This window comes from Lampetra planeri, chromosome 5 (assembly GCF_965212315.1).
Source record: "Lampetra planeri chromosome 5, kcLamPlan1.2.h2, whole genome shotgun sequence".
Lineage (NCBI taxonomy): Eukaryota > Metazoa > Chordata > Hyperoartia > Petromyzontiformes > Petromyzontidae > Lampetra > Lampetra planeri.
Window position 1 is genome coordinate 12,415,470 of NC_136111.1, and position 144,179 is coordinate 12,559,648.

Here is a 144,179-nt window from a genome sequence, read left to right on the forward strand (position 1 = left end):
CTCAGTTCAATTCGACCAAGGTCAGTGGCAAAACAAATATCCGAAGCGCTCCGGTGCACGCATTTACCCTCGCCCGGTGCGGTGTGCATGACAGATCAAGGGCGACCCGGGGCGTGGTTGCTGACCGCACAATACAAGATGCGTGTTCGCTCACGGAAACTTTGCTCCAACACACTCAACAGGCGTTTACGGGTGATGGGGAGAGAATATTTCATCCCCGTGTGGTTTGTGCTCGTTTTCGTGAGCTGCGTGCGCTCAAAGTCGCGTTGGCACCTACCTGCAGGCAAGCGGGGACGTCTGCATCCACCTCGGCTCTTCAGCAGCATCGTAGCGGCAGTGACGGCGGTTGCGAAGTGAATTGCGGTGCGTTCTGTTGGTCGCCGTGTAATTGTTGCAACGTGCCACTACTTGACTCGCTTGCTTCTCTCTGGCTTGCTGCTCTTGTGCGCGGTCCTGTGTGCTGCTCCAGCCACGCACTTTCACTTCCTCCAGAGCCACCGCTCTCTCTCTCCACGTGCGCGCCCTTACGTAGTGGAGGGTGTCACATGATAATGGGGATTTCCCCCACAATGTCCATTAACTTTCCCACTCCTCCTTTTCCGGGGATAATTCATATTTTTATTCTTGCAGTGCGAGAGTATGGCAGCTGCGGATTAAGGGCACTCGGCGTCTCTTAAGCATGCCAGGGTTGTTCAAATCCGCGGTGGGTGTGTTTTGTTGTAATACTGGGAATGTTATGAGCTTTTTGTGTGTGTGGTTTGAGTTGTGACTGCGCTGTGAATTGTGTGTGTGTGTGATTTGAGTTGTGTGCGTGTCTGTGCTGTGAAGTGTGAGTGTGTGATTTGAGTTGTGTGTGATTTGAGTTGTGTGTGTGTGTGAGAGAATGCGATTTGAGTTGTGTGAAAGGATTGTACATCTTGGGCCCCCGGGGTGACGAGATGTGAACTACCTCGTCTGGTATACAGGAGGTCGTGGGTTCGATTCAGACCCTGATGCCTCTATATTTGGAGTTTGCGGTGTTTGATAATAGGTATTTTCCCCTTTTATCTGGCAACAAAACAGGTGTTAAGATGTTAAAACACCAAACTGAAACCTTTTTCAAGGAATCATGTCTGCATTAACCACAATGCTCGTGGTCAGAATGCAAACAAAAACATACTCTGATAATAAATGCATTGTCCTTGAAACTGATTGGTCCACACCAGAGACAGCTTTCTTTTGAGCCTCGTCTCAAACGCCTTTTGGCGCTTCTGGCTAGTCCAGAGGACGCCTTTTTGAGACGAGGCTCGAAAGAAAGCTGTCTCTGGTGTGGACCAATCAGTTTCAAGGACAATGCAGATATTATCAGTGTGTTTTTTGTTTGCATTCTGACCACCAGCATTGTGGTTAATGCAGACATGATTTCTTGAAAAAGATTTCAGTTTGGTGTTTTAACATCTTAAAACCTGTTTTGTTGCCTGAAAAAAGGGGCAACCCCTATTATCATATTTTGGTACTGGGAAAGGAGGTCCCATGATGTTTGCAGTGTTTCTCTCCCTGTGGTCGCATGGACTTTTCTCCAACTGTTCCGGGTTTTCCCTCCACATTTAGTATTTGGCTGCTATACATTTCCACGTGATAAGCCACTTCGTTGCGCTATCAATTGTGACCAGGTCGCTTCTGAAAAAGAGCTATACAGCTGAGTGGGGCTTAACTGGTAAAATAAAACATAGTTTAGTAGGACTGTGAGTTGATCCTTTTTCTAGGAGTGACCCTGGATGCGTGTGCATTGGAATCAGCTGAAATTAAGGAAACAATGCACATGTGAAATAGCCTTCTCAGCGGACCTAAGTTTAGGAAACACCACTGAAACAGCGAAAGTGACCACACTCAGCGTCCTGTGGTAAGAAATGTGGTTAACTAGTTGTGTTCCCGCAGTATGCTCGTACAATTTCACTTTCCTCTTATTTCACGTTATGTAGGCGTATTCGAAGCACACTGTCTTGTTCTATCTCCCGGCGTGTCAGTTGAAACAATGGGCGCTTTTCTTCAATCATATGACCTGTTTATCCAGCGGTATAATAGGGTCCGGTAAAGAATGTACACTGCAACGTATTCAGAGACGTCCAGCTAGCGTGGAAGAGAAGACCAAATACCCACGAGAGGGGCTCTCGAGAACTCTTTCTCGTGCCAGCAGTGGCGTGAGAAGGTAATTTCAGGTCTGCTCTTTAACCTTTATAAGTAAACGCATGACTGTTTCTGATAAAGTTCATTATGCAGCGTTTAATTAGTAAATTAATAATACACGAGTGCGTGAAAAGTGCTTAGCTACAGCCTGGTCAAACCTCGAAAATTTCCACACAGGGTAAACCACATCCTTCATACGTGTCTACTCCAATCTACCAGCGACCAGGACTGTTGTGTTGTTGTCCTTCCCCCCGCACCTACAATTGTTACGGTGAAATGTTGAGTTCGAAATTGTGCCGTGCTTGCAGTTTTCAAAGTCTCGTTTCCACGTTGCACCACACTTTGAAAGGCAATTGTAGAAAATGACACGTTTTTCCATTACGTGTTTTCAAATACGTGGAACACAATATGGCACAATGATGGAATACAGAACTCATCGTATCTATGGTATGCAGGAAGTCGTGGGTTTGATACAGACTCTTGTCACATGTTTTGAGGTGTGAAACACGACACGAAGGCAGACGTTATCGGGGCTGACGCCAAGTGGTTTATTAAGGGCATTCGCCTAGCTTTTGGGAAGGGCAAACACAGGTCACTTGGCTAAGCTCAATCTCCCCAGGGGAAAGGGTACTGGGAAATCCAGACGGGGGCTCTTCCCACAGCGCTGACCAACAGTTCATCCAACTAGGCCAGCCGGGTAAAGATGCCCCCCTAGCCTCGTGCTATTTCTCCCTTACCCTGGGTCCCCACTTCCCACCACTCACGTTCCCGATTCCCGGCAAAGACCTCGTCTACGTCACAGGTCCCCCCTCAAATACCCCGAGGGGACATGACGTCACTCCTCCCGAGGCGAGTGACATCCCGTCATCACTCTACTCCTCAACACATGCATGTATTTGGATTTTGCGCGGATTTTTCTCTCGGTCCTCCAGGGTTTTCCCTCCCCGTTTATAAACGTCTGTTTCGATTATGTGGCTGCTAATATAAATTCCCACATGATATAATCCACTTCATTGAGCTATGCTGTGTGGCCAGGTCGCCTCTGAAAAAGAGCTAATAGCTCAGTGGGCTTTACCTAATAAATACAAGTTTAGTTTAGTTACTCTTCTTATAATCAGAGTAACTAAACTCAACTTTTATTGCGGATAATTGCACTACATTATCCGTGGGAGCTGTAGTGTCCGTGAAAACGCATTATCCACAACCCTATTTTTCCTCTTATGTGCAATTATCCGTAAATTTCCCGTGGATGAATGGAGTAAATTCACAGACACCACCGTGGATAAGAGGAGTTAGGTATATGCATACAGTACATGCTTTAAGATATAGATAATACATAATGGTGTTCGAATATACATTAACTATTTGTACAACAAGTAATTAAGAAAACACTACACACATTTCCTGTAATTTACGTTTGTTGAATAAATATTACGTTATCAGTTCCGCATCAAAAGCGAATAATCCACTCCTACTGCGAATGAGCCTAATCCATACCTGGAGTCACATCTGCATTTGACAGTTGCATTCTCTACAAGTCACGACGATATTGTCTCTCGTCTGACCTCTTCACACCCACCCAAAAGACCAAAAGAGTATGAATTCCTGCAGTCACGAAAGCTTTAAGTCAAGATTTCGTCCATTACATTTAAAAGAGCCCATTGAGATGACGCCATCGATGCTCTTATAGAACTTCGATCATAAACAAAGACGTTCATAGTCTATAATCTCTTTTTAGCTCCATCGTAGACAAATTCATAATTTTAAGCCAAGGCTTCTCGAAAAGGTGCTTCTCAGCTTTTTTACCGAGTAACCCCCCCCCCAACCAGGATATAAACTTTTGACCATTCGGTGTTTTTCTCAACGGCATAGTTAGCTCGGATGACTAGTGATTTCAGTTGTAGTGACGACTGAGAAACTTTATTGAATTTTAAAAGAAAACCCTATTTCTTAGGAATTCTCCTCTGTGAAATAAAAGGAAAAAACGTTGCAGCACTGCGATTCTCGCTTACCGCAGACTTGGAGGAAATGCCCCCACCATTTCATTCCACATGTGAGTGTTTAAAACAGTGACAATAGTATGAAAAGCGATGATAAATGATAGCATAATATTCTTTGGGTCGGTAAAGTCACGTAGAACAAATTTCTTTTTTTTACAAAATTTGTTCTACGTCACTTTACCGAAAGACCCAACGAATATGAACTCCTGCAGTCACGAAAGCTTTAGGTCAAGATTTATAGTAAAATAGTTTTTAATCCCAGGAATAGTTGAAGCTCTTGTTGTTTTCGAGTCTAAGCAATGTCTAAGGCTCTAAGCCATCTTAAAAAAAAATGACAGTGTGCTTCTCAGTACAGTACTGTAGTTGTTTTAGTTCATTCATATATCTAGTGATTTTTTTGTCCCATTAGCCTTTTCAAACAGCGTTATCAGGTGATTCATTCCACACCAGAACAGTACAGGGGTTATTTTGATCAGAGTTTGGGGCCTTGTTGAATGTAGTAGACACTCTTGGTGCAGTTTATGTCTATTACTATATAGTGAATTTGTTGTTGTTGATCCTTATCTTCCACTGGCATGTTTTGTTTTGGCAGGGTTGATCGTTATTTACCACCTCAAAAATAATAATACTGAATAACAATGCCATAACATGTATAAATACTAATACTTTCGCCAACATAATTCCGAATAATAATAATATTCTCAAGATAGTCAGGGTCAGCTCCCCGTCGTCAGCACGTTCTTGCCAGCACTGCATAGAACATGGCTGATTACTATGACTGTGAACAGTTAATAAGCGTGCGTATTCAGGATATTACTGCACATGACCCACACACATGACCCCAATTTGTACAGGATGTGTCCATTATGTGAAAAAATTATCAAAATAATAAACTGCAATTCAATGAGTGCTTGCTCAAATTATGATTGTCGAAATGGAGAAAAGTCGTCTGATTTGTGCTGAATAACAATACAATACAGTTTTAAGATTTTAAGAATTTGTTGTTATCATTTCTAGATTTGAAGCTTTCGTGACTGCAAGGATTCATATTCTTAGGTTTTTTCGGTAAAGTCACGTAGGTAAAACATTAAAATTAATGAAAGTAAAATAAAATAAAAATCACGACGTTTCGGAGGCAACACAAGTCTCCGTCATCAGGTGGGACCGTCACAGCCAGATTTGCTGCATCAAGTGAGGCAATGATTCAAGATGTAATCCCTTAAAAGCAAGTTGAGGGGGGGAGGAGAGGGGGACGGAGCTCATCAGAATGTGGTAGCCAATGAATGGAACGTATCGGGAGGGAGGGGGGCGGGGCTCAAAGACAGCACGACGTGCCACGTAGAACGCATCGGGAGGGGGAGGGGGGGCAGGGCCAAAAGAATGCACGACGTGGTACACGTCGACGGCGTGGACGTGGTTGTGCGCAAGCAACTACTGCTGCACACGCCAACGCATTGTTGTTATCAGTGAACTTATCCATAGCGGAGGGGTTTTGCCATGGTGTAATGGTTAGCACACTGGACTTGCAACCCGGAGGTTGCCGGTTCAATGTCATAACTTAACATAACTTAACAACTGCAACAAGTTGTGTTGTTTTTCTAACCCCCCCCCCCCACCTCTGTCGACACAACAGTATAGATTGAGTACATCACAATCTGTGGGCAGGTGATGTGTGGTGGATTCATGATCTCTTCCCAGCGTGGAAGAGTCGACCAAAATATCCTTTAGGGTGGGCTCTCCAGAGCTCCCTCTTGTGAAGGCCCTTCCGCGAGTGTTAGTGTGAGCCAACAATGCCATTATTTTATTTTTATTAATTTTAATTTCATTTTTTTACCTACGTGACTTTACCGAAAAAACTAAGAGTAACAATGCCATGGTTGCACCTTTACATTTTATTGTGGTGAGTTGATCAACGGTGAAGCAAAGCGTTTTGTTAAACACAAAAATTGGGGCTCAGCAGGCTCCAAAAATGTGTGTAAACGCTTTGCAATTAAAAAAAAATCAAAAAGGCAGCATCTGTTTATATAATAAAATTATAATATAATAACTGACTTTACCGAAAGAACCAAGAAGATGAATCCCTGCAGTCACGAAAGCTTTAAATCGAAAAATAAAAGCATCTGTTTATAATTTGACCTTGCTACTGCGGTCAAGACGCTCAATGTATGTCATGTGTTTTCCTGTTTACATAGAATATTCATGATATGATCATTCGAAGAAGTTGCTTGTTCAAAATGGTACGTTTTTATACAAGAAGTACCCGTCGCTAAGTGACGCACTTTCACCCCCACGTCACTTTCTGTCCATCACCCCTTCTAAAACTACAAAAAATGTCCCTGCCTGCCGTTCCCCTCCTCCCTGTCCCACTTTCTTCCCCTCCTTTTTCTATGTCCCCTATTTCCTCAGCCCGCAGCCTTCGTGTTACCTTCGACTCTTCCTTCTACCTCTCTGATCACATTACCGCCACCACGCGTGCCTGGCGGTTTAATTTGTTCAACATTCGTAAAAAAATCCGACCGCTTATTTCCACCTCTGCTGCAAAACTCCTCCATCCATTCTCTTATCCATACTCGTCTGGACTACTGCAACTCTCTTATGCCTGGTCTCTCCATTTCATCAGGTCCTATGTTGTAGCTGCTCACCCCGAGCTATAAATTCTCTGATAGTGGCGTTGTCTTTGTGCTGTACGCCTTTTGGCGTTCTCTGGTCTGACACTGGTGAGACGAGACCTTAAAGAAGGCTGTCTCTGGTGTAGGCCAATCAGTTTCAAAGACAATGCCATATATAATTACACTGGTCAACACACTTTTTCCGGCATAAGGTATTCCAACGGTTTTAAGGTAATTTTGGGGTGCTGATTCCAAATCTGGCAGCAGTTTTTGTCTATCCCATCAGGTTTTTGAGATATCAAATATTGCATTTTCAATGAAAACTGCAGAAGAAAAATATTAAATAAATGTGGATATCTACATAAAATTATATTATAAACACACTATCCTAAAAATACAGCACCATATTTTAACACAAAAAGCAGTAACTGATTCGCAACAACTTGCAATCATAAGTGACAGAGTTAATTTCGGGTAAAATCAATGAAAATGGGGTATACCGATCGCATAAAAATGAGATATGATAGAGCAAATCTGAAATCAGATTTGGAATCAGCACCCTGAAATTAGTCTAAAACAGCTGCAAAAGTCCAGGCCAGAAAAAAATGTTTTTTTTTATTGACCAGTGTTATCAGAGCATGTTCGTTTGCATGTTCACCACAAGTACGTGTGGTTAATGCAGACTTGAATCCTTGCAAAAGGTTTTTCTTTGGTCTCTGAACATCTTACCACCTCCTGTTTGATTGCCAGAAAGGGTAAAGCCGACTCTCCTTTTCCATATCCAACCTTCCCGACAATTCCCATACCTCGGACCCACGTGCAACTGCATTGGTTCCATGCGCATACCGTTGCCTGTTCAAATTCCTTCATGGGCTTTGCCCCACCATATCTTTCCCCTCTTGAATCTCTCCTCGCCCCCTTCACTGGAACAAATTTCCCCTCCACATTACACAGTCTCATCTTAGCTCATTATTTTCCACTCCTCAAAACTCACTCATTTCCACAAGCTCACGACCCCTTAATCTCCAGCCTCATAATCACCACCGTTACTGTTTCCCTCTTCATATTCTCAGGGCTATCATTAATTCCCCACTCATTCAATCCATGCATCATCATAATGTACTGTCATCATTCTCGCTTTCACCGAAATCACCACAAATTCCCCAATTGCTTCCCTCTCATCTCCATGATTCACCTCATTTCCACTATTACATTCATATGTTCCGTTCTTAATTCTCTGTAAAGTGCCTTGGTGAAGGCGCTCTATAAACTACGGGAAGATAAAATAAGATCGGGTGCCCTCCTCTCGTGCCCCTCATCCTTTAGCGCCCCCCCCCCCCCAGCGCCCCCTACCCGCGCTGCAGCAGACCCCCACCCCTTCTACCCCCCCTTCTCCTGCAGCCCCCCCCCCCCCATAGCCGCCCCCCAACCCTTCTACCCCCCCTTCTCCTGCAACCCCCCCCCCCCATAGCCGCCCCCAACCCTTCTACCCCCCCCTTCTCCTGCAGCCCTCCCCCATAGCCCTCCCCCGCCTCCCTCGAGCCCCCCACCCACGCGCTGGGCACCCGTACCCCCCACCTACCTCCCCACGGGGCCCCTCCCCACTGATGTCATGAGTCAATGAGAAAGCACGGTGGGCGGGGGGTGCGTAGCCTCCAGCCGATGAGAACACTGGGGGACGAATGTAAGTGAAGTGCACTGTAGATGGAGAAGATGAGACGGAGTTCTGTATTTGAGCGTGAATAATGGACTGTGTGTACTTAGGCCAGCGACTGACAGTGGACCGCAATGAAATTTGTTGAAATACAAGAGAACAATTTGGAGGTTTTTTTGTTAGCCGAACTTGATATGGAAATATGAGGTACAAATGTGCCAATACTGGATATGAAAGTGTTGAATAAGTGCATTTGTGGCCGTCCATAAATGACGTCACGCGATTTTGGACGATTTTTGACCCCCCCCCCCCCTCGTCAAACGGCGTCACAAAAAGTCAGACCCCCCCTCAAACATGACGTCACAAAGCTCTGCCCCCACCCCCAAACCATATTTCCATTTTGAAAATAAAACATGCTTCAAATCGCTTGAAACTAGGAGGTCTAATGATGTCGATGCTTACCCCGAGCCCTCATTACTTTGATAGTCCATTGTCTTTGAGCTGTACGCCTTTTGGCGTCCTCTGGTCTAGCACCAATTGAGACGAGGCTCAAAAGAAAGCCGTCTCTGGTGTGGACCAATCAGTTTCAAGGACAATGCATGTATTATCAGTGTGTTTTTGTTTGCATTATGACCACAAGTATTGTGCTCTTTGGTTCTTTCGGTAAAGTCATGTAGGTATAAAATACAATAAATTAAATCACGACGTTTCGGGCGCAACACAAGCGTCCGTCATCTGGTGGGACAACCACAGCAAGAAACAATTGCTGAAGTGGGAAAAAAGGCTGCTGTAACAAGAGGCTATATAGGTAAGCGAGGGGGGAGGAGCAAGGGGGGAGAGATAAAGAGGGGGGGGGGGTGGTAGGGGGAGGGGGTGCTGCAAGAACGTTTAGAGGACGAGCAGACAAAATGCGGGGGGGGGGGGGGGGAGATTCCAATCTGAAACCTGATTCCCACCACCATCCAGCACAGAAGAATTCCCTCATCAAAACATTACACCATAGGGCTGTGGTTGTCCCACCTGATGACAGACGCTTGTGTTGTGCCCGAAACATCGTGATTTAATTTATTTTTATTTTATACCTACGTGACTTTACCGAAAGAACCAAAGAGTATGGATCCCTGCAGTCAAGAAAACTTCAAATCTTGATTCACAAGTATTGTGGTTAATGCATACATGATTCCTTGTAAAAAGGTTTCAGTTTTGTTGCCAGAAAAAAATGGGAAAACCCCTATTATTATATTTTGGTTCTGGCAAAGGAGGTCCTGTGTAATGTTGTTTGGAACTACCGAGTCTGTCGCTCCACACGAAGCTTCGGGTCTTCTTGGCCAAAGTCATGCCTTCTCTTCTCTTTGTTTGAAAAAGGTCGAACCCTCAAATGGAATATCGACGCCAGTGTGAAATTTTCAGGTTTACCTGCTTACGATACATCCTTGGTTTTAACCAGGTTGGATTGTGTGAGGCGCTCACAAATCCTTGAAAGATCTGGACACATTTCCCATCAGTGAGCCTCTCCAGCGTGCGAGACTCCGTTGGCTGGGTCATGTAGCCCTGCATGTCCAGCCACCGCATGCCCAAGCAGCTTCTGTTTGGCCAGATTGAGGGGGATAAATTGGCGCATTACGGGCTAGAGAAGATATGGAATGAAGCGGTACAGGAGGATGTGGAGCTGAATGGACTTGCCAAACACTGGTACCAGTACTGTCAATATCGGCCTCTATGGAGAAGGCTCATTAAGGACCCAATTGGGCAGTTGAAGGCAGTCGGCTTCCAACAACAGAGGAGGGCAGAGAAGTGTCAGGTGGCTAAATGCGCAAGTTGCGGCGCACAGGTGGTGCATCTACCGGTCATCTCAGTCAATTAACCCATGGCACCTGGGTCTATCCCGTGACCTCCTGTCAGTGATCCTGTCAGTGAGCCTTCGACACAAGCACCGTGGTGACATCACTGTCACTTAGTGGCGAATGGTGCCTGTCGTTGTTGTGATTGTATTGAAAACACCATTGGACATATTGCAAATTTAAATTCTGGTGGGTGGGTGGGTGGTTGGTACAGCTCATTATTTTTTTGTGGTCGGTAAAACAAGCATAGCATCAACAATGATTGTCAAATTGTATAACTGTCTTCTGCGATAGGAATGTAGTGCTTCCGGTAATAATTGAGTAACCAACTACTGATTTGAGCTGGGCACACTTGTTGACTTTAGAGGGCCTTACACTTGCCTATTTTACGTTATGTCTGTATAGTGACCCCTACTGAGAACATTGTGTCATAAATCTTAAAGTCCACAGTTTGTATAACATGTTTCAACAAACCAAGTTGACACGGTTGGCGGTTCGATCTTTTTTATCCGTTTGAAATACAAAGTCGTTTTTGAAATAGTGAACCCTCAAAACTCCTACTCGCACATAACATATTTTAAATAATAAAGTGTCTTAAATCTAAGCCCCAAGACGACAATAAACAGATGTTCACTCTCTCCCGCCTGCACATGCGATAGTCGAGCAGCCTCCCCTGCTCACCGTGCCAACCCCACCTCTCCCTAACTGTTGGGATAAAGAATGATAAAACAAAATAACGCAGTTTTACTCGCTTGGCAGGTGTGCCGAACAGTGCACTTTTGCATTCAGCAGTGTGTGTTTTATGTCAGAAGTTAATGCCGTACATAATATCTATCAAATATCAAACACTGTTATCCACGCATAATTTGCCAGCAAAGCATCAAAGGAATGAATCCATAACACATTAAGCACAGTAATGTCTGTTAGAATTTGTATGGCAGGCTGCTTTGTCAACTTATTTCAGACGTTGCCAAATAAAGGGGTGCAGTGGTCCTGGCTGTTGTATGCAGCACTGTTTTGTAATGGCACTCTATGTTATAGGTTTCCCTCGCTTTATGCGGTAGATGCGTTCCAAAAAAATGGTGCACAAAGCGAAACCGCACGGGACAGCTGCCTGCCGAGTAGCGCATACAGTACACACAAAGTTGTTCCACGTTCGACCGTTTAGCCACAAACGAGTGAATTCAAACCGCATATAGCTAAATTTTGGTATAGTTTAGCCACATAAAGTATACGTGAAATCGCACAAACTGAACCCGAATTAAGCGAGGGAATCCTGAACCTTAATCTCAAAAGAGGATTCAGTGTTGTCAGCGTTGACTCTATAACTCACAAAAGTGTCTTACAATAAACACAAATTTTGTGCTATGAAGAAGGGCTATTGTCCAAAGCGTTGCCTATTATATACTGTACATTTTCTTTTTAATGCAGTGATACTGACAAATGTCTGGAGTGTTTTTGTTATATTTGCTTGTGCCAACGCCGCATCATAACCAAACATTTTGTTAAAATAAAAAAAAATGGAATGGCCTATTATGGGAGATATTTAGAGGTTTTCTCAATAAAGAACCAAAGATCTACAGTCCTCTGCTCAACAACACCCTGAATAACAGACCTGAATTCTTCAGCTCAAATTACCGTGTGTCCTCCCTCTCTGTAAAGAAACTCTGACTCCCCCAGTTTTTCCACTCACTTCATGATTAAAGTCCCTGACGAGACATCCCTTTTCCCTCCCCCATCCTCTTTAGAACGCTAATCTGCACCCTCTTTGCCTAGGTATTTGACTCACTCTGGCTTAAGTGTGCATTTAGAAACGTGCGTTTAGAGTACTGTATCTGGTTGCTATTAAATTTCACGTGATAAGCCACTTCGTTGAGCTACCATTTGTGGCTAGAGCTTTCTAGTTTAATCATCATCAGCCATGTCAATCCACTGCGAGACAAAGGCATTCCCAAGCCGCCACCATCCTCCGATTATGCAATGTAATATTATGATTCCCCTCGCATTTGCACACGAGATAATTCAATTGCTTAATCTCTTCGGTGGAAGTTCTCTCTGACGCGTTCCATCCCTTGGCTGCAATGCCGTTATTATTCTTGACCAGCGGCTATTATCCATCTCATCAAGCAGCGTGTCTTAACCAAGCTGACTTACTTTCTTAAAGGTTTGAATGATGTATTTAACCTACGTATGTTCTCTCATCCATATGTACCTCTGTGTTTCAATGTAAATGCAAGCACGCACTTTCTCCATGCTCCTTTACGTGCTTTCAGATTTCGTTGCATTTTATTCGTGTATTTTATTCTTGCGGATGGCAATATGTTCAGGAGCTGAATGTGAATGTCTAAATATAAGAAAGGGTAAAACCTATTATTATATTTTGAGACTGGCCAGGGAGGTCCCATGATGTACCTGCTCACCCCAAGCCCTCAATGTCCTGATAGTGACATTGTCTTTGTGCTGTTCGCCTTTTGGTGTCCTCTGGTTTACCACCGTTTGAGACGAGGCTCTAAAGAAAGCTGTCTCTGGTGTGGACCAATCAGTTTCAAAGACAATGCATCATATACATTCTTGGTTCTTTCGGTGAAGTCACGTAGATAGAAAACAAAAATCTAAATTCAAAGCAAAAAACCGACAATGTTTCGATCGCAACACGAGCGGTCTTCATCAGGCGGAGAGAAAAGAGGGGGCAAGCCTCTAAATGCAACTGCTTATAAGGGCTTCCAAAGTTGTGATTGGGCGGAGGACGAGAGTTGCGAGGCAGCAGCAAAGCGCAAGAAGTAGGAGTAAAGCGCGAGAAAGAGGTGGAGCTGATGGCGAGGGGCGCAGTCCAAGTGTGTTCGACAACGGGGGGGAGGAAGGGGGTAGAGATAGGGGGAGAGAGAGGGGAGGGGGTAGATATAGGGGGCGAGAAAGGGGGGGAGAGAGGGGAGGGGGGTAGAGATAGGGGGAGAGAGGGGGGGAGAAAGGGGAGGGGGTAGAGATAGAGGGAGAGAGGGGGGTAGAGATGATGGGGGCGGGGGGCATTGCACCTCGCTACACCCATCCACACTGCTGACGGTAGAGGTTGACAAGAAAACACAAATCATGACCCAAAGTGGTTGATGACATCTTTCCAATGATTGCTGAGTTTATAACCATCCTCTCGGTTGAAATTGTGTCTGTGTCTGTATATATGGATGGCTTCGTGAACGAATCTTTGTTGATAACCAGTAGGCTTGCAAAGTACCACCGAAAGACCCAAATAATTTGTGTTTTCCTTTTCGTGTTCGTTTCTGTTTAAAATAAACCTTCCTTAACATTACGTGTTCGAGAATCAAAACTCCCCAGCGTGCGCTGTGATGATTAATCCTACGTTTCTCTAAATTGGTAATGATTAACGGCGTTATATATTATTAAATAGGGGAATTTCACAAATTCGAGCCCTTCTATAACACGCGCTGCTGGATGAGGTCATAATCCCATGCAGAAGTTCACCGTCGTTAACATCTAACGCTCTATCATCTGATTGCGTTTCTCTTTCAACCCCTTGCTTAACATTTCGAAATCTTGCGCTGCCTTAAACAAACCAAGAAGGGGGGGGGAACTCCACCCAAGGCGTTTCCACAGCCAACAAGAGAAGACAACTGTGCTGGCACGAGCTCTAATGCCACGAGGAAGCACCAGCCAGTGCATTGGTTTCACACTTGTTCGGAATCACCAGCCGCCGCCGGGAGCAGTAGGCTGGATTGAAACATCATCATCATCAATGATAATAACATGCCATTTTATTGAGGGGGCTTACTGCGTGTTATCTTGGTGTGGTCTGGGACTGTTTTTGCTGCCTTGCCCAATCTCGATAAATCGGAATGATGAAAGGAAACAGCCAATTACTTATTTAATTTTCGTGACTTGCTTACCATTTTCTCTCTTTTGCACTCCTATCGCTTTTTTATTGTTTGCTGATGTAACCTGCTGACCTGCCGCTCGCTCCTGGACATCTGTGAAAGAAGAGCTTCGTTGTTCATCGGATTCATCCAATCTAAATAAGATTCTGATGATGAAGGTAATAATGATTCTGATGCAATGACGTCTGGGACCTTTCTTGCCAGTATCAAAATATAAGAATAGGTTGTACCCTTCCTGGCAATAAAACAGTTGTGTTAAGATATTAAAACACGAATCAGAAACCTTTTGCAAGGAATCCTGTCTGCATTAACCACACGTACTTGTGGTGAACATGCAAAAAAAAAACATGCTCTGGTGCAAGGCCAATATTCAAATATGCTCAAAATGTCCCCCCCCCCCAATATATTGCTATAAAAAATATGCTATGCTATGGAAAAAAAAATTGCTATACCTTGGCCACAATACCTGAACTTGTCTTCATAGAAATCAACGCATAGATTTTTGTTTATATGATTGTGGTTATGGTTGTACTTTATTAATCCCTAATCTCTGCCATTACATACAATGAAACAAGAAATGGTAAAAAAAAAAGTAAAAACAGAGCAATGTAATACAATACCCTATTCGACATTATTGTAAAAAAAAAATCCATCCCATGTGTTAGTGAATTTTAAAATATTTTAGGCAGGAAATTAGTTTTCAAAGTTATATATTTTTCTGCGTTGGGACCCCCAGACACCCTGGCAGATTTGGTCCCTCCCAATGTTGACACCATTGCTACGGCCTTGCTCTGGTGGTATATGCATTGTCTTTGAAACGGATCGGCCCACACCAGAGACAGCTTTCTTTAGAGCCCAGTCTCAAACAGTGTTAGACCAGAGAACGCCAATAGGTGAACAAGCAGAACATTTTAAAAATGTTTTTAGCTTGCTGTTTTAACATCTTAACACGTGTTTTTTTGCCAGGAAGGGTACAGCCTATTCGTATATGCAATTATGTCCATAATACCTGCAAATTGACGTTATAACTCCCCGTTTGTGACGCCATAATCACGCTTTGCAAATGTCATTAAAATCAAATAACGTTTTACGTCACCAAACGTCATTTTCCCACTTCGCGACGTCACAGCGAGAGCGCTCTGCTAATGACGTCACAGACTACCGCCGTCGTCTCGTTTGCACGAAACGTCCCAATCGACTTGGTGCGTGGTGCTCATTGACCGCTGCCTTGGAATATATCAGAGTCAGAATCTTTATTTAGACTGCAAGAGAAATCCGATCAGCTACAAAGCTCTTTTCTTTTCACAGATTTGACAGCAGGGGCGGGTCGGAACGTTACGACAACAAGCACTATAAAAACACGATAGAAGTTGCAGTGTATAGGAAAGGTAAACAAATCACTTAAAAAGTATACAAATAAAACTAAGCTATATATATTTTTTATATTTACCGGGTAAAGACCCATTATGCTATTAGCTTCTTTTTCAGAAGCGACCTGGCCACAAATTATAACTCAACAAAGTGGCTCATCACGTGGAAATCTAAATGGGGGTTACTTGTAAATGATGGCGAAGCATCAGAATCTTTCTTTATCCTGGAGAAATCCGATGAGCTTTCAAGCTCTTTTTCACAGAAGTCCAGTTGAGACGAGTCAGAAAGTTACATCAATAAACAATATAAAAACACGATAGGAGTACAAAGTATAGGAAATGTAAGCAAATCACTATGAATCAAAATAAATAAAATCGATCAAGTATATAAGTTGTCCTGGTGCACCGGCCAAGAAGGGTTCTTCATTAACACAAACCACTCTAAGAATGAGTGATACATTAAAAAAATCAAATCAAGATTGAATGATACATTACTTTGACGGGTCCATTTACAGTTAAAGAAACATTCCAATCTTCTCGTTTGACATGTGATTAATCATCTAAGGGTTTCTCACCTCATGATTTTCAAACAAATTTACAGGATTGTTTTGTTTTGTTTTTCAGTATCAATTATTGGCTTTAAAATTCGTGCTTAGCAATAGTAACACTAAATGTGTTTTTTTCCTCCACGGAAAAATTGTGGCGCTTCCCTTCCAATCTCGATTGTGGCATTGAAAGGTCTAATTAATGGACAGACTGATAATTACAAACAAGCATTGTCTTCCAATTCGTCGTCATATTATTGAAGCTACAACCACCCCGGTATACGTCGAGTGTGACGTCGCATATCGTGTCTTTTTATTGTTTTTACTATGTAAGTGTGGATCGTTTTGATGTCTGCCAGTCGAGTCGCCCTGGAAGAAAAAAATATCTTCTTAACTCACTGAGCCCTTTAACTTGGTAAATCAACTTCCGAGTCTGATGGTTTAAAATCACAACCCTGCGGTCGTTACGCACACAGAGGCGATTATTCCGCCAGTGCGCTTGCGCAGTGTGGCGCCCTCGCGCGCGACGCACGACGGGAGGACGATGCGAAGAATCGATTTGAGAGGGAATCGATTTGAGAGGGAATCGATTTGAGAGGGAATCGATTTGAGAGGGAATCGATTTGAGAGGGAATCGACCAGCGGCGAGTTTTTAAATCGAACCAGAACCGAAATCGGTGTGATGATTATTCCCCCTTTAAGGAATTAAAATGATCGGCGAGCAGCCGCAACGGTCATGAATAAATGAAACGCGCAATTTTGAAAGCGACCCCCGTATATTGCCTAACGATTGATAAAACGTGCGCATACGTTTTAAATTGCTACACGAGTAAGAATCGCAAAATCGTCGCATCCTAAGCCAACGGTTAATGGCGGGGGGGTCAGGGGGGTTTGTTGAAGGGGTTGTTGAGGGGGGGATTGAGGGAGGGGGGTTGAGGGGGGGGTTGAGGGGGGGGGTTGAGGGGGGGGGTTGAGGGGGGGGGGGGTTGAGGGGGGGGGCTTGAGGGGGGGATTGTTGTGGGGGGGGTTGTTGGGGGGGGATTGAGGGAGGGGTGTTGAGGTGGGGTTGTTATGGGGGGGTGGGGTTGTTATGGGGGGGGGGGGGTTGTTGGGGGGGGGGTTGAAGGGGGGGTGTTAAGGGGGTAGTTGGGGGGGTTGTTGAAGGGGGGGGATTGGGGGAGGGGTGTTGAGAGAGGGGAGGGGGGGGTAAGAGAATCTGGAATCGAACCGGCAGCGGAATCGATCGCCGTGGAGGAGTCGCCGGGCTGAGCCGCCGAGAGGCCGCGAGTGGAGAGGCCGCGCCGCTGGCGACGATGGGCGACTTGGTGAGGAGCCGATCGGGGCGAGGGGGGCGAGGGGGCGAGGGGCGAGAGGGGACGGCGGCGGAGGCAGCCGCGGCGGTGGTTGACGTTGGCGGTGATGGTGGTGGTTGTTGTGGTCCTTGTTATCGTCGGCTACGTGGGCCCGAGGCAGCGATGATCTGGCAGAATTTAGCCACTCGGCGGACGCAGTCGTCTCCTCCTACTCCTGGCGTCCACCTCGCGTCCACCGACGTGTGGCCCACCACCTGTTGTGTCTCCTCCTACTCGTCTGTCCACGACCTCCCCGTGTCCTCTCACTCCCCGCCTCGTCCGCGGTGTTTTCCCCGTGACCACCCCCCCCCTCCTCCTCGTCCACCACCAAGTCCTCCTCCCGTGTTGTCCACCTTGTTGCCACTTGTGTCAGGGGAGTCGTAAGTTTTGTCTCGCCTGATGAGTAAGACGCATGGTCTTATTTGACGCTTACATTTGGCCTCTTACATGAGGCCATCAGTCTATTCCAGGCATCATCAGCACCCAGGTTAACCAACTCCAATTTCCGTGACAAGTGCTGTCTGCTTGGTACAGCTGCAACTATGTACAGATCATTTCGGAAGAGAAATGATCTGTACATTGTGTATTCGGCTACGTTTTCTGCATTCTGCTGGCCAGATACACAGCGAATAACATTGTATAATAACATACATTCCTGAGATGTCATATGTTTCCTACTCAATTTAACTATTTGAATTGTATCAAATCATTATTGCGTGTCTTGATGCTATCTCAAAGGCGCTATGTTTCACAGGCGGGTATAGTCTGCCCTGTGCTCATAGTAGAGGTGGGGGGGGGTGGTCGCTGTTGCTGTTTATTTTGTTACAAGTTGGGTAGATGGTCACATTTGTAACCGCGACACCGGCACATATGCCCTACTTTGTCGATTGGAGCGGTGGTACAACGTATTGGTTAAGTGCCCTATTGCTAAGCTATCAACCTGGTGTCTCGAGTTCGATTTTCGGCCACGGCAGCGGAAAGTGATGATGTGACCCCCCCCACCACCTTCGCCAACCCCACAATGATGGACCTGGTGAAGTATGGCACGAAAATATGAAATCGCGTGACCCAACATGGCTGGAAATTATTTGACAATGTACTGTATAACAAAAACCACGCATACAACTCTTTGAGCACGATGTCTGAGCAGCTGTAAAGGTTATTTCGATTTTCCACAGAGGGGAAATTTGCCGTTCATCTTCACAATCCTAAGTGGGTTTTTTTTGGTAAAACGGCATATATCGTGCTTTTTATATATAAACGATACAGTATGTGCTTTCATAGGGACAATCCATTCAGAATTAATGGTTGCTGATGCTTGTCTTGTAACCCTCGACATCAAAAAAACAGGCAGTACCGCAGATGTGCATCATGATTGATAAAGTTCGTAATTCATCATGAATATGTTAAGCTTGTGGACAATAGTGTTGTACTTGAGCCTCTGTGCGGTTAGTTTTTCCATTGCATGCAATCAGTGTCTCTGATTGCTGGGCATGCCAACTTCCTTTATGCCCGGTGACATGAGAAACCCAGTTCTGTACTTCTATGTTGTTGAGGGAGCATGCTCTTGTTAAAAAAAACTGAATTATTTATTATTTCCTTATGCATAGACAATTATTAAAGTAAGAATGCAAAGCACATACGTTAGGTCTCATTCGACTGTAAATAATGTATGTGTGGGTGGTGGGTATAAGGTAGTATTGTGGTGTAAACTTACATGCAGCTTAACCTAAGCTGTGCTGAAATTTAATAAGCTGTTGACAATGCAGACCTGCAGGCAGGCAACACGAGGAGATGTGTACGAGGGATATGAAACTGCTTCATATTTGATTGATTCTGAAGCTCTCAGATTTGGTGCTATATTTTCTTTGTCAATAAGTGGAATTAATATAGGGCAACAGTTTACATGCGAATTGATGTTTATCAAAGTGCTGCACATTACAACTTTCTTGTTTAGATCCACCCCCTAAAGCCATGCTTATTTTTGAACACCACATTCTATTTATACCAGTCTTACCATGAGGTGCATGTTCGGTAAATGCTTAACCTTGTAACGTTGTTGGATGGCATGAAACAACTTCTGTACATCTTTAAAAGGACTTGTATTTTTGTAACTTTTTCTTAGATCATTCGTGTCCAGTCTCCAGATGGAACCAGGCGCGTTCCGGTAACTCGAAGGGAGACGGCTGCAGATTTTCTAAAAAAGGTAAAACATGATTATAAATCAATTCTTCATGCATGCGTTGCATTGAGTGGTCTGGAAATGTGAATGTAGCTAGCCATATTTTGCATGGGCTCTTGTGTTATTGTAATAGGTGCTTTAAACGTTTCATATAAAATTTAAAACAGTACGGTAAGGCATTGTTCCCTTAAATGTCCGTGTATAAATGGTCGTTAACTCTGAGTGTACGCCACATCTGCATGGATGGTGCTCGAATCTTTACAGTTTTCGACAGCCTGCCAAATCACTTAAAGCCTGCGAATATAAAATATACATACTGAAATATTATCCCTGGTATATCTGAATGCACTTAGGTTTGGTACAATTAAGGTTTGTGGAACGGCTTTGGTTGCTCAAAAGTATACAGTACATCCAAAATTACACAGTACACTCAGTCCACATATGTAGATCAAATGCGTTGTACATGATCTGGGATGAAAGGGAGACCTGGGTACAATACACAGTGGTACGCAAAGGCGGATGTCCACAGTGAACAATATCCTCACGGGGGTGCACAATAACGCATGCTTCTTGGATTGCATCACCATGTAATGTAGGTATTTCACACGGATAAGTAAGGTAATGTTTTACTTAGCTAGCCATGTAGTATCACTTATACATCCTCAGATTGAACCAGTTGTAGGGCAGTAAATGAAACTTTGTTATCTTCATGTCATGGTGGTCATCATTATTACTTAACCAGGCATTCTAGAAGTTTGCCCTCAAACATTTGAGGACCATGTACGGCTCGGATGCCTCTTTGCGTGGGAATTCGAAAATAAGTCTTCGCAATGCCAGAACCACCAGCCCAACGTGCCTGAATGAGGCTGCTGTCAATCTATAGTTATTTCTTTAATGATAGCTTCCACTATTGAAGGTCACAAACTGCATGATTAGGCAATTCTGAGGTAATTTGTACAAATACTATACTGATCACCAAGTGCCAGCGTATTCCTTTTGTGCTGTACTGGAGTGAGGTAATAGCATTGTATTCATATGTAGTGGCTGTGAAATGTGTGTGTAGTTTTCACTTGCTAAGGTCTCTCTTTAATATTAAGATGTCATCCAATCAGTTTAATAATACGGTCATTTGGGCTTTAACAGTATTTCCACAGTTGCCTAAAATCAAATACATTTTGTATGTTCTCTGCAGGTGTCATCAGAGTTTGGATTCTCTGAAAATGGATTTGTCATATGCAAGAACCGAGACAAGAGCGGCGAGATCAACCGGAAGTCCCGACAGTCTCTAATTGCACTGAATATTAAGTAAGCGGAATGTCCTTCTTGTTGTTGCGGTCTTCAGCTCTGATTCATATCATAGCAGGTCGTATCCACTTTTTAAAATGTATTTTATAGGCACATTGGCATGTTTATTTCCATTATCAAATGTCGTTTTCAGGAATCAGTTCAACATGCTCTCACTTACCTCTTTATTCTTGAATTCATCAATTGTCACAGGTATACATATTTTGTTCTCTTTTTCAACTGTGTCCCTCCCAACAATTACTTTTGCTTTTGTTTATGAAAAATGGGAAAACATGTAAAATAAAACAATGCAAAGAAGCTAAGAGAAATACGTTCCGGGACTTGCACTGAGAAAGAGAACTAACATGTTATAGATGTCATTGACTTAAGAAAAGTAAGCGAGCTTGAACAGGACATCTTGCTATAAGATCTGATGGCCAATTGAAAAGCTGTTGATGGAATGGCAGTTAAAGCCGAGAACACACCTAAGAGGTGAATCAACGCGATGGAGTGATGAGATCAATTCACATGCATAAGTAAGATGGATTGTGACATCGCAAGACCACATGCGATTATAGTGTATTGAGGCCTTCATCCATTAGTGGATAGATCATAGCTGGTGATGTTGGTTATAACAACATAGCTTTACTTTGTTCAGAAATTATTTGAAATACATCTAATACATAACCCTTTAAATAGTCTTAGAGTTAAATACGTATAATGTTGGCATAAATGTTCTATATTCTTTTGTGTTTTTGAATAATAGTACCTTCTTAGATGGGCGTAGGACTCACCTTCCCATTCTATAAATGTATTAACCTGTGATCATGGGTTATGTATTTCTCGGCTTTAAGGACCATTGCTATCTTTTTTCGTAGTTTTAAAGTTTTTTTTAATATTCTGCCTGGAATAAAATTAAATGCCGTTAGTAAGTGTCGTTTTACTTGAGATTCTGTTGTGAGAAGTTAATTTCAAATAATAAATTAATGCACCGACAGAGCAATGAAAAGTATCTGCCTAATTACAGAAAGCTCTTGCAAGGAATGCAGTTTAATTCTAGACTCAATCACATAGTAATAACTGACAAATCTGCCACGGAAAGGGCTGTTTGAAATTAGGAAATACGCTACTATGTCGATGCATATAAAGTCTTTAACATATTGGAGATTTTCAACCCAATTGCTAATAATATCCTGATGAACCCATCGAAAGAATTGAGGAATACAGACTGTTGTGGTCTGGTCATGTCAAAAGCATTGGCAACACTCGTGGAAGGTGACGGGCAGAGGGTGACTGAGAAACAGATTAACTGATGGAGTGGAGGAGTAGGCATGAGAACAGACAGGATTGACATGAAAACAATACTGATAGATGGTGTCGGCATACCCTGGATTACACCCAAGATGCGATCCTGAAAACCAGAATGTAAATAAAAAGTACTTAAATCGAAGGATTTCCGGTGGATTGTAATGTGGTACTATACCTAAACATAGGATGCTAAGTAACCCATTGCGCATCTATAAATTTAGTACACATTAAAGAGACTAGCCAGTCAGGGATGCTGACGCTTGGGCACTTGAGGATATTTGGCGCTTGAATGTTCACCGTGGAATGTACATAATTTGGGGCTTAATGGTTAAGTTTGTAAGTCTTCAGTACATTTTGACGAGGTACACAGTACAGTGATCCCTCGTTTATCGCGGTTAATGGGGACCGGAACCCCTCGCGATAGGTGAAAATCCGCGAAATAGGATTGGCCCCCTAGGAATTTCCGTATGTGTGTGTGGGTACCAGAATGTTTAAAATATGTATATTTATACTTTATATATATATTTTACTTAAATCTATTTAATTATAAAACCTTAATATTATACATTCTCTCTCTCTCTCATACGATACGTATTATGGTGTTCTACACTCACCAATGACAGTAGTATCTTGAGACTTGACTCCAGTAATGATGACGACGATGACAATGACGATGACAATGACGACGATGACAGACCTGTGCAGTTCGATGAATGTGATGATGAATGATGATGATGATGGTGTTACTGCACAGGTATAATGAGGCCTTTAAATCAGTTTGAAAAATCCGCGATGCACTGAGGCCGCGAAACTTGAACCGCGAAGTGGCGAGGGATTACTGTACGTAAAATGGAATTCGGTCTCAATAAGTTGAGTGTATTATTGCGAAAGTGCGTAAATCGGAAGTGCGTAAAAATCGGGGTGTTACTGTATACAGTTAACTGCTGTCGGAAGTTTATGGGGCCTTCGGCATCGGTGAAAAGGCTGGGCGGGAAAATAATAACTCATTGGAAATCTCCATTTGGCTGTCCTTTGTGCGAACAGGCATGGAGATATGCTTTACCTATTTCCGGACTCAGCCATGCCCTCCACGTCCGCCGAAGCCATGGACACAGGGGCAGCGGTGGGGTCGGTGCGTGGCTCTGTGTCGTTGCTGGCCCAAGCGGGCCCCAGCACAAGCACGACACTTGTAGCCAAGCGACAAGGTTTTCCCAATGCCCAGGCTTCAACACAGGGCATCGTGGAGGAAGAGATTGACCAGTACCTGTCGAAGCAGGAGGGAAAGATCTATCGCAACCGCGACACTCAGCTGTGAGTCTGCATCCCTTACTGCTGCGAGTGGTGTTGTTGGTAATGCTGCACCATTACCTGCCTGATTGTTAGTTGTATTCATATTGTTGTTAATCAGTATAGCACTCTTGGCAGTTCAAAGCCCATCACGTCCACTGAGCTATGAAGTGAACATTACGGGCACCTTAGCTATCTCTGGCTAGCATAGGAAATGTTCTGCCAATTTGAATGACTAATTTGGAAATTGCCCTTCATGAAACTAAATTGTGTAATGCACTTTTATTGCCGCGTAAGAAATGCATGAGCAGACCTGGTCAGTTTTAGCATTGTCATCCTTTCGGCATGCAGTAATTGGAGTGCCATCTTAAATAATTTAGCTATTATCATTTATTTGTAGATCTGTTTATAAAGTGATATCTTTATGAATGCATCCAAATAATAGAGCTGTCATAAATTTAACGTCAATTTAGCTGTCTGAAATTTGTTCAAATGGGAAATGTCCTTTGATTGTCTTTAGAGCATTACTAAAATTAACAATGAATACAAACAGCTGAGTCAACCTTCTGTGTGACATGTGTTGATGCTATTCCTGGAAAATACTGCTGTGTACTGCGGCATGTATGACGTGTTTATTTCTGTGTTTGCGTCGAAAGTAGTTTTAAAAATTGCTTATAGCACTGACTTTCAAACTACAAAAGCTAGTCCCAATATAGCCTCGTTTTCCTTGAGTGAGGGCTATCTGCATTTGAATACTGTACGACATTTAGTTTTTGTATTGCGCATTGAATGTTGAATCCTGAGGCTTTAGATGTATGACTGTTAAAATAGTTTTGAAATCTGAGATGTTTTTGTTATGAAAAACTTTGCTGTTGTTGCTACTTTGTTTTACATTGATTATTATAAAATACCTATTAGTAGAGGTTGCACTTTGATTACAGATTTTGGGATTCTTATCTTCGTGTTTCATTTCTTTCTCAGTTGCCGCCATGGACCGATGGGAAAGTGTGTGCACTGTGTTCCCTTGGAGGTAAAGCTTTTGACCTGCACGTGTCAGATTTACATGATTCAAATTAAATTCCACTATGTGGTTGAGGGATCGAACATTGGCATGTGTGGTTAGTGCAATGTGCTATGAATCAAGTAACCTGAATAAATTGTAACACGTAGGCTTTTGCGTGTTATATCTGAGCCAGTCCTACGATGCCTCTTCACCAACCCACAATTAGCAGCATGGTAAATTATGGTAAAACAACCTCCTTTACCAACACGGCAGAACGAGACCTTCATTCAACAGTGGCTGTAAGTTAGTATTATGGGATTAAGGGAAGATCATATTGTGTTTTAAAAAACATCCCATTAGGTTTTCAGATTTGTCGAATTTGTTAAATTCACAAACAATCTAAAGGTCACCACTAAAGTTAAAACCAGTTTTGCTCCTTGTTATTAAATGTGGTGTGTATATTTTTCCTCTGTTAGCTAACGTTGTGCAACAGTAGTTTATGTGCACTGCACCGTGAACAAAGTGATGTATGAAACCAGTCCTGAGCTTCCTTTAAAACCGCACTGACCAGCATGGTTAGGTATGGTAACAAAAAATTCATGACCCTACATGGCAATGTGAGGCCATGTAGCAGTAGAATGACAATGTAAATTAGTATCTGTTTATTGACTTATTTGATTGGTTAAGTAGGATTACACTAATAAACTATATCTTCGACAAACTAGTTTTATTTTTGAAATGATTGAGCCCACTCACACTTGACTTTTAAAAAATTGTCTCATTCACTTGTTCAAGTTTACAGGAGTTGTTTGCAAAATGTCAGCCAATATATGTATTTGTATGTCCTCAGGGGTGGTATACACAGGCATCTAACCCTTCACCTGTCAGTCCAGTTATACAACCACTTACCATCTGTGGTATTTAGACATTGTCAACATTCTTAAATATGCTGTGTCGTGCCTTCCTAATTTGTATTTATACCCATTTAGAATTTTGCTGTCCTTTCCAATACAGAAGGAATCATATATTTACATTTGCTATGTTGATGGTGCGTAGCGGGTATTAAAATAGTATGAGGTTAATTAAAAGTTAAGTTCACAACTGTAATGTGCACGTACCTGGAGTGTGCCAACATATCCTAAAATCATCAACTGTTCTTCGGAGCAGTTTTAGACCAAAATGTACCATTGTCACCCGACATACTTGTTAAACGAAACTATATACACATATAGTCATAAGTGCATATTTTAAATGGTTAAAGTGGTTTTTGTAATTACGTTTCCCACAGGTGTTATCTGGGGTGGAACAATGGCATCATTGGTTTGGGGGAATCAATTATGAAGTAGGTGACCTGACCTAGATTCCAAGCCATGACTATCATCGGTGGCGAGTGATATTGGAACCAGTCCTGTTTCACCCCTTCACCAACCCTAAATGATGAGCGTAGTGAAGTATGGTCATACAACCCCATGACCGACATGGCGTGGTTGAGGCCTTCATCTCGAAGTGGATTGACAAAAGGTCAAATGGCCTGATAATACACATTTTGAGATATGATCTGGTGTATAAAGACCCTGTACAGGGGGTTAGGTGGACCATTACACTCTGTGTTGAGTGCTGCATTATTGGATAACATAGATTGATCACTGACTCTCACAGTTTCCCTTGCTGTCTCCTCCTCACAGCCATTTGATGAAGACTACTTGAACCACCTGGATCCCCCAGTCAAGCACATGCCCTTCCATGCTTACATTCGCAAGCTGACGGGTGGTGCCGACAAGTGAGTGTTAAAGGCAGAGACATGAACCGATTCCTGGTACACCACAACCACTCCAGTCCGCTTTTGCATTTCAAATTTTCAGTTGAGACATTATGCTTGTGTCCTGCTTCAACGAGTAATTTCAATGTTCTGCATTAACAAAGTGTGTTCAAACAGAGCAAGCTTGTTTTGCTTATCTAAAATGGAGTATGTGTCTCTTTTAAGAGAGTCCTTAATTGAGCTGTTGCATGTGGAAATAAATCCAAGCACAGGTAGTTGTTGAAACACTAAAGGTCTGAACCCACCTTCTTTATAGCCATCTCCCCGTCACGCCACAGCACAGCAGATTTGGAATGTTTGTACCTACGTGACAGGCCAATACTTCCCTGCAAGTTCTGGATTACAGGCATGAACTACCATGCCATAAATGTTTTGCCTTTGTCGAACAATTGCTTATTCTGCTTGTTCCAGCCAGTGCACGCATGTCTGTTGTGTTGTTCTGTCATCATGCAGATTCCACAGCTGGCGCACTGTTTACGACATTGACCTTTTCTTTTGTGCCACTCGTGCCAGGGGGAAGTTTGTTGCACTGGAGAACATCAGCTGCAAGATCAAGTCTGGGTGTGAGGGCCACCCGCCATGGCCTGATGGTATCTGCACGAAGTGCCAGCCGAGTGCGATCACCCTCAACAGACAGGTACTAGGGTAGTTGTTTAAAATGATCTGCGCAAGAGCTTGCAATGCTTGAACTGGGTGGATGTCATACTTTTTCAGAAGTTACCCGAGTATAACCCATTGAGCAATGAAGCTCTTTTTTTCAAAGGCAACTCGGCAGACAACGGTAGCAGCAACGCATCCATCTTAAAGATGTGTATGTTTTTTATCTTTTGATATCTTTAGCGAATTATCTTGTGCATGTACATCGTGTGTAGAAATACCGCCATGTGGACAACATCATGTTTGAGAATAACACGATTGCCGACTGCTTCCTCAACTGCTGGCGGAATACGGGGCAGCAGCGCGTGGGTTTCCTGTACGGCCGCTACGTGGAGCACAAAGATATCCCCCTGGCCATACGGGCAGAAGTCGCCGCCATATATGAGCCTCCGCAGGTGAGGACTCACTACTCTACCAAGTGTTTGGATGGGGTATTACGTCAAAAGTTTGCCTTTAGGAATTTCGGTTAAACAATAAAGTATTCGGTCACAATTAAGCAAGCAATCACTGGAATTTGTAATGCCGGGAGGCCTGTGGCAATCTCATTGGCCTCCCCTACTCACCAGGAACCCCTATATATAGGACCTGGTATTTGGTGTCAACCACACATTCACACCACGTGTCCAAAATGTAGGTGGCAAACCTTCAGGATAAACAAGGAATATGAGGCAAGAAATACGTAATGCAGTAATTATGAATGTGTTCATCAGTGAAATTAATTGTGTGTTAAGTAGTCATTCGCTTGTTCTGAACCAGCAGCCATTCGAATAGATTTTTTTTTTGTTCTTAGCAGTATTCTACTGATTCACAGTATCTATGTAGAGAAGAAAATTACCTTAAAACATTAGGGATTTTAAAAATAAATGAAATGTAGGTTTGCAGTGAATATGTGTAGAAAATATATATCATGTTGTGTTGCCCACCACTGATTGTTGGGTTTTTTTATACCTATTCAACCTCCATTAAGCACAGAAGGGCTCGGAGAACAGCTTGGAACTCTTACCTGACCCACGTGCTGATGTGGTCGATGAGATTGCAGGAAAGCTGGGTCTGAGAAAGGTAAGTGCCGCATCATTATAACCACCACCAACACTGGCTACATTCTTAATTTTTGGAGCTTTCGTGACTGCAGGAATTATTCTTTGGTTCTTTCGGTTAAGTCACGTCTAAAGATAAAATAATAAATTAAAATAATAGCGACGTTTCGATTGCAACACAAGCAATCATCATCAGGCATAAGAGAAATAGCAACAAAAATCTAATTAGAAAACTATAGACAGACATACAAGCAGACAGACATCACAAGGACACACAGAGAGAGGACACATATCGGCACAGAGAGAGGGGTCGTTTCTGTAAACGGTCCCTTAAATATAGGGAGGGGGGGCGGGGACGGAGAGAGAGAGGGGGCAGAGAAAATTAGCATATCAATGAGTGGACGGCAACGTGTTGCTGCTGCGCAAGTAAGATGACGACGTGGCACGGCACGCAAGCTTGAAAATTAGGAGAAAGACACACTAAAATTAAATAACCTCGCAAAATGTCGAAATGTGATGTAATGCAACACAGAGAGTCGGTCAACACACAATTAACGCATAGCCTGGTTGATTACGTATTTCAAAGATTGCTAAGTTAGAATTTAAGTGTGAACATTCCAAAGAGAGGACACAGGCAGAGAGAACAAATAGCCAGAGAGAGAAAAAGATAAGCTTAAAACTTCCCCGTAGAAGTGGTTCAATCTTAATTTTTGGAGCTTTCGTGACTGCAGGAATTATTCTTTGGTTCTTTCGGTTAAGTCACGTCTAAAGATAAAATAATAAATTAAAATAATAGCGACGTTTCGATATTTTGCGAGGTTATTTAATTTTAGTGTGTCTTTCTCCTAATTTTCAAGCTTGCGTGCTGTGCCACGTCGTCATCTTACTTGCGCAGCAGCAACACGTTGCCGTCCACTCATTGATATGCAAATTTTCTCTGCCCCCTCCCTCTCTCCGTCCCCGCCCCCCCCTCCCTATATTTAAGGGACCGTTTACAGAAACGACCCCTCTCTCTGTGCCGATATGTGTCCTCTCTCTGTGTCCTTGTGATGTCTGTCTGCTTGTATGTCTGTCTATAGTTTTCTAGTTAGATTTTTGTTGCTATTTCTCTTATGCCTGATGATGATTGCTTGTGTTGCAATCGAAACGTCGCTATTATTTTAATTTATTATTTTATCTTTAGACGTGACTTAACCGAAAGAACCAAAGAATAATTCCTGCAGTCACGAAAGTTCCAAAAATTAAGATTGAACCACTTCTACGGGGAAGTTTTAAGCTTATCTTTTTTCTCTCTCTGGCTATTTGTTCTCTCTGCCTGTGTCCTCTCTTTGGAATGTTCACACTTAAATTCTAACTTAGCAATCTTTGAAATACGTAATCAACCAGGCTATGTGTTAATTGTGTGTTGACCGACTCTCTGTGTTGCATTACATCACATTTCGATATTTTGCGAGGTTATTTAATTTTAGTGTGTCTTTCTCCTAATTTTCAAGCTTGCGTGCCGTGCCACGTCATCATCTTACTTGCGCAGCAGCAACACGTTGCCGTCCACTCATTGATATGCTAATTTTCTCTGCCCCCTCCCTCTCTCCGTCCCTGCCCCCCCTCCCTATATTTAAGGGACCGTTTACAGAAACGACCCCTCTCTCTGTGCCGATATGTGTCCTCTCTCTGTGTGTCCTTGTGATGTCTGTCTGCTTGTATGTCTGTCTATAGTTTTCAATTTAGATTTTTGTTGCTATTTCTCTTATGCCTGATGATGATTGCTTGTGTTGCAATCGAAACGTCGCTATTATTTTAATTTATTATTTTATCTTTAGACGTGACTTAACCGAAAGAACCAAAGAATAATTCCTGCAGTCACGAAAGTTCCAAAAATTAAGATTGAACCACTTCTACGGGGAAGTTTTAAGCTTATCTTTTTTCTCTCTCTGGCTATTTGTTCTCTCTGCCTGTGTCCTCTCTTTGGAATGTTCACACTTAAATTCTAACTTAGCAATCTTTGAAATACGTAATCAACCAGGCTATGTGTTAATTGTGTGTTGACCGACTCTCTGTGTTGCATTACATCACATTTCGATATTTTGCGAGGTTATTTAATTTTAGTGTGTCTTTCTCCTAATTTTCAAGCTTGCGTGCCGTGCCACGTCATCATCTTACTTGCGCAGCAGCAACACGTTGCCGTCCACTCATTGATATGCTAATTTTCTCTGCCCCCTCCCTCTCTCCGTCCCTGCCCCCCCTCCCTATATTTAAGGGACCGTTTACAGAAACGACCCCTCTCTCTGTGCCGATATGTGTCCTCTCTCTGTGTGTCCTTGTGATGTCTGTCTGCTTGTATGTCTGTCTATAGTTTTCAATTTAGATTTTTGTTGCTATTTCTCTTATGCCTGATGATGATTGCTTGTGTTGCAATCGAAACGTCGCTATTATTTTAATTTATTATTTTATCTTTAGACGTGACTTAACCGAAAGAACCAAAGAATACTGGCTACATTAACATTGTAGCACCCATGCCAGATAATGTGGATGAAGGGACAGACGAGGCTTGTCACGCACACATGCTTTGTTATCTGTCCAACTAAGGGATACATGTGAAAATAAAAATGTGTAAAGTTATTGTTTGTGCAATAGACTTGGAAGAATCCAATTATTTTGGTTGTGAGCGAGACTGAATAAATGCTCATCAATACGTCTATAACTCCTGCTTGTACATTTTGCAGGTCGGTTGGATTTTTACTGACTTGCTACCAGAAGACACAAGAAAAGGCACTGTAAAATATATTCGGCACAAGGTAATTTTCCTTCATTTGGATGCCTCGCTTTGCCACTTGTTTAGTTACATTCTCTCGCAAGCCCATTACCAAAACCGGTTGGTGGGTGTGTGATGCCTGTTGGGTGCCTTTATTGCCTGAGTGGGTCATAATCCAGGTACCTGGGCTGGAGTGATTGGAAGACATGGGCCAGATCAACTCAATAACAATAGGAGGCTGCTAGACTTCTATGCAGCCCATTGGCTTGTAATTGGCAATGCGCTGTTCTGGCATAGGCGAATCCATACAGCGTCATTGATGCATGCTGGGTCCAAGCACGAACATCTGCTAGACTATATACTGACGGAACACCGGATGCGGGCCCATGTCCTTGACATCAGCTTGTCGTCTGTAAAATGTACCTACCAATCTTCCACTGTGGATGTGTGTGTCCACCTAGAAACCCATTCAAATCTGCACTGACTTAATCTCAGCGAGATGATGATTAATGATTTCTGTGAGGTCTTGGGGGAGGGGAAATCCCTCATCTCAAAAAACATAATAGGGCAAGGTAGGGATGACCCTGCTGGGGCTGCGATGCCTCAAATATTAATCACCCCCTGTGAGTGGCTGGCAGAGTTGCCATCTGTTGAGGATGTATGGAAGGTGATCCAGAGTCTGAGACCAGCAAAAATGCAGGGCAAAAATAATCTCCCAAGCGATCTGCTGAAAGAGGGTGGTGTTTGTTTTGAGACTGACCTATATGACATCTCTAGCTTTACTACCCGGCTTCGCCCGGGACTTGGATTCTTGTCTTGGATTTATACACGGCACGGCCTACACGGAGGGTTGGGGGGGTATGCGTGACGTCAGCAGGCACACATTGCGTAACGCTGCCGCATACAAAAGTCTATTTTTATACTTGTTGCATTGTGTACAGTCTGGAAACTACCTACATGCCAAATTTCAAGTTTGTTGCGTGTCGGGAAGTATGCTAAACATTTTGAACAGACACACATATTCACAAATTTCCCTTTTTATATATATGGAAGATTACAACAGTCTGGACCACAGGACGAGTTCCACACAATTTGAAGAATGCCCTGGTGGTCCCTTATTTAAGAAGGGGGAATGCACAGACTAACAACTATAGGGGTATCTCCCTCCTCAGTGCGATGGGAAAGGTCTTAACCAAGATTGCTCAATCACCTTGGCAGGTACACTGAGAAGAGGCTTGTTGAGCGCCAATATGTTTTCAGGCCAGGGCAGTCCTGCACAGATGTCATATCCTCTGTTTGCTACAGCAGAGGTATAGGGAATTCCAACAGCATCTACATCTCTGCTTTATTGACCTAGTCAATGTATGTATGTATGTTGAACTTCTTTCACACCATACGTAGCCAACCGTGCTAATCGGAGGTACGGAGGAAGGACAACAAACGCATATGATGCCATCAATAGGCCAGGGCTCTGGGTTGTTCTTTGTGCTTTTGGAGTCCCTAACTCTCTGCTCACGCTCATTCAGGACCTTCATGATGGTTGGCAGGTCCCGGTAAAGCTATGTGAGTGGGAGTCAGAACAATTCCCTGTTCACCTTGGGGTGCGACAGGGATTTACCCTGGCTCCTACATTATTTAACATCTTTTTAGACCACGTAGTTTGAGAAGCCTTCCATGGCTGTACCGGAGGAATTTCCATCTGGTACAAATACAATTGGAGGCAAATAAATTCCAGAGTGCAGTCGAGGGATGGTTCCCGATTGGTAAATAATAATGATTATAATCTGATGATTGCTGCTGACTCGGTGAAGGAGTTGGAGGTGCTGCTGCTGAACCTGGAATGTGCTACTAAGAGGTGGGGCCTTACCATCAGCCCCACCAAAACTAAGCACCTGCCTGGGTATTTTGTGTCATTCAACACTCCACCTCAATTCCCCATTGGTGATGGATCAGTTGTGGAGAGATGGGAGAGGTTACCAAATCTGGGCAGTGTGCTTATGACCACCTCTGGTTTTGACAGCAGAGGTCTCGCTCAGAATCAGTCGAACGGGGGATTATCTTTTCATCGGCTGCATAACGCTGTGTGGAAGCGACCTGGTCTGTCGCTCTACACAAAGCTTCGGGTCTTCTCGGCGACCGTCATGTCCTCTCCACTATACTTGCAAAACTTGGATCCCCCCTAATGGAACCTATCTGCTGGTTAGAAACATTCAGGTTGGCCAGCCTACAATCCATCCTGGGTTTAACCAGACTGAAATGTGTGAGGAGCTCACTAATCCTTGAAATATCTGAACACAGTGCCATTGGTGAGTGCCTCTGGTCGGCAATGCTGCGGTGGATTTGTCATGTAGCTTGCATGCCGAGCCACTGCATAACCAAACAGCTTTTGTTTGGCCGGATAGAATGGGGCTAAACGGGCATGGCACAGGATAGAGAAGAGATTAACTGATTTGGTACATGAGGATATGGAGCTGAATGGACTTGCTGATGACTGGAACCAGTAGTATCAAGATTGGCCTCTGTGGAAGAGGCTCGTAAAGGACACTACTGGGCAGTTGGAGGCAGTCGTTCTCCAACAGCATATGGCAGAGGAGTGATGCTCGCAACAACGAGCTGAGCGCCGGACAGCTAAAACACAGCAAGTTACGTGGCCGCAAAGTGCACATAGCCTGGCACAAACGCCGTGGTGATGTCACCTCCACTTAGTGGCAAATGATGGTTGTTGTTGATCTGTTTACCAATTGCATTGCACTTCAAAGGGGAGAATCATTTTCATGCATGTTTTCTCTTACCACAAATATCATTACAGGAAGTATTGAAAAACTAAGGGAACTTGTTACTGTTGTTGTTGTGTGCATTGGGAACAGGACTCTCATTTTATGAGCGCAGAAGAGTGCATCATGGCTGGAGAATTTCAGAACGCAAATCCCAACCCCTGCCGACTCTCACCGGACGGACACTTTGGCTCCAAGTTTGTGACAGTCGTAGCTACTGGTACCTGATTTATTATTTTTTCCCCAATTTTAAGATTGATTAATTTAATAGCTGTGATATTTTGCATAAGTGTATTGGGTTAATTTAAAGCAATACTGTTCAAACCAGACATGTTTAATGGACTTCTGTCGGGTAAGTCACAAAGTCTCCGATTTTTGTATGATGTAAACAGGTTTATTGTGTTTTTCCAAACTTGTATTTCAGAATGAACGCTTTCCCATTCCGTTGACATACATGTACATCATCAATTTTATCTGAATCCTTTCCGATGACATGTGTACGTAAAGTTTTTTTTGCTTTTGTGTGCTCATGAGACGCAATATCTATTTGGATCTTTCTAAGAGCATTACAAAGATGGTTACCGCATCGCGCGCTTTCAGATGCCCTTCTGTGGCCGTCTGGAACACTTAATTACAATATTAAGAAGCCACTGGAGCTATGCACTTGTAAATCTAGATTGAAAACTAGTTTCTTTAGAATTGCTTTTTTGTGTTTAGCTTGTTTTCCTTCCCCGCACCTCCGATTAGCACTTTTGGCTATGTACCGTGCGAAAAAAGTTAAACATACGTACAACCTGAAACTGTCAACTCGCGATACCTGAGAACCTGGCTTAATTAGAAATCCAGATTTGAACTGCAAATCAATCCCAGCGGTGCCTGCTCGGTGTTCATATGATTGGGTTTTTTTTAACAGGGGGCCCAGACAATCAGGTGCACTTTGAAGGCTACCAGGTAACAAACCAGTGCATGGCGTTGGTGCGAGACGACTGCCTCCTACCCACGCGCGACGCTGCCGAGCTTGGCTTCGTCAAGGAGTCGTCCAGTGAGCAATACGTCCCGGACGTGTTTTACAAGGTCGGTTCTGCACGCCAGTTCCCCTGCAGCTTTATTCCCACACTGCGAGGTTTTTTTAATGATAAAGTTCTGATGGTACAGTGGCAGTTTTTTGGAAGGTCAAGTGATATGGACATCTCCTTGTTTATATTCTGTTACCTGTTCAGGACCCTCACCAGTGTAGTGAAATATTATTAAATGTTCCTCATGGCCCGCAAGGTGTGGGGAAGCCCTTATCCAGCAGTGGTTTGACAAAAACGGGTTGTACATGTGCCGTATTTGTTTCGCAGATTGGTGAAGATAACCTACACAAGTAACAGAACAAACCGACTTGCATTATGAAGCATGGTCAAATAACTCACAAACTGCCTCTATTTTAAAATGCCTGCCGATGAATATAATTGACAATCGATGTATTATGAATCTTTTCAGCTGTACGAAAAACACATTTTTTACATTTTACAGTGAGCATACATATTTATTGTACAAAGTAATTGCTACCTTAATGTTGCTCAGCTTGAAGTGTATGGAAAAAAAAGTTGTGCCCACTTTTTTTCACTTGCGATCAGGACATAGACAAGTTTGGCAATGAGATCACACAGCTGGCTCGGCCACTTCCCTTGGAATACCTGATCATCGACGTAAGTGTTCACTGCTGTTGCTTTGTGCCGATATAAAGCGCACACCAGCACTAATTAATGAGGGATCAATATGAAGAGACCTCAGAAATGTATTATGAGAGCAAAGATTAATTTGCATGGACAAAAAACGGGTTAGGATTGTGGCTGCATCTAAATCACCTGGAATGTACCCGATTTCGTCAGATCTCGGGAGCTTAGCATGGTTCAGCTTGGATAGTGCTTGGAGGGGTGTAGGTTTGTGAGCTGCAGAATGTAGTACAGCTAAATCCATTGTTGTACTGTACTTATATTCTCCCACTTTGATGCGTCTCGCCTTCACCAACCTATAATGAGCAGTGTAGAGCAGTCTGGTCAAATAACCCCCATGACCCACAATGGGGTAGGCAGACCCTGATCCAGCAGTAAGTTAACAAAAAGTTAATTAATTTAAACTTCATTTAATTTTGCTTATTTAATGAGTGTGAGACTTTTATGATCGGTTAGAATGCACCATTGACGTGTGTTCCCTCTTCACTGTTCAGATCCCCACAACGTTCCCGAGGGAGCCACAGTACACATTCAGCACAATTACAACACAGTTTCCGATTGAGAACCGGGAGATCACTGGCGAGACACAGGTAAAATCGCCCTGGCATTTACCGTGAAGAGTGGACACTTCACAGGCACCCCTCAAGTGCTGTTTTTATAATGCACTATACAATATATCTTCTAGAACATTTGGGCAAACTGCTTTTCATCATAAAATATTTATCTTGTACATTAGCCTTTTCTTATACCGATAAGGGTTGAGCATTACATACATTCTACGTGTAACCATTTCTAAGATTGCATTGTTTTTTAATAGAATGCTTTTGCGATGTGTTTGTACGATATGAAAAATCTACCTTTGTGATTGCTTTAAAGCTAGCACATTGATGCCAATGAAGTATGTCAATATCAGATGATTGGATTTAGGCATTTAGGCAAAGCAAAATATGCCTGCCTATGTGCATTTAATAACCTGATTGTGTCCACCACCATGTTTTGTTACAGGATTTCAGCAGCCTCGCAGATTACCTCGCACAGCCAGGCAGCAAGAGCCTTCTGGAGACACTGGCCAATTTCCATCTGCTCATCTTTCTTGCCACAAACGATGTCATGCCTCTCAGGGTGAGTCATGGAAACACATCGTGCAGGTGCAGCAAGGAGGAGCTAACAGCATTTAATCGAGGGGCAGTGGTTGTGGCTGCCTTCGTGTAGTTATTTTGGAATACTGGCAAACTACTACTCTGCTGGCATCGTGTCAATCAGCCAACACATTAGCAACTGTCCATATACGCTGCAGTGAATGTTCGGGTAGTAAGATGAATTCTATTAGACCAAAACTGCTGATGATTAAGTGCAAAAGATTAAATTATATCTATATTATGAGCAAGTATGTGTTTTTTGTTATCAAACTTAAATAATTGTGGATGGGTTTGTGCATTTTTGGGTACATAATCAGCAGCACAGTGAATACGTTTGCATTCATTGTTTGGAAAACATTGAAATAGCTTTTCAAAAAGTACCAACTTTTCTAATTGACAACACGACTCGTACATTGTAAGACAAATTTGACTTTGGTAAACTGTACCAGATGATTGACTGATGATGGAATTACATAAATAACAGACGGTATTATGCAATGTTGAACCCAGCAAACTGAGTTTGATTCCCAGTGATATCTAACGTCAGCGGTGAGTGATATCTTAATCAATACTTCTTTTACGTGCGAATTTGGCCCTCAATAAAGTAGGCATCAGTGCACATTACAGCAGAACGGTACAGGGGGCATAGAACGGGAATGAAAAAAGAAACCCATCACCGGGTGAGCAAAATAAATTGAAACCGCGTGGAAAATGAAGTGCAAACTTGTGCGACGAATAGCATAAGAAAGGAAAGTAGTGAATGAAATAAATAAGTAAATAGGGGGTTTTTCCCACTTAAAATTTAGAATTTATGGGAAGGCAAGTCTGAACAGATGTCTTGTACAGACTCCAAAATTGAAAGACACTTGGAGCGTTTCAGATGTCCGGGGGCAGGGTCTTCCAGATTTTTGGAGCTGCACTCGAAGTCTCGTCACCTCAGTGTCAGGTGAAAAATCCTGGCCTGTGCAAGTCTTGCCGATCCTGTGGAACGGAGTGTGTATATGTCCGAGGATTGGAGGGAGATGCGGTTTTGCAAGTAGATAGAGACCAAGCCATGCATATCTACATTAGTACAGCAGTGAACTGTTATACAGTCAACCCTTTCCACGAGGGTTACTTTCTTAAAAATGCTCGCGAACACTGAATTCGCGAACGCAGAAACCTTGTTCCAATGGGAAAAATAGGATTACGTTCCAGGTACGAGTGAACATAGTGGGGAAATAGTAAATGTTTATTAACAGTGACTACAATAAATAATACGTTATAAAGAAGAAGACGATGATTTGATGACAAAAGATGGTGATAAATTCAGGAGGATGACTTATCCAGAGACGCAGTTATTTGATCATGCACGGTTGTCATTCTAGTACTCTGGGGAGTGCTAGCTACATTACTTTCCCTGATTGTATTGGCATTCTTTTTAATGGACCTCAATCGACTCATTTATTCTAAAATGTATAAACGAGTCAACTGTAGCACATATAAAGTAAAAATACACAATAGCGAGTTCAGAGCGGGATTACTGCAAGACTTGAGGATTACGCGGGCAGAAGAGGGGGTGTGCCCAATCTTCGCAAACAGTTTCAAATGTAAAATGCTGTGCGCACCTCCCCGGTATCTGGTCTGGCACGATGTACACTTGCGAAGACTGGAGTCCAACGGATCGTGAATAGGACATTAGTATACATTTATTAACTCGGAAATATGCAAAACTCGCGAATCCAGAACTCGTGCATAGCGAGGGTTTACCGTACTTATTTCCATAAACAACCGAAGCACTTAAGCTAGACAAATTTTTTAATTGTTGGTAATGAGATTTTGGCACATTTTTTCCAAAAATACAGGTGAAAGGGAACATTTGTTGACATGTGAATTGTGTCTGATGTATTTGGGTGTGCAGGATCATATGGATCTGCTACTAGATGCTGTTAAAATGAATGATGAAACGCTGGCTCATCACTTTTCTGAATCGGAGCACTGGGCGACACTTGATCAGCTCTGCAGTAAGTATAAAACTAATTTGGCTGTAAATAAGTACGAATATGAAGAATTTTAGGTCTCGTAAACATACTCTTTATTATGCTTGATTATGCCATAACTACTTACATCGATTCAAAGCATCCGTGCATTCTGTACCATCAAACATGAAATCTAAAGCATTTTGAGAGTCAAAACATGAAGGTTCCCATAAAATGTGCAGTACCATTAAGCAGACTGATCTGTGTGGTGTAATTAATCCCATTGTTTAATTTCGCTTTACATTATAGGGGGCAAATGTTTTTTTCTTATGTACTAGGCTAATATAACAAGTGTTCACGCCTCAGTTTACTTACTCATCAGTCCAACGTGCCCCTGTGGATTCGTGGAAGGTTGCTGATTGCGTGTGTGTCCCACGTGTGCGCACGCTGTGATTGTAGAGAACGTGATTGTGCAGCCGCGCGGTGGCGAGTTTGAATCCATGGGTGCTGCCGGAGGTTTCTCACAGTCCTCGTCAGCAGCAGTGTGGGCCTGCAAGCACTGCACATTCAACAACCCACCTGGCATGGCACAGTGTGAAGTGTGCAGCCTGCCCCGCTCTTGAGAGAGACTTTGCCAGGCACACGAATGCCATTGTAAAGGCCAATGCAGGCACAGGCTTGGCCGACAAAGAACCCACTTGCAACTGCTGTGGCTGCTGAAAGCATGCGTGTCCTTTCTGCATTCAATCTGCCACACACAGGATAGTCGTTGCTTTCACGAAGTTTTTCTTTTGACGTATGTTCCCTGGAACATCAAAGCTACAGGATGCAAAAAAAAGACAAATCATCGTGTTGCCCGGTTTTCCTCCTAATTATGTTTTGACGGACATTCACAGCTGCAGCTCTTTAGTTTATCATATTTTTCCCAGACATTAGCAATTAAATGTCAACTGTATCAATTGGAAAAAAAACAACAGCATTTTATAACAATTTCAAGCAAAGAATGTTACATGATTAGTGTTGGTATTAGTTACAGACAGCTATAATCGAATTTTAAATTATTTACTTTACACGTTTAAGGCTTATTTACCAGCAGCTGTTATTTTGCAAGTGAAAAATACCTATTATTGAAAGACTCATTAATTCAGCAGTATCTCGACAGGGTGAGGTCATAGTGCTGCTGTAACCTCAATGTCTGGCTGAAACGCTGCCGTACATAAGTGAAAATTGGTGTATAGTAAGAGATTTGGCAAAAACGACGGTAACATTGCAACTTTATCATTGAACAAAAATATCACCTTAATTTGTTACTTCAGTGTTACATTTTAAAGATGTGCGTTTGTTTTATAGATTTCCTGTCAAACTAGTAATTCCTCCACCAGAAATAGTGGCAAGATGCGTGGGTTTGGTTGAAATATTTGATTTTTTTCGCTCTGTCATTCCAGTGGTTTATATGCGCTGGAGGGGCTATACTTCACAGCATTTGCACTTCCAGTAGTAGAGCTAGACCTGCGATGAAGTGCTGGGGATGCCTTGCTTATTGCGCCTAAGCCCATGTGACAATAGTAGAGAATAATTAACGAATACATCAGCGCTGTACATCGATACAAATTACACCAATACTACAGATCCACTTTTGTGGCAAGTTGAGGGGACTTTTTTGAAATTAATATCAACAATTCATTGTACGATTTCAAGAATATGTATATTTAATTTATGATAATGAAAAACTAGTTGATTTTTATTTTACATTTCGGTGTGTTATGCAGGAGACATTCTGTAAATGTAATTTTTGATGTTAAATTTGACATTTCTGAGTACCTTATCTCCTTGGCAATGTGGAAGTCACCGGTGTTTTGGATGTTAAAATGTCCATGTTTGTAGCAGTTTGTCAGTGCATTATCGCACCTCGGATTAGCATGGTTGGCTACGTACGTTGCGAAAGAAGGTTCAACCTCCATACATTCACCAGCATGTGACAATGACTAGCATGCACCATCAAAGTGATGTCTAATAACCAGTTGAGTTTGTGATGCATAAGATCAAGCTTAAGACACCAGCTGCACGGTCCACCGAAGGAATTAGAACAAAGAATAAATCGACCCCATTGTGTTACAAATGAGAATTTCAATAAGAGACTTTGTAAAAACTAAGTTGACGTCTAAATTTGACACCTTAAATATATTCATCGCTATGAATTCTCCATCCATTGTACTGCTTTATTTATGTATCCCTAAAGTGGTCTTTTGGGCGAATTCCGTAAGTGAATGCTTGTTTTTTTTCTGCTAAAGAGTGTCTAGCTCTGCTACTGTGCATTTCCTTCAGGTTGCTGAATAAAGAATCCTTTAAATGAGTGCATCTTTCTTTCCTGAAAATAATAAACATCGAGTGTAATGGTTGTAGGAATATGAATTCCATAAGGTGGAATTATAGGTTAACCTCTGGTGTCTCAGATGATGAATACTTCCTCTTTGGTTCTTTCGGTAAATTCACGTTGGTATAAAATAAAATAAATCACGACGTTTCGGGCACAACACAAGCGTCCGTCATCAGGTGGGAAAGCATGGCCTGCTGCTGATGCAGACTTTTAAAACATGGCCTGCTGCTGATGCAGTGCTGTTGATGCAGACTGTTTTAAAACAGTTTGCATCAGCAGCAGACCATGCTTTCCCACCTGATTGACGCTTGTGTTGCGCCTGAAACGTGATGTATTTCCTTTTATACCTACGTGACTTTACCGAAAGAACCTGCAGTTACGAAAGCTTCAAATCAAGATTGATGAATACTTGTAGGAAAAGTTCAATTGTTTGACAGCATTTTACGAAAATAACTCTCCGTGATTTTCTGCTAAAATGACCATTGAGACGGTGCTCCTTGACAGTCCTGGGTCAGTGTGGAAATTACACATAGCTATGGTGTGGGCCAGTTTCCTGCTTAGACAACCACTGATGATTTACCCGAAAAGTGGTACGTATTTCATCGACCCCAAAAGGATGATGGGCTGAGTCAACCCCATCCAGGATTTGAGCTTGCAACTTTTTGATCGTGAGCCACTTCCATCACGGAGCTACCTAATGGACTGTTTTACAGTACAGTGCACTGTAATACAATGTTTCTTATCCATTCAGTAAATGGTATCAACGAGACTCGAGATGTTGATATTTTACAATGTTGAAAAGGAAGTTCTCTTGTGCAAATGTGTTCAGGTGTAACTGCAATACAAGCACTTTCCAGTGGGGACAACCCAGAGATTTATGTTCCCACTCGCCCCTTGTTAGCATGTTTAGATTGCTCTTGTTGGTCTAGGCATGAGTGGCATTTGGTAGAAACCGTTTGATCTTTATTTAAAACATTAGAGTGCTACTTTTTAAAGTGACATTAATGTCAATTCGATTTTTTTCATCCAAGCTATTTTATTAATATTTTTCTTTATATGACTTGCATTTTATCATGAGTACAATGTTATTTTGTCCGAAAAATGTCATTAATTAAAGTGGATAGACCAGTATTTGAGAAAAAGACTTGGCATCCGCAACTTATAAGTGTAACATATTGTGCATTTGATTTGCCTGTTGTGTTCACAGTACAATATTTATAATTATTTACAATAACTTGCCATTACACTTGAACACTTTAGGTTTATGCCTGTTGAACATTGCATCCTAAAGTGTACACATTCCATACGTCCTCATTTTCATGTCTAAGCTATTAGAGCGCACATGCTATGCAAGTTGTAACCAATGTGACAATCTGTAGCCAGTATTGTATCCTAACTAATGCAGCCTTTACCGCTGTTATAAGATAGGGTCGTATTCACAAATGGCTCAGAAAATATCTGCGTAAATGTTTATATAATGAAGGCAGGTTTGTGCTCCACAGTATACATTGCTAAACCGATGTAGTGATTGAAACCTACTGCATGTTGGCTCCGTGTGTAGTTACGGGAGGCATATTTTTTAAAAAACGAACGTCGTTCATTTTTAAATCCTTTATATTAAGTTCGCTTGCTTGCTTGCTTGCGTGCTTGCTTGCTTGCTTGCGTGCTTGCTTGCTTGCTTACAACCGTGCAAATCTTTCGGTCGTTTTTAACCCACTTCCCGTGATCCAATCGAGCTGACATTTTCCACACAGACTCGTTGTGCGAGACAATTGATGTTCGTGAAAAAAAATTCCCAAAATTTTACACTTTTTAGGCAAAAAAAATATTTTACATATATTCAAATAGAACTCATTCATGGCGTAACCCCTCCACAGGCCGTGGCGGAGTAGCGCAGTTGGTAGCGCCCTCGCTTCCCATGCCAAAGGTCGCGGGATCGATCCCCGCGTCCTCCACAGGCGAATATATTTTTAAATCCTTTATATTAAGTTCGCTGCCACGCATATAAAGGTTTTATAGTGAAAAACTTTGTTTTTACGGGTTATACTTATTCTATTAATTTATTACAGCATTGTTACCCGGATTACATTAAGCCCTTAAAACCAATAATATCCCATATGTTTGTGTTATATTCTCATGCACGGTAGAAGGTTTGTAGGTTTTATATTGGAGATACCGTAACAATGCGGCTTCCTGTATTGATAGTTGTGCAGTAAAGGCACTGAATAGGTCCAAAACTCAGTGCTGTCCGATTCACTGCGGTACCATTTCACATTAAACTACTACCGTTAAAGCGTTCAACACGACCTTATCACTATGAGATCTCTTTATCATTAGCGTCGTTGTGGAGAAGATAAGTAACACAAATTAGCAAGATAATTCACCTTCCATAATTTTGTCTTATTGCATTTTTACAGAGTACTATATATAATTGTGCGTCGATCTTGGACACACCATATCTGGTGTATTCGGTAAGGTCCTTGCCAATGAACATCTGGCAGTTTTCCAGCAATAGTTGAGGCAAGCATGACTGCTTATGATACACCGAATGTCGAACTCGGTCCAGAGTTTACTTGTCTTGAATCAACGCTGCTGAAACGTGGCTTCCGAGTGACCGATAGAACGTGTTTAAAAACAAATACTTTTATTACGGCTATGGGAATGGGGCAAATTGTCTGGGCGTTTGCGTTGTCACGGCCGCGCGTGCACGGAGAAGGTTGCCCGGCACCACGCCAGTGAAGAGCGGCAGGAACCAACAAGTTTGCGTCGCGCTCTGTAAGGCAAGAGGAAGTTTTTTTGTTGTTTTTCGCATACAGGTGGTATTTGCCCCGGCCAGGTGAACGCCTACTGCATACTTGTACAAACCCCCACTCCAACACACACGCCCCTTTCTTTCGTCCCCTCTCTCTCGAGTGCTCTCTTCCCATTTCTTCCCCGTCGTTATATGTGAACAAGAGTTTTAAAGATACATACGCAGTTGACTCTGCGACTACTACGCAGGCTTGGTTGCTTGGTTCCTTGGTTTTCCCCCCACCCCACCACGTTCTCTACCACCCCCTCCCCACGGGCTTGGCAAGCGCACGCCAGGCGTGAGCGCTTGTGCCAGGCATGCAGGCAATCAAGTGTGTGGTGGTCGGGGATGGGTACGTCTTCTCCACCGTCTCACACACATCTCTCTCTCTCTCGCTGTGCGCGTGTGGAGGTCGACTCAGCCTCTGTCTAATGATGTCCTTAAAAGTGTGTAGCCAACAACCGTCGGTTTATTACTTGAGTGAAGTTGAAGGTCGTAATGGGTGGTGCTGTCGGTCGATGTGTCTATGATGTACGTCGATGTTGAACTTCGTTCGCGACGTACGTCGCCAACTGTGCGCGGGGCAGGACGACATACTGAAAGATGAAAAGCAGTTCTAACGAAATGCGTTTTCAATTTAGAAGATGGTATTCCAGCGTACGTAGTTTTAATAAAAATGCATGCGAGTGTGTCGCCGCATTCGTACGGTTCGCTGACGGCACTTGCCCCACACGTCTGTGACGGCTGTACGTGGTGGTGGTGTGGGGGGGGGTCTTTCTTCCTTTGTACGGTTGAGCGTAGCGGAGAAGTCGCTCGTCACAAAGTGGAGCGAACAGCTGATGCGTGAAACCCGCTTGCGCTGAGAGCGCGTAACGACCGGTCGGCTCCTATGTTTCGTCTACAAGATATTCAAGTTCAAGTTTATTTATTAGATATAGCCCTGTGAGCCATTCGGCTCTTGAATCGGGAATCAGACAAAAAAACAAAAACATGAACAATAAAACAACTTAAAGTGAATATGTGACTTAAGTGCAAACAGAAAATCCAAGAAAATCAAAGTGTGAATGGGAAGGTCGTGGCGAGTTTGAAAGTCTCGCGTCCGGCCGAGTGTGGGTAGCCTCTTCCACCCTTTCGCGAAATCCACACGGTGGGGAGGTTGGACATCTCTGCCTCTTATCCTTACACTCATAACGCTCTTTGGGGTTTACTCCAGTTGCAGATTATCTTGTGGGATCTCAGAGCCACCCGTAATTCGTTTCAGGTCCCATAGCTTTAAGCACGAGATTAAATGTCAAGTGATTATATATATTTTGACATTTTTCAGAAATGTTTCACATTTTGTGAACTGAATCCGTTGCATACATTGTGTAGATACCGTTTATGCTGTCAGGGTGTATTGGTAACGGATCGTCATTGTAGAGGCTTCATGAGATATTTCAAAAAGAGACACGTTTATACCTGCTCTGTTCGCATCTACCCCATGGAGTGACAGACCTTGTGGTAACCATGTACTGACCACAGCGTGCTATTACAGGTAGTCCTCTACTTACGATGGAGATGCGTTACGACGACCCCATCGTAAGTTGAAAATATCGTAAGTTGAAGATGGCCAAGCCTACCCAGGAGTCTTAAAGAATGGTGATAATTTAGCAAAACAGAGCAATTTACAGTACCGTACTGTATAAACTATATACCTTATGTATTTATTAATTACAATACTGTATTGCACAGTAAAATGTAAAGTAAAAAAACAAGGTAAATTCTTAGCCTACCTATATGAACTGCAATTTAATAGAACGTTTTTTCAGGGAACAATCCTATCTGCTATAAAAACAATTTTAACATGCATTGAACGTATCGTATCGTGGTAACCTTAAAATGAAATCGCTAAAGCTACGTATCATACATGCATTGAACGTATCGTAACGTATATTGTACTGGACTCACCAAGATTATGTCCGTCGTCTGCATACTTGAACGATGTTAGGTTGTTGATGGCAATTTTGTCGTATCGCCATCGTAAGATCGAAATATCGTAAGTCGGACCATCGTAACTCGGGGACTACCTGTAATTGGACATCTGAAACCTACATATGTGGGGCATAGACAAATCACTCCAAAACCTGATCTGCCACTCCAACGCCAATCTAGCTGAAGGATATTACAGTGGAATTCAGGGTAAAGCAGTGTTTCTGCTTTCAACGTCAGTTCGTGCCGGCTGGGTACAGCTCACACATCACTTGCTGCTAAAGCATACATTTCTTGTTTATACGCATACTGTAGCGGTGGTCTTTGTTCAAATCCAGGTTACAATGCGTATGGAATTTACTTCTCATGACCAGTGATGGAACAAGAATGAGCAAGGTTTTTTTTACTTGATCGGCTTTTTTAAAATAACTGCTGTGCTGCACATTATATAGGCCTCGTTAAGGTTAAAGGTAAAAAGCAACGAGCCGACCTTTACCCTACCTTTTACCCTTACCCCATACAAATTACCCGATTACAGGGTAATTACTGGGGTACTACACATGAAAAAGGTGTATAACAGGTAAATGCTAGGTAGAGCGCTTTAGTCATATAGAATACTCTCGATGATTTCAATTTTACACGCTTGTATCCTCAAATCGACTGCAAACTTGGTATAGTTATGTCATACTGATGACAATACTATATTCTATCATAAAAATATAGATATTTTTAAACATTATTTTGTAAATGTTGTTTCGGCTTGGGTCTAATTGTCCACGGTCAACTCACGTTGGTTGTAAATCACTACGGCACCCTGACGTTATGGAAAGCTTCGGGGCCACTTCCTGGAGTCGTGGAGTTCTGCCATTACTAGTACATTTAATAAAAGCGTGTTTAAAAAAAAAAGTATTTTTTAAATATTACTTAGTAAATGTAAGCCACGGACTGCGCCACGGAGCTTTTAGCGGTAAACAAGTTACCATATTTACCGGGTAATACTTCGCGCTACCTTTACCCTACCGGGTAATTCTTTCGAGCTACCTTTACCCTATCCTTTACCTTACTCCTTGGCATGTCGACACATTTACTCTTTACCTTTATCCTTTTACCCGGTAAAAAGGGTAACTTACCTTACCTTGCCGAGGCCTATGCACATATGTATGCCATGTAAATATAGTGATACGCCATTTCATTATGGGGAATTGTGACCATCCCTACAAGCTTATACTTGGAGAAAATCACCTCAAAGGCAGGGAATTTGAGAGTAATGGACCTCGTGGTGGAAGGACTGCTAGTTGCACTTAGAACAGTGCATTTGACACAAGGAAAGAGAATCGGGAGCAAAGCCCTCTGTATGCCAGGCACACAGACGATAGCAAATGACTCATGTTCAGTCAAGCCGCACTGCCATTTTACAGCAAGATTGGCATCATGATCACAACACGAGTTCCATTTTAAGATTTTTTTTTGGCTTCTGATTAGGTCTGCGTATGTGCTAGTTCATATGTAAGACGATGTCTCCATGTGTTATTTCCAAGTTTTGTCAGGATGCTTTGGCAACAGCTTTGCTGTTCAGTTGTGTTTGGGAAAAGGCGTTCGCGTGACATCGAAGTCGCTCATTTAAACGGCTGCACTGATCTAAGCTGAGGAATTGTAGCAAAACCAATTTGTGCTGCATATTACAGAGCATAGCGCGTAACGACTGTACTTGAAGTCTATTTGTAAAACGAATTTTGTCCTGTACACAGCAGTTCGGTTTAACAGTGGAAATCAACTGTGAAGTATATCTGGGTGAGAAAACAAATGACAATGCTTCTTCAAAGACAACGAACTAACAACATGCGTTATATGCAGGGCCGACATGTTCGTAGACCAGGACTTCTAAAGTGCACTGTCAATTTGTCTGACAATGTTACATTTCAATAGCTTTACACAGATCCTAAGAGGTGTACAGAAAAAAAGCAAATACATTTAAATGCAATTTTCTTGATTCAATTAAACAATACAATTTCTTTTAAAACATTTACAATAACAAACATTATCTCGGTTCACCATATGTGGCGTAATGTGGAAAACCTTTGAATTGTTGCATGCCCTCATGCTTTCAGCTGACCTTCATCAGAGGTCCTGGCAGTTTGAATTGATTTCACATCAAGTCAACCGAGCAGAGCACGGAAGCATGGGAGCTGATTGAATCGTGGGTGTGGGAGGCTGCTTGAGGTCGTGGAAGCGTGGATCCACCAGGATGGAAATGGAACGTGCAGTTCATTAACAATTATGCCAGGGCTCACAAGTAAACATCTACACAGGAGTTGACGGTGGTGTTTGTGCACTTTGTGTCAGTGCGGTGGGAAAGACGTGCATGCTGATCAGCTTCAGCAACAACACCTTCCCCGGGGAGTACATTCCGACAGTGTGAGTTATCCCTTTGTTTGCCAATGGCAGCAAAAAAATATTTAAAACACCTTTTACATGTAAACGTTTTGTTTCAGTGGAAGTATGCGTTATTGTAGACCAAAATGTGAAGAAAATGCATTGTCTACATTATTCATATTGTTAGCCGTGTTTTATTATGCATTGAGAATAAGGTTACCACCACCTGTCCTGGTAATCCCAGGTTCATCTTTTTTGGGGGGGTAGTTGTCCTGAGAAATTTGTAAGTATTCCCGGAACATGAAATGGGCTGCTTATTTGTCATTTGTGTAATAATTTACCACTTAAGGCAACACATTTACCAACAGTTCTCGCTTCTTTTGGTATAATGAGACATTCCTCTCCCCATGATATCCTGTTTTTTGTGTACCTCAGGCGGCAGTGCTACTTGAGTCCAATGCCAATTCGTGAAGCATGGCTGTTTCGCGTAAAAGTAATTTACACACTCGCGTATTGTGTAGCATGCTCTAAATGCCAAAGCACATGGCATTTTTTCGTGAATAAAGGAGGCGCATGAGTGAGAGACTGCATCTCCATGCTGTACACGCCGTAGAAGTGAGGTTGTGTGTACATGTGGCGTGCTTGCATCAAACAGGTTCGACAACTATGCCGTCAATCTTATGGTTGATGGAAAATACGTGAACCTGGGGCTCTGGGACACTGCAGGTCAGGAAGACTACGATCGGCTGAGGCCGCTCTCTTACCCACAGACGGTACGGTGTACACGTCCACACTCGTGGATACATCCTCACCCATGTTCTTGCACACACGCTTATGTAAGGGATTGTTTACATCCGTGTTAAGCTGTCTCCCTGCTGTAACACGTCGTGACTTGGCACTCGCCTCCATGCGCAGCAATCAGCCAATGCTGCCAATGACACATGCCATAGCAGGCACCAATCGTCTCTGGATATATGGTTTCTGAGGCAGTGGTTATGATTGTATTGGCTCTGGAGAGATGATGACAGATTTGAACTTGCAGCCTGCCAAATATACGTCGAATGCTCTGGTCACATTGCTCCCAAGCTGGCTTACATCAGTATCTATGCATATATGTACAGTGTTGGGAATACTTTTACCTGTGTACTGAAGAGAGACAAACCATGAGCTCTCCCAGTGTTATTCTAAGCTTGCTATCAGCTTCATTACATGAGACGAAGTGTCAATTCAGAACTCTTGTAGTGAAATGCATCACCCAATTTGTTAGAGAATGGTTTGTGGAAGGGATATCAGAGCTACAGTAGTGAGATTCTTTCAAGTGACCGATTTCATCCATACTCGTAGGCACTGCACTTGTCCACACACCATGCACAGAGAAATATATGTTGCATGGCAGTCCAACCAATATATTTTATTATTTATAAAAGCTGGAATGTAGCCGAATTAAGTGAAAACCCTAATTTATTATTGTGATGGATTTTTTTCGCGTATTGATAACCACGAGGAGACCCATCAACTCTGCACTTTAGAACCCAGTTTAATCACCCAGATTCAAAGCCAGGATCTCATTGGTGTCGGCTCATTGGTCTCAATCTTGACCCACCCAGCCACCTTCCTGGCTCCTTGTGTGTCCTTTCTTACATCATCAGAGTGAGAAATGAGACTTGGCCTGTAGGCAAAGGTCGCCTCATGGGTGATACGATGTGTTTGAAAAGGTGTACTTTTTTCTATTTGCCGTACATTTATAAAAGTCTCATAGATGACCTGGACACCGTGCATATGGCATTCACTACAAAAATTATATTAAATTTGCCTCAATATATAACATACATATTTTTCACTGTGGATACGCTTAAGCATTGAAGTGTTTTCAGTGTACTGGTTCGTTGTAGTATATGCATGATTGCACTTGCTGACGCAGTAAGGATTATTATTTGATCGGTAAAACTATGCAGCTAACTCTCTCTTTGCTTCTTTAGGACATTTTTCTCATTTGCTTCTCGGTCGTGAGCCCATCTTCCTTTGACAACGTACGCGTAAAGGTACGGCAACAGCATATTTTTTATATATTAAATTTTTGGAATTTATTATCCCAAATGTCATCACAATTGTGCTTTTGGTGTCATATGAGATGAAAAATTCATTCGCATCTCTCTAGGAACAGTTTAACTCTTTAATTTTGAAAGTTAAGTTAATTATTTAACCAGGAAGTCACACTGTGTCATAGTACTCTTTTTCAGGAGGATCCTGCATTGGCATTTAAATTTTTGATATTTTCACCCAGTTAATGCGTGTTCATACATGAAATTGGCAACTCATGGAATAGGATGTCACAGAAATACGTCTGATATCCCATACAGTGACCTCCATCTGGCCCACGCGGTAGAAGGGAGCACTTCCCCATCTGCTCTGCTTACGGGGCAATGTTTGTCGCTTTGCTACAGATTTTTAAAAATTGCACAGTGCTGTATTTAAGTGTTCTGGATGCGCTAGCTTTGATTTTTACATTTATCTTGCTTTTCGCTATTACATTCCAATTGTTTGAAAACTACGTCATCAATCTTACGGTTGATGGTAATCATGTGAACATGGGGATGTGGGACACGGCTGGGCAGGTAAGATTATGATCGGCTGAGGCCGCTCTCATACCCACAGACAGTACGGTGTACATGTCTGCACACGTGTGTTCATCTTTACATATAGGTATCCACGTCATGAGATAAAGGAATGTCCATTCACAACATGCAGATTGGGGTGTACCACCCCAACCTATAATATTACCTCTGGAAGGTGATATGATAAACATACTTCTAAGACCCCTTTTTTTCTGATCCAAGTGGTGACGCACCTTCTGACATCCGGTGCTTCATCGATCCCCACTGTGAATCTCCTGCCAACTACATTTGTCTGTAAAACATAGCACCTTTGTGATGGCTTTGCACTGTAAGAATGGTATAAATACCAATTGGCTTAATGTATTATATGCCTCGCAATTTTGTGCACAAACCAAGAATAGATGATTATTTTTCTCACCTACACAACCCTGTATATTTGCATCAATTAGCAAGAATTTTACTTATATCCTAAAAGACAGAAGTTGTAGACAAATTATTTCATTATTACAGTGTTACAGTTCTTCCATGCAACATGTGATATTGTTTCAATCATTACATACACAAAATCACAACAAAGCATAGCAGAGAATATCAAAAATTGTAAATGTTGTGGAATCACTTATCAACACACCGATGGGCTAAAGTCGTGAACTATTTGTCTTTTGTCAACGTGACACTTTTTGTTTTACCGATTGGCCGTGTCGGGTGGTGGAGGGTCACGACACATTTATAAATAACGCGATCTAACCCAAAAGCGTTTATTATGAAGAGAATATCCTGCGCATCCCTCAAATGTATCCTCATGTCCATATACAGCCTTCATTCCATGAAGTTCACCGAGTGTTTCCGGTTTAATCTGTGTGCTTAGGATGAGGTATGATTAATGTGTGTGTGTGCGGAAATATATCTGGCGCACCCTGATTCGGCATTGGAACAGCATCAGTTACAAGTATCCTCAGGCAAAATACAGGATCGAGCAACTGAATACAGACGCAAGTGCTAACATGCTAACCCATAACCGCTAAGTTTAGCCAACACATGTTTCTGTTTTACGAGTTTTCCTGCTTCATTAAAAAAAACACCCAATACAACAGAAAATTGGATGTACAATATATAGCGACTAAATGTGACTGTATTTAAAGACGCTATACAGAAACAGTAGATGTACAGCACTTGTATGTAGTTCGTGACCATACTTCATCACATTCGTCAGTGCGGGTTGGTGAATGCGTAGAACACAGACGAGGGGACATTGTCAAATTATTTTTCTGCATCATCCTCTGCTGCTAACAACATCGCCCAAGGGGCCGTCCATAAATGACGTCACGCACCTATTGGGGGGGGTGGGTCAGACATTTGTGACGATGTGTGACGAGGGGTGTTTGAGAAATGTGACGTCACATCGAAATGCGCAACTTTAAATGAATATAGACAACACCTTCTACTTAATTAGATAGACTTTTTAATAAATGTTTTCTCTTACAACATCAGAGCGCAGCGGCACATTAAATACGCACTACAATGACAATAGTTTAAAGCGATTTGAAGCATGTTTTTTTTTGGGGGGGGGGGGGGGCAGACCTTTGTGACGTCATATTTGAGGGGGGGGGTCTGACTTTTGTGACGCCGTGTGACGATGGGGGGGGGGGGGCAAAAATCGTCCAAAATTGCGTGACGTCATTTATGGACGGCCTTCAAGTAGAGCTATATAAGCAGTTGACATTTTTCTTAACACCAGCAGCAGTCAGTCACAGGCAGAGGAAAGGTAAAATGATAAACGTTCGGCTGTTGGCTGTGTACCCAGTGGTTCAAGGAAGTGCGGCACCACTGCCCAGAGACCCCTATCATCCTGGTGGGTACCAAGCAGGACCAGCGTGAAGACAAGGACATTCTCAAGCACCTCGAGGAGAAAAGCATGCAGCCTGTGACCAATGCTCAGGGACTGTGTCTGGCCAAGGAGATAGGTGAGCAATGGGAAAGGATGTCCGCACCCACTTCTTAACACGTACGTGTTCACCGCCAATATTACGATTCATGATTCACTTTTGGCTTGGACCACGTTAATGATCTGCCAAGACATTTGTCACAAGAGCTACAGTTTAATGTAAGCGTGCCATTTTTTATTTGAGGCTACATCGGGTGGTGGAGGGTCTTGTGATAGGAATTTTTCCAGATCATTATGTGGTCCAATTCAAAAAATGAATTGTGGACCACATGTATACTTTGTTACTATGAGCCATAGTACGTACAGTATTTTTCCCTCATTATTGGTGAGGGATACATTCTAGAGATTCTCGTGAATAGCACATTTTGCGGGTAATGATTTCGCCTACGAAAAACCTATCTTTTTAACGAATTACCATAAGTAAATACATAAATAAGCAATTAAATGCATACACATTATCATAACACAACAACATTGGTGGTAATAAACATGAATATAAAAAAATGGTTTGCCTCCTATCTCCCCCACCACCCAGTTCCAATGTGTTTTTAAATCACTTGAGCTAGCTGCCACTTCACTTTGGCCAAGAGCTAGATTTCTCCTGGACAATGTTCTTCTTGAGTTGGCCAGAATTCCCCATGTCAGAAGTTAGGCCAAGCAGAAATGTAAAGACCTGTTCAGCTTTCGTGAATAACTCCCGAAATCAGAGAAATTTAACTTTTTCATCAACTTGAGTTCATCATCAACTTGATATTTGGGAGAATTGAGGTCAACTCACATTCACACGAGTTGAGTCGAGTTAGCTGTTCATGGAAACAAGGTATTTCGCACCTCCGATTGCATGGTTGGCTATGTACGGTGCGAAAGAACTTCAATATACATACATTACACTAACTAAACCAGCCAAGTAAATATCCACCCCCTGAACAACCTGTACCTCGTTAAATTGCCACAATTAAGGAGTTATCGTTTAATTCATGAATGGTTAATTTTTGTTTCATCTGTATAATTTCGTGTGTGCCAATTTGTTCTGTTCCATGTGCAATAACTGGCTTGTTAAATTGGCCTAAATATTATTAGCATATCATCACGATGAGTAATTGTCTATCCATGGCTGGGTGGCCTTCCCATTCCATCGCCACCCTCCCGGTCCTGCAATCTCACGTGAACAGATCCTATCGTCCCATTTCCACGGTGGTCGCACCCTCTGATGTATTCCCTCCTTTGGCTGCCATTCTATCACTGTCCTCGTCCATTGGCCATCAACCCTTTTCGTCAAGCTGTGTTCTGCCCAAGCCCACTTTTCTTAGCATTTGAATGGTTATCTCTATGTCTTATTCGTTTTTTATCCTCCCCCCTTGATCTAGGATATATTATTTAGTGATTCACGGCATCTTGTTTACTTTTTTAAAAGGTGCTTTATAAATATAATGTATTACTATGAATCCATGTGTTCAAGTTCCTGTCACCCCGTGTCATTCCAAGCATGCACCTCTGCACGCTTCTCTGCACACGCTTCATTTATCGTTTTTTTGCACGATACAGATCACGTTTGTAAACAGCACTGCTTCACAGGCTCTCGTGGTTGTCGGTACAGTGTAGGAATTCACTTGTTTGTTCATTCAGGTGCAATCAAGTACTTGGAGTGCTCAGCCCTGACACAGCGTGGCCTCAAGAATGTGTTTGATGAAACAGTTCGGGCTGTCATCTCTCCAGAACCAAAGATAGAGAGGAAGAAAAAGATGTGTGCTCTTTTATAACACCCAGGCTTGCATACAATGGACATCTCTTGCACTCTGCCAAGCAAGCCCCCACAACCAATGTGGGATCCTAACCCCGAAAATGCATTTTGTCAACAGTGTCAACAATGTATCATATTTAATTTCCTACAAAATAACAAGTTAAATGCAGTTAATGCTTGTAAAAATGCACACAGAGTACACGACAATAACTGTATATGTATAAGCCTCTGTCTTCATTCTATTTTGGAAATGTGGGATTTTTTATCATTACTGTATAGCCATGTATTTACGAGCAGTCGTGCAAGTGACATGCTCATCCGCTTGCTGTTTACAATTTCTGTGGCTTGGCCCATTCTAAGCTACTGCACTTGGGCAAACAAAATTGGGAACAATTCAGTATTCTCCACATTTATACAGCATTGCGCCCTTGTTGAATGTATTCTGCACTTGCATAAAATGTCTATTTTGTATTCAGATCTGTTTATTTTTAAAAAATTATTTGGTTAAAAATAGTGATGTGCTTATTTTGAACACTACAGGGATTACTCAAATACGTTACTTGCATTTATCTTAGAATGTTCCATCCTATTTACTCTCACACTGTTATCTTGGTTGAGCTTTTATTCTTTTTTTTGTAATGCTTGCATGCACCGTTTTATATATATATAAAATATCAAAAATAACCTTGCAAATAAACTCAATGGGGCGGACTGCATTCAGGGCTTTTGCCCATGGTTGTGCTACGCATTACATCGGGCACGAGGTGGCTGGATGGTTCAGGGAGCCCGTGTCATTGTACCGAGATTCCACGTGCGTTTCGTTTGATGGTTTAACAGAATGTCTCGATTTTATTTTCTTTCTCATTTACTGGATCCACGTGGATCTATTGGAAAATATATAAATACTCCATGTATGAATGCTTATTTTGGTTGTGAGAGGTTTTTTAAGAGGACACTATTTTACCCATCTGAACAATATTGCAAACTGTCTTACTGAATAGACGGCACATACAGTATCCAAACTAAAGACAACATATTCATTATTACGTGGCCACCCGTGCCGATTAGCAGTTGGTTACGTACGGCGCGAAGGAAGTTCAACATACATACATATGGACCGTATGGCGGGACCTCGGGGTCCCGAATAAACGGAAGCAATTAATTAGTTTATTTTTGGCGACTCCGTCTCACCGCGCACATAAACGCGGCGACCCATGTGGTGCGGATCATTCTGTTGTGATGTCGTGTCCAAGCACAACAGCGAGGATGAATGCACAGAAGAGCTGAACAAGCGAATGCACTCCATGCTCGGGTATGGGCAGGATTATGAGTCTTATCCAAAGCTGCTCAAACTGCCTGCACGACTTAGGTCCTTTATTTGTCATAACGGTATGCATAATACAGTGAAACTGCTCTCTTCATTATTATTTGTGACCTACCAATGTCTGCAGCCAGGATCAATCGATGACAATCCTATTACCTTGTCCGTATGCATCTGTGCAGATCGGTTTTTTTGCGGTTAAGCCATAGTCCCCACATACCGCTCGTATCAATGCGGATAAGAGGAGCGGCTACCCACTACTCTGTAGAGTGACATTGGTATAAATGCTTGTTACAATATGAACAGCGCATTGAAAACGCGGACTATTTTATTTACCGTTTACAAAGTTTGTTCACAAATCCACACTTGAGAAACACGATGATTGACAGAGGGGTCAAAACAAATTCGATAGTGTATTTAAATAGAGGTACTGCAGGTAAGTAGTTTTCAGTTTTAAAGGCATAGTCTAACAAGACAACACTTGCCACCATCCTTCAAACCCACTGGTGAAAAAGAGCAAAGTTTTTGTTTACATTATAATGTTTATGCTAGAGCCGGGGGCTTATGGGACGCCGGGGTCCCGCCATAAGGTTCATATATTGACCAGGTCAATACATCAGAGATGTAGGTCCTGTTGGCATACAAAACAAAAAGTTACTGTAGTTGGAAACCCAGTTTGTCAAGTTTGTGAAGAGAAAAAGCCATCAGAGCAGAATTGGTGGAAGCCTCCCAACAATGAGTTTCAAACAACGTGCGTTATGTAACAAACTATCAGCACTTCCAGAAGAACGACAGTGGTCCTCTCGTCTAAAGCCACCATCGCAATGAGGAAATGTGACCAGTTGACAGCAGCAGTGATAAGACACAATTGTGGACCGGTTTCGTCTTAATTTGAATACGCCGGCACGACAGTCACCACAACGCTCACTGCTGTTGACTTTGCTGTTGACTTCATGAGGTCAGAGCCATTCCGCAGTTGTGTATCCCCTGCGTTGTGTGAAACCCACTCCTATTAACTTGCACTCCAATCACGTTTTTTGTACTGCTTGTTGTTGTAACGTCCTGACTCGCCCCTAGCTCATCGGATTCCGACTGCAGTCGAAATAAAAATTCGGATTATGAAACCTCCCCCAACCCCACCCCCACGTGGGGGCAACGAAGCCCCGCCCCCTTGCCCGCAAGTACCGCCCTCTTGTCCACAAGCCCCGCCCCTTGTCCGCAAGTACCGCCCTCTTGTCCACAAGCCCCGCCTCTCCGCGGCAGAACCCCTCCCCCCTGCGTCCCATTGGCTACCATCTCTGTAGACCCCGCCCCTTTATCGGAGAGGTCACCCCCCCTCCCCATGACCGGCCCCAGTTGAATGCCCTCGAGTCTGATTGGTGGCGCTTCGCGACTGCTGAACCAATGAGCGGCGACGACACGAGGCGGCTGCAATCAGCTGGGTCGGGTCAAGGGTCGCGACGGCCGCGCCACGTGTGGCGTAGGTGGGGGGGGACATAGCAGGGACGCATCCATCCATCACTACTCACCAATCCACACAGTCCACTCATAGCATCAGCTCACCACTTCACACTGTCCACTTAAAGCAAGCTCACCCCTTCACACAGTCGTGCATAGCAGCAGCTCACCACTGCACGCGGCCGAGCACCACCCAAATTGGGCACACACCACACGCTGCAAACTCTGCAGACGAGGCGAAGAGAGAGAGACGCTGCGGAGACCCCCGCAGGCCGACATCTGGAGGACTTTGACGGCCACTCTGAGCTTCAGAACTGGAAAAGAAAAACATAACAAAAAGTGACCCTACGGAAACTTGAGAGGTGGGATTGTGGTTAGGCTCAATAAGAGTGCCACGTGAAAGAGTTGGCTAGGGTTGGGGATACTGCAAGTGCCTGGTTCGCACTAGGTTCGGGATATGTGCGAGTATTAGTATTTGGTAGGCTAGTCTCATTAGCGGTGGGACCAGTACTAGTGGTGAGGTTGGATAGGGGTTAGATTTGGGTCCGTTAGGGTGGTGTTTGTGGTTGGTTGGGGTCGGTGTGGGTGGAGCAATGTTCGTGGCTGGTTAGCAATGTAGTTATGGGTTTTGGTTAGTGGGATATTTTACTCGTGGCCGATTAGCTAGTTGGTCAAGGGTAGGATTAGGGGATCGATCGTACAAGTTGCTGTTTGCATAGTTGGTTAGTGTCAGGTCTCGAGTTTCTCGTGTGTGTGCAGTGCGCTCCGCTATAAAACTGCTCGCCTGTGCCTCCCATATTCACTGCAGCCACGCGCGGCCTATTTCATTGTTCGGCCGCGCTTCTCGCTACGTCGGCGGTCACGGCTGTCAACATCGCAAAACGCACAGCGGCAAAAACTTAAAACGCTCATTCATCGGGTGGGGAGGAGGGGGGCAAACCCGTGTTTTGGACGGATCGCGGCTTGGCCAACCAATCTCTCGCCCTCGAACAAGCCAACAAGCCAACCAGCGACCACCAAACTCCACTCCCCCCCCCTCACCACCAGCAGCGCTTCAACCAGATACCATCCTTCATCCGCTTGTGTTCGCGTTTCACTTTTGGTGGCCATAACGCGACCGCTGCTCGTTCCAGTTCGCTGCCTCTCGAGCCGGGAAGTCTTCGCCGGGTTCATCGCCGGAGGGCCGTGGCCATGGTCGGGTTGACGGACGCCGCGGCTTTCGGCCACTTCTACACGTTCTTCTCGAAGAACATGACGCGGTCGCTGCTGCTGCTCTTCGACCTGGCGTGGAAGTTCCGCCACAGGTTCCCCTACATGTACTTCGTGGCGTCCATGGTGATGAACGTGCGGCTGCAGGTGCGCTGATTAAAAAACCATCCTTCCCAGCCTTGTCGTCACCAACCACCCAACACCATTTGCCAGGCCCGCGCGGTGGCTTTGTTAGGTAAATGCCGTGTGTGTGTGTTTTTGTGTGCTGACATGCCAGTCAAGTGTTACTTGTGTGTGTGTGCGCGCACTTTGTAATGGTGATGGTCTTGTGTTGGTTGTTGCGATTTTTGTGGTGCTTATGATGGTGATGGCATTCATGATGGTGGAGGTTATGCTATTTGTTGTGGATGTGGTAATGTGATTATGTGGTGGTTTGGTGGTACAGTACTGTATGGGACTCGACAATGATGGTGAAGTGTGCTGGACGAAGCGGCGTAGGCTGTGATGACCTCGTGGTGCGGTGCTTTAAGCCAGGCCCACATTGCAGCGATGTGTTTAAATCGCGTTTTACACGGCGCGACAAAGCCACTGTCGCCCAGCGAATCGAGTGATCTGTTATTACGAAGAGCTGTTAGATATTTTAGTGATCCGGCAATTTCAGAGCAACACTCTTGGAGAGATTTGTATTGGATTAATTCAATGTTTTGACAAATCGGTTTAGCCTGATTTTAGATTAATTTGTTTCGTCAAATCGGTTGGACTTAACCAGGCATTTTTATCTACCTGTAAAAATGGCTAATAAAATTACCTGTTTGTCACATCTTGACAAATGTAAAATGTGTTTCATTTTTGGCAGCTCCGTCACCAGCAATGGCGATGATCGCCAAGGCAGTGCGTTTCAAAATCTAAATATGGCTCAAATCGCTCTAACGTGGCATTTAAAAATCGCCACATCTAGAGGATTAAATGTCGCTCGTAATGGCGACTTTTAAATCGCACGCATGTAAGTGGTGAAGTGCTGACTGACGAACTCTTTAGAGCACAGGTGCTGCAGTACTCTCGACTTCCGCTTGTTAACAAACAGACTGGAGTTAAAATAATGTCTATTACAAGTGCCACAAGGTCATCATCATGTTAGGCTGTGGGCGGGCAACCTTTCGGGGTTTCGGTGAACCCACACAGGACAGGTTGAATCCAGCTGTTGGGGAGGTGCAGCCATATTGACAGGCACGTTAATTTTTCAAATATTAATTACACATACGTCCAAATACGCTATTCGCTAGATTGTGTGGGTAGGCAAGGAAAAGGTTTAAACTTTGCACCACTGGACTGATGCCATTTGAAAGAAGAGCTGTACATTGTGTGCCAGAGTTCATCTTTAATTTCACATTGCTGCCCCACGCCGCTGTCATTTATCCCAAAATAAATTACGGGCCTCTTTGTTTTTCCATGTTTTGTAGTTGCTGTATTAAAACCTAATTCATCCACGTTTTGCTCAGCTATTTATCCGTAAAAGAAAAGCAGGCTTTCTCTTTATAACATGCCTCTGTTGTTCTTAATATCATCACCACTTCTTCTCTGCATTACTGTACATTGACTCGTGACTTAGGCGTTTTAGAATTACAAATACCCATAATGTGCTTTTAACCAAAGCTTAGCAGCACAGCTAACTAAGTACACCATAATCTTGTACTTTAAATAATAATTTGGCTTCTACACGTGTTTATGATTGTCTAGCTTTCAATTTAATTTGAAATTGTCGTACATCAGAGCTCTTTTGCCAACACTTTGCCATTGCAACCTGCAGATAGAATTAGTATAATGTTAAGCAAATATATTAAGTTGAAATGGACAACGGAGGTTATTACATTATTGTTGTCTGGAAGAAGTATATTGTGCCTAAACTAATAAACAATGGGTCTATGCTGCTAGAATAATTCATTATTGATTTTCTTGTGCCACGGTAACTCATGCCATATGGTTACTTACACTTGGCATCCCATGGTACCTGGTAGTACAGTTGCTTATGTATGGGACTGATACTGAATATGTTACAGCAATATATACAAACAGTGCTATAAGGACTGTGTAGCCCGGGTAAATCTCTGCAACGGTCAGTAGAATGGATAACAGAGACCAGTCAAAAATGTCTAGAGCTCGCAAATCTAATTATTTAAGTAATTTAGATTATTAAACCAAATATCGGTTTGATTAATCGGCTAATCTGATGCAATTAAAGTAGTTGCGAAAAAAAAGTATCCTCTGTTCCCACGTGTGCCTGTGGATGGGAGATGATGAGTGGGATTTGGTGACATTGGTATCTTCAACGTGTCACGCTGTGGGTGATGCTTGTTGGGGGTTTCCTTCAGAAGACACGATGTAGAGGCCAGCACCGTTTTGAAAGTGGCCGAGTAATCACATGCAAAATAAGTAACCACTTAAATGTTTTTGATTCATCTACTTAATAGAGCCGTAATTTTAAATAAGGCATCCTTAGATGAATTTGGGACATAAAGTGTCGTTTGACCTTGAAAGTAAATAAGTTTTTCTAATGTAAACTACAGCATGTATTGGTATGGCTAAAGTCCATAACCCAATTGTTGTAACTGTATGCCAACACTTGAATGGTAAATAATCAAGGGTTCAGTAATTCAATAATAATATTATGGCCGAGTGGTTATAACCATTTAAATACGTTTTAGCTTGTGATTTATTTGTACCTTTGTCAATCCACTGCTGAACAAAGGCTTCCCCATAGATGGTGTAGAGGTAGAACAAGACTGGTAAGTTTGTGATTAGAATAAATAGTGTCTACATTTCACTTTTGTGCATTGTTGTTGCTTTTATAATGCCTTGTAAATGAACCTAAAATGTTTGTTCTTGTGAGGTTTTACATTTTGTATGAAAGTTGAACACTGTTGTGTGTTTCTGTCATTGTGAATCATGTTGTATTTTCTCTGCTTGCAGGTACACATTGAAATCAACCCACATTAAAGAAAACCTTGGAGTTGAAGATGTTTTATGTAAACTGGACAAAAACACTCGTCATAAGATGCTCCGTTTCGGATTTAGTTCAGGACCTTCATAGGCAAGACGTTTGATATAAGAAGAATTACCTACAATGCAATCCGTTCTGCAAACAATGCAATTGCAAAACACAAACAGTCATATTTAAAACAATGATTGTACCAAACCAACTGTTATAAGCTATGACTGGTTTGGTTTTTGCACATCAAATATAAATAAACTGTTTACACTCAAAACAGCAGGGCAGTTATTATTATTTGGAGCCTTGTATTGCTCACAAAATGCATTTGTGCCCAAATTGGTATGCGAAGGAGTTATTTTGGCACGCAATCTTTCGTGATTTTTGAAACTTAAGACACTGCTGTTGCTGTCATCAGAACCTGCCTCATTTTAGTATATTGGGAAATTATTGGATTTCTCGGTACAGAAATTGGTAACACGTTACACTGTTTACGTTTCACACCAGTAAAACATTGTGAGGTATGTGGTCTTCTCTGTAAGTTGACCCATTCAGGGTAGCATATTTTACGAGTAGGATAAGTTAAGTTGTGTAATGTCTGTAAAGTGAATGCACTTGTACAAAAGGACATGTTATGGGATAGAATGATGGTGCTATTGCATTGTTGCATTTATTGCTAAAGGTGTTATTTATAGGAATGTATAGAAATATAAATAACTATTATTTAGCATCTCCCCTGTCCATCGTGTCCTTCAACATTTTGATTATAATCAACATTACATTGCCTGACATACACACTTAAAATGTTTTGTTTAGAATTTCGCAAAACACCTGTTTTAAATTCTGTAAAAGCAAGCCTTTTTATGACTTAGAGAATTTCGAAACGTCTGTCAGAGTTTAGATTTTCACGTGCTACAGCATGCCCCTTATGCATAAAAAAAATTAGGAATGTCGTTTTTCAAAAATGTTTTATTGGTAATTGAATAACCAAATGAATAGTGCCACCCCCCGTGATATGTGGATCAAAGAAACTACCATACTCGAGATGCTGGTATGGCAGCAAGAGAAGTTTATGTGAATGCTGTTGCAAGAGGTCACACGTTTGGCCCAACGGTCCTGTGCTGATGATGCATGATGAATGAATGTGATTTATAAAAGTAAAAAACGTTGCATTGTTTTGTAACGTGTTGATATGAGTCACGTGATAAACACAATTTTGTAAGATAAAATGTAATGTCTGCAGTGTTTACAGCCTTTAAATTCATTACCTGTGTTATAGACTAGGTACGGTGTAACAAAAATCTACATAATGTATAATGAATATTTATGACTTAAAGCTCAAAGTAGCTTTGGCTTAGACCAACAATGTAAGTAATGATTAATTATAGCTGCTGTGATTTGGAAGGTACTGGAAAAATTATATTGGGGATGTTTGTGACGTCTCAGAATTATTAAGTCAGCCAGTGTTATATTGTCATCATTATCTTGGGTTCTTTCGGTTAAGTCATGTAGATATAAAATGAATAGATCACGACGTTTCGATCGCAACACAAGCAATCGTTATCAGGTGAGGCAGTTCTCCTGCTGTTTGGAAAGCTTCATATCAAGATTGTCATTGTATGCGAAATGGTCTTCCCATGCCATCTCATTTTCTTGTACATAAGGAACATAAAAATGTGCATATGTACATGAACATTTAAAAAGTCCAACTGCTTGCACTCTGATGCTTGCACTCTGTTTTCTGTTATATTTTTTGTCCACATTGCCAGTCTTTTTTTTGCAGTGTCATGATTCGTGCTATTTTTGGCAACTTGTAACAACTCGGCCAAGTTGTTATATGACTTGTTAATTGAATACAATAACAAACATGAAATATAATTAATTGCAATGCTTTGTCAAGCCCCTGCTGGACGATGGGCTCTCCATCTCGTGTCAGTTGTTTTGGTCATACTTCACAGGTCAGTCCAGGTTGGTGACACGGTAGCTGTGGCTGAGAAGTGAAATCCAGTTGCTAGGTCAGTTGTGGAATATGCTGACCGCAGTGCCATGATCACTCAACAATAATTAACTGATGCATTTGGCAACTGTGCTTTGGTCCAGGAATAGATTTGGACCACTTTTATTCCCATTGAGTACCGTCATCTTTTAACACAGGTGATATCAAGACATGTATTTTAAACCAATGTAAGCCAACTCATTTGTACAACAGCACAAGTTAAACATGACACGATTTTGTAGAAATGTCTGCCTTAATATTAACTTGTGTACATTTAAGTTTAAGAATTTTTTTCATAAATGTACACTTCCCTGGTCTCCATCTCGATATGATTGTGTTGAGCTGATGTATTCAATGGCTATCCACTTGGCAGATTGATACTGCACCTCATCTGAACTTTTTTTTACACAACTGAAGGGCATTTGGTTGAGTTGATCCTTCCTAAGTTATGATAATCAGCTTGAGCTTTAAGCTCAGTAGCAAAGTAGATACATGTGTCTCTGATATTGTAGGAGTGGATAAAATGTAAGCTTTTTTTGGAGGTGGTTCCACCTCAATTTATCTGCAAAATATATAGTTATTATTAAAATATTCATCTGCATAATCCATTAAGATGGAACATTTCATTTGTAAGCATGTCAAGTGATGACTGCTTGCATGAATATTGAGATTTTGATGTGTATGGATTTGGTAGCAAATACAAATCCTGGGAATGTTCAAGAAAACCAATTTATGCACGTGTTATCTTGAAATGTTTGCTTTTTCAGAGCTATTTTACAGAGCTCTGAACTTGACTGGATTATAAACGTGTGTTTTACGTAAGAACCTATGTGGTGGTATGGTACTATGGGATATTCATGCAGATGAATGGTCCATCTGGTTTCTCAACAGCTTGCTGCTCCTGGTTGGTTAATTCTGCTAAACCTAAAGTGATGAAGTGTGAGGTACAGTATATATATGTTTCCCTCACGATACATTGGGCTACGAGCACTTGCTTGACTTAAATGAAAAGTAAACTATTTCCATTACATTGCAGGGGAAAACATTTGAAATGGCTTTTTGTTTTGTAAGCTATATTTATGATTTTTTTGGTTTAGTGTTTTGTACGATAGTATTACTGTGTTTGAAAACAAGTTATAGTTTCCTAAAAAATTAAGCTAACTCATGTTGTACAAGACTTCTGATCATCTGCTCTCCATGGTTAAATTGATTGCGTGCTGAGAAAATTAAACTTCTAACTCCACTGTATCAAAAGTAGTGGCATAAAGGATAATGTCTTTTTTTACACTTGTCAATTTCAGCTACTTACTAGTAACATCTGTAACTCGTGAGCTCTGTACTGTTAACCGTAAATGTACTGTTTTTTTTAAGTCTTGCCTTACTGGCTGCAACATGCAGTGACTGCAAATGTCATGTTTGTCATCGTGGCATTGAATTGTCAATAAAGCCTCCAATGAGCCCAGTGACGTTTTCGTAAATGTAGTAGACTTACATCTTCGAATGCATTACATAATGAGCAGACATGGGACATTACTAGGAATGTTTATTAATTAATGATTAGACTCGAGCATGTGGAAATATATTTTGTTCGATTGCAGATCATTCTAGAGCCAGTTAAATATCAAGGTTTAATAATGACTTGTCAACTTATTAAATTACTTTTGGGATATGAGGACATTATTATTTAAATACCAAATTTCTGTGTAAAAAAAATAATCGCACTGCAAACTTAAGAAAGCCAATTGGGACAAGTTAGATTGGAAAAGCAAGCTGTGTCGATTGCCTGTGTTGTGGCAATGCATGTTTTAGCTATGCATGACGGTCACATGGTTTAGATTATTCAGTGGAAACCGCCACAATGGCGTTTCCAGCAAGATCGTTGGCCTGCAATTGCTCCAGAAAGCCCTGTGTCCTCAGTTGCCCCCTGGTGGAGGTTCTATGTCAAAATTACTGTACATGGTGTGGACAATCCCATTACATTTTCCCCATCGAAAGAAGTGTGGAAGTGTTCACACAAATGGTTTTCAGAGGCAGACTTTGAAGCAATGAGCATTGGTGACTGCTGTGCCGATGAGTCTTTTTGATGAAATCGGTCCACAGTAGTCGATCACTGCTTCATTGCTGCTGTTGTCAGTCGGTCACATTTGTTCAAATGTACCACTGATGGTGACTTTAGTGGACACGAAGATGCCAGTCCTTAAGATACTGTTGATGTTTTTTGCAAAAACGCACAGAGGATGAACTCTTATTCCGTTATGGGATTTTCTCGTAAATTACAGATTCATTCGGTCAATAGGGTCGCCGCGATAATCACTTTTTCGCGATAGGATAGAAAATATCACGATATGACGATTATCGCGAAATAATTTACCCGTTACGTATTTCACATTATCGACCTGTTTTTTGGTGGTTCACTCAAAAAGCCTTGCCACAAGTCTTCTCGTCGCTGATGAATTATTGTTTACTCAGGAAAGCCTCACTCGGTATCATCACTCTTTCAGGAGGGTCCTGCCAAGTTTTCACAGAAGTGGGCGGTGATTACTCTGTGTACGTGCACAGTATTCCAATGAATACATTTGCGGGTAATGAATGGGCAATGGTTCTCTTTCTTGTTGTACTATTAGAATCGGAGTCTTTATCCTGAAGGAATTTGACGAGCTACTTGGCTCTTTTTGCACATGTCCAGTCGGGGTGGGTCATCGAGTTACAACAACAAACAATACAAACCAACGATTGAAGTGCTAAGTAGAGAAAAGATAAGCAAGTCACTAAAATACATTTAATAGAAACAAATAAGGTATATAAGTACAAATTGTATAATGGGACCAGGATTGGTTTCAACACCCGTCCGAGATTTCGATTTAAAGCTTTCGTGACTGCAGGGATTCATCTTCTAGGTTCTTTCGGTAAAGTCACGTAAAAGGGAAGTAATAAAATAATAAAAATAAAACATAATAAAATAATTCTCACGACGTTTCGGCCACAACTCTACGTGACTTTACCGAAAGAACCAAGAAGATGAAACCCGTCCGAGATGTTAACTCCCTCGCCTGTAATGGACGAGGTTGTGGGTTCGATCCCGACCCTGACGCCTGCTGAATATTTGGAGTTTGTGGTGTCTCTCCCCGTGGTCGCGTGGATTCTTCTCCGGGTCCTCCGGTTTTTTCCCTACACATTTAGAATCAACATCACTCGTTTCCAGTGTTTGGCTACTGATATAAATGTCCACATGACTAAGCCACTTTGCCGAAAGAACCAAGAAGATGAATCCCTGCAGTCACGAAAGCTTTTAATCGAAATCTAAGCCACTTAGTTGCGCCATCCTTTCTGGTCAGGTCGCTTCTGAGAAAGAGCCACATAGCGAGCTCAGTGGGCCTTACCTGGTAAAATAACAAAAACATGAAAAATAAGAATAGGTTTTACCCTTTCTGGCAATAAAACAGCTGTTCAGATGTTAAATACCAAATACTGTAGATACCTTTTGCAAGGAATCATGTCTGCATTAACCACATGTACTTGCAGTGAATGTATTGTCTTTGAAACTGGCCTACACCAAGACATACCTGTCAACCCCTTATAGTGCCGACCTTATTACAGACATTCAGACCTTATTGGTCACCCCGTGCCCTTGTACATTTCAACGTTCATCCTATAAAGTCCCATCACAAAGGAGAAACATAAATAGACAAACTTTTTTTTTGCCCGTATTGAAACGGCTGTACGCCGTATGGACCTATAACTACATTTCCCTGTACATGGGTACTGGTAAACCGTATGGGTTGACACCTATTCCAATGCATTGTCCTTGAGTTTCAAAGACAATGCCATATATTACTGGTAGGAACCTCCTGATTACACCAGCCCACAGGGGATTATTGTGTCCGTCCGTCCGTCGTGCATCCAAAAAAGGGAGGGGTGGGACTGGGTGGAGAGGGGAGGGTGGCGAGGGGCTGGGTGGGGAGGGTGGGGCTAGGTGGGGGTGGGGCTGGGTGGGGAGGGTGGGGAGGGGCTAGGTGGGGAGGGTGGGGAGGGGCTGGGTGGGAAGGGTTGGGTGGGGAGGGTGGGGCTCGGTGGGGGGGTGGGAGGGGTGGGGCTGGGTGGGGAGGGGCTGGGTGGGGAGGGGCTGGTCACCCCGTGGTGCCCTTATAAAACTCAACGTTTAACCTACTCACACCGGCTTGTGACCGCCCTCACAGTCGGGCATATTTGCGGAATACACCACGCCGCCGTTGACCTTGGCCATTGACCGAGCAACCCAACGTTCCTACCAGCTCCCTACGCAGGAATGTGTTTAAAGAGCATGTTTGTTTGCATGTTCTCCACAAGTACCGCGTGTGATTAATACACTACTTGATGCCTTGCAAAAGAGGATCTATTTGGTGTTTCGACATCTCAACGCCTGTTTTATTGCCCAGAAATGATAAAAAAAAAAACTCATTTTTAATACTTTGAAACTGGCAAAAAGGTACCGTGGTCAAGTAAATAAATAGTTTATAGACTTGTAAGGCGACAACAATCTGTTCTGTTTAACACGTATGCTTTCGCGACTAATATCTATAATAAGTTTTTTTTGGGGGGTGAGATCGCGTAAATTTAAATGTGTCGTTAAACCCACCACCACCCGACACAGCCAATTAGCAAGGTTTTGTCACCTAAACACAACATGCAATTTTGTTACTAGTACAGCACACAGGTGCGTTGGAGAGTAAACCCACAACATTTACACATTTATTGGTCACGAAAGCCTACGTGTTAAACTGAGTTTACCGTTTAAAGTTAAAACGCGAGTGCGTCGTCATAAGGGGCTGTCCATAAATGACGTCACGCGATTTTGGACGATTTTTATCCCCCCCCCCTCGTCACACGGCGTTATAAAAAGTTAGCCCCCCTCAAATATGACGTCACAAAGCTCTGCCCCCCCCCCCCAAATAAAACATGCTTCAAATCGCTTTAAACTATTGTCATTGTCGTGCGTATTTAGTGTGGCGCTGCACTTTGATGTTGTAGGAGAAAACATTAATTAAAAAGTCTTTAATTAAGCAGAACGTATTCTTGGTTCTGTCGGTAAAGTCACGTAGAAGGGAAATAACATTTTCTTGCTGTGGATTTCACACCTGATGATGATTGCTTGAAACGTCGTGAGAATTTTTTATTGTTTCATATTTGTATTATTTTATTATTTCCCTTCTACGTGACTTTACCGAAAGAACCAAGAATATGAATCCCTGCAGTCACGAACACTTTAAATCAAAATTTAAGCAGAACGTGTTGTCTATATTTATTTAAAGTTGCGCATTTTGATGTGACGTCACATTTTTCACCCCCCCCTCCTAGGTGCGTGACGTCATTTATGGACGGCCTCTGATGAGGCGGTCGTGTTTACGTCAGGGGGAGGGGCTAGCGGGCACGTGACTTCACCGAGGGGCGGGGGCTGGCGGCCGTCACGTGTCCCCCCACCCACCCACCCTTCCCACTCTCGCGCTGCACGCCGGGAGTTGTCGCTGAGAGGGGGCCGCGCGCGCGTCTCTTTACTGCGGCGTTCGTGGTGGGGGTGTGGAGGGGGGGAGAGCGCCACCGCCGCAGCCGTTTCTTGTCGGGCGAACCAACGCGAAGCCAAGATGGGGCGGCGCTCGACGAGCTCCACGAAGAGCGGGAAATTCATGAACCCCACGGACCAAGCGCGTGAGTCCCGCCGAGCGCGCCGCCGCTGCCACTCGCCAGGCCTCAAATGTCCCCCGAGTTCGCTTCGGCCGCAACGAGCCGCGAGGGCTGCCACCCCCTCGGCCTTTGATTGGGCCGCGCTCGCACCACGTGACGCGCGGGAGCCAATGGCGCGCTGCGAAAAGATTTTTGCAAGCGCGCGCGCTGGGGGTGGGGGGCGGCCCCCCCCTCCCCCCGTCAGGTGCACGTGAAAGTTTTTGCGTTGATTTGTTTTCGATGGTAGGCGTCCTCGGTTGTTGTGTGGTTATTTGACACGAGTACCCGGTGCGGTGTGTAGTAAAATATCGCCAGGAGGGAGACAAAGGCGGCCGGACGTGGTTGTCCGCCTCTCCATCGCCTCGCGTGCTGTGCCGGTCTTAATAGGTGCTCGCTAACAGCGCTTGCCCGAACAGTCTGTGTACAGGCCATGCCGGGGGGGGGGTCTTTCTGTGTTGAACTTCTTTCGCGCCGTACCTTAGCCAACCGTGCTCATCGGAGGTGCCGGGGGAAGGGCAACGAACTAAACGCAAAAATAAGTTGTAAAGAAATTAGTTTGTCGGATCTAGATTGAAAAGTGCATATAGCTCCCAGTGGCTTCCTGATATCGGAAGGAAGAGCGTTCCAGACGGCCGCAGAAGCGCATCTGAAAGCGAGCGATGCAGTGGCCCTCTTTTTTCGATGACCAGCTAAAAGCCGCTGCGATGATGATCGCAGTTTGCGTGATGTTTGATGCTCCTTGAGTTTTGTACAACATTCTTTTTTTGTACAACAGTAATTATTGTGATGCCTTCGTGATCAACAGTGATACGCGAATCAATGACTGAATTAATAACTTTACTGTCATTGCACTTAAAGTAATGATATTTCGCGGACACAACTTAATTACTGATAAGTAAAGGTTATTGAAACACTAATTAAACCGATATGAATACATTTTCACCGATTTTAGTAACACTTGGAAATTTCTTTATGAGCACGAACACGATACTAACATCCACAGTAGTGAGATCAATCTGCTAATAACGTTATTGTCGCATTGATAAATATCGACGTGAATGGGCTGAGCTAACCTTGACTCGGACTTAAGCTTGCCATCTCAAAACTGAGAGCCTTGATGCTATTTAAATTCAATATATTCTAATTGTATACTGTACTGTGAATATTAAAAAATGTTGTACAAATGTGGAATTTCTGTGTTTGATATTGCCGTTCTATACCATTCTCCTAAAAATATGTTTCCATTCAGGCAAGGAAGCAAGAAAGAGAGAACTTAAAAAGGTATTCAACAATTGCACGACTTTTGCCTTGTAATTGCTTCATTTGTATCTACACTTGGGACGTTGGAAATTGGCAGGACAACATATATAACTGGCATTTTGAAATTTGAGAAAAAAGATTTTCAGATTTGTTTTAGATAGGGTCTTTTAGATTCAAGTTTATATTTTTAGCAGTTTTATAGTTGGATGTTTCTGAAAGGCTTTATAAAAGTGATCTTTTAAAATTATTCACGTTAAAAGTGCGTTGCGCTAATTAACTGTAAATTAATGTGTTCGTATGGCTGCTTTTGATTAAATATTTGTAAATGCTTCATCGCAAATTACCTTATTGTGAAATTCTTGTTTACAGAACAAAAAGCAGCGCATGATGGTGCGGACAGCGGTGCTGAAGATGAAAGATCCCAAACAGATATTGAGGGACATGGAGAAACTTGATGAACTTGGTAACAAACTTTTAAATGTAGCTCTGTAGAATGATTTGCTGCTTTTAGAAATCGGACATTTAGTTTTTGTGATCCACCACCAGTATCACATTTCATGTTCAAAATTTCTTTATACCTGTTCAAGATTGCTTTACACACTTACACCTGTAAAGTAATCTTGAACATGTGGTAACATTCAAAATAAAAAGTCATTTGATCAGTCTGAGTACAGCATGTGCATCTTGACCATACTATGTGCGATATGTTAAGTCATGTCATTTATGCATTTTTATAATTTATTATATACAGTTGCAATTTGAATATGTATAGCATCTAAATGCAGCTTTATAACAAGACACTACAAAAAAACGAGACGGGCATCATAAAAAACTTGACGTTTGTATTAAAGACGTATCTAGAAAAACAGTCGCAGGCAGTAGTTGCCATGTGTTACAGATTGGCATCGAAACATGCAAGATATCAAACACGATCACATGTCTTCATGCATTTGAGGCCATTATGATATAATATTATTTTAATATACATTATAAGATGCTAACACATTGTGTGAATATGAGTAGTGGATGTGCTTGCTTCAAATGCGAATTGGAATTGTTTTCTTAGGAGTGTATGTTTAAGTGCAGTTTTTCTTTTTACATGGGAGGATATTTTTTGAGTAAAAATGTGGAATGTTTGTTGCAGAATTTAGTGCCATACAGACACCCATCTTGAATGAAAAGGTTTTGAGAGACAAGCGTAAGAAACTTCAGGAGACGCTGGACCGAATCCTTCACCTCTATGAGAAAGACAACCCCGATCAGTACAAGGACCTACGCTCCGCTGAGATTGAGTACAATCAGAAGCGCCTGCAGATGTGCAATTACTACGAAGCTGTCAAGGTGGGCTCCAGTAAAGCCACTCGGTTTACACTCATAAATCTAACATGTTGAAAAATAGCTTAAAATCCATGCTTGATTTTCTTGTTTATTATTTCTGGGTAGATGCTAGTGTGGTTAATAGTGAGTAGTCTAGATTTTTTTGGAAGTAAGCAATATTTTATTAAAATACATGGGTTTTCAGTACTGTTAAAATGTACTTTTTTGTAAACTGAATAGTACCATATTGCTGCTGCCTAGTTACATAATTGCATGATTGCATGTAACTTGCAAAGTACACGGTAAAAAATGTACGATTTAATCTGTTACTCAATCACCGATTACATGCTCCACATGCCACTTGTGCAGATAATAAATAACAGATAAATATTTTATATAAAATTATAATTATAGTTATCAATATCGCTAATTACCTAATTTTGGAATTAATGATCAACTTCTGATTTTAAAAAATATATATTTGCACTACCTTCAGAAGGATATGTTAGCTTGCAGACTTGTCAGTCAGACCAACGTTTATGTTGCTAAGTGGTATATTTTTTACTTTACTTTAGAATGCCCAACACGTGGAGATAGAGAGTATCCCACTGCCCGAGATGCCACACGCGCCCTCCAACATCACATCCATCCAAGACATCCCCCTGCCAGGCGCGCAGCCACTCTCCATCCTCAAGAAGCCTTCCGCCTTCAGGTGTGCATACCATGGCATCCAGTGATGTATGGGGCTAGATTGATACTACTGTTTTTAGTTTTTTGTGTTTGTTCTTTATAGCACTCCGATGTGTTTTCAGATAGTTCCTCTTATAATTTCGCATAATCTCCGATGCTTCGCTCCATATGCTGCAAGCTAATTCATAAACTAAGATTCATACATATCGAAGATCAGTTCCTAAAGTAGGTTCCTGACTAAACTCCGAGCATGTGGACCACAGCATGAGATTTGCCGAACAACACCGTGTACAACCAGAAAATGCATTGGAGAAAAATGTTCTCGTTGACTTGGGTTTGCGCCCTCTGTTGGTCACGTGTGACAGTGCGACCAAGGTGGGCCCTGGCGCAGGTGTGATTCGGCTCCCGCTGGGCAGGAGGCCCCCAGGACCTCCCCCTGGGCCACCCCCTCCCCAGGTTCTAATGCAAGCAGGCCTGCTGTCTGGGCCTCGTGCAGCCCCTGTGCAGCCAGCTGCTCCCTCGCAGGAAAATGAGGATGATGAGGAAGACGACGATGAGGAGATATACGACCCTGAGGCTGGTAAGCGATCACTGAAATGTGGCCCATATTCGTCTTGCACTTATTAGTGACCATACCTGTCGCTGTTTGCTATGAGTTAATATTAAATGTTAGTCCATATTACTGACCGTGGGTATAATAGTTTACAATGACTGGTTCTGAAGCGTGTCATGTCCGTAGGAATGATTATAGCTGTTTGCCATGAGTCTGGCTTGCGTTTGTTGCCCCTGCGTGTGCTGGAGCAGCTGTTCCAGAGCTGGACGATGAGGACCTCAAGGACCCAAACCTGCATGAGGGGCTGGACGCAGACGGCAGCGAGGACACGGACAACGACTCGAGCGATGACGACGACGATGACGAGGACGACGATGATGACGATGATGACGTGGATGAGAAGCGCAAAGAAAAGGATGAAGAAGAACATGACAAAATGTTGCACCAGGAAAAAACATCACACCAGGACAAAACATCACACCAGGACAAAACATCACACCAGGACACCGCCGAGCGGTCCGGTGAGCCCTTTCCGCCAGAAACTCCTCGGTGGCACCCCTCGTTATAGTCCTCTCGTGCCAGCTTCTACGTGTGCGTACAATGTGTTCTTAAAATAATGTGAGTGATTTATTGTGTCCTGCACATACTACATTATATGTGGAATCCCGAAAAATTGGAAAATAAATCAAAATTGCACTCACGCTGACTTGTTCTTAGCTACTTTTCCACACTGAAATCGTCAGCCAGTCTCAGTTTAGTCCTGTCCTGTATAGTAACAACCAGAGGTGGGACAAAGTCATTGTTATGCAAGTCACAAGTAAGTCTCAAGTCTTTGCTCTCGAGTCCCGAGTCAAGTCGAGTCAAAGATGAGGCAAGTCCAAGTCGAGTCTGAAGTCATCAAAATCATGACTCGAGTCTGACTCGAGTCCAAGTCGCATGACTCGAGTCCACACCTCTGAGGTGGGACAAAGTCATTGTTGTGCAAGTCACAAGTAAGTCTCAAGTCTTTGCTCTCGAGTCCCGAGTCAAGTCGAGTCAAAGATGACGCAAGTCCAAGTCGAGTCTGAAGTCATCAAAATCATGACTCGAGTCTGACTCGAGTCCAAGTCGCATGACTCGAGTCCACACCTCTGGACAACTGTAGCATTGGATTATGCATCCCAGAATTGGCTTGTAATTTTCATGATTATAAGTGCTAATTTGACGTTTCTGTCAATAGTTATTACAATACAATTATATAATGTGTATAAATAAAAGCAATATTAAAAATGACCAGCTGTAAATGGGCAAAATTTGGTCTTCATGGAATTTACAGGGTTTTGTGTAGCAGCTATTTTCTGGAAATTCGCCTGGTATATCGATTACATTGTATTTAGCCAAGTGAGATCACAGCATGTGTGTTGGGTATAACATTATAATGATTACTGGGGAATACGTTTTTGTAAAAAATACAATGTGCTTCGTAATTGTTCTGTTACAAATACAAAGTACTGTGTGGAGACGCATCTAAACAAATACAGCTGTGCACTATCAAAAGCATGATATATGGCAGCCTGGACATGGTTTGTAAAAATGTACACTTATTTTTTTAGCCATTGTGAGTGATTTCTATCTTGGGCAAGCCATAAAATGTAATTTAGAAGTAATTAAATATTCCTACAGTCTTGGCACAATGCATGACATTTGTAGTTATGACCTTATTTACTTAACATCTAATAATAACTTTGATTTATGAAACCTCTAAATATAAAAGGTATTGCAAGACATTGTAAAGAGCTTGAATAAAAAATCCCCCAAAAAACACGGCTACAGACAATACAATTATAACATGTAAAAAAACTATTTAAATACATTGCGATTAAAATAAAATGCCAGTGGGTATGCAGCAGGATAGCTCGTGGATACAGGCCAAAACCTCCTCCAGTTTAATCTCAACATTTTTTTCTCAGGGCGGTCGGTGCGATTCGCTGATGCTCCAGAGGAGCCTCCAAAACCCATCGTCAAGAAGAAGAAAAAGACTAAAGAGGGCGGCCTCACTCCGCTGCAGGCCATGATGTTAAGGATGGCTGGTAAGGCTTCCTATAATAAACGTTGCTACACACATAAAAACTTTAAAGATGTATTACAATACACAAGATACTTGTGACATTTTTTAGTTCATAGTTCCTATAAGTGTCTATTAAAAAAATATAATTTTCACAAGCTGTCAATGCTAGCTGATGTCATTGGTGGAAATGAATGGTCAAATCCTTTGTTAGGCAATGCAATATATGCCCATATTTCACCAATGCAGATTACACATTTATATCGTGCAGTTCGCTGTCACCACTGCTTTGCATATTACACTCATACAGAGTTGGATAATGCTTCCAGATTATTTAGATCAAGGCAAGATCTGCTATTGCCTCAATTAAACTGTTAGTCATAGTGGTACTTGACAAATGTGGAATTGAACTAAACTACAGGGGTTGGTGGTGGAGTGGTTCACACACTGCTATGAACTCGGCATCCTGAATTAGATTCCAAGCCATGGATGGGCCCCATCTTCACCAACCGGCACTGACCAGTGTGGTGAATTATAATTAACCAACCCCCATGTTGAGAGGTATTCATCTCGCAGTGGATTATCAAAATGGCTGAGAAGTAAAGTTAAAGTATACTGATATTCCACTGACCATATTAAAACCAAGATGTAATATTGACGTAATGTACATTTTCGCCGTTACAGGTCAAGAGGTACCAGGCATCGAAGAGGAAGACGATGACGATGATAATGATGATGATGAAGACATGGAGGCTGAGCAAGAGGAGAAAAAGAAAGATACGGATGACAGGATGGGCAGGGAGCAGCTAAAGACAGGGCCGATGCCTCCACCTCCTCCACCGGGCATTGGGATGAAACATCCCTCAGCTCCCCCACAGATGCCACATGGACGCATGCTGCCTCCGCCTTCCCAGCAGCCACAACCACCTCCCCACATGATGATGCACCCTCAGGGACCCCCACCGCTCGTGCCCCCTGGCCCACCTATAATGAGGCCCCCTGGTCCCCCCTCTGGCCCTCCACCTGGGCCGCCTCCAGGTACACGTGTGAATGTTATGAATGCTCTTTTTACTGTTCGCTTGAAATAGCCTCTTACAATACATGTACGATATTGTCGAGATTATAAGACGCACTTTTGTCCTTGTATTTTTAAGAAAAAGTTGGGGGGGGGGTTTAATCTGGTGGTTAAGGATCTTCTTCCGGAAGACAGTTCTCCATAGCAATGTGTTACCACCCAAAAGACTTAACACCAGCCAATCACCATAATCATCCAGTACACATCTCTTGGCTTTAAGCTGCCATGGCGTAAGGGTTAACACAATCCACAAGGCTCGATTCAATCTTCCGACGCGATATTGAAACAATGGGTAAGATTCGTAAATCCCCCTTCCTCTTTCCACCCAGCAGTATAAATGGGTACACCACAGTCAATCAGCAGGATGCATGTGGTGGAGTAAATTGTGGGTATTCCGACTTTTTTCGACGTCTAGCCAGCGTATGGATATTAAGTCTTCTCGAGGGTTTCTCTTGAACCCTCTCCAGTTGAGGCCCTTCTGTCAGCAGTGGCATGAGCAAGGAATTGCATGGCTGCATCTTTACATATATATTTTATAGGAATGAGTTTTGATTTGAAAGGTTTTCTCATTTTTAAGGATGATTTAGGGTTTTTCTGGATCATACATTTAAATAATTTAACTTATCTTTGTGCGAACAAAAGTGACACCATGTGACACCACTTTTGTCAATCTGAAATAGAAGTCATGTTCCAGTGGTGTCACACTTTCTGATCAATCAGAAACTCAAGAACATTTTGGATCCAAAATTTCTTATTGAGGCTCAACGTTCGTATTCGAGAATCTCAAACGCGTCCCTAACATATTCTTTTTTAATTTGTTCTGCAATCAGAATTCAGAATGCATCGTGCATACAACACAGCTCTTAATGACTTATGGATATTTTACACAAGCAAAAACCTTTAAATGTTTCAATTTGGTTATTAGTAATTCATGTTGGTCTGTTGTCGTCGTTCAGGATGCATTGACGAAGCACCATTTGTTCACCGTGGATTTGTTGTTTGTTTTCCCCAGGTGCTCCTCCATTCATGCGTCCGCCAGGGATGCCTGGCATGCGAGGGCCTCTGCCCCCTCGCATGCTTCCACCAGGACCTCCGCCCGGCCGCCCTCCAGGGCCACCCCCTGGTCTGCCCCCCGGTCCCCCTCCCCGCGGACCCCCACCCCGCCTCATGCCACCTGCAATCCCAGGTATTGACACCTCGCACTTTACTACTAAATTATTTATTTTAACTCTTTCCAACTAAGGTTTAAAGCATTTATGCATTAGGCTGCCCATTGGTTAGTAGCAGAAGGTGACGATATATTTCGTAAAACTGATTCAATACAAATTTAAATTTCGTGTAAACATGCATTGCTATAATACCTTATAGAATACTGGGCGAATTGGTTGATTGGTTGCCTAAAACTTGGTGATAAAAATCAGTGTAAAGGAGATTACCCTTTCCTGCGAAGATGATTGTCACAAACTGTACGCACCTCACCTCACCATGATGTCATTACGCGGGACGTAACCTTGTGACTTAACACATCATGTGATGTATGACAGCATCTTTTGAGAATTGTAAGATATTGTATTATCAGTATTAATTACATATTTATGAGAATAAGCGCATGTTAAAATGCGATCGAGAAATCATGCATATGCATGATTTTTCTTATTTGTTATCGGGTCTGGATAGATGGAACATCATTTGTATTGTTACAGGCGAGACAGAGAACACTTTGTTTTCCTAAGACTGGTGGGTTAGATTGACTAGGCCATCTTGACACCACCTAAAGTTGTTATACTTGTGCTGAATACAATTGACTTGATGCTGTGGAGTTATCCTATCTTTCCCAACCATGAACAACAATGTAATTGGCCACCTTAACTATTTAAGGCTCAGACATCAGAGCGTTGCTGAGCTGGCACCTCTGATATCCTGAGTTCGAATCCAGGTAAACACTTGTGATGAAAATTGGGTTCTCAAGTGGAGTAAGTTGATGGTCCCAGTCTGGCCACCCAAAGACTGCACGAAAAATTATTCACTTTAAATTTGGTTGTGCACTAAATTTCGATAATTTCCTGCTCTGGGAATTAGATATATCAGTTTAATTGTGATTCAATGAACATTAGTATCAGTGGAAGATCAGGTGGGGGAAATTGCTGCCCCTAATTGGTAGAAGGTCACTTGAAAGGACTTTCAGAGGTAGCCTTACATCTGGTAGAGATCAGCTGATAAATGAGTTGCTTGTGTGTTTAGGGATGCTTCCTCCACGCCCGGGCATGATGCGCCCACTGTCCATGGCCCCCCCGCTGGGGCCTCCTGGAGTTTTCCCCCCTCCTGGTCAGCCAGGCGGTCTTCCCAATCCTGGAGTGCTCAGTGCCCCTCCGAGCCTCATTCAGCGGCCAAAACCAGATGAGTCGGGTGGCCCTGGAGTGCCCAGTATCGCGGTGCAGCAGCAGCAGCAGCAACAGCAACAAAGTCAACAGCAAAAGCAGCAGCAGCCACTCGCTGGTGCCACCATCGAGAAGAAAGCGACAGCGGGCGCTACAATCAGCGCCAAGCCACAGATCACCAACCCCAAAGCCGACGTGACCCGGTTCATGCCCACTTCGCTGCGCGTCAAGCGAGAGGCCAAGGGCAGGGGCGCCCAGCGGCGGGCGGATGAGGACATAGCCCAGCGGCCCCTGCAGAAATCCAGCGTGACCTCCGTATCTACAGCCACCATGGCCACCAAGGATGACATGTACGAGTCTTTCATGAAGGAAATGGAGGGCCTGCTGTAGAAAATGCGTTTTTGTATGTTATTTTGTTTAAAAAAAAATCTGTTTTAACATAAACTCCACTCGAGAGGAAAGCAGTCCCACTGAATTACATTTTGCATTGTGTGGTATGTAAAATTGACTGTTTCTTGGCCATTAAACAATTCCTTTTGAAGTATTTCCATGCAGTATTTTCCACTTTCGTGATTAAACTGTCTTTGTCAGTTTGGTAAACTAAACATCGCACACAAATCCACTTCAAGATAAAATTGGGTTATATCAAGCAGGAATACAACCACCGGGCAATGTGTGCAGAGGTTCGCATTGTGTTAAATTATGTTTCCAATTTCTTATCGATTATTTCAATTGAAATTAAATTGTCAAAATATAATTTTAGTATTTTATTTTAGTGCCTAAATTGAACATTTTAGTGCCTAAATTGAACATTACTTCATAACAGTTATTGCATTCAGGAAACAATTTCGAAGTGTACAAGCAGAGGTTACTTTTTGTGCTTTTGAAAGGCAGATGCACATGAGTTGTGGTTCACATGTTGGCAAAGCAATATTTAAGTCTAGCAGAACACTCTCCCTTGGCAGAGCCAATGCAACAACCCATAGAGAACTTCGCCAGTCTTACGTGGCCTTTTTCCAACATGAATCATACTCATGATATCGGAGGGTTATAATAGGACCATGGGTTTATTATTTTCATTTAATATTTCATGGCAGACGAGCAGTTATGGTTTTTTGTATTTGCAAAGGAATTGGAGACCTTGCATTTTGACTTTTAAATCCTAGATCAGGGGTCGGCAACCAAAATAACAATGAGCCTTTTTTTCTAATTCATTAATCAAACGATTTGAAGAACTAATGCATGTGAATACGACACGGTGGTCCTTATTAAATAACATCAGGAAGCAGTCCTTAAAGGGACGCATGTGGCTCTGGAGCCACAGGTTGCGAACCCTGTCCTCGATGGTGAACTTTTTGAAATTTAAACATGCTTACGTTTGACATGTCCAAAGTGAAGTCTGCATTCTCAGTGCCCCTTGAGCCAGTGGTCGAAATGTCACATTCCTATATTGGGGAAAATATCTGAACATATACTCCGTAAACATTTGCTTTCCTTTGGTGATACAGTACAATTAAATGTTGCGTGTGCAGGAGCAATATTTAATACATTTAATGGTCATGGTCACTAGAAAGCATTGCTTGGTAATGCTTAACCTGTCCACTAATCAGATCAGTTATGCTCCAAAATAACTCAAATCCCTGCAAGTATTCGTGTGCAATGTATCAAGTTAATGTTGTGATTGAAGAACACATCGTGAAGTTGGGTTTGAAAAATTACATGGTTCAGCCATCCAGAAGTTGTGGCAATAAACACAACTGACTGTGTGCATGTGGCTGCTGTGATGTCTGTTTAAAATGATCTAGCATTGTTTTCATTATAGATGCTTGGCATTGGAACAGCTCATCTAATTTATTTCTATTTTCATTGACTCTTTGTACGTCCGTTTCAAGGCATCCTATTGCCATCCATCTTTCATATGGCAGTTATGCCTGTCAATCCAGGTACTTCATGACAATTATTTGTAAATGGTGTTTGCGTCTTTTTTTACGTCAACACTTCATTATATAGAAGTCCTTGTACATTTTATCACGATGTAGAACGTTGCAGAAATTACATGCTTTTGTAACATGGAGTCTCATGACAGATATTACACCCAAAAATGTGTTTTTTAAGAAGACTGTAATGTCTGGCCTAAAACTGAAATATATATTTATTCTTTGGGTCGTTTGGTAAAGTCACGTAGATAGGTTCAAATTAATACAAATAAAATAAAAACCACGACGTTTCGATAACAGCACAAGCGATCGTCATCAGGAGGAAAAGAGGGGGAAAGCTGCTGAGGCAGACTGTTTTAATGGTTTAAAATGGGTGTAGCCCAAGGGTCATAAAATAAGTGGGCGGGGCTAGTGATGTAAATGTGATAAATTTGCATGTCAATGTAAGATCGGAGAGCCGCCGCAACGTCGAGGTTGGCGCGGGGAGGTGGCTATGTTGGTTTGAACAAATTTTAACCTGTAAATGTAAAATCGGAGAGCCGAAGCCACGGGAAAAATAAAAACTAACATCGCAAGGTGGCAGGATGGGAACATCTTTAAAACAGTCTGCTTTGGCAGCTTTGCCCCTTTTTTTTTCCTCCTGTTCGAAACGTTGTGGTTTTTGCTTTTATTTTTTATTCATTTGAACCTATCTACGTGACTTTACCAAAAGATCCAAAGGATATTAATTCCTGCAGTCACGAAAGCTTTAAGTCAAGATTGATATATATGTATCCAACAATTTGTGAATGTGCATTCAAATTGCATTTTAATATGCTTTCAACTTGAATTTTTTTACTTTGCAAATGGTGAGTATTTTACAAATATTAAATGATACTTGTGAATGCTTGTCACTACAATGATAGTTATTTCATTCTCCCAACTAAGAAAACTATGGTAGTAAACAAGTGTGTTGTCATCAAGCTTGTGGAGAATAAATTAATTTTAAAATGTGACACTTGTTATCTGAAGCAATCACTTTGGCTGCGCAGTATTTGATATATCAGCCATGTTGCATGGGAATTTGTATGCAGCCCACCGTGTGTTTTAAAGACCTCGAGCATTTATATTGATAACCAGCAATTTTATATTTTAAATGTGACATTTTACATTTCGATTAGGCACATCATGTACCTTCTAATCCATTGAACTGATGAGGAAGTCGTCCTGCCATGCCTCATGAGTGAAGTTGTTAACCTGGAAAGCCACTCTAAATCCCATAACCGTGATGTGACTAATGATTTCCATAAATTCCTGCTCAAGCCTTTCAGATTTGAAACTGTTCAGAAATTGGATTCCACCTTGACCTAAAGGGACTGATAATATGAAACAAATTGCAAACGATGCATGCAATTATTTATATCAAAATATAATAGGGTTTTCCCCCTTTTTTCCGGCAACAAAACAGGTGTTAAGATGTTAAGATAACCCATTATTTTTGTGTGATATACTCTATGCACACCATTTGAAATTAGCAATATGTATATAATACCGATAAATTGATGGGTAAGTTTTTAATGTTTGTATTGAGACTAATTCAAGTTTTCGATTGCATCTTACATATTTAACGAGCATATCCTAGTTGAATATACAGTCTTATGTGTAAATAAATCTTGTTTCGCTTATCTCATGCACCGTATAACAATCATTACCTGCACCTGTGAGGTATTCAGCGCACATTCCTTGCGCAGAATGCGTCCCTCGGTATGGGCTTTCAAGAGGTGAAAACTCGTATTTAGAACGACCTCGCAGGAAACTGCAGATCAACCACCACTTGAGCATCAGTATTCAAATACGGCAGCTTCCATTTTGTGAATTTGCAATTAAATAAGAAAACAGCAGCAGGAGTGTAGATTACCGCATATGGTGCTGCGCTATGAAAAGGTTACATTCACAGCGCTGGCTAATGAGCAAGATTTAATCTGAAATTAATGAACCTGCTTTATAATGTAGGGGGATGATGCATGCAAATTAGGTTGGGGATGCAGAACATGAACAAAAGTGCAAGGTTTGAATTGAAGCCATTTGATTAATATTATCCGTTTGGTCATCAGTGGTTCATTTTAAAAGCGTGGCATCTCACAGTAGGCCTTTCATGCCCCACTCGTTTATACATACATTAAAATTCAGAACATTTAGTAACTGCGGCTAATTGGTGTTTATTCAAATATTGTAGAACCTTCACAAAGGCCAACTGAGATGAATGCATGATCAATTCATGTGCTTATAAGAAGCAAATGCGTATTAAGTGTAACAGAGGACATATACAGCCTTATGCACATTTCGTTTTTCGTGCTAAAATTTGAATGTGCAAAAAACATTGTGATTTTCTGAAACGGGCTTAACCAACGGAAAATGTATCGAGGTTGATTTTGCAGACAGCCCCAAACAAAAGTAATCATTGAGTCCTATGATCTAAAATTATGTGGTTCCTGCAATTCCTCATAATTGCGTAGAAGTCTATTTGGGTCCAATATGTTTCACGTTCAAAGTAAAAGTGATTTTTTTGGCCAAACGGGCTCTATAGATTAATTTAACAATGCATTAATCAATCGATAAAAAATACATATATTGTTTACACTCTACATAACATGGTGCGTGTAAGGATTATTTTATTAATTGCGTAACAAAGAAGACTGCAACGTTGTGATCAGTATAAATGAGTGAAACAAGTAATGTACAAACAGCTCACTAAACAACACACTTGTTTACGCCGCACGACGACAATCTTCTCGACATCAATAAAGTGAGGTCTCAGCAAGCGACATTGATCTCCTGCTGAGCATGGCACCTCCGATTAGCACGGTTGGCTACGTGCGGTGCGAAAGAAGTTCAACATACATTTTTTTGAACGGACAACGGGAAAAGATATCGGAGCATTCTTACCCCAGGAAATTATTTCAGACAATCGGATCAAGTCATGTCTGCACGTTGAACTTCTTTCGCACCGTATGTAGCCAACCGTGCTAATCGGAGGTGCGGGATGAAATGAGGGGTTGGTTCGAGAAGATTGCAGTGCATGTTGCGAAATTGAACTTAAATATTGCAAAGCAACAATGTGCCTACAAAAGAAAGTGTTCACTGTGACACGAATCAGAAACACGAACATTGTACTGTAATAAATTGGAACAACAGATTAAACGTACGGAAAGCATGGATAGATGCATGCTTGGAATCACCGTGATAGAAAGAAGAACATGGGTAGGCCAACAATCGAACATTCGAGATATGTGGACTGTTCGGAATATTAAGTGGGCATGGGCAGGACACCGCTAGAAGGGATGATGACTGCGACTGGCAATGCAGTGGCAGGCAAAGGGCAGTACGTACTGTAGAGAATGACCGATGGAGTAGATAAGAAGACAATGTCACCTTCATATATCTGTCTCCACATAAAACACAAGTATTTGTCACACAACCCATCTCACTGAGATGTACACAACCCCCTGTGGAGCTCGAGTGATCAGGTGAGCGAGAGGAATTGTTACACCACGAGACCACAAGGGGAAGTGACTGCTTGGGGCAGGCTTAACCTGGAAGTGACTAGATCGTGGATAATTATTGTGTATGTAATTGGTTTACGTAAACCGGTTAACCACTCAACCACTTGAAATCAATTTAAACCCTGAAAATGTAACAATCGAATCGCGAAAGGAGTGAATCTCGACACGCTTCTTCAAAGTGCCTTCCAATTACATTCACAATGGCAAAACAAGTAATTGAAATCAATGTAAACCCTGAAAATGTAACAATCGAATCGCGAAAGGAGTGAATCTCGACACGCTTCGTCAAAGTGCCTTCCAATTGCATTTGTAGGTATCTCGCAAAGAGGAAATAGTGCCCCCTTGTGTGCCTGATGAAGATTTCGCACGGTAAAATGACGATTTTTATAGTCACATCGATTATAATATATCCTTCGCAGTACATGTAATGGATGCTAATACAGTATATAATGCTGTGCATTAGTATTACATACATTTGTTAATATGCTGGATGAAGGCATCCCCATGTGCGAGCTGGGCATGTGGGTTGTTGCACCATACTTCGTGATGGTAAGGGTTGTGGGTTCAGTGGTGGAGGGCACCAGTGTTGTGGTCTGTTCAGATGTCACTCAACACTGAGCTGTAGCCAGGTATCGAAATCGGGTTGCAAAGTTTGTCATAAGGCGGTGCGCTAAACCACACTGCGCCAACTGCTCTCGCTTTTGCAAAACAATATTTCTTTAAACTTTCACTGGCATCTCTTAAGAAGTTGATATTACCTCCCCCCAAAAAGCAGTGAAGGGTGGTCAAGGAATCATAATTAGGAGTGTAAAATGTAACGAATACTTTTTGCTCTTGCCTATCAATGTGTGTGTGTGCGTTATCAGTGTCTGTTATCATTCTGTGTGTTACCATTGTGTCGATAGTTTTATTAGTTGGAAATTCCCTAATGGAACTGACTTTTCCACGTTTTTTTTTACCTTCTTTCGTCTGCTGAGTGGGCTTTCACGCATAATTTCCATGACTATAAGACTAGGAGTGAAGCAGTATGGATGTCGGTTTTTGTAATTAAATATGCTGATATTTAAACTTGTAAACAGCCTTTTTAAAATAACATTTAGGTTTATATGTTTTTTAAAAATGTTTTTAAAGCACATACAATTGTTTAATTATGCATCTGTGGAGCTGTTGAGTGATCATGGATGAACATTTGGTCGGAACTCTGGGCTGCTACAGGTGTGGACAACAGGGCTGGAGGGTACAGAGTGGAGCATTCGGTCGTTTCAGAGTGAACAACAAACACATCTGATGATTGCTGAACGTGGATTATGAATGGGCCTTGAGGCCAGGCGTTTGACACGGCAAAATCAAACTGCATTCGGAATCATGTTATATATTTTTGTTCAGCCCTTTATCACTCTGCTAGATGAAGGTCGGTCTCCCTCCTCCCCATGCCGTGTGGGTCGTGGCCTAGTTGTTGAGCCATGGTTCACCACGCCGGGCAGTGTGGTTTGTAGAAGGAGGTGGAGAACTCTATCTGGGCCGTTTCATAATTCACTCGTTACGGATGTGAGCAGTGACCGTGGGGGAATCGAACTCAAGTGGCTGGGTTCACAGCGTAGTGTGTTAACCAATGTTCCACCGCTATACCCCCTGTTGTATCGTACACAGGCTTATTTGATTTCTGACAAAATTTGAAGTACATTTTAGATGCACAGTACGCAATTGTCTTGCAATTGTATATGATGATAGTGAAACGAGCACAATTATGCTTTAGTTCATATTTTGCCCTTCAGTTTTGTTGGACACTTTTGCTGTGAAGTGTGAGTTGTGGAGCGACACTGGGTTTCTTAACGAGGACCCCCTGCACACTGGCACAATGTATTGCGCTAACAAAGAGCTGCGTGAAACGAAACATCGCAGAGATTTGACTCCAAACGTTTTGAATGTTGTGTATTTTAGAAATGGCCTTCAGCTTGTTCTTGACCACCTTGTTAGAAGATAGTCGATTGCTATGGGCAAGTCCAGTCCAAACATTATTTTTAAGGCACACTCAATAATTAAGTCCCATTCTGGTGTCATCTGTGAATAACATCACATCCGCTGCAGTAGGGACCAAGAGTCGATCCCAGAAGTAAATCTATTCTCAATATTGTTAATATTGAGTTTGGTTATGATCAATTCCAAAAATCACGGAATCGGCCATCCCTATCAAATCATATTAATCATTTATAAGCAGGAGGATCCGATCTGTGCTGTTGTGAAACTCCCGCATCGTGTGGGCACCTATTTTGCATAATACCTAAATTTAGAGAGATATAATAACAATAAAATGGTTTTACAAAAAAAATTCAACAACTGCATGTTTGTTTAACACGTGGTCTTTCGCGTCCAATATCATCCATAATACAGGTTCCTTGAGTTAGATCGCGTAAATAACATGCAGTTTGCCTGTGGCAACTGCATGTTTGTGGCAAACTGCATGTTTGCCACAGGACGCACATAGCACGGCCGCCAAACAAGTTAGCCACCACATGCGCACGCACCAATCTTCAGCACTGTCGGTGGTAATCGCTTCCTAAAGCGGTCCCATTGTTTTATGTCACAAGCACACGATATGGGCACTCGCCTCAACACGCCAGCGGCGCTCAAGTTAGCTTCACGACGCTCCTGCGTTATTACTTACTCCTCAGAAGCTTCATCATCTGTCGCCTAAAGTCGTGCGTGGGACTGACTGGAGGCCGTGCCGATTGATGGGCGCGTGGTAGCCAGAGGAGTGTGTCGGCAGCCTGCCTGGGAACACGCGGCCCACCGCGATCCCATGTGGTCACTGATTAATGCCTCCTCTCAGTCAGTCACATAAAAGTGGTCAGACTTTGTGCCACTTATAGATGGATGACCTCCCTGCCGCTCTCCTCCCCCACCTCGGCTTGCTGCAGGGAGAGACCCATTGTCCCCCGTGTTTGTTTATTTCCCACTATCCCACATCTGCCGCACTCATTTTTGGGGTAGCTCTCCCCTGCTCTCGGAATAGCGATCGATGAGCCAGAAGTGCCCCACTATGTATAGAAAATGACTGAGCACCGGAAAATTGGTAACGCAGAGGGGAGTGCTGTGGATTACAGGCAGCAGCGTTTGCATTAAGCGTGGCTGTGCAATCACTGCGAGCCCTCTTTGACCCTGACTGCTAATTTGTGATGTGCTTCTATGATTCTGCAAGCATTTCCTTTGGCCAAACATCTATTTGTATTGCACACAATTGTTTTGTTGAAAATATTTTCTTATTGAATTAAGTTCAAATATTTCCCACCTTACATAAATAGATAATATCTGTACAGGACATTGTATACAATATATAGATTTTATATTGTACTGTGGAGTAAAGGTCACACAAATGGTAATCACTGTATTGCTGTTTATATGCTGTTAGTAACGGATGGGAAAATTGCTGTGTCCTTAGCGACCCTTGTAGGGCACTGATGAGTTTTGTGAAATGTGTCACTCTTGCTCTCACTTGTGGATTAGCATACTGTGTATGTAATGAAGAATCTATGACCACTAATTTCATGGGACAGATTATTCACTGCCGCTCCAAATTCGTGACTATGGTATCATTGCATTTGAATGAAGAAATATAATGCACTCAATGATTTGCTGTCATATTCAGTTTCCTTTCTAGTCTTATGATAAACCATTACTACCCCTCTTTTATTGTGGACATCGGGAAAAATAAATCCCATTTCACATTGGTACTACGTTCAGTGGATATGGTTAACATCTTTGTGTATTCAAATAACATTTATATTTTTTTAGAAATTACCTACTTGTGTTTAGAAATGTTTAACGATGCACAATGTATTCACTATCGCTGCCCTCTCTGCCTGTGAGGTCTGGCATAGATTGATGAATGGGAAGGCTGATTGTTGTGTAACAGAGCAATCAGGCGGCTTGTAGTTTGGGTCATTCGTGTGGGTTCGGCCAAACCTACATTGTTTACGCTTGTGCGATTCCAGCCATCATTAATTAAAACTGAAAAGCCCACGTATCTGATTTTATTTTAAATTGCACTATCAACATGTAAATTCAAATCAATTTTAATGGACAGAGAGTCATAGATACCCATTGCAAGTTAAGGCCAACTGAAACAATTATGCCAAATTGTGCACTCAACGAAAAGCAACGAAACCAAACAAGCCGTGCATGATTCACAAAAACCGGCACTATTGTAATTTCCCAGCATGTCTGTGTGAAGGAATCATTTATAGACAGTGGCAATGATGTCTTGCAATATATTGACTCTCAAACGCAGGCCAGAGTGCACAGTAACAATCACCATTACAGAACTCGAATTGGGAATCCATTGCCCTCGAGTTTTCCGAGTTAATATGCCTCAACATTGCAATCTCCAGAGGAGATCTATTTTACATTTTAAATGCTGGCCGATAAGCCCACTTATCCAGCCACCGTTACATGCTACATATACTGTACAGTAATAGTTAAAACCTTTACATTGTGGGTAGCACAAGACATAGCAGCATACCATACTCGACTGTGTTCCAGCAGCTATGCTCCCCACCTTCACCAACCGGTACTGACCAGGGTGTTGAAGTTCTGTATTGTCAAATAAAGCCCGATGATGCACAAGGTGCGGGGAGGCCCTCATCTAGCTGTGGATTGATAAAAATTACCATGTATGCACATTAATACGATATGCATGAGGATATGTGATTCGCTTTGCAATTGAACGTGATGTGCCGTGATAAAGGATAGAGTACACAACTTTCATCACACAGCTTCTTGACAATGACATCTGTCGCTGAAGGCAAGTGCAGAATATGATTGTGACTTTGCTGATTTTTAAATTCACGTTCTGCTATTTCACCGGCACGATCACTGACGGCCGATCGTTGGAACCCTGAGTGACAAAAGAAAAACAACCTGGCAGGGAGCGGCTCGGAAATTAGACACTGCATGGCCCCCACCCTGCCCCGGGTTGGTTCATTTAACTTCTCAAACCTGCCCCTAGCAGGTGTTGTCCAGCTGCGGCAGATAATTATACTCGTCTGTGTCTCTGCACCTCTTGTGTTAGCTCTCGAACAGAATGTGTTAAAATAAAATAAATCATGGTAGGCGTTGTGGAGGTTTTTGTTGTTGTTGTTGCTGCTGTTTGTGAACGTTGATAGCTGGGCCCGAGACCATCTGCCTTGGTGCTCAGGAGAACGATTTCCTTCCTTCAAGTGGAACTCGGGCACAGCCACGTGACCACCGCGAACGAAATGAGAGTATGTTTCTTAAAGGGTTTGTCTCGGTTATATTGCATACATGTACCTACCCTGTGCGCGTGCAGGACTACACAATGTCCAGCACAGAGGTTTACAAGGCTATTGGAGACTTGGTCAGGTTTTCAACAAGTTTGACATTCGCATGAATTTTTATTTTCGTTCACGAGTTATTCATGACCCAGGGCTTTTAATATTAAAACTAACAACATTGAAAGGATACAGTATATACCACGAGTATATATTTTGTACAATTATACTGTAGTGTCAAAAAATACAGTTTTGTTTCAAATATAATTTGCCACTCATGATTGCCGTGGTCGTGAATATAACTCAGATAGATGGCTTCATAGTGCAGTTGTGCCATTGTTCATTTGTCAAATATTTCATACATATTAGATTTCCAGTACGCACAATACATCATTTTAATTGTGAGCAACATAACGGAGTGCTGCTTCCCATTACTGTAAAATATAAAGCAGCATTCGAGTCAAGAAAAGGGTCTGTGAGCATGGTTTCACTATTATTATTATTCACCCTGTACCAAATTAGCGCATTAATAGTTAACAAGGATCCATCCCTACGGGATTCTAATTCTAATGTTAATAGGATACATATGTTCCTGCCTTCCCAGGGTTCTTGTTCAATACACAGAGGATTTGCTAGCGCATAAAAAAGGTCGCTCTGATCCATTCATCCTCTATGGGAAGGCTAAACGATTCTCTGGTTACGCTTTGACCCAACAGTAAAAGGTCAATCCTCCTTAGAGCGCACAGTCCCCGATGATCACTGCTCTGTTGCAGCTGGTTGTGTGCAGCAGTTTGTGACCACGAGGGCAGTGCTCTATACGGCCACAACTTTTCATACTCTTAGTTCTTTCGGTAAAGTCACGTAGATAAAAAATGAAATAAAAATTAATAAAAATAAAAACAATAAAATCACGATGTTTCGGAGGCAACACAAGCTTCAGGTGAAACTGTCACATATTTTTTGCTGTGACAGTTTCACCTGAAGACGGAAGCTTGTGTTGCCTCCGAAACGTCGTGATTTTATTGTTTTATTTTTTTTTATTAATTTTAATTTCATTTTTTACCTACGTGACTTTACCGAAAGAACTAAGAGTATGCATCCTTGCAGTCACGAAAGCTTCAAATCTAGAATTAACACAACTTTTCAGTCAAAGGATATGAATGTGTGTGTATTCGGCACATGTCTTTAACCACCCATCAACGCTGTGCAGATATCACCAGCGTCCATGTGTGAATGTCATCGGCCTTATAATATAGAAATATGGAATAGGCTGAAGTTTTAGCTCTCCAAAGAAGACCCTTTGCTCTAAAAGTCAGCTTTTTATGATTTGTTTTATTGTTTTTGCCATTATTTAGTGACCTCCCCTTATAAGTGCAATGCAATGATGAATTTAGTGAGGGTTCTTGTGTAATATTTCGTTTCATTTGACAGATTATTAGCAATTGATAGACTAGATTGGTTTGCACATGTTTTGTGTGCTCTTGTGTCTATTTTCATCATGGGACCTTCTTTGTGATTTTTGTCACTTGATATTGACAACAATGAATTCCAAACAAAGTGACTGTTCTCATGAAAATATGCTAATGACGTGTCCGCTATATTTACAGGCAAAATACGCTTTATCTTTCAGCTTTTAAGAAAGTAATTACGAAACATTCACAGTATGGCAAAATCTTTGGGTCTTTCGGTAAAGCCACGTAGATAGAAAAATAATAAAATTAAAAATAATAAAAATATCACGACGTTTCGATCGCAACACAAGCAATCGTCACCAGGTGAAAAATATAGCGGGAGAGCTGCTGAGGCAGGAAAGAATATATACATATATTGTTATTGTTTTGATTAATTTTATTATTTTTCTATCTACGTGGCTTTACTGAAAGACCCAAAGAATATGAATTCCTGCAGTCACGAAAGCTTTAAGTCAAGTATGGCATACATTGTACGACTCAGAATCATAACAGCATTGATTTATTTAAACGAATTGTCTTTATTATAAACAGTGCATAATGCTCTTTGAGGTCCCCCCCCCCCAGTAATGCAAAATATGTTTTCATTTTATGGAGTGAACAAGTGCCAAATACTTTAGCCGCGTTATATGTGCACTTTCAACTGGCTGGCATGTGAATGCGTAATAAGGCCATCCGTGGATGACCTAAAACTGTGGGGGCAGCGTGAAAGTGGGATATTAAAACAGCAATATCCAGGAATGTAAAGCGTTTTTGTTCAAATACCGTACATCGCCGTGCACTTCTTCTATCGGTATGGATTATTAACAGCGGATTAAATATGTAATTTTAGATTTTTTTATCCACTCAATTGTTTATTCAGAAGCAGAGTGGATCATGTCCATTCCTCCTTTAAAGGAGTGAAGAAAGCAGCCGTTTACAATGTGGTGGTCGATGGTGCGGGATTCGTGGTCGCACTCGCAGGCCACCGAATCTTTGATGCGCCATTTGTGCATCAGGTGGCCGTATCGGTCATGGCCGGTCCTGATTCGGTTGATGGTCGACCATTGGCGGTGTGGAAGGTTGAAATCGGGAGGTTCGACGGCATGGCTTTGCAGGACAAGAAGACGCTGGATACGAGCACACCCCTTGTGAGCAAGGCCACCTGTGTTTATATGCGAGGTGTCCACCACCAGTGTAAAATAGCAGATATTGCTTATATCAGAACCGCGCTTATATAAGATGCGTGTATATACAGCTTCCACTGTTATTATGAGTGTGTTTATTTGCTATTGTTGTGATTGCAGACGGTGTGCTGCACTCCGCATGAGTGCGATGGAAGGTCATTGCTTGAATGGCTCTCCAGTCGTCGCAGTGCTTGTGAATGTGAGTGTATCGTGCACAAGCATCATTAACGCCACCAGACAAGAGCGATTGATTGATTGTACATTCAGTTACAATGTTTAACGTAGATGGCAGATGGGTGAAAAAAAACATCCACAGAGATGCATTATCTCCCGAGTCCTTTTAATAATTTTAGCCAACGGCCCTGGGCTTCATTTCGAGAGTTAATTTCCTTTTCCCCTGTCACCCGTTATCCTCCGATGCCCTTCCCTTACACACAAACTTTTGATGGCCATGGTAAATACATGGGGTATGCATTGCTTTTTTTAATGTTTTCTCTCGAGTGATTTTTGTATAGCGTGCGTGACAGCTCACAGCTGCCAGCTGCTCTTTACCTGGTCAACAGTCTGCATGACGCAAAAAAAAGGAGGGCAAACAATGAGCTACCAAAAAAAATCGTTACCATTGCTGAATCTGTGCTCCTTCGCACGTGTCCACGTGTGTGTTTGTGTGTGCTCTCCTTGGACCGGAAATGAAATTTACGTGTACGAATTTATTGTTCCATTGTTTATTTATTTTAACAGGAAAGGGTATTTTTTTGTTAGGTAACGGTAAAAAAAAATTCAACCCACGCACAATGGCGTCACCTGCAAAGCGGGCTTTGTCTTGCTCCCGGTGATTCTGGGACGTTTAAAACGAGACGCGCTCGTCGCTGCTGTCTAATGTCGCGATTGTGAGGCAACAGTTGGTCCCAGCAATGTATGCGAATTCAAACCGCAAAAACAGCAGGTATTCTTGCACAGCTTGTGATCTTCGGAAGAAAGTGGTTTTGTTGTAAACACAGATGAACCCGGCAGCACGAACGGGAATTGCTCGGCAAATGCGCGTGACACGCTGCAACAAAAGGGGAGCACTGTCTCCTGCTGTTCCAGACAAGTCGAAATGTCAGTGGAACGCATTTCACATTCAATTTAACTTTACCCTGAAATGACCCTTGTCATACGAGACGCGTTAGAAACTGAAAGGGGAGCAACGTGAGTTTTACAAGGGATTTTTTTCTTAAAAATTCGGGATTTTTGATGACATTGTGTGAGGTGAATATAAATATGCATTTCTTTGTATTAACTGTGGAGACATTTTCTTTTGTGTCGTTAAATGAAACATGCGCGGAACGTAGATGTAATTACTTTGGACGTTACATAAATAGCACGTGGCCCACATCCCTTTCGTAGTTTACCTTTTTTGCAAGTCTTGTTTTGTTGTAAATCTGCAATGGATAACTGTTCTGTGGTACGAACGTTCAATTTCCACCTTTAGCTCAGCGCTGGCTTTCGCTCAGAGCACGAGCCACCGTCCCGTGCTCATTCATTTGAGCGGCTCGGCGGGGGGGGGACACGAAGGTTGGGGGGGGTGGTGGTTAAATCGATGTGGGAGAATGGGAATGGGAGATGAAGTGTCCACCAAGCAAGGAGGCAGAGAGCAAAGTGCCACTTGCGCGCGAGCGTCCCCCAGGGCAAGCGAGTGTGCCCTCCAGGGGGCGAGCGTGGAGTGCACGGGCAGCACGTGGCGCCTGGTGGCGGCTGCGCTGACCGGAGCGCTGTCACGAACTCTGCACACTTGACAATAACGCTGCCTGCCACACGCTCTGTGTGTGTGTATAAAGTAGGCGATGTTTCTATGAAGAAGAGCCAGGGCAATTGCCCCCCCACGTCACGTATTAAAGACGTGTATGTTCTTACTCTTACGGCAGTGATAGTGGCGAATGTTGCTGAGAATCTTTTGCTGTTTGTGCTTATGCACCACTGCTGACGTTGTATTTAATAATAATAATGAAAGAATGCTTGCCAAGGTCCAGGGTCACTTCGCACCTCCGATTAGTACGGTTGTCTACGTGCGGTGCGAAAGAAGTTCAACGTACACACCTCGGGAAAATAAAATATTTGTCTCACCCCCCGGCACCCCCACCCCACCCTGGCCCCAACGCTGTTGCTTTCATTGATCACGCAATTACCAGTCACCTTAAGCAAATATCATGATCACCCATAGCCAAGTTGCACTCTGTTTCCATGTTCCTCGGTAACACACGGGTTAACCCGAAATGATAGTGGGATGGTTGTGGATTCTGCGTCAGCCGGCACGTGCTCTTGCTGTGATACGCACCGACGGGGGGTTGAACGGCGACGCGGTGATCAACACTCTGCGTTTTGCAACTCGCAAAGCTGAGTTTGATTCCCAGTCACAGCTGGCGTCAGTAGCAAGTGATCTATAAGTTGGTCCCTGGGACCCCCTTCACGAATATGGTGAAGTATGGCATAATAACCCCCATGACTGACAGCATTGGGAGTCAATCGTCAGTGGATTGCCAAAGTGCTGTCAATTTTTTAAATAATTGCTAGGAACGTGCACGTCCTATTCTATTAAATTGAGTATTTATTCTATTTAGTCCTTTGGACGTGAACGTATGTCCGTCCCTACAGCCAGCCAGCAAAACTTCTGGAAAACATTGTGTATGCACATATGACAGGATATCAGTCCATGCATATGTTTGTGCTGTACACCATTGCCACCATCATTTGCAAGTGTTCAATTGACTCATTGGAAAATGCTTCTGATGTTTGTTTCGGATATTAGATATTGTATACATCATAGGAGTCCATTTTGACATGAAACTATCTATTTTGTCATATATAAGCTTTGCACAGCCTATTGGAGCTTCAGTGTCGTGCGTCTCTACACTCGGGATGTGTTCCTGATTTTAGAATTATTCCAAAAAAAGATAAAGGTCAGGCTTTGATACGATATTTGTGTGATATGAGGAATAAAACATGTTTCAGATCGTGATTTCACACGTAGGTGACGTCACTTTTATGCTCGACAAAAGTGCTGTGACGTGGGGTCATTTGGACGATACGTTGTCACTTTTTCTTAAATGATTAAAATAAAAAAAATGCTCTTTTAAATGATTTTTACTCGTGGAACGTTACATTTAAAATAGAAATAGCATGATTAACATTTCAAATTATTTAAATAATTAAATTTGTTGTGTAAAGCATGACATGTATAAGAATGAATCCCTGCAGTCACGAAAGCTTTAAATCGAAATGTACAGGTACCTCTCGATTTACGAACGTTCGTTTACAAAATTTCTCGTTCACGCAGTTGACAAATTATGGACATTTTTTGATGAGCTTAATCGAATTTACGCGTGAACGAAATTTCACACGGCACGCGCCATGAGATCAAACAATAAGCACCCGGGAGGATGCGTGATTCATCTGCGGCAGCGTCACGGTGTCCCTACAGTGTAACGGCAATGCCTCCACGTCACCTTAACAGTCATTCCAACATGCAGATCTTTTAGTGAGTTGCCTGCAAATTTTAATTGTTTATTTAAAATTAATTATAAATCTATTTAATATTCACGTTCTCTTTTTTTTCTGGAAAGTGATACAGGTGTGTATTTTTAGGTTAGGAGTAGAATTGGAATGACTGTCCGAAACACATCCCTAATTTTTCGTATTGAAATAATGGAAAAATCCATTCCAATTTACGAAATTTCATTTCACGCTTGTTTTTTGAAGAACCCATCCCTTTTGTAAATCGAGGGATACCTGTAATACATTTGATCCGAAAATACGAAATGAAATCTGCAATAGATCTTAACAAAAAAAGAATCGCACATTACGACAAATAAAATCCCAAAATTATTCCTACGATAAATAAACGATGATGATGATCTAGTAACAGGTGTCTGCAACTAACAAAATCCCTAAACAAACGCGTGTTCAAATGGCTTATGTAGGCTCATCTGGCCATGAGATGTACCGTTTTCTACAAGTGCTGCTTCCTTTGGGACTCTATTAGGCATGTACGGGTTGCGTGCACGTGAACCACGGTACATCTGTCATGTTGGCGCTGCCAGCTGTCTTTGCTTATCCAGCGAGCGGTGAAAATTGACATTTGTAAGCCCATAATACCACATCGCTGTACAGTGGTATTTTTATTTCTTTAGAACAGAGGGAGCAGCGAAGGGTGACGTTTAATTGCTCTCAAGTCAAAGTGTCTCCCTGCTTAAATGGGAAGTGGAGCTTATCTTTTTTGGCGTCATCGAACCGGTGGTGGAAATTCCTCACTCCCAAGGTGAGGCTGTTAGGTAAAGTAAGCAGGATTGGACAGGGCATGTTGCTATCAAGGATGATGGCCAGTGGTCGAGACTAATCAGAGTGGCAGCCAAATTAGATAATTTGCAGATGGAGTAATGAAAACAGCTCGTACGCAGAAGTTGTATGGATTGTAACAACCGGAGATTGGCAGAGATGGGGACGGCTTGGGGAGGCCTTCATCCAGCAGAGGTTAGATCATGGTTGATTATGATGATAGCGACACCTGCCTCGCCATAAGATGATCACTGTTGACTTTCCACAAATACATTTCAAGTGTACAGTTGACACGGAACAGTTCATTGACGCATCGATTTAAATATATTCTTATGCTCGTTATACATACATATAGGTTTATGTGAGAATCAATAATTTACGCGTTATGAAATTACATGAAGATGACATGCTGATATTGAGTGTAGACTAATGGAGTGGGAAAAACAGCACCAACGAGACAGAACAAAATTGAGAAATAATAGAAACAAGATGTAAATTAATCGAATCGTGACCCCCAAATGGTGACCAATTTGAATCACGAGGGTGGGTGAGAATCATTACCCATGTCTACATAGACACCCTGCAAGATACTTCCTGTGATGAGTTTGTGTCGTCCCCCACTACGACCTCGAGAGGAACTGCTGATTTGATCTAAGACGCATTGACACGTGCTCTACCTGTGCTGGACCAAACTGGGCTACATCCTTTTCAGAAACGTTTGGGAACATGATCGACCTACATAAATACAATGTGTTTTGTGATGCTGCATTTGCAGTGGTGCATAGGCACAATAAAAAAAGAACTCAACAGATGTATCAATAATAAGGGGCATTGCCCAAAACGTCGTCTTTTACAGATACATTATACGTCTTTTTAGGGCAGTGTTATTGACAAATCTGTTGAGATTTTGTTATCCACGAGTACATGCCACCATTTGCTGAATCCTCAGTGCCCGATCACAAGGGTTACATTTCATCCATGTGATGTCATGCCCAGAAATGCATTTAACAAGTGCTTTTGACCTGCCCGCCCCACCCCGATTCAAAAAGTGCGTTTAAAAAAAAGAGAAAATGTCAGATATAATTCACGCTCCTTCGCTTGGTTATTGTTCCGGCTGAGGCCATGCGCGGCGTATGAGCTTGAGCTGACTTTTGTGTGGGTTGACTCGGTTCAATCTATTAGCCGCAGCTGACACGGAGAACCCAAGCTGATTTGTTTGCTCTACACGGTGGCATTTAAAATAAGCCCTGTAGCAGAATGGAGCGATGAAGCAGATCAACTCGAGAGCTTCGCAGCCACCGCATCAATCACCTTGGCTGTCTGCGGTAATCAGTAAAAACACAGCAGGCCAGTTACCATCAAGTAGTGCTTTTTGTAAAGCAGAAAAAAAGGCAATTTATTTCCTTCCACTTTTACACTCATTGTCAATGCAACAATCATCAGTGAAATGAATCAGAAAGGTCATATAGTGCTTCTTGCATTGTAATTAAATTGAATTCAGAGATTTAAAAAAAATATGTTTAGCATTTTAGAATTGTGTTCAGGTTTTGATCAGTCGGCTAAATACCGAATGCACGTACTGTATATATGTGTATTCTTTATAACACCTTTGTTAATCCACCGGTGGATGATGGCCTCCTCGAGCCGTGTTATCATAGTTGTTTGACCATACTTCACCACGGCTGGTTAGTGCGGGTTGGTGACAGGGTGGTCAAGGACTGATTCAGATTTCACTTTCCACTGGGGTTCACAGTGGCCAGGAATTGAACTCAGGTAGCTCGGCTTGTAACACAGAATGCTCGCCACTGTGTTCGTCCTCTCACAATTGCAGTATATAAGGCAGTTTTCACCGGCCCTTCCTTAATAGTGTACCTTGCCTTCCCAACAGAAGCATGTTGTATATACAAGTAGAAATACGAGTGTAATCAAATAAATATGATAAATGAGAATGGCACACTGTAACTGAGAGAAATTTGGTTTGACCACATGATTAATGCACATTCCACTGGTATATGAATTCCACAATGCTTTTAAAACAAAACTTTAATGATGTGACGTGACACTTGTTCAATTAAAAACCCAGAGGTATTGTTTAATTTTTAATCAGAACTGTTAACCTGTTCAGTGTGGGCATGTTTAACCAGCGTGGCATTAATCACCCACAAAAACAAATGAACGAAAAAAATGATTGATTAAAATGTGTTTACTCAGACTTATCGATCGCCTGGGTGTCAGGGGTAAATGTTTCTCTAAAAGGTCTGGACCTTCACACTGGCCCTGGTGAGCACTTATTTTTTGCTGATGTTTTTCTGCTGCTGCTGCTGCTGCCGCCACTGTTGCCCATCAGCAGCTTCCTCCGACCGTCCAGGCGCTGAGCGTGCCGCATGCCGCTTGTTGTGAAACACGCGGTGGGGGAGATTCGTGTTTGCCGCACGTTCGCGTTCTCTACGGCACCCACCGTCCGTAGCTCTCATACCAAACAACTATTCTCCTTTTTTAAAAGAAGAAAAAATGTCCTACATTTGCTATTTGCATTGTCGCTCACGTCAAAAGTCTGGACGAGTTTCCCTTTTTTTGTCATGAAAAGAGAGAGAGGTGGAGGGGAGGGGGAGGAGTGTGAGAGAGGGGAAAAGAGGGCAGGGTTGGGGTATAGGGTGAAGTGAGTGAGTGGCTGCAGAGGGACAAAGGCAGAGGGAGAGAGACAGTTCTGTTTTAATAGCCAGCAGGTTAAGAATTGGCCATGAGCCAATACGAGTGTATAGAGATTGACAGAGGCTGCAACACAAATAAGCAATCGGGTAACCAAGTAATCGTGCTAAGGCACGATTCCAGAATTTGGAGAGAGTGTTGTCCGCCCTGCGTTTTATTGGTACGTGTGCCAGGTGCGGCTAATAAAACTCTGGTGGAACACATTCGTTCACATTTACTCTTCAGTCACCTCAAATACCTTATTCTCGCACGCCCCATGATCGATAAGACATTGTTTTCAAAAGTGAAGAAAACTGCAAATGTTAAAAAAAGCTGTAACATTTTTTTTTAAAGAGAAGAGCAGCATTCTAGGCAAATGTATTGTACGTTATCAGATAACAAACTGACAGTAGACCCCCGTTTGAACAAACATTGGCCCAATGCAGCAAGTCCACTCGGTTATCAGTGATTGATTAATTCACACAGTGGAGAGAGTTGAAGGGCTTGCTTGTAATTAAGTTTTATGCAGCTCAGTGTACAGCCCCGTGTCAACCCACTTCTTCTTCTGAGGTCGATGTAGAGCAACAACTATAATTTTAATCTTGATTTGAAGCTTTCGTGACTGCAGGAATCCATACTCTTTGGTTCTTTCTTTATTCTATTCTATACCTACGTAACTTAATACCGAAAGAACCAAAGAGTAACTATAATTTTGGTTTAACACGTCGGCTTTCGCGACCAATATTATCCAAAATAAAGTGGTGGTGGGTTGGGTTTGGTTAGATCGCGTAAATACTTTACACTGTGGGGCAGTGCGGGTTGGTGACGGACACCCAGGGTCGATGCAGCTATCACTCACCACTGATCAGCTATGGCTGGGAATCGAACTCCTGTGGTTGGTTTTTGATCATCGTGCACTTACCACCACGCAATCGCTGCACAGCCCTATATAATGAAATGGGCGGCTAAATCCCATAATTAAGATGCGAACATAACAGTGATATGAGTGAGTGTGAGAAAACATTTAGACGAAGCCACAAACGTCCCAGTGTTTGTCGTTATAACAAACCACTCGGCGGGCAGGAGAGCGCCCGGGAGTAATCGTCTCATTTCTCGTCGCGATGATCCGGTGTTTCTCAAAAAGCCCCCCCCCTCACCCTGCTCTTCACAGCTCTGGAATTCATGGTTTGAAATTATCTTTCCCTCCTACCAGTTTGAGACGCGTGATGTGCGCCTCCGCCTGTTTAATTAGCGGAGGGTACGGCAGTCTTTTGCGCCACCGTGCCATTGTCGGATTACGAAGTATTTTACACGGAACCATAATGTCATTTTACGTTACCTGAACGGCATGGATAGGAAGTCACTGCGGTCATTCCAACCGCGGTGACGGCATGCGAGTCAGAGCTGGCTGATTGAAAAGAAGCAAACGGCCTTTTCTACGTCGTCATGATTATAATTATCGGCCGTGATTTATCCACCGCTGGATGAAAGCCTCCCTAAGCCGTCGCCATCGATCACTCACAGTCCGTCAATGCAGTAATCGATCCACCTCACAGGCTGGTGAAACGCAGTGGATGGTGGAAATAGAGGATGGAAACAGTGGATGGTAACAGTGGATGGTAACAGTGGATGAAAACGTTTAAAAGTGAAGTGGTTCATGCAATGGAATAACCTAATTGGGAATTTAAGGAGGTGATTAGCAACAGCTTGTATTCAAGTCTTTACAATGAGAGCATATTTGTGTTATATGGAGGAAGTTATTACTGTATTTTTCAATCCAAGTTATAAGAAGGATTAGTTCCTACATTGTTGCTTTAATAGAATATTTATGGAATTCTTGACAGCTGCCTACAAATCCTTTTTTCAGTTTCAGGTGCAGTGTTTGCCCCGTAATAAGTGAATGCAATAATTGTCCTGTTGTCGAGTTATAAATGACATTGATTTCATTGTAAGCAGTGGCAGTTTTCAAACAATTACCTTTTGTTATTCGTTATTACGACCGAGTGAATTTATACAAACATATATCCCCCCCCCCATTTCCTCCACTGCTAAGTGCCTCTTTCGTACGTAACAACCAAACAGAGTTGATCGTAGAGGGCGGTTGCGGACTGGAATTCGCAAAGCGAGCCGTTCACCTTCGCGTTCATGAAACATAAAACCAACATCTACTTCAGTCGCAGTACAGTCATGCCTGACACTATCCCTAACACAAACACATAGAACCCCCCTTAGACTCACTTGTCAGTCTTCCCGAAATTACTTTAACTACTTACGCAAAACTTAATAAGCCCTCCCCACCCCCCACCTACCTACCCCTTCTTTTTAATGTCCATGGCATCCCCATAAACGCTCGTTGCTACGAACAAAACGGGGACAAACAGCGCCCGCCGTGTCACGAATACCCGCTCACTTAGCGGGTGACGCACGCGCGCGCGTGCCAATGCGCTTGTTTGCGGCCTTTCTCTGCCTATTTCATCCCCGACAACGGCACCTTTTATGTCACTTCTGCGATTAGGAACTGTGGGTGGGGCCCAGCCGCTGCGTCTGTTTGCTTTGCTAACAGATTTCACGTGAAGGGGGAGGTGGTGGTGGTGACTGTGATGGCACGCTGTCCTGGGGTAAGAGATGCAAGCTCCGCTGTGCCACCTTTGTGGCCAGACAAGCCTGAGCATGCAGCAATGCCCCACGTCACCTCGTAGCTGCCGCTGCTGCTGCTGGGGAGGGGGGCGGCTCAGGTATTCTCGGCTCGTGAGACCTTGGCAGCCTGGCTAACCATGACCCGACTCAGAGTGCTGATTTTTTTACAAACTGACATGGTGTGATAACAGCAATAATTATAATAATTTACGTTTATTTACGCTGCAATGCCTCCCTGATTATGAAGACTTTTTTTCGTGACAGTTCTGCATTGGGATGTTTGGCCAATTTCATTCATGAGTCCTCCCTTGCCAGTATCAAAATCTGAGAATAGGTTTTACCTTTTCTGGCAATAAAAGTTTGTGTTAAGATGTTAAAACACCAACCAGAAATCTTTTACAGGGAATCATGTCTACATTAACCACACATACTTGTGGTGAACATGCAAACAAAAACATGCTCTGGTAATATATGCATTGTCTTTGAAACTGATTGGTCCACACCAGAGACAGCTTTCTTTAGCACCTAGTCTCAAACAGTGTCAGACCAGAGGACGCCAAAAGGCGAACAGCACAAAGACAATTCCACTGTCAGGGTACTGTCAGGGTACCCCGAGCTATAAATGCCCTCATAGTGGTATTGTCTTTGTGCTGTTCGCCTTTTGGCGTCCTCTGGTCTGACACTGTTTGAGACTAGGCACTAAAGAAAGCTGTCTCTGGTGTGGACCAATCAGTTTGTGTGGTTAACGCAGACATGATTCCTTGCAATAAGTTTATGTTTGGTGTTTTAACATCTTAACACAAACTGTTGTATTGCCAGAAAGGTGTAGAACCCATTCTTATATTCATTCATGAGTGTTTACTATGTATGAGGAACCTGGAGTATACGTGAGAAAAGTCATGCATTTAAGGGGCATAACATTCAAAGCTCCGCACAGATGTAATTGATTCATGACTGTACTGCCAACTCCTGGCCACCTTGTAACCCAATCCGACAACACCGAGAATTCCCTGGTCGTCACCTCTTAAAGTTACTCGCCAAGTTCCACCCTGCTTCGATTCCCAGATCTGACAAGATTGGGTGCGTCCACGATGATTTGCTCGTAGGCGGTTGTACATTGTAGGATGTCCAATTTGCATGCTCATTCTAAATCCCGCTCACCCATGCCCCTTATAACCCGGTGGGTTCCTCCCCTCGTTCCAGCATCCCGGCTCTCTGCGCTGCCCCCCCCCCTCCCCTTTGCCCGAATTGTATTCCCACACTTTGCCCTACTCTTCAATGGACAAGAAACTCCATTTGCATAGTGTTTCCCGAAAACCAGAGCTGTATATATGTCAATTCAGAACTCTGCTGTTCAGAAAAGTAGATTTATTTTATTGTGATTTACTTTTACATCTGCAATTCTTTACTTAGTACACAGTCTGTTCCGTGTCGCTGACACATTGGGCAGCCCAATTGCCTCCACTTGTCACAGTCTTGTGCCATCAGTCAGTGCCTCGCGGATATAAATACAGATTTGGGATGCATGAATGGATTGTGCGATGGTCAGAATGCTCGACTCACAATCGGAGGGTTGTGAGTTTGAATCCTGATCAGGAGTGAAATCAGCCTATCGTCCATCTGGAGTCGTTAAAATAAATAACACTTCGAAGGAAATGAATAGCAGTTGTTCTATGGTGAATAGGGCCCCCACCAATGGAATGTGGAGTTTACAAAACTGATTCAGGGCCGCCAAAGGACCACTGCTCTACCCTCAATAAATGCCAATTCGTTACCCGGGAACGCTTCACTGAGTCTCACGACTCGTTCACAGGAGGATCCTGCATTGGGATTGTATGGTCTTTTTCCATGAATGAGCGTGTAGGGGAAATCCAGAGCATGAAGGGATAACACTCAAAGCTCTGCCGCAGTATATTTAATCCAAGGACTCAATTCAGTGAGTGGATCAAATCTATCTGTGGACCCCACCCATTGCTGTACCACCACAACGTGTCACCTCGCAACCCTCCTAACCCTCTGCCTACATCCGTTAGTTTGCACTGGTGGTCACCCATCCAAGCATTAGCCATGCTCAGTCCAGCTAAGCCTCTAAGGCACAGTTAGGGTGATTGCGATGGAGGAAGACTATGATATTTTTTGGTTTCACATGAATGTATGAAGTAATTTTCCACGTAGATAGCAGGAATCGTAAAATTGAATTACCTTGTGGAAGAAAATTGACACTATAGGAGCATTCTGTATGCCATTCGTGAACATCTAAGAGAATATATTTCGTGAAGAATGTTTCACCACACTACACCTTATCACCACCCCACACCTCGTCACCACACTACACCTCGTCACCACACTACACCTCATCACCACACTACACCTCATCACCTCATCACCACACTACACCTCGTCACCACACTACACCTCGTCACCACACTACACCTCATCACCACACTACACCTCGTCACCACACTACACCTCATCACCTCATCACCACACTACACCTCGTCACCACACTACACCTCGTCACCACACTACACCTCATCACCACACTACACCTCGTCACCACACTACACCTCATCACCACACTACACCTCGTCACCACACTACACCTTGTCTCCACACTACACCTGATCACCTCATCATCACACTACACCTCATCACCACACTACACCTCGTCACCACCCCACAGCTCGTCACCACACTATACCTCGTCACCACCCCACACCTCGTCACCACACTACACTTGTGAGGATGAGGGATTTTATGCCTGGTTAATGTTCATCAAAGCGGCTGCCCCGGGTGCGCGCTCGGTATGTGCCAGCGACCCTCCCGGGGCTGACGCACGCAGCTCCCGCTGCTGCTGCCCCCCCCCCCCCCCAGGGAGGGGGCCTTGGCCACGCCGCAGATTTGCAGCCCGGGCAACCGCAGCTCCTGCCCTCGGCGGCGTGTGGCCGAGGGTGGTGGGGTGGGGTGAGATTTTATTTTTTAAAACAACTTCGAGGGCTAGTTGGTGCAACTTTGTTGACTCGAACGGTGGAAGTGTGGTGTTTGCACCCAGCAAATTGGGGTGTCGCAAACAGTTTCTGCAGTGTTGAGTTTGGATGGGCTGCATTCTTCATTTTGGCACCGCCTAATGAATGTCCCAGTAATGTGGCATTACCGGACATTTGTTTATATGTTTGTAGTAACGTGTTAAACAAAAGTATATATCGTCTTGGTTATTTCGGTAAAGTCATGTAGAATGGAAATAATAAAATAATAAAAAATAAAACATAATAAAATACAATTCTCTAGACGTTTCGGCCACAACGCAAGCAGCCGTCCTCAGGTGGAGAGCAGGTCTGTCGAGAACCTGCTCTCCACCTGAGGACGGCTGCTTGGTCTGTCGAGAACCTGCTCTCCACCTGAGGACGGCTGCTTGCGTTGTGGCCAAAACGTCGTGTGAATTATTTTATTGGTTTATTTTTATTATTTTATTATTTCCATTCTACGTGACTTTACCGAAAGAACCAAGAAGATGAATCCCTGCAGTCACAAAAGCTTTACATCGAAATTTAAAAGTATATATTTTAATGTTCAGTGTCATTTACACTCAGGGTGGAGTGGTGACGCAGTGGTTAACTCACTGCGCTATGAACACAATGATGACCTGAGTTCGTTTCCAAGCCAATATCACTGGCGAGTGACATTTGATATCTGAAGCTGTTCTGTGCGCCCTCTCCTTCACCAGCCCACACTGACCAGCATGGTGAGGTATGGCCAATATAATGTCCATGTCCGATACAGCATAGGAAGGCCTTCATCCAGCAGTGGATTGACAAGGACTGAAAATTGTTCATTTTATTGTTGCCACTGAAGGCTGATCTCGAATGCATTCATACGAGAGGTTGAAACGTAGAATTTGGTGCTATTGTTCTTTTGTGAGTTTAAATTTATGAGTACACATTTGTGACTACACTTCTGCTCTTGCAAGCCTCATTCCAATTGACGTTTCACATGTTTTTGTCTTCCCTTAATCATGAACGTTGCAATCCACTCTGGAAACCTTTATAAATTGAACACAATGCTAACTGGAATTTATAATAAAACAAGGCAATTGATTACAAATGGAAATGTAATCTTGACTTCACAAAACAAAGTTAAATTCTGTGTTCTTACGGCTTGTAAAAGTGATTAAATAATATTGCAAAGGGTGCTCAGTATTTTGAAGAATATATATTTTTAAAATATGTACTTATGAAAGGCGACGATTACATTCTTTTGAAGAATTTTTTTGTCATATTTCGCTAGATCTATTTATATGTATTTACTTATATGAAATGATATTCTATTACTCTATATTTATATATAGCCTCATTGAATTGTTAGATTTATGTATATTTATTTTCATAATTTGCTTTTGAATATGCAAACTTCATTACAAGTTCATCCCGTTCTCATTTGAATAACGTTAAACACTCATTAGACAATGTTAATGCTGTTCAGTTACCAAAGCGCTTTTCCTCTAATCACCTTGGTCGTAAAACTGTCTTCAGTGATGTAAACCTCCCCCGATGGTTTATTTCCCTTTCCAAGATTGCGCACCTGAAAGCTTGTACCTTGGCCTGAGCGAGAAGCCATGTTTAATCTCGGCCCACGCAAGCTTTATAACTTGGCCCACTGCACATGATGAGAATACATGTCCAAAAGTGAGCATTATTTTCTCAAATAGTATTCATGGAGAAGAGACTGATTCCCAGGCCCAATTCCATTACATGTAACAACATTCTGTTGGTGCTGGAAGTCCCAGGGCGAATGTTCAGTTAACATTTACACCTGCCTCGCATGTGCGATATTCAATGAATTTATAATGTATAAGGATATTTCAGGGTGGAGCGGCTAACATGAGTGGCGAGTGATATTTCGTTTCCTCTCACCGCACCAACCCGCACTGACCAGCGGAGTAAACGAAAGTCAGTAAACTAATGTTCATTTATTCAGCATATTTACATGTAGACATTTGTGTTTTTTCCCCCATGAAACAGGTTATGGCATGGCATGACAAACGTATGAGCTTCGATTGCGTTTGTACCGTGTCGGCCTTCATAGGTGCTCACTAACAGCACTTGCCCCGAACAGTCTGTGAAACGCTGTATGGGGGATCGTGTTGTATGCTTGTTGGAATGCATTTAAGCATGTGCTGTATTTAGCATGGTGATTAAAGGTTTAATAATTTAATTTCTTTTTTTTACCTTATTCAGGTCACGTCGCAAGATGCACGTTATAATAATAACTCACCGTAGAGATAGATTGATAATAGGTTGCCTAATTGGGGTTAATCTTCTTGGTTCTTTCGGTAAAGTCACGTAGAAGGGAAGTAATACAATAATACAAATAAAACATAATAAAATAATTCTCACGACGTTTCAGCCGTCCTCAGGTGAAGACCAGGTCTGTCGGGGAGACAGCGACTGAAATTTAATTGGGGTTAATCAACGTGGTGCAAATGGCAGCGCCTCTTGTGGCTGCAGATGTGACGTGAACCCACCGCACAACAATCGATACCAATTCTAAATATTGATTCTTGCACACGTGATTCGATGCATGTATTATGAACTTAAGAATCGATGTAAATTGATTAATCGATGTGTCAGCGTGTAAATGCATATGATGTGTGTTTTAAGTAGTGTCTATGTATATGCATAAATGGTTCACATATATCATCGGCAGCTGTATGATGGACAGTTTATAGCAAACTGGTTTCGGAAAATGTGTTTCCACCACTGTCCACACATATACGATCAATCAGATCCTACAAAAGACAAATGAATTTCAGATACCATTATATCTGGCTTTTTCAGATATTGATACAAGTTGTACAATATGAAACATATACAGAAATGATCAAAACCATTTATAGAGGTGCAACAGCTCCACCGAGACTGCATGGAAAAGGTAGCAGAGTACAAATTACGCTCTCACCAAGGCTATGAGAAATATTCTGGAAACAGGGCTGGAGAAATACAGGCATGCAGAGAAAGGATGTAACACCTCAGGCCTGCTGCCAACATAGTCCTAACAATAACCAATGGAAATGTACTGCAGGATATTATGAAAGTCGTATTCAAGTTTGGCAAGGAAAAAATGCATTACAACGATGTGCTTAAGTCATACTCTATGTACGGTTAACGTGCTCTGTCCTTACATGAACGTTTGAGTCCGTATATTATTGTCTGCATTTTTTATAACTGTGTCTGCAAATTTCTTCGGTAAAGGTGTGGCCCTGCAATTGCTCCGCACACACCACTGCTGGTAGAAGAGCCTCCACGAAGAGGTCGTTCTTAGAGAGCCCCTCTCGGTGATGTTTTTGGACTTCTCTTTCACACCGGCCAGGCAACTTGGAAGAGACGAGAGTACTTACACATTGCCCAACCACACGTGATCTACCGATCGACTACCTGTGCACATTTGGTATCTATATGCGAAAAAACCCCACATATTTATACGCGTTTTGCAAACGAGTCGGCTTTGCATTTTGTTTCTCAGCACACGAAAGTGTAACGCGTGCCCATGATCACTTGCGCACACGTACAATGTACGCGCACAGGTGTACTTTCGTCTGTGTGTGTGTGCTGCCTTTACTACCGCGGTGTTTTTTTTTAGTGGTATATATATATTTTATCATTAATATTTTTTACTCTTGGTCAATAAATGTGAGAGCTCCACAGTCTAACTGAAAAGTAATAAAACGCTAATGCAAGTGCACAGCGTGTCACGACGCTCCTGCTCCCGTGGTTAGAGCCCACCTCACATTTCCGGTAGCCCACATTGCATTTTACTGTCGCATTTTTATCGCTGTGGAAATGAACTTCTGCTCATACATTACCTAATGTTAAAATATAACACAGTTATGTCACGACTGCAGAGGGCAGTACAGCAACAACACGAAATAATCCATTGTTGTACTGCACCGCACTCCAACATCTTTGCTCCCCGCATTCACCAAAGCATGGTGAAGAATGGTAAAATAACCTGCATGGCGTGGAGAAGTGGATTGACACCAGGGATGTGTATGTACACGACCGATGTTGGCTCATACGGGAGCAGATTCACCTGACCTAATATGGGCTTTTGGACAGGAATAGTCACCAATAATAAAGCCAAGACAAACGAGGGCTGTAGCATTTGTTGACTCAGAGGTGGTTCCATTTGATGTGTGGCCGTAGCTGAAGCGTGCACCATTCTCACAGCCATGCCTGTGACCACATGTTCATAATTATAATATATATTGGGGGGGACACATCCCCCCCAATATTCAAATATGCTCAAAATGCCCCCCCCCCCCAATATATTGCTATTAAAAAAAATGCTATGCTATGGAAATAAAAACAATAATTTGCTACACCATGGCCACAATATCTGGACTTGTCTTCATATAAATCAATGCATAGATTTTTGTTTATGTGATTGTGGTGATGGTTGTACTTTATTAATCCCTAATCTCTGCCATTACATACAATGAAAACAGAAATGGTAAAAAAAACTAAAACAGAGCAATGTAATACAATATACTATTAGACATTTTGGTAAAAAAAAAGTCCATCCCATGTGTTAGTGAATTTTGTAATATTTTAGGCAGGAAATGAGTTTTCAAATTTAGATATTTTTCTGGGTTGGGATCCCCAGACACCCTGGAAGATTTGGTCCCCCCCAATGTTGACTCCTTGGCTACAGCCTTGCTGTGACCACATGTTCATGCTCAGGAATATTGTAGGGGTGTGTACATGTACAGTACTGCCCTTTTGGCAATCCGCTGCTGGATGAGGGCCTCCCTACACCGTACAGATCCTGGGGTTATTTAATCATACATCGTCATGCTGGCCAGTAGGGGTTGTGAAGGAGTGAGGCAAAGACATTGGAAAATAGTACAGTACAACAATTATTTATTCCACACTGTCCTACTCTATAGCCCACCACGAAGCCTCCCATGAGCCTAATGCATGATGGTTACCAACTCCATCACCATCCAGATTGAACCCTGCTTAGATTCTGAGATCTGATGAGATCGGGCTTATTCCGGGTGATTTGGTCATAGGTGAAAGTGAATCCCGACTTCTCTTGGATCAACTTCGTTTACAGATATGGCAGCATGCACCTGTAGTCAAGCACTTAATCCTGCGCAAGCGACTTCCCATTGACATGGCTGCAATGTGGCCAATAGATAGGAGTACAGAGGACTAAGTTTTAATCTATCTATATATAATAATCTTTGGGTACTCTACTGTTTACCATATACAGGCTAAATACCCAAGAATAAAAATGGCTGAACCTCCCAATACAAACCTTCCTGAGAGGCTCTGTGAGGCTTTAGTGGATAAAGGACATTGTAATTAATAAACTGGTAGGTTTAATTTTACAGAGCCTCTTTATTGGTCTAAAAAAGGAAAAGAGGCCAGGATAATAATCGGTCATGATTTTTATTTTAAAAAGTGCGACTTTTTTCTTTCGACGGAACTTGTTGCGAGTAAAATAATTATACGACTTAACCTTGAAAAACACCATCGTGAGTTTGTGTGGGGGGGGATCCAGAAGGATCCTGGGTGACTCAGGAGTGCAATGCACTGTGTCAGGGCACTGAGGAATCGCCTCTGTGAACCCGGGGTTGACTGCGGGGGCAAACAAGAAAAAAAAGCAAAAGTGCTGTCCCCGCGATGCAGAAGGGTTCTCATGTGTAGTGAGTTGAATCGTCTCAGCCCAGTCACCGATGATTGCGCTAACAAAAGAAAAAGAAAAACATTGTTTCCAAAAAAAGAGTGGTTGTTTGTACTTGATTCCCAAAATACTCGTCTCAGAGACGATACAAACGCCAGGAGATGCACCGGAGAAAAGTGCCGGGCAACGCAGCAGGAGAAGAGCCATTCATGCTGCAAGGCTTGCTTAATTAAAGAGTGCACTGATGTGGCAGAAGAGTCCCTGTCATGCCTTTATCGCTGTTTGACTCGCCTTTGAGGTGAGCCCATAAGCTCCGTAACTCTGCTGCTAGGCATTTTTTTTTATAAATAAACCACACCTCCTCCGTATTTTCCCAGAGGTCATTGAGTTAATGATATGCAGCAAGAGAGGCGTTCTAACCATGCGCAGCTTGGCCCAGTCTCTCACACGGGATGCGGGATCACGTTTATTCGGGTCTCTGGCTGCTCTCGTGTGTAGTAACCCAAGACGCAGGTCCAGGTCGCAGCAGCACAGACAGATGTCGCAAAATAAACCAACGTAGAGGCAGAACTAAGCACCCGCCGTAATTGCCAAACCTTCACCGTACATTTATGAGCAGGTTTTCGATTTGTAAAGCCAACGAACAAATCACCTGCAATGTGCACGATCTTGGAAACTAAACAGGGTTTAGGATGGATCGTGCTTGGGTGGGTGACCACCATGCACAAAAGGTTGTTATAGGTTGCTGGGTTACGCGGTGGGCAGCAGAGGGCAGTGCAGGAAAAGCCGTTGCTGTACTGAACTTCTATGCTTCTCCTCGTTCACCAACCCCCAATGACGACCGTGAAGTATGGGCGAATATCTATCGTCCGGCAGTGTATTGACGAAAAGGTTGAGCCTTGCATGTGCATGTATTGATTTGTAAAAGGAACGTGAGGGTATACAGCCTTCAAACGTCCCTAAATAAGGCAATCCCATTGCTTTGTGATATAGACATGTTCCTATAGCAACTTAACACAAGCCACGAATAAAAAATTGTTGTTTTGCCCTATTGAACTACATGTGCTTTTACATGTGTGTGCTTACATTTGTTGCATTTTCTGTAATAATTAGCATGACGTGCCGTATGTTTGTGGTGATATTTCTAATTTCACATTGGCTGATGACGTAAGTACCGTTTGATGGGAAAGTGAAGAATGGCTGTCCCGTAGTTGATGAAGCAGCGAGATGGTGAGCGTGTTTTTTTTACTCCGGTATATTCGATCTACAACGAAGGTGGCCGGGTGACTCACGGGTCAGAGTTCTGAGGCCGAGCCGCTGAGAACGACTCAGATTAAACTTGGATGTCAGGTCTCGTAAAGTTGACGGTCTTAGCGCAGTTATGAATAACTACAAAGATCCCCCGTTTAGTCTTAACAGACTGTAGGGGCAAGTGCTGTTAGCGAGCACCTATGAAGGCCGGAACGGTACACGAGGGGGTGGGTGGCCAGCACCACGCCCGACCGCCTTTGTCTCCCTAGTGGCGATGTTTACACACCGCACCAGGTACTCATTTCAGGCTGAGTCGACCTAGGGGAGGCCCGGGACCGGTTCAGATAATCGTCACTGGGTGTTGGCCGTGAGCGGGAATCGAACCCGGGTCGCCAGGTTCATAGCGCAGCGCGCTAACCACTACACTACCGCTCCCCACTGAATAACTACACACACACACAAAAATAGCTAAAAAAATTAATTTGGGTTTTCACTTCATTTAGCTGAAGTCTGGCTCTGAATGTATTTTTTCGTGTTTGATTGAGATTTGAAAAACACGCTTTCCAGGGTATCGATAGGATTCTCCTCGTGTGGATTGGCTCCTTTAAATGTATTCCATTAATAGTAGTTTTCTGACACGGCATGATCCGCTGCTAGCTGCACAGAGAGAGAGAGAGTGGAATGTTTCCACCTTGTGACATTATACTCATAGCGGAATTGGCATATAATTGAGATACAAGCAAAAACGTACGGATAAAAATTGTAGCAAATTAAATGCAACATGCAAAAAATGTTGGTGGCAGATACCTCGATGGGTATAAAGGGAGCTTCGTGAGTGTCACGTAAAAAATACTTTTCTCTACGCATGTGTGCTTGCGTGATATTGTATACTCACGATACACGCACATGGAAGAGCGTACATCAGTGGAATACAACCCAGTGACCGAAGCACAGAATACAGATTGCACCTTCTCACCTAACGCTCGGTCAAGTGGGCTTCTCAGCGGGTATTTTTCAATCTCCCATCATCTCGAGGCGTCCATTCCATGTATCCTCACGCATGGCCGGCAGTTCAAGCTACTAGGACAGTAGTGCTGGTGTGTTTAAATTTTTTTTGGATTAAAAGCCACTTTGCGGCGAGCGAGACGACGCGCTCAGAAAGAGTGTTATTGTGCCGCTCGGGACCTGTCCCTGAGTAACCTTGCGTTGCCTCCAAACGTACACTTTTATTTTAGGTGAATGATTGAAAGGTTGTCCATCTTTGGTCTGTTAGAACCTCGGACCCGCGTACGCTCAAGCGTCCGTGCGTTTGTGATGTCGTCAACGCTCTCCCCGTGGTTCAGAATATGTATTTATGGTGGAGGAATCCGATTAGCCATGCAGCTCTTGTATCACTGATGTCCAGTGGGGGAAGATCAGAACGTTACAGCAAACAATTCAAAAACGCGATGCAAGTTGCAAAGGTTTATGTCAATGCCGTGAAACCGTATGTGTGCCTGCGTTGTGTGAAGGTGCTCAACAAAATATACAAAAACAAATTCGGAATGCATTGGTCTAACATCCTAAGGATAATCCACGTGAATAACGAGTCTTGAGACTTGGTAAGGCTTTCCTTGGTAATAATCATCATCATGACCATAACTGTTAATGCTTGCATACTTCATGAGTCTCAATGCACAAGCGCATGGGTCAGCGTGTAATGTGTGTTATCCATCGACTTACAGCACACTTGGTCGCCTATTCAGTTTCCATGTGCAAAATAAACCACAACACTACTCATAGCTGGCAGAGGCCTTGTGTGCAACTCGCTCCTGCTTTGTACAATGTCTTTTCAGTTGCGAACGACCATTTATAACTGCTCGTGCCATTGAACGAGAATGTTCATGCTCACAATGCATTTTGGTTCCACTTTTTCAAGGGTAAAGCTCAACATGTTGATAATGTATTCTGCACGTCCTGCACACACTTGCCCTGACAAATGAATGCACATAGATGTGGTGGTGCGGTGGCGCACTGGTTAGTGCACTGGACCCTGAGCCTCTGACCTAAGATCGATTCCCGGTCACGGTCAACATCAGCCGTGAGTGATATCTGATCCGGACCTGAAGCTCCCCCCCCCGCACCTCCCTGTTGACAACCCACACTGACCAGAGAAGAGAAGTATGGTCAAGCAACCTCCACAAAAATACACAGTGTGGTCCTTTCATCCAGCAGCGGATTGACAAAGGGCCGTGAGAGAAGTGTTTTGATGTTCTCGGTAGACCAGCTTTGTGATTTGAACGGTTGTGATTGTTTCGAGTTCTCCAGTTAACTTTAGGCCCTCCCGTGGGCACGTTTGAAAGCGAAGTTTAAAACTCACAGACTCGAACAAAGGAAACAACGCGAGGCACTCGCAGCTTAGAACTCAGTTGTCTGGGGACAAGGCGAGGCGTGGGGGGGAGGCTTGTGACTGCCCCGGCCATTCTGAAACGAGGGACGTTGTTTTTTTTTAATTCCCCTGTGGGTCCCAGGTAATGAAGGGTCGTGACAGCTTGCGCTGTTTGAAGTATCCATCTCCCAATGGTGGGGTTTTCTTGATGTTATTGTTGTTTGTTAGATTTCTTTGTGTACCGCAAAAATGTAATATTATTTAATTGCAATTAGTTGCCGAATAACAAACTCGCGTGACGCTAATAAATCTGTACAATTTAGTATTTTGCACTTTTACTTCAGACATTACAATTATTATTTTTACCAGCACGACTGGTTAAGGATTAGTTATTCTTCGAGTGTCACTGGCTAAGCCAGTCCACCCCTATGGGTGACAAATCAAAACATTTTGTCCGGATCTGAAAAATGTGGACCGAACATTTGTTAACTGGCCTTAAGCATTTCAATGCAAAAACAGTGAAGTATTGGCATTGTGAATTTACGCATACGATTCCCATTGAATGTTTAGGCCTGGCATTTGGTTACAAATAAAAAACGTACGTAACATAATATACAATACATGGAGAGGGGGTGGGGAGCGGTGGCAACGTGGTTAACACACTGAAATATGAGTTCAATTTCCAGTAATAGCTGGCATCGGTGACGATTGCTACGTGAACCGGTCCTGGATCTTCCCTTCGCAAACCCTCACTGACTAATGGCAAAGTTTGGTTAAACGACCCTACTACGATCGACATTACGTAGGAAGGCCTTCATCCAGCAATGGACTGACACAGGGCGAGCATTGGTAAGCGATAGCATTACATCTGTGTAAGCACGGACGAATATACACGCGTACGTTTTTGTTGTGCATGTGCAGTAACTGGTATGGATTTCATTAACTTAGAATCCATCACGATTGTTGCAAATTTTGTTGACCTATTTGGAGAACACAAAGGACGCAAGGCCAGAAGGAAAACAGAAAGATGAAAGGCCGAGGTGAATCAGAGACATCCCTTCCTCTCCGTCTCTCTTAGGCGGCCGCATTATGTGCGCACGGTAACATTTCCAGAGCGGATTTGGCGGGAGAGATCAAATAGAGTGGAATCCCACAAAACCGTGGGACCCATCAAGGGGCCCCTCAGCACCCCCTCCACGCCTCCAGGCTCCCGGCAAATATTGATTCCCTCCTCCCCAGGCGAGTCGCTCCGGTGGCTCCTGGGGGAGATTGGGGAGACGACCGACCGAGAGGATGGGGGGTAGGGGGAGCGTGTGTGGGATGGTGGTGGCAGAGGTTTAGCTGGAGGTTGGGGTGGTGGGTTGAGTATTAGGCAGGGATGATGGGAGCTCTCATCAGCTCTTGGCCGAACGAGTGCTCAGCTGTGACGAGTCCTGGGAGGTGCAGCCGTGTGTAATTGTTTGTGGCGTTCCGTCATCTCAGCTCCTCGAGCGCGTTTGCTTTTTCTCTCATAACATTTGGGTCTTGCATTGGCAAAGAGCACAGGTGCAGGGAGATGTGGTCGAGGTTAACAATGCTTTCGCCGTCCCTACACCACTCACCCTCCAAGAGCTGACCTGCCAGTTGGCGGCAGCTGACTGGACAGAGGTTATGACAGGAACGCATCTTGGTTTTGCCGGTTCATGAAGGAAAGACAGAGCAAAGGACAGGCCGGGTCAAAGTATTTTTTTCGTGATGTAGTCAGCTTCGCAGCAAAACATGCATCTACAAGTAGCATATGCAGTATAATCCTTTGTCAGCTGCGAATATTTTGTGCGCATGTACAGTTTTTGTCTACAAAAATGCTGCTTTAGGTAGATTTAACGTGCACTGTGAATATGTTTTCTTTATTTTATCCCAGCTTGTAAATCCTTCAGAGCTCATAGCTCATCTCATGTCTCCAGCACTGCAACTTCATTATAAATAATATAAAGTTTAAAGTGTGATTGCCCTGTCGTGACAAATGCCATCGAAATACACAGCAATGTAGTTCTATAGAGCATTAAGATGTAAAGGTGTCTGTGGATATTTTACGACAATAATAACAGCAGTATTGTTCAGCAGAGTCTCAAGACACTTCACATGCAAACTACAAATATACAGACGTCATTGTCGGGATAGGACCCACAACCTCCTGATCACCAAGTGATGGAGCTAAAATCTCACACCCGCGGTGCTCAAATGCCACTCACACAGGGGTGACACTCACAATATTCACAGATAGGTCAACAACCTACTTTCTGCACTGCCATCATGCAGGTGTGATTATCACAGACTTGATTATGTCTGTAAAATCCACTAACACTAACTCCTAATTGTTGCTTGCAGGAAATACATTCATAAATACGTCTCCTTGCACAAACCAAGCATAGAGTGGTGCTAATCTCAATTGTGGTTTAAATTACATATGATGGTACAGCCCAATCAAACACCTAAGGATGGGTAAGACAATTTAGCAACACAGAAGTCAGTTTAACACGTAGGCTTTCGCGACCAATATCATCCTTAATAGAGGTTTTTGGGTTAGATCACGTAAATATATAAATGTGTTGTTAAAACCCACCACCACCCGACACAGCCAACTAGTAAGGGTTATCGCGTAAACAGAACGTGCCAATTCGTCACTAGTACAGCACACCGGTGTGTTGGAGAGCCAAGCCACAACATGGCTCTCCAACACACCTCTATTATGGACAACACAGAAGTATTAAAAAATAATGGGATAATAACGAGTGTAGCTGTTTTTAATCAGATAGAGGAATGTGGCCTAAACTATGGACGTGCAGTTCGAGGGTCACAGGGCCCTTGGGAAATCCAAAAGCAGAAGGGCAAGAGGAAGACAAAGATGGAGGCGGTAATAGGATGATAACATCAAGGAGTAGACCTAGCTCACAGATTGAACATCACGAGAGCTTGTGCCGAGAGGATATGCTGGGATGACCCTCGACCTCCAAACCCGGAGATACCACCGAGAAATGTAAACTGTATAACATAGTTGCCATTTCAATTTATTGTGTAGAAGAGGTCAAAATTGCGTGATAAAAAAAAAATGATTTTACCTCTCTCGAAAGCAACAATCCAAGGCCCTTTGATTTATAAAATAAGCCAAGCATGTCAACAGTCCTTGTGTTTATATACACAGCACAGTCACTTGGCCTGGGCCCTTACAGTCGACTTGGAGCATCCCCACTCTAACACCGCACCACACCTACGAAGGCCCAAGGCCTCCATGCCTTTTGAAGTGCTACTGTTTTCATAGTGGATTCCCCTTCATGTTCCATCGAGTAAAAATACTATAAAGGCATTTGTTCAGGCAGCATGGCACAACCGGATAAAGATTAGGGCACACAATTGTCTGGCTCCTTTTCTGTCTTGTTATTTTACTAAGCCTACAAAAGCTCATTTATTCGTTTAAAAAAAGCATATTTACGACAAATATACGGAGCTGTCAATTTGGTGTCATTGTATTAATCAAAATGGTTATGCAAAACTGCGCACCAAATGAGACAAAATAATAAACAAAAATTGTTTCATATATTTAGACTAGAATATGTCTGAAGTAAAACAATGATATTGAATAATGACACTCATCCTCGTCCTAGCCATACTGTTCATAGCGCTTCGATTTTTACGTTGCTTTCCACATTTACAAATGGAGAGATAGTTGCAAATGAAGTAAATTAACATTGTCTCATCTGATGATTCGACACCTACACGTTGCCGTACACTAACAATGACAATATAGTTACACCTTAAAGTGTATTTACACATCATATCACTTTTCCGGGACGGTAAGAGGTTCGCAGAGTCTAACACGCTCAAGGTTAATTAAGTAGACAAAGTAAATATCCATTAACTGTAGAAAAAACAGTATACAGAATTGGAAGTGAGAGCCGAGGGCTGTATGGAGTGGAATGTAAGCTGCTCCAGGGGTTTGTGGTGCTTGGTCGTGACGGTTTGGGTTAGAGGGTTTACACAAGCTTCGGAGGGATAAGCCTCTCTGAGCAAACACACAGCCCAGCTCTTACACAAAGTAGACAAGGAACCACTAGAGGAAGAGTTCAAACGCCGCATCTGCCTGTGATGCCTGGTCCTGTGATGCACATTGCCATCACACGGTGCCTTTCAATAAGTGTAGTAACGCTCACGACTCGTTCACACCGGAGTTGGAGGCACACTTGTTTATTTAACACCAACGTTGTGACATACACATTTGAGGGGGTATCGGCCCCCTCACCCGTCTATCTGAGGACACACCTCTCTAGCTAACCCTAGCCTGCCTCTGAGTCCTCCACTAATGGGCTAGGGGAGGCTATCTTGGCCCGACACTGGTCAGTCGGGCCCGGTACCCAGAGTCCAGACCAGCACTGGCTCTGGCTCTGGTACCACGCCACTGGCTCGAGCCTGCGCGGTCCTGATAAGGACGGCGTACCAGGGGGAGTCCAGGGCTCTATCTCAGACGTCTTCCGCCTCCTCTTCTTTAGCTAAACATCACTCCCGAGCCCTTCGATACAATCCCCTTTTATACCCAACCCCTCCCTGAGGGGTGGGGCCCCGGGGGATCATAACGACCGAATCGACCCCCCAGGGTGTCTGGCGCGGACGTCGCAGAGGGCACCTGCTTGTGCACACATGTAGCCCCGCCTACTGTGTTTGTTTACCATAGGCTGCCATGCATAACGGGCTCTCTGTAACAGCCCTACATCACTCCCCCCCACATAGCATGCAGCCGTCCCGGCTGCCAACATACAAAATTTGACAATAAAGGTGCCTTCACCCCCTGACGTGTGCCTCACTATTTTTGAACCATAACAGGAACCAGAACAAGACACAACAACAAGATGAGAAACAACCCGTCGCACCCCCCCGAATAAATACGAATTCCGTAAAAAAACAGCTTATATACAACCAGCAGGGAACCCACCCCGCACACACAACAAACGGTGAACCCAACATATGTACATCCGAGGAGCGGGAAACACACCATCCACACAACAGCCAATAAACACAACAGCTATGTACACATTTTCCGGCCTCACAACAGTTTGCGCATTTTAGCGCGCGTCCTTGCAGCGGGCCCCTCACACGGGGTAACCCCGCGTGGCGGACCATCAGGTGGCGACTGTCCGTCTTGAGGTGAGCATTCCTCTGACTCCGCGTGACCCTCGGTATCCGCAGGAGGGGTGATCGGGCGTGAGCCCGTCACTCCTGATGCTCCTGAAGGTGGCACAGCCGGCAAGGCATCAGGTGAGAGCGACAGAGACGGACCCAGCAAGTCGGCCGACCCCCCACATGTTTGGCCACGCGCGTGTGAAGTGGGGTCGTGTACCGCAGCGAAGGGTTTTAATCTGGAGGGGTGCACGAACCATCGCCGCTTCCCCCACTTGATGCGCACGCACTGCGGACGTAACACCTCCACCACTTCCACAGGGCCCCGCCACGGCCGCACAAGTTTAGAGGAGGTTGCCAGTGGCACCTGGGGGCAGTGCAACCATGCCTTGTCCCCCGGCTTCCACTGCAGCATGTGCGCTCGACTCAATCTGAGGCGCTCATTTGCCTTCTGACGGAGGTCAGAGTTTTGCATTGCAGCATCCCGTGCCTCGGTCAATTTGTCCAGATTAAATTTAACGTGGTCAGCCAGATTAGTTTTTCCCTGCGGCACGGGGATCCGCAACTGGGCACGAACAGGCGGGTCTGGTTCTCGGCCGTACATAAGGTAAAAGGGAGAAAACCCCGTAGCCGCATGGGGTGCCATCCGGTACGCCGCCAAGACCCCCTGAATTTGTAGGTCCCAATCCGTTTGCGAGTCCGAAACTTGTTGTGATAACATGGACGAGATGGTGCGATGCAAACGTTCGACCATCCCGTCAGTTTGTGGGTGATATGGGGAGGTCCGAATTTTCTTTGTGCCCAGGAGATCGCAGACTTGTCTGAGTAGTTTACCGGAAAAATTTCTGCCCTGGTCGGTCAGCAGCCTCTCCGGAGCACCTTTGTCCAGGACATAACCCTGAACAAAGGCCTCCACGATGGCTGCTGCCGACTGGTTGGCCAAAGGCCAGGCCATAGGCCAACGTGTAAAATACTCGACACCCGTCAACAAATATCTATTCCCTCTGGGGGTGGCGGGGAATGGTCCCAAAATGTCCAGAGCGACCAGCTCGTTTATCCTGGACACTTTGATCGATTGCAAGGGCGGGTTAGACTCCCGTGCCGGCGGTTTGCGTTGTGCACATTGAGGGCACGATCCCAACAAATCCCCCACATCCCTCGTCATGCCAGGCCAGTAAAAATCAAGTTGCAGCAAGGCGAGAGTCTTTTGGGTCCCCAGGTGTAGGAGGCGCTCATGAGCGGCCCATACCACCCTACCCCGCAACCCAGTAGGGACAACCAGCCGATGTCGACGTGACTTCCCGTCCCAATGCATTAGCAGACCTTGGCACATTTCCCATGCGTCGGAACCACCACTTTTTCCCCCCGCCGCACCGCCAACGCGACGTCGCCACCCGAGGAGGGAGACATCCTCCATCTGGAGGCGCCCCCATTCAATGACGGGCAACCCCAACAGGGAATCTTTGCCCTGCTGTTCGATCGAATTAGGAACCATTGCATCGTCGTCGTTGGCGGCCGCCAAGACAGGTACCGATGTGTCCCCTGGAGGCCTGCAACGTCCAGACCCCAGGAGGCATGCACACTCGGAGGTGGTTGGCAAGCGTGACAGAGCGTCCGCGTTGGTGTGGCGAACGCCCTTACGGTATGTGGTTTGGAAATCGTAATCCTGGAGGACCTCCAACCATCGGGACAATTGTCCCGATGGCTGTTGAACCCTCAGGGCGTACTGCAGTGCCGCATGATCTGTGCGGACGGTGAAATGCCGACCGTACAGATATGGGCGATACTGTTGGACGAAATGGACAATTGCCAACAGTTCCCTACGGGTGACACAATACCGTTGCTCCGCTGGAGACAACACCCGACTGCCGTACGCAACCACATGTTCCACGCCGTCAACCACCTGGGAGAGCACGCCCCCAATACCCGTGTTGCTCGCATCGGTGTCGAGCAAGAACGGTTTTGAAAAATCAGGGTAAATCAGGGGAGGAGCGTTTACCAAAGCATCCCGAAGGGAGCAAAAAGCAGCCTCCTCCTCCTGACCCCAGAAAAACCGAACCCCTTTAGATGTTAAAGCATGTAGGGGTTTGGCGATAGTCGCAAAATTAGCGACGAAGCGTCTATAATACGACGCAAACCCAATAAAACTCCTAACCTCTCCCACTGAGGTGGGAGTCGGCCAGGAGCTTACACACTGCGTTTTGGCGGGATCGGTAGAAATACCTGAGCGCCCCACGATGTGCCCCAAATAACGCACCGACTCGCGTAACAAATGGCATTTTTGGGGCTTAAATTTCAAATTAGCAGCCCGCATCTTTAGGAAAACCGCCCGCAACCTCTGGAGATGTTCCTCAAAAGTTTTGCCAAAGACAATGACGTCATCCAAATAAATCAGGCACGACTCCCATTGCAATCCAGCCAAAACCAATTCCATCAACCGCTGGAAAGTTGCCGGCGCTGAGTGTAAGCCCATCGGCAACCGGTTGAATTGAAACAGGCCGTGCGGAGTACGGAAAGCAGTTTTAGGCTTTGAATCATCGTCCAGAGGAAGCTGCCAGAATCCCGAAAGTAAGTCCAATGTGGAGAAGAATCGCGCTCCCGCCAAGGCGTCAAGCGATTCGTCCATCCGTGGGAGCGGGTATGCGTCGGCAACCGTAATTTTATTAAGGCGCCGAAAGTCAACGCAAAACCGCAACGAACCGTCCTGCTTCTTAACCAGGACGATCGGCGCTCCCCAAGGGCTGTTGGAGGGAGAAATTATGTCGGCGGCTAGCATGTCATCAACAGCCGATTTGACATGGTCCTTTTCGGCGGGACTCAACCGAAAAGGATTTTGGCGTATTGGCGCGCTGTCACCCGTATCAATATGGTGACGCAGCAGATGAGTGCAGCCCAAATCGTATTTATCCCGACTGAAAACGTCGGAAAATTCCCTCAGTAGTGTCTTAAGACGTTGGCGCTCTAAATTTGACAGGTCCGTCGATCCCGCGCAAAGCGCCTCGAGCCACCCTTCATCGCTGTCTGAATGTGGTCGCGGTGCAGGGGCAGCGCCGACATGACTCGCGACGGGTTCCTCACAGGGCACCGGCGTTGCGTGAGCAAGCACGGTCCCCTGTGGGACCACCACCGTCTGCGAGCCCACATTGAGGACCGCGATGAAGGGTTCTCCATCCCCTCTCACTATGGTCTGGGCCGGGAGTAAATTAGGTCCACTGACCCCGGCCCTAGACGGTCCCAGCAAAACCCCTTGAGCCCCAATGCCCTTAGCGAAGGGCCGCCGAAGTCTCAAAGGAATTAACATTTGCGCCCCCGGAGGAACGCGCACCGTTCTATCTACGAACGCCGGCACCGTCGCGAACGCCGTCCGGCTCGTAGCGGGGGATGGCAAAAACGCCATGCGTCGGCCCGATGGGAGCTCAATGCATCCCTGGTCGATTAATATCCTAATCGGCATTTTGGCCAGGAAATCCGTCCCCAGCAGGCACGGAACCGCCAGCGAGGAGGAAACAAAAATCGGCCCAGATAATTTAATATCCCCGACACAAATTTGGGCTCGAATTTGTCCGATGATGCCAAGTGAACCCCCGTTAGCAGCAAAGAATGGCACATTAACAGGCATCAAAGGACGGCTCTGGGCAGGGAGAATGTTATAAATCAACTCCGAAATAATGGTCGCCGATGCTCCTGTATCGACCAGGATGCGCACCTCGACCCCATCGATGTGACCCACAACGGCCGACGACCCCGATGACGCGGCTACAACCCGATGGGCCAACACGGACCACTGGCTGGGTTCAATGTGAGTACCCAGAGCGGTGCGTGTTGGTGCCATGGTACGCGATATTTGCCCCCCCTTCGCTGCGGTGTTCGAGTGTGTGACGGGCGTGTGCGTGGGCCAAACATGAGGGGTGCCGCGACTCGCCGGATTATGATGGTGGAGCTTGTGACGAGGGCCGGCGTCCCGTTGAGGTGTCGTTCCGCGCTGCCGAGGAGAGCGGCACCCCGAGGCGACGTGGCCCCGGATGCCGCAGTTATAACAGCGTGGAAGCGCTGGTGGCGACGATGGACGTTGTAGACGGCTTGAACCGGCCCGGTCCTCCCGCGCTCCCGCTCCGTGCTGCCGTTGATGGTTGATGGCGCAAACCTCTTCCGCCGGGAGGGTGGCCGCAGCGACGGCGCGCCCGCTCGCCGCCTTGCTGGCCTTCCGTCGTTGAGAGGACAGGTTTGCGTGGAGGAGACGGGCCGCTTGGAGGGAGCACATCTCTGCATCGTCCTGTGCGACAATGACGATGTCTAAGTCGTCCGCCAGCAAAAGTATCTTCTCTGTCACCATGGCGTCGACACCCTCGTCATCCATTCGTGGAAAGGCCTCCTTCGCCAGTGCCAGGAGGCTTGTGCGGTACGCCAGGGGCGACTCCTTCGTCCCCCGCTGGCAATCGTAAAAGAGTTGGCGACAGTCCGATGGTGGACCATATACCGCCGACAGCACCTGCATCGCCTTCCGCAGCGTGGAGCGCCTCTCCTTTGAAGCCGATGTTAGAGTGGCGAGGGCGTCGCTGTCGAGAAGTGCTGGCAGCGCGCGGAGAGCCTCGGCGTCTGTCCACTGTGCCATCTCCTGGTGAGCGAGGAAGCGCCGCTGGAAGCCGCCCCAGTCGCCATCCTCGCCCACAAATTCCTTGAGTGGAGGTAGCCGCTGATGTAAGGCAGCGGCTGCAGAGGAAGAACGCACTCCCTCGTCCGCCTCACTCAACTCAGCGTCGGCACGAACCAGCGATGGCATCGCCGGTCGCACCCGTGGTGACGCGGCAGGCACTGTACTCCCGCCGTTGGACGCGATGCTTAGAGCAGCCACGCCCTCAAGAGCAGCTGCGGCGATGGCGGGAGTTTCAAAATGTTGCTCCGTTGAAATGGCGGGAAGGCGCTGTGGTCGTTGGCTGCTGTCGCCTCGTGGCGGTCCCGCAGCCCCCAGCCGTGTGATGTTATCGAGCATGGCGGCTGCGGCGTACAGCAGCTCGGCCAGCTTCGCGTGCGCCTGCCTCAGCCCCTCCGTCGACGGCTCCCCTTCCTCCAGCTGCTGTGGCGTGGATGCACCCAGCCCCGGCTGCTCGATGGCATCTTCAGCCGTCTCGGGCTCTCCAACTGCAGCGGTGTCCTCCGCTCCTGGTACTCCGACTCGAGTCGTCCGGCGTGTATCCATGTTCGTACTTTGTTTCACTTCTGACGCCAGATGTAGTAACGCTCACGACTCGTTCACACCGGAGTTGGAGGCACACTTGTTTATTTAACACCAACGTTGTGACATACACATTTGAGGGGGTATCGGCCCCCTCACCCGTCTATCTGAGGACACACCTCTCTAGCTAACCCTAGCCTGCCTCTGAGTCCTCCACTAATGGGCTAGGGGAGGCTATCTTGGCCCGACACTGGTCAGTCGGGCCCGGTACCCAGAGTCCAGACCAGCACTGGCTCTGGCTCTGGTACCACGCCACTGGCTCGAGCCTGCGCGGTCCTGATAAGGACGGCGTACCAGGGGGAGTCCAGGGCTCTATCTCAGACGTCTTCCGCCTCCTCTTCTTTAGCTAAACATCACTCCCGAGCCCTTCGATACAATCCCCTTTTATACCCAACCCCTCCCTGAGGGGTGGGGCCCCGGGGGATCATAACGACCGAATCGACCCCCCAGGGTGTCTGGCGCGGACGTCGCAGAGGGCACCTGCTTGTGCACACATGTAGCCCCGCCTACTGTGTTTGTTTACCATAGGCTGCCATGCATAACGGGCTCTCTGTAACAGCCCTACATAAGTAAAGAATACCACTGATGGACACGCATCACAGTCCAATTGGCATCGACGAATGCGACAGTCACGGACGACGAAAAATGAAAATGCATTCGGTTCGTCGCGGTTTTGGGAATTCGATTTTGCTCAGTTCCATGAAAAGAGAATGCAATCGTTGTGTTCCCACCACTGCTGATGGAAGGGCCTCCATCGGAGGGAGCGCAAGAGACCCCCTCGAGAGGGTACTTTGGCCGACTGTCTTCCATGCTGGACATATATATTGCAAAAAGGTGGGAGTAACTCTCACTTTATACCCACCACATTCGAATGCCGATCAACTGTGGTGTTGCCCATTTACACTGCTGGCTCTGCAGAGGCAGATAATACGTAAGGTGAGCTCCCAATTGCGACACATTGAGGTAAATTAAATATTCGGCAGCTTGCACGTGAAAATGTGGTCGGGTAACTTAGCACAGAATACAGTGTGTTGCTTTCAGATCACGAGGCAAGCTTATTGGAGTACGTTTGAGTCACATCAGCGAGTGCTTACTCGGGGGTAAACTCGGGGTGTAAATTCGGCCAGGTGGCACAGCGGTCGAGCAAGCAGCTCGTATTCGGAAGGTTTCCACATTAAATTCTGGTTTGACGGCTTAATTCAGCCCATCATCTCTTTAGGGGTCGATAAAACGAGTACTGCATTGTGGGGAATTCAGTAGTGGTTGACCTGTGGACACACTTTCCCCCACCATAGGAATGCAGAATTTCCACTAATGGTTCAAGGCTGTAAAGAGGTGAGGAGCTCCGCATCAGAAATCAACCCCCTCGTTGATTTAATGAATTGCCCCGATTTCTGGTCACAATGAAATAATATTTTTTTAAACACTATGGTGGTTGCAGGGTACCTGTGAATCCATTAAGTGCAGCGTAAACAATTTGAAAAACATCGATTGTTTCACCCGGGATTTGATGCATGCATCGTGAGTTTATAAAATCGAAATTAATCAATGAATCAATGCATACACCCCTATTGCTTACATTTGCTTCCAATAAAGTTTGCCACAATCCATCTTGCTTCTGTGTATCAGCTGATCCTCCGTGGTGGTAATTTTTTCGGGCATGTTGCCTCCTTTTGGCTGCCATTCTCACAACATTTGCTGTAATTAATTCTGCCCAGCAAATGTGTCCTGTCCAAAACCACTTCATTTTGTTTTTCATGTAATGTCTCTAATGTGTTGTGTTTTCTGATTCATGTGTTTATTTTCCTGTCCCTCAGTATAATTCCCAGCATGCATCTCTCCAATTATCTTTGCTTACCATTCGTCTTCTTGGTCCACGTGCATATTTTTTGTTATCTATTTGTCTTGGCAGTTCAGATGGAAACACATGGCAATTAGGCCACTGGCGAGCAAGGGTTATGGCACCTCGACAGCCACGGGAGGGGAGTTTCACAACATTTGTGCGGTGATGCGCCAACCCTCGCTGCATCCACAGTGCTGGATAACAGGCCACGTGCATGGCCACCACCACCCAGCAGTAAATTAATGTTAATTAGATATAAGCTACGTGTAATGGATTCCATCCAATGACAGAAAGTTATAATCAGGAACAAACAAAATGTCAACGACACGGTGCCAGCGGTAGCCATGAAAGAGAAGTAATTTCGTGTTGGAAATCAGTGAAGTTACTCGTTTTGGCCAAAATCATTTTGATTAGAATAATCAGAGTTATGTATCCTGTTTGCTAATGAAAAGTCGTTGTGAATAGAACCCCAAATGGACAGATTTCTTACCCTTACAGGCATCCGTATCTGCATGCAGAAGGGACACCTCATTATGAATCATGATCATTATCGAACCTGTCAGCTGCTGGATCTACTCAAGGCAATGTGACATGTGTAAGCATGGAATATCACGGTATTCCAGCATAAACATATACCCACGTGTAGTGGCAGCTTACGAATGTTATTCTCTTTATATTTTTGTCCTTTTAAAATCAATTGTTTACTTTATTTCTTGCTTGCACAATCTGATGTTTGAATGATGTAAAAGTATACACCAGTTTCCTACATTATTTGTTTTTTCCCCAGGTCTGCCTTACAAACGAGATGTTCTGTATTTTACCTGGCTGCTTAAAAGGAAATTACTGCCACGAATACAGATATTTTTGCAATCGTGCAGTGACTGATTTGATTTACCAACCTTTGTTAACGCACTTCTGTATGAAGGTACCCCACGCCAAGTTGATAATAGGGGCTGTTTGACTACATTTCACATCGATCAGTGCGGGTTGGTGAAGGGGGGGTGTGATGGCCCAGGGCAGATTCAGATATCACTCAACAAACAAACTCAGGTCGCCAAGCTCATAGTGCAGTGAAATAATCACTCTGCCACCACGATTCGACCCCCCGCTTTGAGCAAAGGATGCCATTGCTGCTTTTAATGCTGTAAAGTATGATGAAAAACAAAAATAGACTTTGAATGTCCTGTTTAAAATAATAATTATATAAACAAGAATGTTTGTTTTGGCTGTATTCGATTTCGGTATCAAGTATCACTGCGAACACGGTGTTGTTTCTGCATAGCTTTAATATTGTAAGGTAAGATAACATTACCAAGGACCTTGCGCCGGCATAACAATTGGAGATACTGGAATGGTATTTAGATAAATTTATATTTTACGGAGCCTATGGCCAAATTACCTGGAATTCCGATCTCATCAGAAGCCAAGCAGAATTGAGCCTCGACAATGCATGGATGGGAAACCACCATGTGTATAACAGGTGTTGTAGGCTGCTTTGGGGCTACAATTTTAGCAGAGTGCAGTGCTGGAAATTGTGTTGTTGTTCTCAGTTATGCTCCAACATCGATGCTGCTCACCTTTACCAACCTAAATTGACCTGCACCGTGAAGTGTGGCGCAATAACTTAAATAACCTACATGACATAAGGAGGCCCTTGTTCAGCAGTGGATTACACAAATATATATGACAACATGCTTTGCAGACATAAAGCCTTCGATATAACATTACCCCAAAACATACCTGATCTGGATGGAGTCTCTTCTGAAGGCCGTCAAACACTGCCATCAATCTAAAGACTGAAAGGGGAGCTCCCTTGCAATTGTAATGCGGGCGTAAACGACCTCCCGGAAGTGACGTCATGGGGGGAGGAGTTACGTCACGTGGGGGAGAGGGTAAGGGTCTAGAAGGGGGGTAACCAGAAGCAGTCGGGGGAGTGATCGGGGACTGGGAAAAGTGAGAGGCCACGCGGGGCGAAGGGTGAGAGAGAGTTGCGAGGTCGCCACACACCCGAGCCACGAGGATCGGCACCGTCGGCCAACGGTGACCGACCCCGGGGCAGGAGGAGCAGCGAGGAGGCTGCAGAGAGCAGCGGGTCTGCAAGGGAGGAGTCGGCAGCAGGGGTCTGCACGACGTGACAGCGGCGGGGCTGCTAGGAGGGAGTTTGGGCTACGTGAGCGACAGCAGCCTAAGGCTGCAGAGTGGAGAGTATATAGGGGAGTACCGTGAGGGAAAAGAGATCGAACCCAAATAATAGACACAGGACAGAGAGAAGCGTCCGAGTCTTTTATTACACTGGTGTCAAAGTGTAACGGTATGGCTAAACAACTGAGAAAAAAGAATATTCCGTCTCCGGCATCGGCTTCATCTTCCGACGACGATGACCTTCCTCCTGCGGTGGATCCGACTCTGGCAGAGGAGGAGATCCATGCTGGGACGAGTGCGGGTCCAGGGGTCCAAGATGTCGCCGCGTCGGCGGACCAGTCTGCACCAAAGGACGCGGATTTGAGATGGAGTCAGATGGCGGAGCAACTTGAAACTCTCAAGAACGTGCTTGCACAGTTGTGTGCGCTTGTTACGCCGAGGACGGCGTCGGAAGGCGATGTTGGTGGTCCGCAGGAGCCCGGGTTGTCTTCAATGTCGACGCCATCAGCCACGCGGCATGAAGACGCCATCTTGGGCGTGGCGCACGACGAAAGGCGGGAAGCCGCCATTTTGGGCCCTCCGCGATGGAAGGCCGCCATCTTGTCGACACCACGCTGCGACGCCATGTTGAACATGCCACCGGAAGAGTCAGCGGCTGGAGGGAACTCGCCAAGGCGTCGCAGTCGTCACCTAACGACTGTCAAGGAATTCTCCATCGGGGGCGATTGGAGTGCGTTCGCCTGCAGATTTTTGGCAGCGGTGCGCTCGGCGAGGTGGACTGACGCCGAGGCATTAGAAGTTCTTCCGACTCTCCTTGATGATGAGTCCGTTAGATTCTTTCGCTCTATAAAAGCCGCGAAGAAGAAAACATTGCGTGGTGTGTTCGACGAAATGGCAGACGCTTACGAGCCGCCGGATGACGCTCATCGCCGGTTTGTGCAACGACAACGCGCACCCGAGGAGTCTCCGGTGGCGTATAGGGGCGCGGTACTGGAGCTGGCAATGGCCGCATACCCGGAGATGGAGCCTGACCTGTTGGAACCTCTCATCCTGGGGAAGATGTTGGAGTTGTCCCGGGATCTCGGCATTCCCATGCCGGTGTGCGGTCACGAGAAGCTCACATCCCGGGCTGCGGCTAAGTGTCTGGACGCCCAGTTCAACCTGCGCCGGTGGAAGCAGGTTACGGCGTGGACGGGTGGGCCCATCGTCGAAGGGGGAGCCGTGGGTTGGGACCCCAAGAAAGCTGTTTATGTGCCGGACGACAGGAGCCCGCAGGAGCTGTCGGCTGCCGCTGCTCCGTGGCCGGAGCCGCGGGCTGCGCCGCCGACACGGCCGCGTCGGGACGGGGCGCCCGCAGCAAGGCGCAACAACATCGACTGCTTCCGCTGTGGGCGTAAGGGCCATTATGCCAGGGACTGCTGGGCCCGCGTCCCGGGTCCGCCCCAGAAGGAGGCCTCGACAGCGGCCGCTCCAAGGAAGGATTCGCCAGCACAGACGAGCCGGCCGTGACGCGGCAGGGGAAAGCAGACCCAGCTCGGGGTGCGCCTACCACGGCTGCGGAACCTTTGAGGCCCGCAGCCCTTCCTACCCCGCCGCGGACACGATCGCGGGACGCCTCTGATGCTGCGCCTTCGAAAATAGGGGACCGGGACGTTGCCAGGCCTCCAATAGCGACAGACGAACTTCAGCCTGTCGCTCTTAAAACCCTGCCACGTTCCCGCTCGGCGGGAGGGCCACCGACCGTCCGGGACGGCCCGGCGACCCGCACCCGCTCGAAATCCCTCACATTTCGTTAATTATTGTGTTGTGTTCTTGTTATTTCCGTATATTATCGTGTGTTCTGTGTCCTTTTTCGTATTTGGTCGTGTTCGCTCGCATTGCTTATTAGAGTTGTGTTCAGCCGAGGTCGGCTGGATTTTCTCTACGGGGGAGGGTGGTGTAATGCGGGCGTAAATGACCTCCCGGAAGTGACGTCATGGGGGGAGGAGTTACGTCACGTGGGGGAGAGGGTAAGGGTCTATAAGGGGGGTAACCGGAAGCAGTCGGGGGAGTGATCGGGGACTGGGAAAAGTGAGAGGCCACGCGGGGCGAAGGGTGAGAGAGAGTGGCGAGGTCGCCACACACCCGAGCCACGAGGATCGGCACCGTCGGCCAACGGTGACCGACCCCGGGGCAGGAGGAGCAGCGAGGAGGCAGCAGAGAGCAGCGGGTCTGCAAGGGAGGAGTCGGCAGCAGGGGTCTGCACGACGTGACAGCGGCGGGGCTGCTAAGAGGGAGTTTGGGCTACGTGAGCGATAGCAGCCTGGGGCTGCAGAGTGGAGAGTATATAGGGGAGTACCGTGAGGGAAAAGAGATCGAACCCAAATAAAGGACACAGGACAGAGAGAAGCGTCCGAGTCTTTTATTACACAATGTTCAGCTCACCGTTTGCGTGTGAATGTAAGTGGAGTGGTGCAGTGATTAGTGCAGTGCACTACACAATTCCTGAGTTGGACAGCCTTGCCATGGCTAATGTCAACCATCAAACATGGGAAGACATACAATTTGGCCATACCAGCCCACCCCCCACACACTAAACATGTGCTTAGTAGCATGTGTTTAGTGAGTAGTGGTGGAGCATCGGTTGTGCACTGTGCTATGATCACGGTTTCCTCGGTTCGATTTCCCAGTCATGAATATCTCTAGAAAGTTGTATCTCAACCTGTCGTGGCCCTCTGCGGTGTAGACTCAGCCTTAAACTGTTAGCTGGTGCAGTGTAGAGACAGTTGGCCGGGGTTTCGTGCTGGTCACACCACCCTCTTCTCTGCTGCGTTGGCCTTAGGTCCTTCACTGACAGCACTTGCCTCTACAGTCTGTTCGGGGAAAATGAGGGATATTTTATATTAAAATTCATTATAAACAAAGTGTATGCTGATCTGAAACCGCACACAAGTTAAATATGTTAACAAAGATGCCGAGATGTTGAAGATAACTGGATGGATTTCTAGGAGTGCTGGAGAAGCGATGTTGGTGTATTTTTGTAGAAAGGTCAATGTTATCGGCTGATTGCATATTCTGTGTGAATGTCACTCAAGATTACATTGAGTGATAGAGTGATGTACTTGACTTAGTTTCCTTACAGTTTATATCAACAAAATGTCAATAGTATGCAAACACTTATTTTAAACAAAACAATTTAATCCGAGCTGCCTTTAATTAGATTTTGTATCGTTCAGATTATTAACAAAATAAATCACAATATTTGTATTATACTCTTTGGGTAAGTATTAATAATACTTAAAATCAGATGACTAAAGACCTTTAGAAAAAAATATGCGAATAGCATTTTGAGAGTGGCCTATGGATCTGTAGCAAACCCACAGCGCAAGATTCACTGGCCCATGATCCATCTCACTGTCGTGGCCATGTTTCAATCCCCTGATACTAAACCACGTGGAACACAATCACAAACGAGTTTGGTTCTCCAGATGACACCTGTTATCCACTCATTTGTAAGCATTAAGATCCGAATTCAGTGTCATATTAGAATCGTATTTAAAATAGCAGTCATAATTGCACGGCCTGGGTCATGAAGGTAATGCGATGGCCATTTTCTAAATACGCAAACACAATATTTTCTCAGTCTGGCTGAGAGTGCAATAACCTTTATTGTAAATTGCCTATGAAATATTTTTCTTCCGTACAAAAAAACAGAAAAATATAAATTAAAAAAAAACCCGGACCACTCAATTGATTGGTTTACTTTGGGAAAACAAATGTAAGACGTGTTAAATGTCCAGCAGATGCGTATTGATTTCCGCGTGTTTATTTCCGCTTGAGCGCATACGGTGCCGGGCTCCTTTGCGCCCGCTGGCACTGTTTATCGCACGGCGGCGCGTCCCGCGTGCGAGCAATTAGGCGGCCTCGCAATCGACTGCGCGGCAGAGCCTCACAACATGTCACATGGGCTTTAATTGGGGGACATTAATTAGCGTGCAAAAAAAACCGGGGAACCGTGCTGGGGAGCCGCGCAGAAGAGCTGGAACGGCGCGTTCTCTGGAGCCTTGCGGGAGAGTTAATTACCCCACTGTATGGAGCACTCCCCCCCCCCCCACGCCGGCTGAATGCGGCCGTGTGTGCAGATGAGTGGCCTCATTAGGATTGGCTCAGCTCGGTTAAAAAAAACCGAGGTGTTGTGGGGTGGAGCAAACGCGCACCGTGGCTCGGAGGGACCTTCTGGCTCAAGTGATGCTCGCAAAATCCACAGCCACCTTCTTCCACACCCCCCGTCCTCCTGGGCCCCCTGCTCCGTTCTGCCAGTCATGCGCGATCTCGCAGGGGAATTGGTGCCCCCCCCCCTCTCTCTCTGTCTCTGCGTTCTGTCTCACTTAAGCGCCGCCTGCCAAACACTTTCCCATTTAATGTACACAAAGTGTGCTTTTATCGCTTTACACTATTCCCGTTCTTCGAACGAATAGGAATATTGGAGGGGGGGGTCCTTATTGAGTATTTTTTTGTAAAGTAAAACAGGTAAAAGTGTTAAGGCAGAAATATAATTTATAATTATACTTTCGAGAGCAATGCCAATGTAACCACTGTTTCTCCATAGGGTTGTTACAATATGACTGAATAAGATCACATTTTCATAAAGACCCGTAAAGCGACAACATGCCAATTCGTTACTAGTACAGCACACTGGTGTGTTGGAGAGCAAATCCACAACATTTACAATCTCAGTAACGAATTAACATGTTCTGTTAACGTGACAAACCTTAATAATTGGCTGTGTCGGGTGGTGGCGGGTTTAACGACACATTTATATTTACGCGATCTAACCCAAAAAAATACTCTATCATGGATAACATTGTGCTCTTCCAAACCGCATATTCGCTGCGGATTCCTCCCCACCCCCCAATTCCATCCACTTTTACCGTAAAAGCCACGGTGGACGTGTCGTGTATGGGATGAGAACACCCGTGTTATAATACCGCGTAGGGGAGCCAACCTTTACACGGGGTTTGTGTCGGGGTCGTTGCCTCGTTATATATTTTTTGCCATCCCACCCCCAAGTGCAGGTGATTTATTTAACCTGTTACTCGCACGGTCACACCACCTCCCACCCTCCTCTCACACATCTGCCTGCCGATCCTCATATCTTGCATTTTTCTTTTCTATCTACGTGACTTTACCGAAAGAACCAAGAATATGAATTCCTGCAGTCACGAAAGTTTTAAGTCAAAATTTACTCCGGTCGTGTCCCCTGTCACTGTGTGCACGGGCATGCGGTTTGTACGCTTACAATTACACGGTGTATAGTACATAATATACTGGCATGCGCCGCTGTGGGATTTTCCCATTGGGGAAAGCGTTTGGCTGTGAGAGCTTTGTCCAGGTGAGACCCTGCTGCCTTTTTGCATATCAGAGGCAGGCCCCATGACGTATACAGTACGCGTATGCATGGATTGTGTTTTTTTTGGTATGCAGTGCATGCAGTTCACACACTTTTGGGGGGGAAAGGGTTATGCTTTGGTTTATTAATGCTTGGGCACATGAATATTGATTATCTGTGTCAGTCTTGCCAAATAAATAGCATTATGTATTCTGAGTTTTTTTTTCAAAACTGCAATATTTTCCAGTTTGTGTTTATATGGTGTCTAAATGCAACTGCAACTGAAGACGCTGTCTAAATATTGAGCCATGCGTATCATGGGGACGAAAGGGAGGGATACTTTTTTAAAAGTTAGGTGAAAACACTGCCTAAACAAGTTGACCCATTTATAGATACCCCTACTATAATAATAGGGAGGCATTGGACAATCACAGGTTGTGATTGATTGCTGTGAAGAATTGCAACCTGTACACACGTAATACATTCTCCAAAGTCGTAACAGCTTTGGCTCTGTGTTTCGTTACATCATTAATTGAAACCGGGGTTATTTTTCAGTGGCGCACCCCAAAATTTGTGTGTGTGTGTGTCACAGATCCGCGAATCTCCTCCATCTATGCTGCCACCTCCCTGCTCCATTCGGCTGTAAGATATGGGAGCCATCGCTTACACAATATTTCAATCAGCTCCTTGGAGAAGAAGGTAAGAGATCATTAGAAATCCTTGGAGCATCTTTAAATGGATCTCCTTCATCGTGGGAAAACATAGTAGACATTCTATCGGTGGAAAGAAGGTGCAATACTACTGCAGGTACTTCTTCTCAGACTTAAGCCAGCTTAAATAAAACATACGAGTCATATTTCTTGGAATACATATTGTGATTAGACAGGGTCGGTTGGACAAAGCGTCAGTTATGAAACGGATTATTGTTCGATAAATATTTATGATTAAAGCATACATGTACACGTAAATTACAACACACAACAATCAATACTACTGACCACCAAGGGATGGTAAAATCACCATAATGTGTCAAACTATATGTGCTCAAAAGTGTATTGGCATAGCGATAGTTGGCTGGCAGGAGATCTATGGACAAACCATTGTGTTGCGGTTTTCCTGGATGGAGGAGTCAGCGTGCACACCTATTTGAGCCACATTTGTTCTTGCCAGTCAAAGTAGAGCAGTGGCACAGTGGTGATAAGCACGGTGCCCTCCGTGCAATTCCCTGGCAACCAGTTCCGGTTCCCCCCCCCCACCATCCTTGACCAAGCCCCACTGACCATGCATGGTGAAGTACTGGGAATCATCCCCCCATTAATGACTCCGTGTGCGGAGGCTTTCATATAGGAGTGCATTAACCTAGGGCTGGACACTTTCATTTCATTATTAAAGGAGAGTCGAAGAGAGATGCACCGTATGTATGTACTGTATGTATGTGTAACTTTTTTTGCACCGTACGTGCGGGGGAAGGACAACATATTAAAGACAAAAATCAGTTCAAAAGAGGTTACATTTATATCCACATTTCAATTTAATAGCTCCAGTAGCTTCCTAATATCGGAAGGAAGAGCGTTCCAGACGGCCGCAGAAGTGCATCTGAATGCACGTGATATAGTGACCATATTTGTTCGATGGCTGGCAAAAAGCTGCGAGGATGACCGGAGTTCACATGATGGTTTATGCTCCTTGACGAGATCAGCAAGGCAGAATATTTTATGCATGAGTATTGCACGCATGCATAGACGATCCCCCATATAGGCTTAACAGATTTTTGGGCAAGGATTGTTGGCGAGCACTTATGAAGGCCGGCACGGCACACTAGAGGGTGGGTGGCCAGCACCATGTCCAGTCGCCTTTGTCTCCCGAGTGATAATGTTTACACACCGCACCAGGTACTCATTTGAGGCTGAGTCAACCTAGAGGATGACCAGGACCGGTTCAGATAATCGTCACTGTTGGCAATGAGCGGGAATCAAACTCGACTCTCCAGGTTCGTAGTGCAATGCGCTAACCGCTACGATACCATGCATCCTCACAATCACAGTAAAATACATCCTGATGAAAATTCAAACATTTGCATTTGTATTACTCTATACAATTTACATGTGCACACACTAAAATGTATAGCATACAGAATGATGGTGGTAAAATATTTTTGTTATTTTTCAATGTAGTATCTTGTGTGCATTGCAGAAAAGTCAAGTTTTCCAATTTTGTGTTTTTTTCGGCAAGACATGTTCCTGCTGAGCGTGAACTTAGAGGATGCAAAGGGCGCAGATTGTCAGACAAAATGATGATGGCTGTGAACTTCCTGGTGTGCCCTCATCCTTCTGTATCCAGCCAGTATTTCTATTCGCCAACCAGTAACTGTTGAAGAAGGATTCCTCTATTGATTCTACACATACACACGCCCGCACACAAACACACACACAAACGAATATCCGTTTCGCCTTAGTAGACCGTTGGAGCAAGTTCTATTTGTGAGCACATATTAATGCAGGTCACCTTTGTCTCCCCAATGCTGATGTTTACACAGCGCATCACGTACTCATGCAAGGTTGAGTCCACTGGTTTTGGGGGGGTGGGAGGCCCAGGACTGGTCGACATACTGGCGTTAGCCTTGGCCAGGAATGAAACTCGGGTTTCCAGGTTCGTGGCACTCGTGCCCGAACCACTGTGCCATCGCAATGAGACCTCCTTTACCAGTGGCAAAATATAGTAATAGGTTTTTACCCTTTCAACTGGTACAAAACTGACACCTTTATACAAGGCATCATGTTTGCAATAACTACAACACAAGCAGTCAAAATGCAAACAAAAAGAAACAACTCTGATGATGATAATGATATGCACTGTCCTTGAAGTTGATTGGTCCACACCCGAGACAGCTTTTCTTAGAGCCTAGTCTCCATTGGTGTTGGACCAGATGACGCCTTTTGGCGTCAACTTCAAGGACAGTGCATATCATTATCATCATCAGAGTTGTTTATTTTTGTTTGCATTTTGACTGCTTGTGTTGTGGTTATTGCAAACATGATGCCTTGTAAAAAGGTGTCAGTTTTGTACCCGTTTAAAGGGTAAAAACCTATTACTACACTGTGCCATCGTCGCTCAACCCACACACAACCAGACAAGAAACATCCACTCACAGTCCACACGTTGCAAACAGACGCAACAAAGTGCATCAATGGAATGAAAGACGTGGAAGTGTGCATTTGCACACACAATGCGCGTGTTCTTAAAAGCACAACGGGCAGGTCCGAGGTGAGGGAACAAAGAGGACTGAGTACGCAGTAAGCACACAGCACACGCTCATGCACACAAAGAGCACGTGCAAGTACATCCAGTCGGCACATAAAGACAAATACAAAGATCCCCCGTATAGCCTTAACCGACTGTTGGGGCAGGTGCTGTTCGCGTGCACCTATGAAGGCCGGCAAGGCACACAAGGGAGTGGGTGGCCAGCACCACACCTGGCCGCGTTTGTCTCCCGATTGGCGATATTTACACACCACGCCAGGTACTCGGTTTTTTTTTGGGCTGAGTTGACCTTGTGGATACTCGGTTCATAAAATCGTCACCGGTGTTGGCCGTGAGCAGAAATCGAATCCACCTGGGTCGTCGGGTTCGGAGCGCAGCGCACTAACCGTTGCACGATCTCTCCACACGCACACACAAAGACACAGACACACAGACAAAGACACACACACACAGACAAAGACACACACACACAAACAAAGACACACAGACAAAGACACACACACAGACAAAGACACACACAGACAAAGACATACACACAGACAAAGACACACACACAGAGACAAAGACACACACACAAAGACACACACACATAGACAAAGACACACACACAGACAAAAACACACACACGTGCACACGCAGCAGTGTGGCTCATAATACCACACTGACTGCATAATGTAGGTATTGGCGGATTAATCGCCCAGCACACGCACACTATGTGAGCACAGCACACGTGCACAAGGACTTGCATTTGCACCTGACTAAGACCACCTGGGGTTTTAATTCAAACATTAAGTGATCGTGGTTCCCAGTGTGGAAAATTGAGAGATATAAATGTAGACGTGATTGAGAATGCATTGTTACGTATCACAGCGCTCTGCGCGCGTGGGACAAAAAGGTAGGAATTAACAAAAGCGTGCTTTCTTGTTTTTTTTTGGTTGGAATTGAAGCAGTGGGTGAATGAGAGTAGGCTTACAGATGCTTTCTTAGGCAAACTCCTACAGGACACGTCATGGCATAAGGACACGTGTCAGGGCATAAGGGCACTTGGGAAGGCAGCCAACCGCGTCCTCCGCATGCTGCTGTTGGTGCTTATTATATCCTTCATTAAAGTTTTAGAAGCTTGGACAAAACTTTTAAGAAATTTTTTCACGCAAGATTTCCAACATTTGATAAGCTACGAGTGTTTTTTTTGTTGCTACACCTTCCGCATCCTGACGTTTAATACACACACATACATGAACATTGCCGGCGGCACGTGCGGTAAGGTGGGATTTGAAAAGTGAATTGAATGCGCTTTGCAACCGCCTTCGCAGCTGCGGATCCCAGTTTGGATCATGATTTCCGTGAGCTCGCCAGCTGCCACCACTCACCTTAGCACTTGTAGCTAGATGAACACCAGCTGCTTGCGAGACGAAAGCGGTGAAGGGAAGTCCTTTAGTTGGCTGACCACCTGCTCAATGGAAGAGACAACTGTCTGGTCTTGAGCAGAAGACTCTCTCCCACGTGAATTTGTATTCCACCGATGCTGTTGCTTGGCAGAAGAGTCGTGTGTTGACAGTTTGTGTTTTTTTTGCGTGCAAAGCAGTGTCGTATTTAATTCCCAGTGTAAATTATGATTGCACAGTTGAATGGTTCCCAAACCATTGTAAGGTAAGCTTAAGTAGTCCGAGGTTCATTGATTGTCATGTTTTTGTTTAATTGCCTCACCGGTGGTATTTGTATACGGACATGTGAACTAATATCGCAATAAAAAACACGTTTTTTTAAAGGGAATCCTGAAAGAATAGCTTCTTCGATGCGTTTGTGGGTTGTACCACGTGTTCTATCGCATGACGTTCCATGAATCGCTCCACGTGTGCTCTGAATTTATTTGTCTTGCCAAACAATGTACAGTACAACCTTAAAATAAATCGGAGAGCGATGCAGCACAACCCGCGACAACCGACGCAGTCGTGGTATTTTAAACCAGGAACCTTCATATGGACGTACCTGGAATTGTTGTGAAGCTTTCGTGATTGCAGGAATCCATACTCCGTGGTTCTTTCGATAAAGTAAAATAAAATCAATCACGACGTTTCGGGCGCAACACAAGCGTCCATCATCAGGTGGGAAAGCCATGGTCTGCTACCGAGGCAGACTGTTTAAAAAGGTTTGAAATGGGTGTAGCTCAAGGGTTATAAAACCATGCTTTCCCATGATTGTGTTGCGCCCGAAACGTGATTTATTTTACTTTATACCTACGCAACTTTACCGAAAGAACCAAAGAGTATGGAATTGTTGTATGTATTCTAAACGGCATTTAAAGAAAGATTGCAAGAGATGTGGTCCGAATACTCGGTTGGTTAATGGTCAAGTGAAGGCATAGCCTGGCGGTTGTGGCGCCCGCCTCTAATCCAGCGATGTGGAGGCGAGGGTTAGTGGAGGCCCACAATCGTTGCCAAACTCCCTTCTCGTAAGCATCGAGGTTTGCCAGGAGAAGGCAGCACAGCAAAAATGTCCACTCCATTTGTTCCATCTGTATGGGATATAGTGTTGTCCCCTTCCTTCTGCATGTAAACATCCATTAATTGGCCGATAACACTTTACTATGTACAGAACTGCAGAGATAGCAGGGGAATTTGACGCCAATTCATCGCACTGGCTGCCTTTCACCATTGGCTGTGGTTCCTTGCATCTCTGATTTATTATCTCTCTTCATGAGTGAGCGAAAAGTGTGTGCTTACAAGTGGGCATTGTTATTATTGTTATTGCACTGTTATATCTGAGATGTTGCGGTCAGTCTCCGAAGGGTGGACAACAGAAACATGAATGTCGTCTTCCCAACATGGAAGGATTTTAAGGTGCAGTAAGCTTTTCTATTGCGTAGGTTTTCGCGGTTGTGCTATAACACATTCCTGCGGAGGGAGCTGGTAGGAACGTTGGGTTGCTCGGTCAATCGCCAGGGTAACCGGCGGCGTGGTGTATTCCGCAAATATGCCCGACTGTGAGGGCGGGCACAAGCCGGCGTGAGAAGGTTAAACGTTGAGTTTTATAAGGGCACCATGGGGTGACCAGCCCCTCAGCCCCACCCCTCCCACCCCCCACCCAGCCCCTCCCCACCCTCCCCACCCCACCCTCCCCTCCCCACCCAGCCCCACCCTCCCCACCCAGTCCCTCCCCACCCTCCCCACCCAGCCCCTCCCGGCATGACGGACACAATAATCCCCGGTGGGCTGGTGTAACCAGGAGGTTCCTACCAGTATAACTCTCCGATGCATCTTCGGGTTGTACCGCGCGTTCTTCAGCATGGTGTGCAGTGTTTGGCTCCACATGCGGCGCTCTTGGCGTGATTGTGGGGTTTAACTGTCACGCGCCAGACGACACGCGGTTCAACCCAAAAAACAAACCCGAGGGCCCAATGTTTGTTTCTGACGGCTGTGATGAAAAACGATTGAAAAATATAGTGGCTGACACGGTCTTAAAATACGTCTTTTCGTTATTTGGATTTAGTAAGCGCTAAGTACAAGATCGGTGAATATTATCAGCCGCTCGGTCAGGAAATGCACCTTAGAGAATTTATGAAAGAGCCGCGTTAATTAGACGTGAGGAAATATATTGTTTTCACCTGCGGCTTGCTCTTGGCTAAGTGATGCACTCTGCGCAACGGATGCAAAGCTCCAGTGAAGGAAAATAGCAAACTGAAACTGGCCCCATGACGCTTCCATAAAAAACGAAAAATAAACAAATATATTCATAATAAAACGTGCTTGCAGTTACATACTGATCAGATGCTGTCCATTAATGGGCGTTGTAAAGTACCTAATTATGGAGAGATAATTCCTATCCTTTATATACATGATCCCATTTATGCACCATGTTGAAATATCTTATTTTTCTTTTGTCATTTTATTTTTTCACTCCGGCTTGATATGACTTCATTTCGAAATGGACTATGGATAATTTCCTGAAACATGTTGGGGAGTCACAGATTGTTTTCTGGGGATTCCATTCTCATAGTTCCGTGTGACCTTCAGTAAAAGCAAAACTTTGAGTACAGATAGCCATCATGAATCAGCTGGGATAAACATACTTTCCTGCTTTGAAACGAAAGTGGTCTTTATATAAACCCTGCCTGTAATTCGTTTGAAAAAAGCATTGCTATTGATGCAGAGTGGATAATAACGTGATATAATTATGGTGACAAAAGAAGATGTTTTCATGGTCATTTCAGAGTGTTGCAATGGCTCTTCAATTCCATCCTGATCGTTTCATATATATATCCAAATGTCTTTTTCCATACAGAAGCCCTCTCTGCGAGTCCATTCCTCTCCCTAGCACCCTTCTTTCACAAATAAAATATCTTCTTTTAACAGCATCTTGGGATGTGGGTTGCATATAGATGCTTTATAAATGTGTAGTGGGTCCAACTGAGTCACAGACGTTGTTCCTTTTAGAGGCAACACTTTTATTTGTAACACCGTAACACAAAGGGGTAACTGCCCCTTTACCAAACTACAGCGAGTTACTGCTACGAAGGGTCCATCCCTCACTCGGTCTCCGGCCACGTGGTTGCCTCGTAGGACGGAGAGCTTCAGCTTGAGACGTAGAGCTTCCCGCTTGTAGACGTGGAGCTTCCCGCTTGTAGATGTTGAGCTTCCAGCTTGTCGAATGCAGCGACCCCGGTCCCTCTCAGGGACCCGCCTTATATCCCTCTCCGGTCGGGGCCGCTCCGCCCTCGGCCCTGCCCGCCTTCTCGAGCATTCTCAAGAGCTCTCTCCGGCCATGTGATCACCCACTAGCCCCCCCACCTGGGGCCCCCTGTGTGGACACTCGGGATCACGTGTCTACGGGGTCAACCAGAGTGCCATGGCCCGGGGCAACCCTGCCCCTGGGCTGACACTCACCCACTCCCCCTCGGGGGAGCCCCCCACCACACGCTGTGCGTGGTGCCCGCACTATCCCAGTGCTCGCCAAGCCCCGCTAGGGCTGGTGTTACACACAGCCACCCACACGGTGCTGTCCACGATGTAGGAACATCGAACGGCACGACCCTTCCGGGCCGGCACCATACGGTGACATCCCCAATGTCACTACAAATGCAAATGGGTGAATGGTGGTAAAGTGGTTTAAAATTCTGAGCTATGAACCAGGCGACCCGAGTTCAAATCCTGGCCAGTGCAAGTGATATCTGAACCTGTCTTGGACATTCCCCTTCACTGATCCGCACAGACCGGCGTGGTGAAGTATGGCCAAACAGTCTGCACGACTGACACGGCAGGGGGATGCTTTCATCCAGCAGCGGATTCACAAAGGGCCGTGACCTTGAATTAGAATAACTATTGTATCGTCAACGGTGACTCGGTAAATACCCGTCGGTAAACTGTAGCTTGCTGAAGCAACGAATGCATCTGGAAGAGGCGTCGGTGGGCACAAGCAAGGAGGGTGAATGCGGAGAGTTCATCTTGGTCGGGCGATCTACAGCCGTCGGTTGCAAGTGACGCTGCCTGAGCTCTGTGCGCTCATTAATCATCTGAGCGTGAAGGGAGCTGGATGGTTTTACGCGATGGCCGTGTGTGCCCAGTTGGAAGCGGTTATCCTGGAGGGGACGTGTGGGGTCCGTTGAATGTGTGTGGAGCGTCTGGGTGGGTGGCACGAGGTAGCGAGGGAGGGAGGGAGGGGATGAGAGGCAGGGAGAGTGGGGTGGTTACCGGTGGAGTGGGGGGGGGGTGCTGAGAGTTCTGATGTTATAAGGGTCTGACGAGGCTTTGACCGTTTCAGCAAATGCGAGTCGAATATAAACGACCCAGTTCTGGGAAGCTTCTCGGCAGAGCCCATCGCTGCAGAAGCACCTTTGAAATGCGCAACATAAAAGAGATATAAATGTATCGTTCTTACATTGCAGTGCTCCATTGCCTGTGCCAAATGCTTAATTATTGCACTATAAATGTAACTGTAAATACATAAATAAGCGTCTAAGCCTTTTCATTTAAGTGCTCATTGTGGGGGGTTTTGTTGCGATTTTTTTACACTTTCTGCAACCTCATGTTTATGTAATTAAGAGGGGGATTGAAGTTGCTTGACAACCCTACTAATGAATATTCATTTAAACGTATTGACTGCGAAGTGTAAAATAATGTGATGCATTGACCCCTTGGTGCACATGTTTTCCTGGATAATTGAATTTCAGTGATTGCTGCCTGCTTCCAATTCTCAACATGTGCTCTGAATTAATTTCTATAAAACTATAAAGTGTTTTTATTTGACCAGATAAGGCCCATTGAGCTGTACAGATGTTTTTCAGAAGCGATTTGGCCACAAAATGATCGCTTAACGAAGTGGCTTATCACGTGGAAATTTATAGCAGGCAAACACTCTAAACGCTCGTTTTTGTCACCATCATCATCAGCCATTATACACAGTGGCCCCAAAGTGATGTTCTCAACATTCTATTATTTGTTTTCATAATCATTATTAACGTCAACAACATTCATTAAATAAAATGTCAAGGCACATTTTTCTCGAAGGGAAGAAAAGTAAAATAGCTTTTTCAATAGATTGCCTTCGTTGTTTACACACATTTGACCAGGATCGACCACACATTGACAGATTGCTCTACATAGCTCAGTGTTTATAACAAAGTTATGAAAACTGTCATTCAATCAAGGTCGTGAAAATTATTAAAACTATGAACACGATTGTCTTGTTTGCTTAGAATAAGTTACGCTTTACCTCAATAAATTAGCTTTTGAGCCACCATGTACATGATAGATGCAAACCTTGCTGCTCGCTTGAAATCACAGTCTCTGATCCTGTGCAATGTTAATTCATCTGCAGTCGCTTCCTGTGGACACAAACGTCTCTGAACATCCGGTGTTTGTCCATCAGGATCAAGTTATTATCTATTTGAGCTCTGTCATATCCATTTTGTAGACTTTGTGAAAAAGGTGTTCGTTATTTTCATGTCCCTGCTGGCTCTGAACTCGTATAGATGCTCTCTTCTCTTGTTCCTCACTGAAATGCAAAAACTTACAAATCCTCCTCCCCCCATTTCTGCTTATTTTACCTACCTTTGCACTATTGTCACCCCAGTATGATTTTAACTTGTGTTTGGCCCTGATTTAAAGTTCCTATCATACGTATGTTAATTGTTCCTGAAGATTTTCTAAAACTGAACAATGAGCGAAGCTGGAATTAGAAAGAGGGTTTCTACCAAAATCAGTTTTTTTCTAGATACGTTGAATTAGAGTTAGATCCTCGAGAAGACAAATTAATATCAAATGCCATGAGGCCTGATTTAATAGACTCATTATAAACATCATCACACATACTCTATCCACTACTGGCTGAAGACATCCTAAAACCATCATCACCCCACACCATCTCGTGATGCAACAATCGAACTCCTGCACATCAGCTGATTTTTGACCACCTTGGTGGCCTTTCTCGTTTGTCGTGTTCCCTCCTAGCGGACATGTGTGAAGAAGAGCTTTATAGCTCATCGGATTGCTCCAGTATAAATAAATATCCTGATTCTGATTATTTGGTTGTCGCAAGTAAAAAAAAAATCTAATTATAGATTCCTAGCCTTTGTAGACTGCTGTATTAAAACGAATTTGATTCAGTTGAGACATGCAATCATCTAAGCTATTGCAAAGCAATGCTTTAATACAATGTATATAGAGAATGTATTACACTCATTCATAGAGGTTGAACAGCTGCAC

General features: G+C 44.0%; 5 protein-coding genes across 7 annotated transcripts in view; 4 read left to right on the forward strand and 1 right to left on the reverse strand.

Annotated features, from left to right (window-relative positions):
• Positions 1-833, reverse strand: part of LOC144718875 (uncharacterized) — a 14,901-nt gene extending 14,068 nt beyond the window's left edge. The window contains exon 1 of one of the 2 annotated variants that reach the window (XM_078594456.1): positions 278-833. In XM_078594456.1, the coding sequence (XP_078450582.1) occupies positions 278-326 (49 nt within the window). In that variant the 5' untranslated portion in view covers positions 327-833. The remainder of the gene's footprint in view (positions 1-277) is intronic. The other variant, XM_078594457.1, reaches the window with a different exon arrangement.
• Positions 834-17,294: 16,461 nt separating this feature from the next.
• Positions 17,295-40,698, forward strand: NPLOC4 (NPL4 homolog, ubiquitin recognition factor). Its single transcript, XM_078594458.1, has 17 exons — positions 17,295-17,397; positions 19,550-19,630; positions 20,799-20,911; positions 23,243-23,509; positions 24,467-24,515; positions 26,174-26,268; positions 26,821-26,944; positions 27,180-27,359; positions 27,937-28,023; positions 30,725-30,796; positions 33,621-33,747; positions 34,441-34,601; positions 35,150-35,221; positions 35,743-35,838; positions 36,254-36,370; positions 38,288-38,390; positions 38,805-40,698. Exons 1-17 carry the CDS (start codon positions 17,386-17,388, stop codon positions 38,966-38,968), a joined length of 1,920 nt encoding a protein of 639 aa, XP_078450584.1. The 5' UTR covers positions 17,295-17,385; the 3' UTR covers positions 38,969-40,698.
• Positions 40,699-43,599: 2,901 nt separating this feature from the next.
• Positions 43,600-55,077, forward strand: LOC144718877 (ras-related C3 botulinum toxin substrate 1-like). The gene is made up of 6 exons (XM_078594459.1): positions 43,600-43,865; positions 47,825-47,896; positions 48,510-48,627; positions 49,834-49,896; positions 52,274-52,433; positions 54,041-55,077. Exons 1-6 carry the CDS (start codon positions 43,831-43,833, stop codon positions 54,172-54,174), a joined length of 582 nt encoding a protein of 193 aa, XP_078450585.1. The 5' UTR covers positions 43,600-43,830; the 3' UTR covers positions 54,175-55,077.
• Positions 55,078-56,913: 1,836 nt separating this feature from the next.
• LOC144718878 (small integral membrane protein 10-like protein 3) lies at positions 56,914-64,587 on the forward strand. Of its 2 annotated transcripts, XM_078594461.1 has the most exons (3): positions 56,914-57,296; positions 58,068-58,290; positions 61,111-64,587. In XM_078594461.1, the coding sequence occupies exons 2-3, from the start codon at positions 58,126-58,128 to the stop codon at positions 61,135-61,137; spliced, it is 192 nt and encodes a 63-aa protein (XP_078450587.1). In that variant the 5' UTR covers positions 56,914-57,296; positions 58,068-58,125; the 3' UTR covers positions 61,138-64,587. The 2 variants fall into 2 exon arrangements, with proteins under 2 accessions (XP_078450587.1, XP_078450586.1); XM_078594460.1 differs by lacking the exon at positions 56,914-57,296 and having other exon boundaries at positions 57,303-58,290.
• Positions 64,588-68,597: 4,010 nt separating this feature from the next.
• On the forward strand, positions 68,598-78,683 carry WBP11 (WW domain binding protein 11). The gene is made up of 11 exons (XM_078594462.1): positions 68,598-68,807; positions 70,072-70,103; positions 70,452-70,545; positions 71,227-71,423; positions 71,975-72,111; positions 72,455-72,669; positions 72,894-73,163; positions 74,592-74,711; positions 75,371-75,724; positions 76,774-76,947; positions 78,003-78,683. Exons 1-11 carry the CDS (start codon positions 68,744-68,746, stop codon positions 78,527-78,529), a joined length of 2,184 nt encoding a protein of 727 aa, XP_078450588.1. The 5' UTR covers positions 68,598-68,743; the 3' UTR covers positions 78,530-78,683.
• The last annotated feature ends 65,496 nt before the right edge of the window (positions 78,684-144,179 follow it).

Coding starts and splice junctions, on each gene's coding strand:
- NPLOC4 (XM_078594458.1), top strand. Junction 30,797..33,620: donor TAAAATATATTCGGCACAAG/GTAATTTTCCTT, acceptor CATTGGGAACAG/GACTCTCATTTTATGAGCGC. Junction 34,602..35,149: donor TCCCGGACGTGTTTTACAAG/GTCGGTTCTGCA, acceptor ACTTGCGATCAG/GACATAGACAAGTTTGGCAA.
- LOC144718877 (XM_078594459.1), top strand. CDS start 43,831: ATGCAGGCAATCAAGTGTGTGGTGGTCGGGGATGG. Junction 47,897..48,509: donor GGGGAGTACATTCCGACAGT/GTGAGTTATCCC, acceptor TGCATCAAACAG/GTTCGACAACTATGCCGTCA. Junction 52,434..54,040: donor GTGTCTGGCCAAGGAGATAG/GTGAGCAATGGG, acceptor TTGTTCATTCAG/GTGCAATCAAGTACTTGGAG.
- LOC144718878 (XM_078594461.1), top strand. CDS start 58,126: ATGGTCGGGTTGACGGACGCCGCGGCTTTCGGCCACTTCTACACGTTC. Junction 58,291..61,110: donor TGATGAACGTGCGGCTGCAG/GTGCGCTGATTA, acceptor CTCTGCTTGCAG/GTACACATTGAAATCAACCC.
- WBP11 (XM_078594462.1), top strand. CDS start 68,744: ATGGGGCGGCGCTCGACGAGCTCCACGAAGAGCGGGAAATTCATGAAC. Junction 70,104..70,451: donor GAAAGAGAGAACTTAAAAAG/GTATTCAACAAT, acceptor TCTTGTTTACAG/AACAAAAAGCAGCGCATGAT. Junction 73,164..74,591: donor GGACACCGCCGAGCGGTCCG/GTGAGCCCTTTC, acceptor TTTTTTTCTCAG/GGCGGTCGGTGCGATTCGCT.